At 39.8% G+C, this 144,179-nt stretch overlaps 1 protein-coding gene and 1 long non-coding RNA gene across 3 annotated transcripts; both read left to right on the forward strand.

Annotated features, from left to right (window-relative positions):
* The first annotated feature begins 22,185 nt into the window (after nt 1-22,185).
* LOC112306635 (uncharacterized) lies at nt 22,186-117,946 on the forward strand. Of its 2 annotated transcripts, XR_002974969.3 has the most exons (4): nt 22,186-22,304; nt 25,994-26,058; nt 33,202-33,385; nt 114,045-117,946. It is a non-coding gene; the product is annotated as an uncharacterized lncRNA (long non-coding RNA). The 2 variants fall into 2 exon arrangements; XR_002974973.3 differs by lacking the exon at nt 33,202-33,385.
* LOC112306620 (thymosin beta-4-like) lies at nt 107,855-108,954 on the forward strand. The gene has a single exon (XM_053918000.1). It carries the CDS (start codon nt 108,810-108,812, stop codon nt 108,942-108,944), a length of 135 nt encoding a protein of 44 aa, XP_053773975.1. The 5' UTR covers nt 107,855-108,809; the 3' UTR covers nt 108,945-108,954.
* Nucleotides 117,947-144,179: the final 26,233 nt, after the last annotated feature.

The raw sequence follows: 144,179 nt of genomic DNA on the forward strand, positions 1-144,179 counted from the left end.
AGGAATTGGTAATATTGAACCTGGAAATTTTTGAATGACTGGGAAATAGAAAAAGAAGTTATAAGAACACAATATTCAACTTGTTAAAAGCAATAATTTCCTGATGATTTTGGGCTGCCCCACAATGTGGGTATCCTGCATGGCCGTGAGTCGAAGAAGTTTTAGAGAGAATTCAAAATCTCTACAATTTCTTAAAAATCTAATATATTGTTATGGAATAAGTTTTCATACAAGACCCCCAATTTCTTCTCAAATTTAAAATGTGAGTGGGGAGCTTAATTTTATATCAAACAACTCAAAATACAAAACTAAGACGGATGAGATGAAATCAGCAGTATCTTACTCATTGGGATGGTTCCCTTTATGTGATCTTTAGTGAATACTCTTAAGCAAGGTTCACCCCTGGTACTTGTGGATGTAAATCCTATTTCAATGATTAAACAAATATTAGTTGCAGGACTTCTAGTTATATCTGATGAAAATTGCCATTTTTAAAGTTCTCATGATATGAATGAGAAACGGCTTGGTCCCAAAGTAAGAGAGAAGTTATCCCTGCCACTTCCTGTTGCTTGTATTGTTACTGTCTTCAATCCCCAAGAATCTCTTTTAAAGCTACTTTCCCACTGTGTGAAGATTTGAGCAATTATGTCTGGATAATCTGATCCATTTGATCAACAAGCAAATTATTGAAAGCAATAAAACGAGTGACTCCTTATTATAAAATATTACTTCTGAATATTTCATGTGGTTTTAACATGATGTGTGGCACCCAAAATAGAGACCTAGTGAAGATACCATTATTTTTACTTTATATATTAATGGAGATTAATTTTTTTTTATTTTTACAGTGAGGAAAGAGTATATTTCACAGTCACTATAAAAATATACACATTTAATAATGGGGGCAAATACAGTCCTTGCTTTGGACCAAAGCATGCCGTTGAAGTTGACTTTTCCTCTGGGACCTCACGCTGGGCCAGTTCAGTCATTTTCGTCAGGAACTGCAGGCTGACTGAGGTCACAGGTGCAGACGCATGAGAGACAGTCATGGCTCACAGGGACAACATGCGTTGTGCTTACCGAAGGGAGAGTGAGGCTTTCCATAGAAATAAAATAATAAAGAATTTAACATTACTTCTCTCATTTGACTTCATACATTTGTCAGGTGTTCCTTTTTGATATAAAAAAACTACATACTTGTTACCTGTTCTTATATTTCTGTAGGTTACCTTGTATCTCCTATCATCTATGTGCCCTGCTTTGGAGGAGATCACTGCCCCAGCTCCTAGAAAGCAGATAGTATTAAAAAATAAGAATAATTGATGAACCTTTCCATTTCAAACCTAACGATAATGTATTAGTAAAGAAGATCCCAGCCTTGCAGAAGGCTGATAAATATGAGGTTCTGTGTCAGATGGGTCACAATTCTGGTGTCATCATTCTGGTTCATCCCATATCAAATTCAAATGAGGGACCACATAAAAGTGCTCCTGCTCCAGGTTTTGAAATAACCACAAGGGTAAATAAAATTACTTACACCATTTTGGGGGGGCAAATGCTTATTCATGAGCAGAGTTTTAGAGCTCGGTCCACTCCTGTTCCTTACTGACTCTTCCGTGCTGTTGCTGGAGAGTTCATGGTCTTCAGAGCTATGACTCAAATTTCCCCTTTGCTGGTCCTGCCTTCCAAACTCATTGTCTGAGTCACGGAGCAGGAGAGAGGGAGAGAGGGAGAGAAGGAGACACAGGGAGAGAGGGAGAAGAGTAGGAAGGAGGAGGAGGGGGAGAAGGAGGAGAGTAGAAGAGGAGGAGAGAGTGGGAAGGAGGGAGGAGATAAATATGACTCTAGTAAAATCCTGAAGCATGTAATTTTCATTCCTCCCTACCTACTAGTACCTTCCCTCTCCATTTTAGGTAATGAGCTACAGATTTTTCTAAGAATAAACTGAATGCTAGCACTCTGGGTGGGAGTTTAAGCAGGCAAACAGGAAAGTCAGTTTTGAATGAAGAAGGGGAGAGGACTCCTTTTTCACCCTTAAATCTCACCATGCCCACTCTGTGTTTAAGAAGGTCTGTCCCTGTAGACAGTAGGCAGCCTTCTGTGAAGATTGGGGCAGCCACTATGGAAAACAGCATGGAGGGCCTTCAGAAAATTAAAAATGGAACTGCCTTATGAACCAGTGATAGCCAAGATATGTAAACAACCCAAGTGCCCATCAATACACAAGTGGACAAAAAAGTGATGGTACATATATACAATGGAATATTACTTGGCCACAACAAAGATTGAAATCTTACCATTTATGGCAGCATAGATGGACCTAGAGGGTCCATGCTAAGTGAAATAAGTCAGTCAGATCTAGAAAAATAGCATAGGATTTCACTTATATGTGGAATCTAAAGAACAAAATTAACAGACAAAATTGAGCCCTGACTGGTGTGGTTCACTTGGTTGGGCATATCATTCCAGAAACCAAAAGGTTGCTAGTTTGATTCCTAGTCAGAGCTCATGCCTGGGTCATTGGCCAGGTCCCCAGTTGGGGCCATGCGAGAAGCAATCACACATTGATGTTTCTCTCCCTTTCTTTCTTCCTCCCTTCCCCTCTCTCTAAAAATAAATAAATAGAATCTTTAAAAACAATAACAACAACATCTTGCCATGGCCTTTATTCTTAATTAGAACAAGAGTCTTGGACACATTTGAAGACACTGACTTAAAAATAGCCAAGTTGAAAGTATGTAAGAGTGACCATGAGCGCCATTCTCGACTGGACTCTGCAGTCTGTGTCTGTTGCGGGCGCCCATCTCCTTGACTTCAAAGAGAACTTCCCAGAACGAAACCACTATACAGAGAAACCACCTGTCCATCTTCTGCTTCCACTGTATTTGAAACTCAGCATCAATATCTGTGTACACCTGAGCCGGGGAAGTGTAAAATCTGACAAACAAAGAAACAAACAAAAACCCCCAGCACTCCACCACATGCCAGCAGAGTTCCTTTGCAAAGCTCCTGGTTCCTGAATGGAAATACTGCCCTGGCTCTGTGGAGGTGCTGCGGAGTTCTGAGCGAGAGCAGGCCAGGCCTGGGTGTTTAAAATTATGTTTGTTTTTTGTTGACATAAGTGCTTTAACACGCGGGTCAATCCTACATGGCTTGTGCCTAAAATCAGAGGGAAGGCAGCATTCAAGGACTTATACTGGGTCAGAACAGATTTAGGACAGCCCTTTTCACTTAAAACAGTCACACAGACAGACCTGCACAAGAAAACATGCTTAAGAACAACAATCCTGAGGCACAGCATGGTCCCAATACACCAACGGAGGCTTCAACTCTGACACTCCTGTGTACTACCAAAGCAGGAGAGCAGACAAAGACATTTTAGAAAGATCTAGGCACAGCTGGAAAGAAGATGGTGTGAGGCTTTGGGGAGGCAGGGAGATACATAGAGTTCAGGCTTTGACAGCAGACAGACCTGAGTTTGAGTCCTGAGAGTATTCTTTACTAGGTAGTCTCAGGTTGTCCTTAAAATTTACATAGTTTTGCCCTGGCCGGTGTGGGTCAGTGGTTAGAGCATCCAAAAGGTAACCAAAAGGTTGTGGGTTTGATTCCCATTCAGGGCACATACCTGGGTTTTGGGTTCATCCCTGGTCCAGACATGTATGATCCTTGGTCCTGGCCTGGATCCCCAGTCTGGGTGCATGAGGGGGCAACCGATGGGTGCTTCTCTTGCATCAATGTTTCTTTCTCTCCCTTCCTCTCTCCCTATAAAAAAAAAAAGCAAATGAAAATGTTCTTGGGTGAGGATAAAAAAAACCCTTACATAGCTTCTGCTTTCTTATGCACAAAATGGGGAGAATAATATGTATCTCATTGTTTTGTGGTGAAATTAACAACAGTGCCTGATATATATATAGTAGGTGCTTGTATTAGGCTTTTCTAGAACAACAGAAATAATAGATTATATTCATATAGTATATATATGAAGAAATGTATGATAAGGAATTGGCTCATTTGATTATGAAGGCTGACAACTCCCAAAATCTGTCACCTGCAAGCTGGAGACCAAGGAGAGCCAATGGTATAATTCCAGCCTAAACATCGGTAGGCTCCAGATCCAGAAGGAACTGATTTTCAGCTGAAGTGTGAAGGGGAAAAAAACCCCAAAACCCCCAAAGCCCCCAAAAAACCCCTGGTCAAGGCCACCAGGCTGTAAGAATTCCCCATTAGTTGGGGGATGGTCGGACTTTTTGCTCTATTCAGGCCTCCACATGGATGAGGCCCAACCACATTGGGGAGGGCAATTTGCTTTACTCCGTCTACCCATTTGACTGTTAAACTCATCCAAAAACACCCGCAGAGAAATACCCACAATAGTCTTTGGCTAAATATCTGGGCACTTCATGGCTCAGTCAAGTTGACACATAAAATTAACCACCATGGTAATGTTTTATAAATGAAAACTTCTGTTAATAATAGTCATCAGAAATGTAGTTTTTATCCTTTCCTGCTTCTGTTTAACATCCTTCTGAAATGTAAATCTCATTTTACTTTCAACTCAATCCATTTAAACAACAAAAAATTAATCATAATATTTAAAATTAATCATAATTATTAATAATAAATGTTTTTATTACTAATAAAAATAGCTGCCTAGAGTCAAGAAAGCACTGGATCTTGAAATAATGAAAATCCTTAAAGTGGTCCACTATTTCTAAGATTATTTTTTACTGATATATTCAATAGTTAAGAAAAAAATATAACATGGCCGTTAGTATTGATCACAGAAGTGTATTTAGCCATGTAACTGTAATGCCTTAGAATCTAGTAATTTCCATGTCAGAACTTAGGGTCGCAATGCCTTCCAGTCTCCTTGTCATTGCTGAGAATTTTGCACACCAGGTCACTTGCTGGGCAGTGTGGGATAAAATGGACATGTCTAACTTTATCCACTGAGGACATTTGCTGAATGGAAAGCCAAAGCTGTGACTGATCTGGAAGACGTCCATCTGTCTTTCCCATACAGGGAGCAGTAAAAGCCGTCACCACTGTCACAGGCAGACACTTGAAGGGGACTGTTTCAAGGGAAAGAGACAAAATCTCGTCTTGTATGAAACCGCGTACACTGGGAGTATGGACACCCTGATTCTAATTGCAGACCTGGTACCAACATCTCCTAGGACCTTGAGCAGCCTCAATTTCCTTGTCAGAAAGCGAGTGATTGGCCAGGATAGCTTGCATGACTTCCAGCCACAGAATCCTTCAATTCTAGGGGCCACGTTTAGCTCTCCCTAGGGTAGTTGGCCTGCCCAGGCCAGCTGTGTGATCAGGGCTTGCCGTATTGACAAGCTCCGACAGGCCACCCGCAGGGCTCACCCCCATCCTCTGGGCAGACGTGCACTTTGAAGTGAACCAAGTGAAACCTGAGCCTGCCATGAAGACACCCCTGCTGTCACCCCATCTATGAGCCAAGAGGGAAAGTACATTTCTGCAAGTGCAGGCTCCCACTGAGCTGCCGAAACGGAACACAGCAGCCAGAGTGATATCACGGCATTATGAGCTCATCCAGGGAACAAAAGAGTGAGAGAAGTAAAGCTTCCCTTGGGCTGTGCAGTCATGCAAGCCCGAAGAAGGAAATATGAAAAGGAATCACTTCTCAAAAGAAACAATGAATATTCCAGAGCCTTGAAAGTTTTACCTAATTTTCCCCTTGCAACTTAAAACATGCAGATGTATGTTTTCCTCATATATGTCTCCTTAGGAAAAATAGTTTAGAAGAGAAAAATTCACGGGGTGCCTTCTGGAAAACAATACTGCCATTTGCTAAGTGTCACTAAGGGGTTGCCTCGGAAGTCTCCGTGATACTGTAGAATAAGAAAAGGGCGTCTGTGTGGGTGCTTGAAAGCGAGACTAAGAAAAGTGACTTAGATGGGGTTTCCCAGAAGTGGACTTTGAGACAAGTATTGGGGGCAAATAATTTATTAGGGAAGTGTTCCTTGGAGAAATCTGTAAGAGGCCAGGAGAGGCAGGACAGGATAGAGATAAAACTAGTCAATTGTAGAGGATAGCAGGGGAGTTCCCTGATTCTAAAGGGGAACTCTGGTGTTGGGTTAAATCTCAATTTGTCCACAGGGCAGTCATTGGCTAAAGGAGTCCCTGGGCAAGGGAAGAAAACAGGCTCCAAAGATGGGGGTGGGGTGGGGCTCACAGAGACAGTAGAAGGGCCCCAGGAAATCGGGGAGGAGCACTGAGTGACCTCTCAGGGTGCTCCAATTACTGGTCGGATGTGCTCACGAAGCCCCTCCATGCAGCACAGCTTCTTCCATGTGTAGCGGCCGAAAGGACAGTGGGATGAGCCCTAGTCATTCTTTTCCTTGAAATGATCCCCAGGCCATAACTGACATCGATGATCTCACCTCCACTACTCATCCAAGATTCCTCTTGCTCCCTCTGAGCCTTGCCTCTGATATGACCTAGACCTTCATAATGTGACCTAGACCTTCACTCCTGTAGTTGCCCATTCACAGTAAAAGCTCAGCCTGGGAGCTCCAAGAGATGCCTGGTTGATAACTATGGGCAAAGTTTTAGAATGGCATGCAATGGACCATTATTCTCTTTCAGGGTTAATATGTATGAATACAATGTAAAATACAGTGATTTTAAATTCCAAAATATTAATTTTGTAATAATTTATGTAATTATTCCAAAATATTAATTTTGGAATGATTTTGTATAATTTTGTATAATTTTTCAGTGTATCGGCAGTTTAATTGCCACATAAAATTGTACATATCTAAGGTGTCCAACTTGATGTTTTGATGTACTTGTACACTGTGAAATAGTAGCCACAATCAAGCTAATTAACATATCTATCACCTCACAAAATCATCACTTTCTTTTTTTGTGTGATGAGAACACTTAAGATCTCCTATCGTAGCAGAGTTCAAGTATACAATACAATACTGGTAACTATAGTCATATTGCAGCATATTAGGCTCCACAGGCATCTCTAGCCTGCCCCCCTCTGCCTGTCTGTAACTTCCAGCCAACACCGAGGAACTTGGCTTCCACGATCCACTGTCCCTAACTGAGTAACAGCAGTATACCGCATACACAGTGCTTTCAGAATTGGTAAGCCTTATCCCAATGGGAAACAGCTTTACTAACTAGAGTACAATGCCCACGCATTCTTTCTTTGTCTAAAAACTTACAGTGTCTACTCACTTCCAAATTTACTTAGGTTATGACCTTACCCTCCTAGCCCTTTTGGTGAGGTTATTTCATATATTTCTAATTCAGTCAGATTGTTTTGTCATATCCTGGGAACCCTTGACCTCCTATATTATATTTTTTAAGAATTTGTATACATTAAAATCCACTCTTTTTGAGCTGCACGGATTTACGTTTTCATAAACACATAGGGTCATATAGCCACCAAAAAAAGCCCCTGTACTTCACTGATTAAACACTTTCCTCTCCCCAACAGCTTGGCAGCCACCGATCTCTTTAACAACTCTGAAGTTTGGCCTGTTCCAGAAGTTCACGTAAATGAAATCTTCCTCTTCAGTCTGGTGTCTTTCACTCAGCAATGTTCATTCAAGATGTTTTGTGTGACTTAATAACTTGCTCCTTTTTACCACAGAATAGTATCCCATCGTATGGATATACTGTAGTTTGCTTATCCATTCACCTTATTCCAAGGTATTTTGGTTGCTTTCAATTTTGGTGATTATAAGCAATGTTACTACAAATATTTATGTGCAGGTTTTGTGTGAACATAGTTTTCATATCAGTTGGGAAAATATCTAGAAGTGATTGCTGGATCATATGGTCAGGCCCTGTTTACCTTTGAAAGAAACTTCCAGACTCTCTTTTAAAGTGTACAATTTTTCTATCCCGACCAACAATGTATGCATTTCTGTTGTTCCATATCTTTATCAGCAATTGGTATTGTTTGGTTTTTTTGTATTTTGCTATTCTAACAAGTGAATAGGGGTATCTCATTGTTGTCTTAAGCCTGTCTGGTTTTGAATCCCCAGAGAGTTGACAGCTGTGTGCTCTTGGCCAAATTATATAGACTCTCTAGGCCTCATCGTTAAATAGGGATAAAAATAATACTGATCTCTCAGATGGTTGTTGGAACTCTATGGCTGATGACATAGGAATAGTAGTTGGCACATATTAAGTGCTGAATAAACATTGTCTCCCTTAAGACTAGGGAATGATTTCACTGAATGAAAATGTGCAATGGGTTGACATTAACTAAAATTAACTAGTCATTTTAAACAGCTCCGAGTTCACCCCTTCATCCAAAGTATATCAAGAAGCCTGTCCTTTACATTTTTGAATAGTTCCCTGAAGTTTTGCTGTATACAGCATCCCCCATCTTCTTCCAGTAGACCCCCAACCACAGCCCCTGGTGATTATTGATCTTTTTACTGTTTCGATAGTCCTGCTCTTTACAGAATGTCATTTAATTAGTTGGAATCATACTCTATTTAGCCTTTTCAGATAGTTTTCTTTCAAATAGCAATATGCATTTAAGATTACTCCATGTCTTTTCATGGCCTGATAGCACATTCTTTTTAGTGCTGAATAATAGTTAATTGTCTGTATGTAACACAGTTTCTTTATCCATTCACCTACTGAAGGATATTTTAACTGCTTCCAAGTTTTGGCTGTTATGAATGAAGTTGTTATAAACATCTTTATATAATTTTTTGTGTGTATATAAATTTTCAACTCCTTTGGATAAATGTCAAAGGTTGTAATTGCTGGATCGTATGGTAAGAGTATATTTTGAAAGAAACTGCTAAACTGTCTTCCAAGGTGGCTGCACCATTTTGCATCACCATGGGCAATGGACGTGGGTTCCTGTCGCTCCACATCCTCATATTTGGTGTTGCCAGTGTTCTGGACTTTGGCTATTCTAATAGGTACGCAGTGGTGTCTAACTGTTGTTTTAATTTTCAGATCTTAAGGTTTTTTAAAGCTATAGATTGATCTTATTTGATTTGTATCTCCCACAGTGCCTTAGTAAATATTTAATTAGTGGACTTATCAAGTAATACTATATGAGTGTTCTAACTACAATGGTTAGTATTTGAGTTGCTGCTTTCTAATCCTTTACTACACGCTTTCAAATCACGTGCTAAGTGCCAGGCACTTGTCATGCAGAGAGATAGGACATAAAAGACACAGTCTTCTGGGAGCATACTGGTAACTTTACAATGACAGATCCTGGGATAGTGGCCACAGTAAAGATTTTGGGTTCTGAGTTTCTGGAGTAGTTATATTGGACTCTATGCAGAAATTGACCAGAGCTGGTTTCTGTGGTCACGGCTTTCAGAAGATCAGGCTTTGGTGGTTGAAGCCAATATTTCTAATTATAGGACTATGAATTAGGTCGTTTTTCATGCTTGATAAATGATATCCCAATCAAGGTAATGTGGTCATTGATTATACTTTTTGAAATACTTTTAGAAAATTATATGAGGTAATTTATACTATAATTTTTAACTCTTCTACTTAATTATGGTCAAAAGTATCAATTATTCAGTTTAGAAGAGGCATGAAACTCTTTTGTCACCGATACAAACTTACTCCAAAATAAATTAAATGCTAGGAATAGGGACAGGGGCTGCTGCACCCATTGGTGGTTGGAGGCTCCTGAGGGCGACTGGAGGCGGCAGGCGGGTATGGGCACAGAGTGGAGCAGCTGCTGCGAGACCAGACCAAGCCCTGCCACACACCTGCTGCAGTGCCCACAGAGTGGCCCCAGTGCGGCCACCTCCTGGAGCTGTGGCCAAGGAGGCGGGGTGCGGGCATGACAGGTGGGATGAGCACCGAGAAAATTGTACTGAGGTTTGAGACCAAAAAACCCACATGAAAAAAAATCCTTGACACCTTTGTGTAAGTCCAGTATGGAGCAAGATGGATTCTGAGATTGTGAGTTCTCATGGCATGTGTAGCTTGAGAAGTAGCTGGAAAAGCTGTGTTGGGCTGTTCATCATCCTATCCCCTGTCCTGTTCAACTTGGTTCCTTAAGAGATTATAACCCAAATGCAGGTCAGGCTGCCTGCCACTATGAAAGCCAACACTCAAGAGGCAGGTGCTGATGAAAAGGAAAGCATTTTCATTCAGGTGCCAGCAATCTGGAAGATGGGCACTCTAGTCTCAAAGCCAATTTCAGCATCTCGGGTATCCTGGCTAGGTTATATAGGGGAACTGTGGGAAGAGGGGAACTAAGGGATTTCTGGGGATGTGCAGCTTCTTACTCTCCTCTTGGGTGGTTTCCATGGGATCTTTTGTCATGTGGTTTCATTGGTCCATCCACAGTTTTATTGCTGATATCTGGGAACAGGATGGGCAGTCAATATTTCTGCTGGTTCTGATATTGTTACTGAACCCAGCCAGTGAGGGTGGGGTCCTACTCCTCACTGCCTACCCAGCAAAACTCCAAAGACAGAGTTTGGTGGGGAAAAAAAGGAATCTTTTACATAACAATCATATCATTTGCAAAAATAGCTATTTAAATTTTTGTCATTATAACTTCTACACAGATTTGAGAACTGAAAATAATACAAGAAAAAAAGTCTATACTACTGAAGAAGGCACATAAACTTTGGTCCCACTTAGTTCTTTTCTTCCTCTATTTTCTCCCTCTATCAAATCACCAAACTAATATTTTAGTCTGATAGGTCTGTGCTGGAAGCAGGAAGGCGATGGCTGCTGACAGGCCCGTGTGGGGCAGGCCTGAGCTCCCTCCTCTCCCCTCTTACCGTCCCTAATGTCCTGGGCCCAGGACCTCCAGCCCCCAGCTGCTGGGAAGGATGGGAGAATTAAAAAAGGAAGCAGCGTTTCCATGTGCTATTTTTTAAATGATTGCCCAGGCGATGTATGCATGTGCAGCTCACCCCTCCCCCATTGCTGGAGGTGGGGTCCCCCGTTACAATATGAGTCACTGATGCCCAATTTCTTGTGGTCAGGATCATTCCTTGGGTAAGCAAGAGCTGCAATTGCTGATGTCTATAAAACAACTATAAAGAAACTTTTAATACGTGAATCTTCTATGACTTTGTTAGTACATTTTATTCTATTTAATTCCACTTCATGGTAAGTCAGAGTAGTATAAAGTTTTCATTCCCTGTTACAAGATGACTTCTTGGAAGCTCAGCTTCATGTGTATATTAAACAAGGAAACTATGTAAAAGTGAAGATGATGCTTAAGAAAGGTCATCTACTTTTCTTGGAAGCAGTGTGGCCAAGTGGAAGAAGAATGTGCCCAGACTTCAGATTTAAAGGAGGACTTCATATGGCCAGGACTGAACTAGCACTTCTGAATTTCCTGGGATGCCAGGTGCTGTGGCTTCCTTGGGAAGCTCCGCAGCAAAGCCCAACTCCCCACCTCCTTTAATACCCCACCCCCATCCCACCATCCCCAGGCTGCTAGAGTCTAGGGTCACCCAGGTGTGCAGCCCAAATCCTGCCTCACTGTGAGGGGGGAAGGGAAGCCCAGTGAGAAGTAGTTGTCCTCTCTGCAGGGGAAAAGGACCGCTTGTTCCCTGGTGATTCTGGGAAAAAGGAGCAGTGTTTGGCAGTCACTGTCAACCCAAGACGACTAAAGGTTGCCTAAGTAAAGGTTGGAACCTGAGGTGGGGGAGCGGTGATTAGTCAATAAAGGGAGCATGCATGACATGGCTGCCAATTGTTGGCTCTTGATCAGCATGTGGTGCTAGCACCCTACTTACCTGGGTCACTCTCTGGGCCCCACTTGCCTCTGCTGTCTGCTGTATCTTGGACCTGTCCCTGTCATGTCCAGGCTGCACCTCTGGGCCCCATGGCTCCTCTTCACATGGGAGCTATTGTGGCTGCTGGTGCAGGCAGCTCCAGGGCCTCCAGCCCTGGATCCTGTTCTGCAGACCTCCGTTCTGCTGGGGCCCACAGAGCCCTGGCCTTCAGATCAGCAACCCACACCCCCATTCAAACCTTCATGCATTTCTGGAGACTTTGAATCTTCATTATTCAAACAGGAAGCCTCAGCTCTGCCTACAGTGGTCCCTGAGGAAATGGAACCTTTTCCAACCCCTCAGGAGCCCCCGGCTCATCAATCAGAAGACCCTTAGGAGCAAGAACCTACTTCAACCCAGGAGGATGCCTCAGCTCGGCTGCGGTGTCCCAAGATGTTGAAGTCTTTTCGTGTTTATCAAGGTATTTTAGATCAACATCCAACTTCCCCTGAAAATGTTGACTCTTTAATCCAGCAGAAGAGCTCAGCCCTGCCGCAATTGCCTCTTGCTGGTGTAGAACCTCCTTCCATCCAGCAGAAGGGCCCAGCTCAGCCTGCAAAATCCTCTATAAATTATGAGGTGACACTTTCTTCCCCTTCAGGTGAAGCTCAGCATGCAGTGTTGCCTAAAAGGAACATTATCTTGATAACACCAAACACTGTAAGGTGATTAAACCATCTGCTACTAAGAAGGAAGTCTCAGCTACAAAATCTACTGAGGTGGTCAGACCTCCCACCCAGTCAGGTGTCCCTGCAAAGGCCCTGAGAAGAATTGTAGAATTGTCTCCATTCCCACAGGAGATCTAGCTTGGTCTACTTTGGAGGCTGATGCTATAGTCCTATAGCAGGCTGCACTCTCCCTGACGTCACAGTTCCACCTTGGACCTGGAGCTCACCATAATACCATAACCTACTTGAAGGTTATAACCGAACATCCTACAGCTCTGCAGCAGACTACTCTTTCAAAGCACCCCGAGATAACATTTTCACATCCAGAACCTCTTCAGACTCAGCATCCATCCTTCTCTGTTGTCATGGTTCCACCTTTGGACCTAGAGCTCCAGCTTGGGACCTTCCTGAAGAAAGGGGCTTTTCCTCAATCCTTGGGCATCAGCGATGCTCGCTGGAATGTGAGATGGAGGAGGGCAGTTTCTGGAGAAGGCGCCTGCTTTGGCTTTAGGATGTGTATTGGCCTCTCAACACCATGAGCGAGAGAAATGTGGAATGGAAGCCATACCCCAATGGTATGTTTGATGAAGACGAGGTTTTTCACAAAATGGAGAAGGGGGAAGCCTCTATGTCAACAGCCAGGATTGCTACATCAGACTCAGCTGCTGAAGAGGTGGATGAAGAAAGTGAAGCCTGACCCACCAGAGAGTGAACCCCCATCTCAGGCCACCTGCAGATTGTATTTGGGAATATTGTCTCAGCATTGCTGATAAAATACACTATTTTCTTCCTATTAGTATGTGTTATAAATTCATAACCGACTCTATCCATGAGGTAAGGAATGAAATCATAAGCAGTTAAGTATTTATATACAAATAAGAAGGGCTATGGGCAAGAAAAGCCTGGCTGATGCTGGAATCCCCGGGGGAGCTAGTACTTCCTCGAGCAGCAGTGTAGTCACCAAAGGTGAAGAGTGGCTTTTCCCCCCTTATTTCTGCAATGCAGTCAGTCCCTTAGATCTGGAAAACACCTCACCCTCAAAGGGTGTAGGTTATTAAGTCAAATAACAACTTGTTCTGGTGCTCTGTCCCCTGGCTCACCAGGTGCCAGCCATTTACAACATACTTGACCTCCTATCTACAGAGGTCCATTCACTTCCGGCCCCTCTCATCAGGCTTTTGGGTTGTCAGAATATTTGGATCCCTGAGCCTACCTTCATGGTGGGCCGGTCTTTTCTCCCAACTCTTAAACTCATACACAAATGAGTGCCTGTCTTGGTTTAGTGCGTCTTCCACCCTTACAAACTAATGGAAAATTCACATTAGGTTTTGTGTTTTCTTTTTTAATTAAAAAAACTCCCAACTGTTGGATAACTAGCGGGGAGGTGTTGGAGAGAGAGGGTAAAGAAGAGTGTGTGAGAGCAGAATTGTCCAAGACATTGCTCCTCAGGCCTTTATTTCATAAAACATATTGGTGGGACTACTTTTCCATTCGCTTGTCCTGCCTCAGCTTCTACTGACACCTTTGAGGGTCAGGTGTGTGCTGCTGGGCTTCCTCCAGCTCAGCCCAGCTCCAAACCTACCCGCATCCTTCCACAGCCAATGCAGGTCCATGGCTGCATGATTCCAAGTGATAATGCACAGGTTTCTCCACTCCTTCTGCAGAGAGTCATTACGAAATCACATTTAGTAAGTCAATGAGACTTAAATGCCTGATGAGTAAAAGACATTCTGAACAAACAAGATTTGATAATTGACCTAGATGATCACAAATGAATGTTGGGTTAGTAACCTGAGATGAAGAATGGTGCCAACCACACATGGGACAATAGCACAGAGTCCCCCAGTGGAGCAGTGCAGCATGCTTTGTGGTGGGAGAAAGCAGGGAAGTGCAGAATTCCTGTTTCCCTGTTTTCCAGGAGGGCTCTTTCTGGAGAAGGTAGCGCTTTGGCTGAGGGGTATGTGCAGGCCTGTCAATGACACGTGCAGGAAACACATGGCACAGAAGCTGCGTGATGAGGATTCGTGTGATGGGGATGAGATCTTCAGTAAGGATGAAGGGTAAGTCACTGGGGCCAATTTAGAATTCTTATCTAAAATGGTTAGGAGGGTTCCAGGCAGGGTGAACAGGCCTGCATTTTACTAGTTTGCCGATGCTGTTCTCTCAGTGCCTGCCTGAGTTACCTCCCAAAGTTTCTTACTGAGAATGAAACGCAGTGTTTTTCTCTATGTTGACCAGGGAGTCAGCACATATTTGCTGTGTTTATAGCACAACCTGCGAATGGGGACCAGGGAAGTGTTGCGAATCCAGGAGGTGAGGAGAAACAAGTCAGGTAGTGCTGGAGACTCATTTCCTGTCCCCTTTCAGCAGCTCAGCAGACAGCTAGCTCAGCAGGTACCAGCGGGCAATGGAAAAGTCGAGGCCCCCTTTCTAACGAGATCATTTCAGTCATCAAGCAGCTTCCATGTTGGTGATGCAAGATGTCCCCTGCCTCCCCTTCCCTGTAAAACTGAAGCATTCCAGGCAGGCCCCCTCTCTCTACAGGAACTCTAGCCATGGGACACATGGTCCGATGAAGTCTGGCCTAGTCCCCTTCTCTGAGAATTTGGGGGTGAGTAAACTCTGTTATTGTTCTGCTTATAAGTTCCCCCCAAACAGCAAAACCCTACTTTATATTTGCACATTTGTCCTCTTTACATGACACATGAGGGAAGGAGGTCAAGGAATTTTGTGCCCATGAAAATCTATGGGTTGATGGCATGGCAAATATTGTGGTAAAACGGAAGACTTGGAGCCCTGGGGCCAAAGTTCCCTACCATTACAAGGTCCCCATTCATCAATATACCAGCTCAGAGGGTCTGAAGCCTGTCTTGCTGAACCCCTGTACCACACAGTGTATTGATTATGTATTTGATGCTATGTAACAGATCACATGGAAATAGTGGCTTAAAACAGCAATAAGTATTCCTCACAATTTCTGTGAGTCAAGAATTTAGGAGTGGCTCGGGCAGTTCTGGCTCTGGGTCTCTCATGAGGTTTTCAGGAGGCTGGCCAAGGCTGCAGTCACCTGAAGGCTCCAGTAAGGCTGAAGGGTCCATTTGAAGGCGGGTCTCTCATGTGGCTGCCAAGGAGGTGGGGGTTGCTGGAGGGAGGCCTCAGTTGCTCCCCATGTGGCCCTGTACATATGTATTTGCTTGTATATGCATAGACTCTCTGAAAGGATACACCAAAACCGGTGATGATAGGTGTTCCGGGTGAAGGAATTAGATGGCTGTTGGACAGGAGAAGAAGAGTGATTTCTGTATTTTTACCTTTTTCTTCTTTTTGATGTAGTAAAATACAGATACCATACAATTTAGCGTCTTCACCATTGCTCAGTGTATAGTTCTGTGGCAGTAAGTACATTCACACTGTTGGGGAACCGTCACCAGCATCCATCTCTAGAACACTTTGTCTTGCAAAAATGAAACTCTACCCGTTCCTGCTGTCCACCCCCCCCCCCCCCCCACCGGCAACCGTCACTCTACTTCCCAGTCCTGTGAATTTGACCACTCTGGCACCTTGTACCGGCGGATTCATACAGTATTGCCTGTTTGTCTTTGACTTCTTACACATGGCGTGGTGTCCTCAAGGTTCATCCATGTTGTCGCGTGTGGGGCACTGAATAATATTCCCCTGTGGGTACCACACTTTGTCCAGTCCTCCCTCCATGGACACCTTTGCTTCCACCTGTTTGTCATTGCGAAGAATGATGCTCTGAATACAGGGGTGCAAATATCTCTTTGAGATCCTTGTGTGTTTACATTGTTAAAGTATATGATGTGTTACTTATTTGAAAAAATAGATTAAAAATCCAAAGGAAAAAATACAAAAAAACAACCAGCTAAAGGAGTTCATTACCTTCAAACCAGAGAACGTATATATGTGACCCATGGACAAGGACAACGGCGTGGGGATTGCCTGAGGGAGTGGGGGTGCTGGGTGCAGGGGGGCAAATGGGAAAAAAGTAGGGACAACTGTAATAGCATAAAATATAATGAAAAAGAAACAAACAAAAATAAATGCTAGCCGCATTTGAAAGGAACTTTTTAAAAATAATTATAAGGCATTACAATTTCCAAGTTGGAATACATGCTGTAAAGGGATAACATTCTGAACTTTTATTTCTTTGAACAAATGCTTTATTATGGACTTCAGGAATTTAATATTGAAAGTGAAGTCTGATTGTTTTAGTGGCTCACCTACTTCAATAATTGAACGCTAAACGTTTACACAAATGGGCTTTCAGACCAGGCCTCAGCTTGGGCCCTTCCTTGTTAGTCTCGGAGGAACACCTTCCCAGAGTGAAAAGCGGATATGGGCTTTAGACATATGCTTGATATGTTTGTGACCTTAAACAAACAAGTGTCTGAACGTCCCTAAACCCTAATTTCCTTGGTTTTAAAACTGAATGAAATATCAGTGGTCTCTCCTGAAAGGATTATGTAAAGTACTGTGGGAAAACCTCTTAGCACTCAGTGGTTGCTCCTAAGTGCTCTGAAGGTTTCTGCTTCCAGGTGCTTAGTGAAAAATCTGAAGCAGTAATATGGAATTAGTGATATTGTTTTGAAAGTTAAACAGAAAATAACCATGGAGAGGTTATTGGTTCTGGTCTGGGACCAAAGGCAAGGTGAGCTGAGTCATCTTTGTCAGAAAGCAAGAAGCAGCTTGAAGACTAGTGTGGTCATGTTAAAGGGAGTGATTTTTAACACACGTCATTCCTAAGCAGACAGAAAAAGAATCCATGTCAACTGTACTATTGAAAGTATTCTTACAATGCTTTCACATGCAAATAACAATTTTTCAGAAATGCCTCCTGACCTGGAATCATTGATGTTAGAGTTTTCCTAACAATGCCGTTATTTGTGCCATCAAGAATGTGGGTCGTATGGCACTTCTTGAGAATGTTCCTCTGTTGTCTCTGAAATTCTCTTCCAATGACACCCATTCTGTAAATGCTGATGCTGGCTCTCTCTCCATCTTGCGGACGGCCATCAAAGGAAGGTTTTCAGGTAACAACCTGCGTTCATTTTTCTTTCTCAAGATGACGTTGAGTGGTTTGCTGGCCAATATTTATACCACCAGGAAGAATAAACAAATTGGTTCCCTTGCAGGCAACAGCAACTACATTATGCCAAGAGCCTGGCTAGTCTTGATTATGAGATGTCGTTAACTGTGTATCTTAGAGTGAATGAAATAAAGTCATTCATATTGATAAAGCTACTGATTATAATATTTCCTCTTGATGTTTATTTTCTACTATGTAATACTGTTAACTTGATTTTCTCCACTTTCTGGGAGGAATTCATCCTTACTTAAGCATTTAGCTCCGAGACCCTGGCACAGCCTCTGCGGAACCTTGGACAGCTAGTACCCTTTCCTATAAAACTCTCACCGTGGAGGCCATAAGGCACAACTTGCAGAATGATATTTTACTGGTAAAACATGCTTAATTCTTGGGTGGTTTAATAGGAAGTTTCAATTCCAAGCTACAACATGACATCAAATCAATAAACCGACCTTGGAAAGCTCACCATTTGAAAAAGGGAAGTGATACTAATATGTCCCTTCTGGATTAAGTTATATAACCCCCAAGGTGTCCATGTGTGTGAGCTGGACTACCATCTGGTCCTGGCATGAAGTAAGACTAATAAATTCATTTACAATGTCAGTTTCAGTTTAAAGTACATGAACTGAGTGGTCTCCAAACAGAAAACCCAACAGTTCCATCCTTTGCTGTTCAAGTTTCTAGTACACTTAGCAATGAACTAATCCCCAACTGGTGGAGTGACCTCAGTGATTGTGACTTCTCTTCAGTGAATTTGGCTATCATAAGGGAAAGCATAAAAAACAAGACCAATGCAGTTTACATAGTTTGGAAATATATTCTCTAGTCTATAGCAACAGGGTAAAGAGTTATATCTGTTGTACACTTGGAAGGAATTATTTTTTTTCTCTTAATGTATCAGCCATTTCATTTCAATCTTCCATAAAGCTTTTTTTTTTTTTTTTTTGCATTACTAAGATCACTCAGCCTAATTTTTTCCTTTAATTTGTGCGGAATGACAAAAGGTCTTTATTTTTTGGTATGGAGGGGCAAGATATTTATCATGCTCTTCCTCTGGAATTACCATAATAAGATTCACTGGTTCCAGAGCAGAGGTCATTGTCTACATTGAGTATTAGGGTGTGGGGAAGTATCATTGTTAAACACTCAGGTACTTCAGGATGCTGATCAAGGACATGCTAACACAAAAGTCACAGCCCACGGTCTCATGGTTCCTTTCCTAATTTACTTTTTGTTGAGGAAAGAAAACATATATACAACTTATGAACAACAATAGGAGCAGTACATACACATAGCAGAATGAAGGGCAACAGCAAGAAATGCTTATAGATGTGGGGTAACTGTTGACTGTTCAGTTGGAGGGAGTTTCAGGTAGGAGGCACAATTTGCGGTGAGTTTCATTGACATTTTCTTTTCACTCTTTACAGGGAATAGGGAAAGTACTTCCATTTTGCATGCTGAGGCCTTCTTCAATTTACTATGGGTTTCTCATTGTAGCAAAGCCAGTTGGACTTGGTAAAAAAAAAAGGCTGGGATGCGTATCAGAAGCCAGGGAATGCTGTCATTTTTGCTTTGGTAGATGGGGAGCGGGATGGGAAGTCTAAATAGGACTCAGCAAGCAAGTTGCGGAGGAGCTCTGCCCAGCCCATCCTGGCTCTTCCCCCAGGTTACATTCTTTTTCCAAACCATCTGACTTTGAAGGTGGTTTATACAAACCCTGTGCATAACTGCTTCCTGCCTGGAGGGGCAAAAGCAAATTCACTAGGCCCCATCATGATGGGAAGGGGTCCAGGAGAAGATCAAGTAGGTAGGTACTTTACCAGGGTCTTCCTTCTTACATTTGTCCTGGGGGAGGGGGGAGGTGGTGGATAGAAAAATCACCAGTTTCTCTTAAAAGGAACTCCTGTGCCCACCTGTTTCCTGCAGACACTGCTTCTCACCAAGTTCATTGACATAAACAGTGAGCAAAGTGGGAAAAGCCAAGTCACATCTAACCTATATAACATCGTATAAATTGATGGTGTTCACTTTTGGCAGCAAAATCTCAGTTTTTGCTTACTGTCAGGTTTCTTAATGATCTCTTAGGGATTCAGAACTGTGACCTAGCAACTGTTTGTACAAGAAACCTTGCTGCCAAGCTTCTTTTACGCTTTGTCAGTCAAATTGACATTTGGAGTTTTCAGGCATGACCTAAGATACTCTCAGGGTAAGGAGAGCTTTGGAATTAAGCTTTTTCAAGGAAAGTTTAGTCACCAGTGTGCGCAGCCAAGCTTTGAAAGTGAAGGAGAGGGAAACTAGGCCTTCTGTACTCCCGGAGGGTAACACACTTCAATACACTGAGCAAAAAATTAAACCTGGGTTTGGTATTAAAGTGGACCAGCAAGTATGCATAATTTCGAATAAATAAAAATAAGCATACTTTCTTAACTGACATAAATGTTGACTCTGCTCCATTTTATTTGTTTAGTATATGTTTACTTAGCTCTCAAATATCATTTTGAAGCTACAAATGTAATAAAATGTACAAAGTTAAAAAAGCCTATTATTGAAAAAACTAAGATTCAAAAGCACATAGTTTCACTTCCTCATTCAAGACATTTACATTTAAGTATGCTTGTATTTCCTTTTCTAAGAATTTAAAAAATTTAAGTCATGGTTATGTTTATTGTTAAGGCATAATTTTCAAAAAATATTATTAGTCATGAAAATGAAAACATGTATCAAAGATGGTACTAAACTCCTTAATTAATGAGACCTAGTAATGTGTTTAAACATGTTCAAATGAGAATTTGAAGAATATGTAAATATTATATATTAGAAATACACACACACATATACACATATATACCCATGTAAATACACACAAAATCAGGGATGCTGAAATGATCAGTTTACTACTTTATCACATAGAAGTAATTTGTATCCTATTGTGTGATAAAATATCATGTAATGATGTATGTTTTGGGTCATCTACAGACTGGAAATGAATGTTTTAGCATCAAAATTTATTTGCGTTGATATGGACAAGAATCATTTGCATTACCATAATTTTGTACAGCTTGACTTCTACCCCAGCAGGATGTTAAAATAGCCTAAATCACTAGAAACAGAGTCACAGTTACATAGTTCAATAGAAACCGGTGACCTCTGGAGCCCATAACTCCAGGGAAAGGGCGCCTGGTCATCTGCTTCGCCCATTTCTAACTGTTGGACAGTTTTCTTGACATTACACTTAATTATATTTCTGCATTTGGTGAGAGGTAAACCCAATCTTTCTTAGATGCCATTATGGAAAGAGGCATAAACTGTTTTACATTCTTACAAGCTCGTTAGTTATGGTGGAAGACCTCAAATCAAGGCCCCATATTATGTCCTGCCTTGACATCTGATAAAAGTGGATGGGCCTTGGATGGTCCAACTGCATGTTCTCCTCCTCACTCTGCTTCCACGGATATTGACCACCCCAGCCAGACAACGCTTAGCGTCAAGGGGATCACACACAGTTCTTCTTTATCCCCTGAGTAGAAGTGACATTCTCTGCCAGCCCACATACTTCAAACAAGCCAAAAATATCCGCCCATGGTAACCACGGAGCAGCTCACCCTTTCAGCACTATAAAGCCTACCTCTCACAACCCCTGGGTGTTCCCTGTGGTCTTAAGTGTGACCCTTACGTGGCTCTGTGTGGTGTCCTTGGCCCTCAATCTGTGAGTATATAGGCTAATGTTACTGTTAATCTTATCTGTCCTGTGTCATGTGTCAGGTGTTCAGCCATCCCCATAATTGGAGGGTGGGAATCTCTCCTCCATTAATGGGGCAAATAGGAGGTGATTAAATCATTACCATACAGAGTTGAATAAGAGAAGAGCAGGGGAAAAGAAAACATCCAAGGTCAAACAGAAAAGGGTAAGACTTATGGGCTAGAAGAATGCTCTAGATGGAAGAAAAACTGATGTGAAAATATTAGAACCAAAGAGCCAAGGGACTAAACATTTTTTCTAAAATGGGTGCATTTTGGAGAGTACAAATCATTATTATTTAGAGATAAGCAGGACAGATACACTGTAGCAGTGAAAACCAAATTTAGGAGTTTAGACTTTGTCTTAAAAACAATGGGAACGGTTGAAGGGGTGTAACATGACCAGATTTGTGTTTAAAGGAACCATTATGGCTTTAACAAAGAATGAAGAGTATTTAGATTTGAGATTGGGAGCCAGTTAGAAAGTCACTAAATTAATCTGGGTATAAATGTGGTGTGTTTTTCAAGAGTAGGGGTAATAGAGGTAGAAAGAAATGGACTTTTTTCAGACAATATGCAGGAAGTAGGCTTTAGAGGATTTTGTGATGAACTGGGTGTGGGTAAGGTTGCCAGTTTAGCAAGTAAAAATACAGGATGTTTAGTTACATTTGACTTTCAGATATAAAAACAAATAATTTTTTTAGTATGTTCTAAGCAATAGTGGGATCACACACTAAGTAATTTATTATTTAATTGAAATTTGCATGTAACTGAGTGACCTGTATTTTACTTGGCAATCCTTAATGTGTGGTTGAGGAAGAAGGAAGAGTTAAGGATGACTCCCGGGTTTGGGAACAAAGAAGCTGTCAGAAGGGTGAATCAAAGGTTTTCTACTTATCCAGCAAGTGAAGGCTTAGTACAAACCGAACACTCTAAGAGGAAAACCCACATCCAAAACAAGTTTCTGGAGGTGATTTTACGTTGTGATTTTCTTCATAAAACATGGTATGTTTTGATTTCTTCCCCCAAAGGAGGAAAAAGGGAAAAAGGAGAAAAGGAAAAACTTTCAGAAATAGGATAAAGCAAAAGACAGGAAGATCAAGCCCCGGCACAAGTAATGTATATTGTGGAAGGAAGTTCTGCTCAGAGGCAGTGTCCGAGGGGGGAAGACCCTGACCTTGGATCGATAGTTTTGATGTCAGGGGACTATAGTTACATTCATCTCTATGTTTCATTATGGTTATATGTGAGTTTTACTTTATATTAAGGAAAGTTGCTTTGCTCAACGGTGTGGCAGGGTTTCTTAATTGTCAAGGGCAAAGAAGTGAGGTTTTGGAGATTAACTCTGAACATCTATAGGCAATGGATCAGAGAAATCAATTCGGGATGGATCAGAAACCAAAAAGTAAAAGCTAAACCTACAGAACTTGTAAAAGAAAACAAGGAGAATACCTTCACAATCATGGACAGACAAAGATGTCTTAAGATGTAGAAAGGGGAAAACCATAAAAGAATAAAATAGTAAGTTAGATGTTATAAATATTAAAACTCTAGGCATCAAAAACATTGTTAAGAAAATGAAAGGACAAGTCACAGATTGGAGAAAATATTTAAAATACCAATAACTGACAAAGGACTTAAAGTATGAATATTCTTAAAACTCCTGAATCTTGATATAAGACAAACTTATTTCAAAATAGGCAAAAAAATGAAAGAGATACTGCCATAATATTCTACAGTTTTGTCGAATGGAACAAAACCATGTATGCAGTACAAGTTCAAAGTAACTGGTTAATGTAGCATGTTGAAACATATTCCTGTCTAAAACTTGGGACATGGGTCACTTCGAATGTAGGGGCTGTGTTTTTTTATCACCCGCACAGTGCCCTGGCACATAGTGAGGGTTCAATGAATATTTGTTCCTTTTTTTAAACATAAAGATGAATCAGCCAATAGAGGGTGGAGCAAAAGGAGGTTTAGAGTTGTTCACATGGAAAAGAATACAATAATGAATAAGCCTACCTTTGCCACACCCTGTATAAATACACCGTATTTCTGTATTGCCACAGCCATGGCTGAGGACTATTGCACATGGACTCCCATTGGCTCCAGCTCAATCCTGGGCGCCATAGCCTGACCAGAACAAATACTTCTTTAGTTTTTGTCTTAGAAACTGCAAAATACATCAGGCTGGCAGCTGGCGCTGGATCTTCCTTAATTTATCCTATCAGAGTTCATCTATAAGAAGGATACATTGTCTTGTTAGGTAGGAATAGTGAAACAAAAGGAAGCTTTAAAGAGGTAGTAAAATGTTAAGATTTGCCCCTAGGAGGAAAGTATGTTTCATATGTTAAATGCAGCTTAATGAAAAATGTTCGCAGAGAGGTGCAAAGCAATATCCTGCTTAGACTTTTTACTTGAAATTCTCATAATAAAAATGACCATTTATTGTATTTATGCAACATCATAAAAACTCATTTATTATGTTTCTGTATCAACAATGGTAAGAGTTAGTTGCTTTTCATTTTTATCTCATTTGTTACACATATCAATTCTATGAGTGAGGCAATCTTTTAATTCTCAGTTTACAGAGAAGTACACTGAGGCTCAGCGAGACTACATTCGTAAGTTATAGGTGCAGTAAGTGAGAAACCAGGCTGTAAACTCACGCCTGTCTGACTTCAACGCTGTGATCTTTTACAGCATACAACATAACATGACCATTTTTCTTTTATAAAAATGTCTTAAAATCTTTTCTTTGGGCCTCATCTACATCACCCCAGTTCCTTTCCCATATTTTATGGCTTCCTCAAAAATCAACTGAATGTACACAGCTTCAGGAAGCTGACTTCAACTTCTCCAGGCTCTTTGGCTTTTACCACGCTATGTGTTTTGTCTTGCCTACTTCTGTGACCACGCAGAACCAAATTTTGTGCACATCACACATGCAGCTTTGCTCATTGTTGAGTAATCAATCACTAATGATCTGGGTGCTTTCAAAAACTAACTTGTCATTTCTTAAAAAGTTTTAACAATCTGACAGATAATATGGAGAAATTATATTAAAGGCTCTCGGCATGTTCAAAATAACCACATGCAAGGCATTTCAGTTATTTTATGTTATGGTCTTAAATCCGTGCTGCCATCATTTCCATTTGTGAATTTCTGGAGCAACAAATGATCTTCTCCAATCTGTTAGCCTAGTTTCGTAACTATTTTTCTTGTTTACAGCCACTTGCCTGCCTTTCTACAAACACTCCTGGGCATTGGAAACTAGCAGCCTTCCCAAGAACTAGTACATAAAGGGTCACAGTGACCTGACTTATCCAAACATTTCCGAGTCCTTTGGCTCACCTAACGGAGTTCTAGATAACCCAGTGACTACTTAGCACAAAAAGGTCCCTGCCAAAGGCATGTCTTGCAACAATTTAGGGTGGGTTTGCATTTTAATTTTCTAGAGTGAGTTTATGTCCATATGAGACAAAGAAACTTTTCAATTCTTCCAGTCTAAAATTTTTTTCCTATAGAACCTAACCCATTAATCCAATTCACTTTCTTAAAACAACTTTATTTCATTGGTTATGACCTCTGGGACGATATTAAATAAAAGTGGTGAAAATTGACATCCTTGATATGGAAAAAATGTTCAATATTTTGCCATTAAGTAGTATGTTAATTGTAGGTTTTTGTAGATGCCAATAATGAGATTGGTTTAGTTCCCTTGTAATTCTAATTTGCTGAGAGATTTTTAAAAATGATACATTGATGTAGAATTTTCTCAAGAACATTTTTGCCTGTATTGAGCTATCCATATGATTTATTTTCTGTGTTAATCAATTCCATTGACAGATTTACAAATGTAAACTCAATCTTGGATGCTTTGTCATGATATAGTACCCTTTGTATATAGCTGGATTTGATTTACTGATATTTTGATAAGAACATTTACATCAATGCCCATGAAGGACGTTTGTTGCTCTGTAATTTCATTCTTTGTGGCGTCCCCATGAGGTTTTGGTATTTGGGTTATGTAAACCTCTTGAGATCAGTAGGAAAGTATTCCCTCATCCTATGAATTCTTTTCCTTATTTTTATTTATTTATTTATTTTTATTTTCACACAATAGTTTTAATGTACATTCATGAATTCAGCAAAAGCATAACACGCACAATCAATGTATGTTGGAGGGGGGTAACCAATTAAAAGGCATTTAAAAGACTGACTCATTTTGTTTTATGACACCAGGTCTTTTAGAAATTTGTGATTATTTCATAAATATTGGAACTAGTGCAATATGAACATAAACATGCCATATGACTGAGCAATTCTTCTGTTAAGTATATACCCAAAAGAAAGGCATGCATGGGTAGACCGAAAATATGAGCAAACTGTTCATAGCAGCACTATTTTTAATAGACAAGTAGAAACAACTCAGTGGCTTGCTAGGTATAGGAGCAAAACTAACTCTTAATTTGGTACATTTCTTTCAAGTCTTATGCTTCTCTTTCTTCTGAAACATTGAGGGGGTAATAATTCCTGACTATTGACTCCTTAAGAATATGATTTTCTATTAAAAAGTGCTTTGAGAAAAATTGCTAAAAAATCTTTAACATGCTATGCATAAATTATACTGCTCATTTTAGTATTTTATATATTTTTTAATAGTTTATGTTTGCTGTTTTTTCCATTTCCAGTTATCCCCTGAATACCTTCTTCTGCCTCCACCAGCCCCTGCAATCACACATTGTTGCCTGTGTCCGTGAGTCCTTTTTCTTTTTTGGCTTGATCCCTCCACCTCTCCCAACCCCTCACAGAGCTGTCAGCTTGCTCTCTACCTATGAGTCTATTTTGCTTGTTAGCTCAGTTTGTTCATTAAACTCCACATGTGAGTGAAATCATATGTTATTTGTCTTTCTCTGACTGATTGTTTCACTTAGCATAATGTTCCCCAGGTCCATCCATGCTGTCACAAAGGTAAAATTTTCTTCTTTTGATGGCCCAGTAATGTTCCCTTCTGTAAATGTCCTATAGTTGTTTTATCCACTCATCTACTGATGGACACACACTGCTTCCATATCTTGGTGATTGTAAATAACACTGCAATGAACACAGGGGTGCTTATGTTCTTTCTAATTAGTGTTTTGGGTTCCTTCAGATATGTTCCCAGAAGCAGGATTGCTGGATTGTAAGGCAGTTCCATTTTTAATTGTTTGAGGAATCTCCACACTGCTTTCCACAATGATTGCACCAGTCTGCATTCCCACCAACAGTGCAGAAGGGTTTCCCTTTCTCCACATCCTCGCCAGCACTTGTTTGTTGGTTTACTGATGTTATTCATTCTGACAGGTGTGAGGTGGATCTTATTGTGGTTTTATTTTGCATTTCTCTGATGATTCTCTCACCCCATATTTTCTAAAAGAGTTTATGTAAGACTGATAGCAAATATTTGATAGAATTTATTGATGAAGCCATCTTGGTCTGAAGCTTTTTTTTGTGGATTTTTGGGAAGATTTAAAATTATGACTTCAATTTCTTTAGCATTGTTCAGATATTCTCTTTCTTTTTGTATCAGTTTTGGGGGAGTTGTTTTTTTCAAGGACTTTTTTTTATTTCAGTTGTCAAATTTATTGAATTATTTTGAATATCAATTTGTTTGAAATGTTTTATTATTACCCTTTTAATGTGTGTAGGATCTGTAGTGATATCCCCACATTCATTTCTAATATTGGTAATGTTATTCATGTCCCTTCCTCTGTCCTCCTTTTCTTCCTTTATCCCTCCCTCTTTATTTTCCTCTCCTTCCTTCCTTCCTTCCTTCCTTCCCTCCCTTCTCCCCTTCCCTTTCTTCCCCTCCCTTCCCCTCTTCTCTCTTTTCCTTTCTTTACTTTCTTTTTAAAAAATTAGTCTTTTAAGGGTTTATAAGCTTTGTTAGTCATTTCAAACCAACCATTTGTTTCATATTCTCTGTTGTATTTTTCTATTTCAATAGTCCTAATAATTTTTATTATATGCCTACTATGTGCCTCATGCATTTTATAATATTTATCTCTAATTGTCAAAATGATATCACAGGAAAATATTATAACTCTTATATTAAATAAGGTACAAATAGGTTAATTATTATGTTGTATCTTAAAAATATCAGAGGTTACTTTTGAATTTAGGACCATATGATTTCAAAGATGATGCCCTTAATTTCATCATCATGTCTCACAGCAAAATGCGAGGGTGTTAAGTGTATGAATATATGAATTAGAATTCCAGGTCCAGTTCTTGCCACATCATTAATCAATACCACTAGACTTATTGGCCTCAATATATTTGAGATACCTAATATACAAAGCTAAAAAGTCTATAGTTAGCTTGGGTGAGGTTGTCAAACAAGCATCCAGAGATAACATATTGGTGTTTGAAATTATACAATTTTCATACAGGTAGTCTTATGAAGGGTGTGAATAGTAACAGTCTGGAGGAGCTAATCGCAGAGTGGGAGTTTAAGCACTTTTATCTTTCATTCTTCCATGGCCACTGCTCCCACCCCAGCACAATATGCTCTCCCTCTGCTGTCATCCTTTTGGAAGGTCAAGTTTTTGGAATTTGCTGTAATGAAAAATTTTCTGTTGGATCCAGTCCACAGTGATGGCCTAGGATGACACCAGGGAGAAAGAAGAATCCACATTTGATGGATCATAAAAGTGCGCCAAGTCTTTACTCCTCAGGGACTAGTGGACAATGTTAGACACCTGCTTCAGGATCTTTACCTCTACCTAAAGGAATGTGTGTGTCGGAGTGAGAGGTCTAAGTGTCAAGAAGAATATTTAGTTTATAAAGATCAAATAATTTAACTTCGGAGAATTCTTTGTTAAGTTGCAATAGTGCTGTGATTAAATGTAAGTAGTTTGGAAAGGCTACCTTAGATCAGTTTTCTGCTTATTAAGTCAAAGTCAATATGGTAAATGCAGCTATGGCTTCACTGTAGGGCTCAGATCCCTGCAACTTCAGTAAAAGTGAGTAAGTGTGATTATCAGAATGCCCTGTTTTTCTTTGATCATTTCATCTGTTCAGAAAGATTTATGCACTCATGGAGCTCTCCAGCTGCCTAGACCCATTCCCTGTAGTACCTGTAGTAACAAGCCTTCATTCCTGAACGTTTCCTGACATTTTCTTCCTCTTCCTCCAATTAAAAAATTTATATGCATTTATTGGGGTAACATTGATTAATACAATTATACAGATTTCCAGTGTACAATTCTATGATACATCACCTGTATATTGCATTGTGTGTTCACCACCCAAAACTAAATTTTTAATAAAATGTGTTTTTCTGGTTTTTCATTCACATGAGTCCTGGTAAGATGACAGGAGACAATCAGATAGCCAAATTCACTTTACTGGTGGTCAGTAAAGTCTTAACATAGGTCTTAACTAATCCAAATACAGAAAAGGTAATAATTCAAATATCATGAACCCAAGGTGGTGGCTAACTCCTGCAAATATGTTGAGCCCATATATAAATTGTATGGAATGTACAAACCAGGGTGATACAATTCAAATGCATGTAATGTTAGTTGGACTTCCTCTTCTGTGAAACTGACATAATGATCATCTCTTAGATTTGCCACAATGATAAAAATAAGATGACATGTAAAAAGTTTTTAGTTTGGTATTTGTACCATTTTAAATACTCAATAAACATTAGCCATATTATAATTATTATGTCTACAAATTTAGCAGCTTCAGAATATGTATATTTAGGTAAAAGGGTGAGAGTTTAATTTCTTTTTGAATATATCACCTTACCTGGGAGCAAAATGCATTCCTAAAAGTAAGCTTATATAGTGGTGGTTTTTCCATCCTTTGCAATCAGTACTGCTCCTTTGGGCAATTTATACTATGTGGATTTACACATTTGAAGGGTCCTTTCTTGCATTTGTTGGTCATAGTTTATTAATAAGAACATCAGTTTACCGAAAAAAACCAGCTTTGACTTGAGAAGATATGAGAGGCAAGGTCCTAAAGAAGAACAGGGGACCTCCATAAATCAAATAAGGATGACTATTGAGCAAGTGGGAACCAGGAGAAGGAGAGATGGCCTCTACAATGTAGACTAAAACATTCCCAAATACTGAGTAATCCGCATTTTAATTCTCTCAAACAGCACATACTAATTTTTATAAATGACATGTTTGTGAATGCCTCCGTTATAAAACAAAACCTTCTGGACCATCATCACAATGGTACAAAACACACAAGGAATTAATAAAGTCCTTAGTCTACATGGGATACACAGACAAATCATCACATTAAGACAATGCAGTGTGGCTAAGGTGCTGCGACAGCCTGGAGGAAGAAACTAAGCTTTCCTGTGTCATTGACAAGGACTGTAGAGATGACACTCTATCAGGATTGTGAGTAGGACTCACTGGGTAGGGAATTAGGGGTTCTTGGAAACTATCCTTTACTGAACTTGGTCTACATGTTATCCTATAATATCCTTCATGAATATTGTCTTACTCGAACCATATAACCACCATATAGGTGGATATTTTATTCCCGTTGTACAGGTCTTGAAATTGATGGTAAAAAATAACAAAAGCTCAAGTTTACACAGTTAGAGCAAGGCAGATGTGACCTCCAAATCTAGGACTGCATGACTTGGTATTTTTTTCCATTTCAAAACACTACCCTGAGGACATTCCAGGACAAGATCCCAGAGTGGCAAAGTTATGGCATTTTGGGACAGAATATCAAGTTGGAGAAAGAGAAAGTAGGTCAGTGTCACTGAAGTGTTTAGTTTTGGGAAACTATTCCATTCTCTTTAAGGCTTAGCCTTTAATTTCAGTGTTTATGCTCACTCACATCTACTTACACGAGCAGCACCCTTGCTTCTCATACCTACGTGCACACATCAGCACTTCGAGCTCCAGTCCCGTGCTTCTAGGCTTATTCTTTCACTTGACTTTCGTTCTCAGGGTCATCTCCATCCTCATGAAAGAATCATCACAAGCATAGGGGTCTTCTTTCCAAATATTCACATCAAGAGTGTACATACTCTGCTTCCCTGGGCCCCAGACCCCATCTCATTGTCTTGAACTTAAGAATTAACCTTAAATAAACCAATTGTAACTGATCTGTAGCTATTTATATTATATCCTTTAGGAGCCAACTTTTATAGTTCGATTTACACTTCTGTTGGAAAGCACTCTGGCCAAAATAAATTAAAGGCCAGCTCTTTAGTTCAAAGTACACTAGCTTATTAGTTTTCAGTGGTGTTTCACTTCTTATAAAGATGGTTTGGCCGGCTCTAATCTTGATCTAGCCTGATCATCAAAAGTCCTATGACACTGTTTTTGAAAGAGAAGTGTCAGGGCCAGAGTTTTGTCAAATTCCAGGTTAGGTCATTGGGTTCTGCCTCTTAAATCTTCTCTGTGGCTTTTGATAGTATTCTTGGCTATTTTATCTGTCCTGTCTTTGAATTGTTGGGAAACTCCCTTCCATAGTCAGCTGCAAACACATACTTGTGCATGAAGCTAAGATCTGAGCCAGCAGGTCAATAAGTTCGAGAGATTCTTATGATAATAACTGGAGAGTCTCTGGGCATCTTTATATTCCAGTAATCTATTTCTATGTCACAACTCACCTTGAACTGAGTAGCTTAAAACAAGGACAACGTTTATTTTATTTAACTTTATGCAGTTTAGCTGGGACTTGTGGAGACAGATGTTTCTGTTCACTTGGCCTCAGCTGGACCAGTCCAAAGGCTGGGTACGAGAATCATCCAATGGCTTGCTCATTTACATGTCTGGCAGATGATGCTGGCTGTTGCCTGGGACCTCTGCTGGGGCTATGGCCAGAGCGTCTATACATGACCTCTCCATTTGGCCACTTTGGCTTTCTCATAGCTTAGTGGCTGTGTTTTTAAGACTGAGTGGTTTAAGAGAGAGTCAAGTTGAAGCTGAATCATCCTTTTCTAACTTAGCCTTGCAAATTACATAAATGCCATGCCTGCAACATTCTATTTGTTAGTAATAAGTCACTATGTTTAGTCCATGCTTAAGGGAAAACAAATTAGATGCTTCCTTTTGAAAGGAAGCATGTCAAAGAATTTGTAGACGTACTTTACAAGACTGCACTTGCCTTGTTGTCTCCACATAACATAAGGACAAGAAGCATCAGAAAGTGTAGACTGTGATTGGATCCCAGACTATCTGACCCCGACTTTAATTTTTTCTCCATGTTAAATGCATTGATAACTTTTCTAAGTGCACCTTTATGGTAAAGAACTTACATTACTTTGTCTGACTTGGGTGTCAAACCATGGTCCATGGGCTAATCCGATACATCATCTGATTTTGTAAGTTAAATTTTATTTGGACCCAGACATGTTCTTTCATTTATGTGTTGCCTATGGCAGCTTTTGCTTGATAATGGGAACTGAATAGCAGTGATAGAGACCTTATGGGTTACAAATCTTAAAGATTTACTATCTGGTCCTTGCAGAAAATATTTACTAACCCTTGCTTTAAATTGTCCATCTATTGTACAAATCGTTTCTCACCCTGAGGAGATACACCACTGACTTAATGCTACAAATGAACAATCGTACCCTAGGCTGGTAAAACCTAAAACTTCTGACCTTTTGTCCTGGGGTAAAAGGGTCTGGAGAACTGGACTATGTATTCAGCGCTGTGAAAAGTGATGGGGGTGGGGCTCTATAAGAACTTCATTCATGTGTCTGTCAGGGTTACCCAGAGAAGCAGAGCCCTAGGGGTTTTCTATAGAGATTTGACCTGATGCAATTTTAGGAGTTGGTTCAACACTATATGGGGGACTCTTTTTTCTATATCTGATGCTGCATCCTGAAGTCATCAGATCAGTTGTATTCAGGGCAGAAAGTACAGCCAAGCTGGAACGGTAAAGCCAAAACCTACGAGGAAAATCTGGATCCTATGAGCCCAGTGGACGCATGAAGATGGACCGGAACCTGCGTCAATGTCTTACTGCCTCTAAGCCTCCTACTTGGTAAAGGGGGTCTTTGTAGAAGAAGCTGATGCCAAAGAGGGTATTTTGTAGAAGAAGCTGGTGCCCTTTGACATCCAGTTGGCCCAGGGGTCAGAGACCCAAGGCTGAAGAAGGAGTTACAGCAGGATCAGATTGTGCAGGCTCGAATGCTGAATGCTGCCACTGAGATGGGTCAGCAGATAGAATGCGGGGGTGTAGCTACAACATCTCATGTCCACCTCCAACCTCTGGAGAGTGAAATAATCTGGTTGCTACTTCACTTCTGTCTTATACATCTCATTTAAGATGTCTCTTGTGGCTCACGCTCACCAGAATCATGCAGGGAGGATAACCTGGCAAATCGGGTTTTAGCCTAGTTGACACACTACCTGTTTGCCATGTCATGAAAATAAAATTTTACACAGTGTGTTCCAGGCCTCACTGAAAGAATGGCCCACAGACATCTCAGCTTGGTGCACGCATCCTCACCATACTCACCTTCAGCATCTACCTCCCATGCCTGGTAATAACACCACATAAATGTAGTTGTCCAAGCCAGGACCTGGTAATTTTAATAGATTATTCCCTGTGTTCCAGCCAATGTATCCTGGATATATCTTATCTTGTCCCTTCTTGCCACCGTCACTACCACGGTGCAGCCATCGTCGCTCACCATGACGTCACTGCAATGACAGGATGGGGTCTCCTCATTGCCAGTCTTGAATTCCTTTAATCGTCTTCTTCACTGCCCTGTGAGCAGGGCGTCTAAAGCACACACAGATCATAAGACTTTCCCCACCAAAGTTATTTAATGTCTCCGTATATCATTGAAGATCTAGACATGACCTGCCTTCTATTTATATTTGAATAAACTCTTCTCTCTCCATTCTCCCACATTTAGATTATGCCTCTTATTTACTAGCTGGAAGAGTCTGCAGAGAACACTTTCTCCTTATCAAGCATTGGTTTTCTCACTTATTACACGGGGATGGTGATGTCTGTTAATCTCCTGCCTTCCATTGCCTGTTATGGGACAGCTCTTCATTCCTTTCAGCAGCCCCTCAGGGAAGAGATGCACCACAGAGGTAAGGAAGTGATACTGAGACCTTCCAGTGGGAGGCTCACTGCATGTTACCTGGCTGGATGGAACACAAACTCTCTCAACAAAGGCAGCCACCCCTTCTCTTAGGTGGTCTTGGAATAAATGGCAGAGGAGTTAGCAAATGATGTCTGAAGTCTGAGCCGAATAACAAGCACACAAGACCACCATTCCTTGTGCTAGCAATTTTCTCCACTTGTCATATGTCCATGAAGAACAGATAAGTGTCTTTATTCTTGCCCCTCTCTGTCACATCTTACTTAGTTCAGGGATTTGGTTTAACTTATAGGTACTAACTTCATGAACACAATTCTTAATCCACCCTACTTATGTCTGAAATATTTACTCAATAGTGTACGCATTTGTTTGCTAGGATTTCATAACAAAATACCACAAACTACAACAGAAATTTATTGAATTACAGTTCTAGACGTCTGAGATTAAGGTATCAGCGGGGTTGCTTCCTCCTAAGGCCTCTGAGGAAGATGGTGTTCTGTGCCTCTTTTCTAGCTCCTGGTGGTTGGTTGACAATCTTTGGTTTTGCTTGGCTTGTACTCACGCCCCAGTGTCTGCTTTCACGTTCGTTTGGCGTTCTCCTTATATGCATGTCTGTGTCCAAATTCAACCTTTTCACAGGACACCAGTAGTATTGGCTTAGGGGCCCACCTCACTCCAGTATGAGTATATCTTAAGTAATTACTTCTGCCACAGCTCTAACTGCAACAAGGTCACATTCTGAGGCACTGGAAGCCAAGATTGCAACATGTGGGCTTCTGGGGGATGCAGTTCAACCCACAACAATGTGTTCAAAAGTAATTTATTTCTCCACTGACCTTTTATTCACAACACTGGAGAAGAACATGCAAGGCACTCAGGCACATTAGTAACCGCAATGGAAAGAAAACTTTCTGTTTAAAATTATGACTGTAAACAAAATATTCATTTGAAAGAGCAATCAAAAGTGATATTTCTGTTGGAAGTGATTTTCTGTGAAATTTTAATGGCTTTAGAGAAAGCCACTAGTCTTTTCCATTTGAAATTAGTCAACTGGACCACACTATAAATCTAAGTTTTGATTTTCTTTTACTTAATTTTTCTTCATCTCCCCTTTCAATGCTTGGTCATCATTGTTGGTGACAAAGTCCTCAACATGAAGAATTCAATTAAGTTGACAAAATGGATTAGTTATGAACCAATTTGCACTTAATTTGCTATGCTATTGTTTTCCAACCGATCAGTTGGAATAAGCAGCCTGCCTAATAAGAAGTAGCCACTAGCAAATCATTGAAGTTCTGTTTCTAGTATGGGAGCATATGTTGGTTTAATAACCATGGAGTCTCAGGCAACTCTGTGTTCACAGTTCCTCACCTTTTCTACCCTGGAAGCTTTCCTTCACTTCACGTCAACAATTAATTTGTTACCAACATTGGAGATTCCAGCCAAATGAAACTGGGTCTCCTGTAAAATGGAAGACTGAGAGTTCCCTATTTTAACAGAAAGGCCCGTTATTTTACTGTTCCCACTTTCTCACTCTCTACTCGCCTGTAGCTCTTACCATGACCGTCAATCTCTTGGCTCTTGTGTTCTCTAGACGTAACATGCTCCTTTTGGTTTAATTTTTCCTACCATCCATGGAATTTACAGCAACTCTGTCAGGACACCTGGACAAGCTTCAACTCTGGACCAACCTAAGTGATATATTTTTCTTATCTGAAAAAATATATTTTTAGCTCTGAAGAACAGAGCTTCAGTTCTGGGTTTAATAGTCGTTATTGTGTGGTTGCTTTACTGACATTAAAAATGGTCCTGTGGTAATTCGTACCTCCCGATCACAACGTTTTCCACATTAAAATACTCGTAGCCGTAGTCTATAATAGAGAACTTCGGGGACTCTGTTGCTCCCTTGCCCATGTTTGCAGCAGCTCCAGAAGTGAGGGAAGTGTTGGGTTTGCCCAGAGTCATTACCTTGGATCAACCCCCCACACTAGTCAATGAGCGTCTATGCAAGCCTGAGTCTTGGTTGTGCTTCTCATTTTAATAAGGGGATGTTAGTCTCCCTATGGGCCCATGAAAGCATACCAACCTGCTAGCTATCACCTACATGTCTACATGCTATATGACTTTAAGGATAGCCAGAGAATATAACTTAAAATTCCCTGCTATACAATTCTTATTTTAAAAAATTGGGGGTAATAATATCCATGGAGAACTGACTAAAGAATTCGTGACTTACGTGTCTCTGGAAATATTCTAAATTCCATCCCTAGATGATGCTGAATTAAGCCATAAAACGTTTTCTTATACAATTATTTTTATGGCATTTGTGTGTTGGAAGTGCGCCACTGATTTATTTAGGGAAGCCTACTGGGAAGTCCCTCCCTGGAACACGCAGTGTCCTGTCTGTGAGGACCCATGGGAGAAACGGCTCTTAGGTTTCTTTATTAGGGAAAAAAAGGTTTCCTGAGAGAACATCTGTTTCATTCTCTGCTTTGTTAGCTAGGAAACTTAGAGGATAACCGTGAAGCCACTATGTAAATAGGATTTCACATGATGTGGGGTGGGGGGTTATAACTTTCACCTTAGCCATTTGTGATGGTGGAAGTTATGTGTCAACTTGGCTGGGCCACAGTGCCCAGATATGTGGTCAAACATTATTCTGGATGTTTCTGTGATAGTGGGTTTTTTTGGATAAGATTAATATCTAAATTGGTAAACTTTGAATGAAGTGGATTGCTCTCCATGACGTGGGTGGGCCTCATTCTATCGTTTGAAAGTCTGAATAGATTGAAAGCCTGCCTGATCGCCCCTGAACAAGGGGGGATTCTGCCAGCAGGCTGCCTTTGGACTTAAATGGCAACATTGGCCCTACCTGGGCTTCCAGCCTGCCAGCCCACTCTGCAGATTTTGGATTTGTACGTGCCCGTAATCTTGTGAGCCATTCTCTTCAAATAAGTCTCTTTCTACTTATACCCACCTCCTATTGGTTCTGTTCTCTGAAGAACCCTGGCAAATACACCATTATTACCTGTATACTTATATTTTTTTTGCCTCAATTTTCTCACTCTAGTTTTTATACTGCATATATTTTAGGCTATTACAAATACTTTTAAAATTAAATATGCAGTACCTGTATAACTCAACAAATAATACACAGAAAGAGTGACTTCTAAAAATATTCAGGACAAATAAACATGTCTATAGTGTTTTTTAATGAACTATAGAAATGATCCCTGAAAGTATAGTCTTTATAGTGTTTTTTAAAACAGGGCTTTTTTGTTGGCCTTGAAGGAGCAAACTTCCATGGTGTGGGGAGTGGCAGAAAATGGCAACTGTCTCCTGCAGCTGAGAGCGCCCCCACCTGGCAGCCAGCAAGAGAGTGCAGATCTTGGTCACTTACCATACAGAACTGAGTTCTGCCAGCCACCAGGGGACTTGAAAGAAGACCACGAGCCTCAGAAGAGACCACAGTCCTGGACGACTTGATTCCATTCTGGTGAGGCCCTGAGCAGAGGGTCTGGCCGGCCGACCTGTGTGCAGACTCCCGAGCCATGAACACTGTGAGAAATTCATTTTCTGTTTTAAGCTGCTGAGTTGATGGTAATTTGTTGCCCAGAAATAGAAAATGGATACAGAGAAAATTAGCCCAGATTTACCATCACCAAAATTAATTATTGTAAAAGAAATTAATAATGCAAGTAAAGTCAGATGGTCATCTGTTTAATTTATATTAATGCTTTATGCCAGAAGGCAGTGGAGTAACATAATTATGTAACCAACTAGAGAGGTATCAAAAACAACATTAGTTGTGACCTTAAAATATATATACTTACCAGTAGAATTCAAAATAAATAATGACTATAACAGGGAAACAAACATATGAAATATCTATATCATTTGGCGATAAAGATACAGTGCAAATATAACACGTGGAGGAAGAATGAGGAAACTACATAAAATATAGGATAAAATTAAAAAAATAAAATATAAGATGAAATTTATTCACCTGATTGTTAATAATTGAAAGCAAAAGGTAATACTTCAAACACATGATGGGGTGGAGGGAGAAGAGAGGGAAGAATATATTAATTTCAATATTGTTTATAGTAGGAAATTCATTAGCAAAATATACCTGGATTGCATACATTGTGTTTGTATTTGTTCACTGTAGATAATCAATCTATATATCTATTATGAATAACCAAATATGAAGTCTAATAAAATTATATAAGGATAATGTATATATGTTACCCTCAAGAAAATAAGAAAAACCCTTGTATAAAACCTCCACATACTACTCTGCAGCAATTGCCTGGATATATTATAAGTGGAAAAAGCAAGAGAGAACTAAGATTGTAGTATATGTTGCAGATTTGTATCTCTAATAAATTGAGAGATACAAATGCATTTTGCATCTGCATATCTGCTTTTATTAAAAAAATTAAAAGATAAAATATAAATTAAAAATATTACATTGGAGATTAGAAGAGACAAAGAAATTAGGCTTCTTTGAATACATCTTATTTTGCATATGTGATTTTGACCTCATGTAAATAGTTTATATATTATAAAACTAAATTAAGGAACTTCTGGAGTCCCAAGCAGTTCTCCTTAAAGAACCCCCCCCCCCCCCACACACACACACTTACCCAGACTTACTCCCTCTGAGCTCCAGCATCGGGGTAGCAGCTTGAAAGGCACCAGTGACAAACAGAGAGGAACTAAAGTGTCTGTCATCAAGGGGGGAGCTGGGGGACAACTTTCCCCTAGACAGAAAGGTAGGCAGAGGCCATTGCCCCTTTTCTGAGTCTTCCCCCTATAGTTGCACAGAGCTGGCAGGAAGGTGCCATATTTGAGACTCCATCAATCTGGCTAACACTGTTTGCCCCACCATGGAGATCCCCTGAGACTCTGTCCCACCCAACACATGGGCCTACCCAAACTGTTAACTATGACTTTCCCATATGAGTGGCTGGTCTTGGCTCATGCTTCACAACTTCCTAAATCCTATCAAACAAGCAACAGTTGGCCTCATTAAGCCCTCAGTCCCCTTACTTCTTTCTAAGTGGCCCCAGGCCTGGCACTTGCAGCAGCCAGCCTAGATTCAGAGCTTGGCTTTGCCTGGGAATCTCCAAGCCCAGCACAAGTAGCAGCCATCTCAGATTGGTTTATAGCTCTTGTAGGGTTTTCCCGGGCAGACCAAAGATGGGGGCTGACCTTGACCTGCACCACCAGGGAGACCCAAAAGCCCATGCACCCAGTGGACAGCTATAGACCACATTGGAGCACCACCACCCTGTCCCTGCATAACTGATCCTCCATTGAGGATAAAGGTTGGTGGTAAGTGGTCACAGCCAGTCCTTGCAGCTGACTGGACCAGGTAAATCCCTCCCATTGGTGATAGGAGAGGTTATGCCACTGGCCCTACAGGACTCCTACTACATTAAGCCATACTACCAAGAAAGGGATTCATAGCAGCTCTATCTAATACATAGAAACAAATGCAAGGAGGCTGCCAAAATGAGGAGACAAAGAAATGTGGCCCATATGAAAACACAGGTCAAAACTCCAGAAAATGAACTAAACACAATTAAGGTAAGCAATCTATCAGATGCAGAGTTCAAAATACTCATTATAAGGATCCTCAAGGAACTTAATGAGGACCTCAACAACATAAAAAAAGATCCAGTCAGAAATGAAGGATACACTAATTAAAATAATGAAAAATTTAGAGGGGAACTTCAGTAGAGTAGATGAAGCCAAGAATCAAATCAATGATTTGGAACATAAAGAAGTAAAAACCAATCAGAACAACAAAAAGAAAAAAGAATCCAAAAACACAGTGTAAGCAGCTTCTATGACAACTTCAAGCCTTCTAACATTTGCACCATAGAGGTGCTAGAAGGAGAAGAAAAAGAGAAAGAAATTGGAAATTTATTTGAAAAAATAATGAAAGAAAACTTCCCTAATTTGGTGAAGGAAATAGACATGCAAGTCCAGGAAGCACAGAGAGTCCCAAACTAGATAGATGCAAAGAGACCCCATCAAGACACATCATAATTAAAATGTCAAAGATTAAAGATTAAGAGAAAATCTTAAAAGTAGCAAGAGAAAAGAAGGTAGTTACGTATGGGAGAGTTCTCATAAGACTGACAACTGATTTCTCAAAAGAAACCTTGCAAGTGAGAAGGGATTGGCAAGATGTATTCAAAGTCATGAAAAGCAGGGACCTACAGCCTAGACTGCTCTGCCCAGCAAAGCTATGATTTAGAATCAGAGGGCAGATGAAGAGCTTCCCAGACAAAAATCTAAAGGAATTCATTTTCACCAAACCATTATTATATGAAATGTTAAAGGGACTTACTTAAGAAAAAGATCAAAACCGTGAATACACATTTATGAAAAATTGATTTAAAAAAACCTAAGCAAACAAGAAGAACAGAGACATAATCATGGATACAGAGAGCATTTTGATGGTTGTCAGGTGGGAGAGGGCTGTGGTGGAATGGGTGAAGAGGTGAGGGGATTAAGAAGTACAAATTGGTAGTCACATCCCTCTAGGTATTGCCATGGGGATGTAAAATACAGTATAGGAAATAGAATAGTCCAAAAACTTATATACATGACCATGGACATAAACAATGGTGTGGGGATTGCCTGAGGCAGTGGGAGGTGCTAGGAGGAGGGGGGCTAAGGGGTAAAAATTCGGACAACTATAACAGCATAATCAATAAAATATAATTAAAAAAGGATAAAGTATCAGATTCAAATGAATAAAAATTCTTTAAAAAAGTCTCTTTAACAAAGAGAATAAAAGAAAAAAGTGAACATGATAGAAGAGGAATTATTTTCATTCATCTATTATTTCTTTCTGTCTTATCCCCTTCCTGTCAACTTTTGACTTTTCTTTCTTGGTTTGAGAAAAACCTGGTCAGGTCTTGTTACATTAAAAGAGGTCTTCTACTGGTCTGATTAGGAGAGTTCTAGAATGGGAGGGGAAAGAGAAGATATAAAATGCAGCAATAAGCCATTTGGAGATATTCTGAAAAAGTTCCTAGAGACTTTCCTTGAAAGTTCCTGTGAGCTTATTCTCCCTTTCTTCAACAAATCTCCTTTTCTCCCTACATTAGCCCATTGGGGGAGGGGGAAAATAAAAGGTGCCTCTTTTTGGTGTCAGCAGATTAGTCCCTCGTCTTTGTCCTTTCCCCTTGAGTCCATTGGCCTTTGAAGATTTTGGAGACTCAGCCTGCCTTGAAATCTACGGGTGACACCTTCTCATGCCAATCTTGCTGTGCTTTTATTCCTTTGTAAGTTGTCTTGAAGATGTGTGTTGTATTTAGATATGAAAACCTCGCTCACCACCTTGTCCTTGCATGACATGCACCAAATGTGGTTGATTTATCTACTTTGATAAAATAATCAAGTTCCTGCTCCAATGGGACAAACATTGCTAGAAGCTCCAATTTCATGCCCTGAATAGTTGTAAAATGCAGAGGCTGGAGGCATAGCGTGCATCTGAAAGTATTATTGCAGTTTGTGCAATGCCTTTCTGAAAGGCACACGCTAAACCTCATCTCCTTTTTTCACTCCCTTTTCAAGCAGAAGCTTGCAGAAAATGAGTCTACCAGAAACTGTTACTCCCTTGGATTAAGACTAAAGTCCTGGGATATAATTTAAAGGCATAAGGAAGGTAGCCCTTCCCCAAATATTTCCCCACAGGAGTTGATTTATCTCATAAAATGGGGTGAATGTAAAAGCCTATCAGCTCTTTCACCACCTCACAGCCTTCTTACTCATCCTGGACTCACCCTGTGTTCTCTCACGTGAACTGTTTTAAGGTTGCCCTCAAGCAGTCTTGCTTGTTGCTCTTTCCTGCTGAAGCTTTTCCTCAAACTCTTAACTTAGATCAATCTTTTTTTCCCCTCCTGTGTCTGAGTATAGGATTCTCCTATGAGCACTCAAAACCACTTTGTGATGAAGATAGAGAGAGGTCTTAAGTGTTGGGGGTGGGGCAAGAGGATTCTATCTGTGGAAATGATGTGAATTGTTACGGTAAGATGTCTGAAATATGCTGCCCAGTCTCCCCTGTCAGTGGTTACATGCTACCTCATCTTAAGTAGGGAAGCCCGTTCCCCCTCCCACTGAACCTGGGCTGGCCCTGTGCTTTGCTTTGACCAATAACATACAGAGATGAAACTGTGTGATCCCAGAATTAGGCTTTAAGGAGCATTTTTGAATTCTTAGGATCCATCACCAAGTAAAGAAGCTTGAGCTCAATTAGCCCGTAGATGTTTCGGTTGTAATGGATGAGACACCAGACATGAGCCTAAAGCCATCTTATAAATATTAGCCCCAATCAAGCACCCCATTCAGTGCAGCTGTAGAAGTGACCATAGCTGATACCAGAAAGATATGGTTCTAGTTTCTTTAGTGAAGGAACTGTTGTTTGATTTTTGCTTACCCATCATCTATCAAAGGAGTTAACAAAATGTACCCATAGACCAAATCCAACCTCCCTCCATTTTTTGTAAATAAAGTGTTTTTGGAACACAGCCATGCCCATTTGTTTTATGTATTGCTTGTGGCTTGTTTCTTGCTATAATAACAGAATGGAATGGTCACCCCAAAGATCATATGGGTACCCAGCCTTGTACAGAAAAAGTTTGGTGACCTTCATTCGTGAGGGAATTAATGGAATGTGCCATCAAAAGGATAAATCACATTATGAAAGAAGGATAGTGTATGAGTTATGGTAGTTATAGCTGCTGTAACAAATAAACCCCAATATTTTTGTAATATAAACAAAATCGAAGTTTCTGTGTGGCTCATATAACAGTTAACAGGTTAGCAAGGCAACCCTCCTCTAGACAGTCATTCAGGGAACCTGGCAAATCTAAGTTCTTCACCATGCAGTTTCCAAGTGACCCTGGCTGTGAAACAGTGTGCCCAGGAAGGAGAGTAGAAGATATTTTGGTGAGCAGGTAGCAGACTCTGCCACAAATAGCATCATTATCATTGGTATAATTTTATTAACAAATGTCTCCTTTAGGGAAATGTTTATAAAAATTAATTTATAAAGCTAATACTCATCACACTCATTATTTTAGTAGAATTTGTCTCTCAGATACCCAGTGAGATAAAGGGAACTTTGGTAAGGATGGCGACATTGGTAAGAACTCAGAGAAAAAAACACGTAACTTCTTTTTTTAAAAAAAACTTTTGTTGCAATCACAGTTTACCTTCAATATTGTTTTGCATTAGTTTCAGGCATACAGTATAGTGGTTAGACAAACATATAGTTTATAAAGTGTTCTCCCTGATAATTCTAGTGCCCACCTGGCGATGTACGTGGTTATTATGATATTGTTGACTATATTCCCTGTGCTGTACATTACATCCCTGTGACTGTTTTGTAATTTACCAATCTGATCTCAGTCCCTTCACCTTTTTCAGCCAACCCCTCCTCCCCCCACCAACCATCAGTCCGTTCTCTGTGTCTATGAGTCTGTCTCTGTTTTGTTTGGTCATTCATATTAAAAACAAGTAACTTCTAATCACCATGTTTCACACCCAAACCTAATCTATTGTATGTCAACTATGATTAAAAAAATTAAGAAAGTATTAAAAACAAACAAACAAAGCCTAGTAACTGTTGGAACATGGACCATTTTAAAGGGAGAACATAACGGGGGCTTTTGTTATTCGGAAAAGACATTAAGGTCTGGAGTTTCTAGGACGTTGAGGAGAGAGGTGACCAGAAAGGAGAAATGGCCCCAGAAAAGGAAATGTGAGAGTCTGGAAGACAGGCTCCACATTTTCGTCCTGGGCTGTTTATAGCCCAAGGTGCCAGGGTGCTTCTGGCAACAATGACCAGGCATTTAGGGAGTGGCTTGGAGAAGCAGCATTGTGAAGCTACCACGGAGCAGGATGCAATCTCTCTTTAGGTGGTGAGTCACTTTTCTTTTGAACGGTTTCCAAAATTATAGTAATGACAAAAGTGATGGAGAAAGCAGATTACAGAGTTCTAGAATTTTGGTGATAGGCATGTGAAAGCTATTACGTTGAAAAGGCTTTCTCCTGGCAGATGCTGCTCTAGCAGTATCGTTCTAAGTGCTCCATGCTCATCAAGTTTTGGGGACCATCGAGGTTGAGTCTTAGAGAAAAAAGCACAGAAAAGATAAGCTGATTCAAAAGGGAAGTTCCCCCTTTTTTTTAAACATTTGGGGTGGAGGCAAGAGAGCTGAGTAAGGAATAAAGATTAAACAATTTTAAAGGATTCTTCTTTGCCTAGAAATTTCAGATTCTCAGTTGGTCCATGAACTAATTAAATATTTATTGAGCCAAAGAAGAAAAGCTAAGATAAACTTTATTCCCTTAAGTACCTTAGAAACATCAATTTACAGTATGACAATACATAATGAAGCATAAGTGTATGGAACTCATTATAAATATATGGTAAATTCTTGGGAAATTATAGGAAGGAGAAATCAGTTATTTATCGCCAAAAGCATGCTGAACAGCAAACCACCCCAAAACTTAGTGGCTTAAAACAGAAATTATGTATTATTCCTCAGAAGTTGTTTCTTTTCATCTAAGCCAGACATGTCTGCCCTTGGCTGGGCTGATGCACGCATCTGTGGTCAGATGCCGAGCCAGCCAGGGGTGGCCGATAGGGAGAGGCTTCAGCTGGGGAAGACGGCTCTGCTCCGTGTGATCTCTCGTCCTCCTACAGCCCTTCTGAAACTTGGTCTAGAAGAAGTTTCCCTTTTTTAGCCATTCTCAAAATGTTTTATAGCGTACCCCCAATTACTACTACATTACAGACAATAATAAATAAAAAAATTAACAAAAAGCAGCAATTTTCCCATAAATGGTATATTTCTGTGAAAATAACTATAGTTTTCAAAACAGAAAAGTGAACAAGTATTACTGTTTTATATTTTTTGAAAATATTTTTACTGTCTGATTTAACAGAAGATAAATTTATCTGCTTCTGCATTAATCTATTACAATATGTTTTTTTGAAACATAAAGAAATTTTGGCTTCATGTAGGTTTTTAGATGGAAGAGGAAGGAAATTGTAGACTCCCTGAAAGGGTTTCGGGGACCCCTACGGTTCCTTAGATTATATTTGGATAATTGCTCTATTCAAGGACTCCATAAAATTTATCATGACAACCTTTGGGAAAATGAGTTAAAGGTGCAAAAAGAACATATAACAAATTGTGATTTCCCCCCCAAAGTGGGCAAGTCACAGTGAATCTTAGAAAACTATTTCCTCTAATTTATTAATTTGTTGTAACACAACAAAAAACCCTATGAGTTTTGGGCCAGCGTCCCAAATCACTTAGCCAGCATGCCAAAAATGCAACAAATAAGAATTTTAGTCATGGGAAAAAGTTTCAAAGGACCTGACTAAATATCTAGGTTGAATTTGATAAAACTGTGACCTTAATTCCCATACACCTTGCTTAATTCAAGGGGTATTTTTTCCCCTCGCTCAAAAAATTCCGGCCAATTTCACTAAGATTCTTCATGTCCTAGAAACTTCCTCAAAACTGACCTTTCGTTCCCTGGTCACCAGAGCAGAATTTCTCAGAAATCAAAAGCCTGGCTGCTTAGTCGGTTTGGGAGTAGCACTTCCTAATGTTTTGATTGGAAAAGAATCCTTGAGTTCTAACAAATTCATTTCAGAAAGAATGAACTGAAGTTTCTTTGCCAAATGCCATATACAAAGCTCATTATAAAGTCTTAATACAAGTAATGCAGTTGATAAAGCATGCAAATGTCCATGAATGATTAGTTCTGTTTTTAAAATCCCATTATATTATCCATATATTTCTGCTCTACTTTAAAAAGTAGATCATAATAGTAGCGGGCATCCAACTCTTATTTTAGGTTACATATTATAAGGTAAATAAATTTAAATAACAAGTAGTTATAATTCAATTTGAAATCACAGAGAATTTGAAAATTAAGAAAAGTACAAGGAAGGAAAGTTAATCACATACAATCTTCTCCAAAAGCTACCACCCTTACCAGTTGATTTTTTCCAAATGCATTTAATTTTGTTGGCATTATTAGTGAAAAGATATACTGATTTCACAACTTTCCTTTTTACTTAAGATATATGATGATCTTTTTTCCTTTGAGGTTAACCACAGATACAGTTTTTTAAAAAAACAAGCAGTATACCCTCTAAGAAGGTTTCTATCTTTGGACGAAAACAATGATTTATAAAAAGCATTAAGAGTGACCTCCAAGGGAGAGAGATGGGACAAGTCCCTAGGAAGCCTTAGATCCTTCCAGGCAGCTGAGGCTCTGTTTCCTTCCTATTGTCCTTGAGAGGGACGTGTGGTTTGTGCAGTCTTCTGGGTTTACCCCTCCTGGGAGAATAATTCTGTCATTTCCATCAGGAAGATGATTTATTGAGAGCAGTTCCTGTTCAGGATTGAACAGGAAAATCCGCTTTGCATCCTGATGGTGCTTATTTACTCTGTAAAGCCCTTCAATGATGAGACAATAGCATTTATTGTACATTGACCTTAAACTGAATCACAGGCAGCTCTCTCATTCCTTTTGTAACCTGATCTGGTAACACGCAAAGGTACCCAGTGTGTCTTCTGGTTTGGGATAGATGTACCTTCCTGATTTCTCACAAGAGAGCATTTAGCCCAGGAACAGATATGCCCTGAGGCCAAGCTGGAGAAACCCTGCTGCTGGGCAGGGTTACAGCTGCACACACCCTTGTAAAAGTGAAGCTGGGAAGTAATTTTCTGTGAAGGCATGTAGCTGAACATGTTGCTTCCATTGACAAATCTCTCTGCATGCCCCTTTATCCTCATTGAACCTCAGGGAACTCTTAATGGTTCAGTTCCCCCCTTTAAAGGTATACAGTTAAAGGAAGCCCCTCAGCATCCCAGCGGAGGGCCGGTTCCCCAAGCCCACAGCGTGTGATCCTGGGTCTCCCTCACACTTCTCTGATGTGGTTGTTCACACCTTGTCCTGGAGGGAAGTAAACTTGTAGTCAGGGCCCTGGTTACACAGCAGCTTCTGTTGCCCTCGACTGGCCATCAATGCAGACACTTCCTTAAAAAACCCAAAGTGAGTGCAGTTGCGGTTGAGAGAGGAATGAGCACCGAGGTGAGAGGGAAGAGGTCTGGGGGGTGGTCTCAGGTTTGTCATGAAAGCCAGTGACTTTTAAAATTTTGTTTGTTTTTTTCAGTGATGTTAATTAAACAAGTCACTTCGACTCAATTTTGCATCTGCAGTGAGGGCCCTCGGACAGTATGACCTAAGGATTTTAGATACAGTAGAATTTTCATATATCTCCATAGCCCTAATTAAAAATTTATATTCAAGGCCGAGGGTTTCGGGTTCAAGATAGTGATATCTCTTTAAAATAACATTAATTCAGGCCTTGATTCACTATATAAACTTTGTAGGTTGTCACCACACTATGACAGTCAAAATCCCTTTCATTTTAGGAAAACTCAGTTGGGCATGATGTTGTGGGAGTGAGAATTGACTTCTGGTCCTGCTTTGCTTTCTCTGTAGCTATCTGACTTTGGGGGAGTCACTTCAGCTTTCTGATCCCCAGTTTTCTCGTCAGCAACATGAGTGGGGGTGAATCAGATCCATGCTCGACAAAAAAGGACCAGTGATTGAATGTTGGGGGAAAGAGGCGGTAAAGATATACAGGGTTCCATACTGCAGCGAGTTGTGAATACTTTCCAGAGTCGTTCAACACATGTTTATTGGGAGCCCTTTCCCGGAGTGGCATTCACGACTTTAAACACCTGGTCAGCCTGTCATGGACCAATCAGAATGGATGCTGGCTGCAGCTCTGAAGTTGCTCTGGAAACACCAGCAGCATCAGCCAACTGCTGTTGGGTCCTGGGGGCAGGGGCTCTCTAGGGGCGCTCACCCTGTGACTGTGTTTTAGACTATGGCAGCTCGTCAGTGTTTTCACAACTGGCACAGCCCCTACAGTAAGGACCTGCACACTCTCCCCTCTGCGCTGCTCTGGGGTATGGTGGTCTTTATCACCTTGTCTCTCAAATCATTGTCATTAGACCACTAGCAGCTGCAGCAGTCCCTGGGAGCTCCTTAGAAATTCGAATTCCTGGGCGTCACTCAAGAACTCCTGAATCAATCTGCATTGTGCAAGATCTTGAGTGATTAGTGGCACCTTACAGTTTGGGCAGTGCTAATATACAAAATTGGTCTGGTTTACTTATTTTACTCATTTACTTATTTTATTTTACTTTACTACAAAAATCAGTGCACGGGGATTTGGGCTGGCTGCCCATCGGCAGTTGCCCAGGAGTGCAGGTTTTCACTGAGAAGAAAGAGATAAGAATAGTTTCTGCTAAGTCTGAGGACTCATTTCCCTGTTGGATGACAGTTTCCTGTGCAAGGGCTGGTGGCTATGTACACTTGGCTGCTTCCCTGTTTCCCTGTGGTCATTTTAACCAGTCAAACTAGGCCCAGGGAGTGCAGAGAGTCTTCCCTTCTCATAAATAGATGGGTTCTGGTAGGGTTCTTCCTGGGCTCAGGGCTCTACCCTCTCAAATTCTAAGCGAAGGAACAAGATCTCTTCAGCTAGCTTTGGAACCATGGCCTACCTATTGACCCCTCGAAGATTCTAGTCCTTTCAATTATAAAATGGTCTTAAAGTCCTTTTTCTCTCAGGCAGGGATCGCTACGTGATTTCCAGGACACAATGCAAAATGAAAATGCAGGGCCCTTTCTTCAAAAAGCAACTTTAAGAAGTGCAGTTAGAAGAAGTAAAATATAAAGCTTTTTTTGTAATAAAAATATTTTGTTACTCATAAAATGTAATGGGGTAATAGTGATAAATGTGTTAACAGTAGAAACTTACAAATGCAAAAATGCAACATTTTGGGACCAGGAAGGAATAATAATACTTCTTTTCCATCAACTGTGGTGATTTTTAAATTTAATTTCTATTCCTAAGCCTGCAATAGTCACTTTGCGATGTGGCAGCAGTTTTCATAACCGGAGGTTCTAAGTTCTTTGAAAAATTTGAATAGCTCCCTGGTACGTCTTATTGCAATGCCCATGCGTACACTTTATTTTGTAATAATTTGTGTGCTGGAAGTTCCTCTCCCTGTGCTCAGGTCGGAGTTAATACTTGTGCAAATGCTGCGGGGGATGAGCTCCAGGAATGGTAAAGGCAGCTGGTCTCCCACTGAGGGTCCTTCCTTTCCATGGGAGGTCTTCCTGTCCCCCAGGGTTGCTGCTGCCATTGTCAGTGCCAATCTGCTTTCTCGTGTTACCACAGCTGCTCCTGGAGGCCTTGAGGGGCCCAGGACCACCCCAGGTGCGCACAATGATTGGCCATGCCGAATGCTGCATGATGCCCGCTTCCAGCCACGAATGGACCTACGCCTGTAACATGCACAGGCTGCCTCCCAGAGTGCTGCATGTTCTCTGCTCACACACACGCTTCATGGTCCCATTGGGCTAAACTTATAAAACTCAAGTTTGAAGATTGGATTATTAAAAATTTCAAGAAGGCAACAACAGAGACTGGGACCCAGTGCAACTACACAGGCAAAACACCCACGAAGTCAGCCATGTTCTTAGGTGTAATGGACGTTGTACTTACAGATTGGATCTGGGTCATAGATTCAGAGAAACCATTTATTCTTCATTAATATGCTAAGTTCATAATCTCTTCTATGGTGCCATTTATATTCATAATGATGGATTCAAATGAAACATTTAATAAATTGCTTTTGCAATTTGAAATTTATTCTAAAGGAATAATTTAAAAACCACTTTAAAAATGCATGGTCAGTAGGATGTATTTATTCATTTATCTTTGATTAAACATGTACTTTTGTGTAGGGAATTAAAGATATGTACCAAGTTAAACTCGGGCTAATTTTCTTTTTGAATCCAGAGTCTGAACCAGGGCCTGAATAAATATTAAATGAATGAATAAAGGTCTTCTTGAGAAAAAGGTGAAGGAAACCTTATCTTATCTCAAGGAAGTTGGAAGCTGGGTCAGTGGTTCCAGGATAATGGTGTTTTGCATTGAGATTTACTTTGGAAGCTCATAAGAAAGGCAAGTACCCATGCCCCTTCCCCCCGTAGGGTTGTGACTGGACAGATCTGGGGCGAGACCCAGGGATTTTTATGTTGAATGGGAGTACCAGGGGATTCTGATTCAGGTGGTGGGTGTACCAGCAGATTCAGTGTTTTAACTCAGCATAGGGTTCTGGATTTTTACCCTTTAGCAAAACTAGACCAAAAAATGAATAGGATTGGGTAGACCATAATGAATAGATCAATAATTCTTCTAGCTACCAACTTCTGGCTCTGAACTAAAAGAGTGTCCCTTAGCTCTTTTCATGTCCAGATGTTGCTATGGTCTTCCACATTTCTCTAGGGGCATAAATTCATCTAAAAAAAAGGTGTCATGGCAGTGGGTTATATTTTTGAAAAACATTCTTAAAAAGGATAATGGTGTGAGAAGGAAGTGAAGAGGAGGAAGGATGAGGTGAACAAAAGAGAAGAAAAAACCTCAAAGATTGGCAAGCTTGGAAGAAAACATTAATTCCATGATATATATTTACTGTATGTTTATTTTGTTCCAAGGGCATTAGGCCCTGGGGAATTATAAATCAAATAGACCCAGTCCCAGAAAAGAGTACCTAGGGAGGGAGTGAATAGCAACACTTACTAAGCTAAATTATTTGTGACAGTTGTTTTCCAAGCAAGGTAGATGGATTGAGTGATTTAAGAATCATATTGACTGGCAGGCGTCTCTGAGTTTCCTACTAGTAGCTCCCAAATGGACATTTTCAGGATCAACTGGATAACAGCTAAAATGCAAAGTTCCAGGCTTTACCCCAGGAACTCTGGGAATCTGCATTTTCAGTCTCAGATAATTGTAGTGCAGCTAGCCTGCGGCTGAGGACCACAGTAGGAAGTGTCTGGACCTAGTTTTGCACCTGAAGTATTAGAGTGAACTGAGCTGCAGCTGATTTGAGGAGCACCTAAGTCCTTCTGAAGCAGGGTGCAGCCAAGAGGAGGGCCCCAAGAAGGGATTTGTAATGGGGTCCAGAGCTCAAGGTGTCCAGGAAATATTAGAAAAATGTATGTAGGATGTCCTCACCCCCACAAGCCTGAGCCAGGGGTGATGGGACACATGGAACAGGGCCATTCAGAGCTGTTTTGGGTAGCAAGAGCTTTGCAGCTAACCCTTGGCACAGTCATTTAACATATCTATAACCTTTAACTGGTTTCATGGATGTGTTAAGTAGCTGTGGCCATGCTTTGAGCCAGGGGGATGGGACCAAATTCCACCCAAGATGGGACTGGGAAGCAACTTCCCCTGGTTACAGGGTCTGTGGGAGAGCTTGGAGATGATTGGCTCCATGCCATGGGGCCACACCTGCCCAGACTTATTATGGCAGCCCAGTAAAGCTGGAAGAATACAGGGATGCTGGCAGGTGTAACTGACTGTAGGAGGAGTCAGAAATGGGGCTGCAAAGGAAGATGGGCGCTGGGATTTAAACTGAAGCATGGCAGCCATAGAGAGAGAGAACCATGAGGTTCTGAGGGGAAAGGAAGAGGGCCATGTGGTTCTGAAGTAAAAAGAGAGAGAAGACCACGCGGTTCTGAGGGGAAAGGGAGAGGGCCACACGGTTCTGAAATGGGGAAAAGGACCACATGGTTCTGAAGGAGAGTAGAGAGGACCATGTGGTTTTGGAGTGCTTCTTTTTGCCACGCAGCTTAGGCAGCAGGAGAGACTTTGCGGGGAAGAAAAGGGGAGGAAGGACTCTTGCTGGTGGGCCATGAGAAGGTGCCGCATGGCTTTGGATTAACTGGAGATTGCAGCCGCCACACAGCTGATGGTGCCGGGAGCCTGAATCACGGACTTCTACTTCTTTTCCTGAGACACGGTACCCCGGACTGGGCACAGGGAGAGGGAAGGACTGTGCATCTGTGGGTTTTCTAAAGGACTTTAGTATCTTATTGAAGACATTAAGCCATAACTCTAAGTCTGTGTAACTTTTACATAAACAATTCCTTTCCTTTTCACCAGTCTCTGACATTGAGAGACGTCTTTCCTCTGGTGGCGGGCATTGCGAACCCAGCAGGTGGGCGTGGGGGGGAGGAACCTCCAGAGACAGAAAGGGGGAATCCTTTCTGTAATAATTTATCGTGAACCCCCTGCCCTGCTCTGTAACACTTCTTGAACCTGACTTTCATTCCAAGTATACTCAATAAACACATGATTAAAACATTTTGAAAACAAAATCAATCTCATAAAATGGTAGCCTGAGGTTGCAGGATCCTGCATGAATGGCAGTTTCTCCTCTAGCAGCAATTCTGCCTACTCACCCCCACCTGTCGTCACGTCACTTCCTTCTCCATTGTAAGAGAATCAAGATTCATGAAGGAGGGTGGAAGGTGAAACAAGGGGAGTGGCAAGTCTTCCCAGTGTTGTGTCTTAGTCAAATTCAAACATTGTATATCTCCGTTATTATTTTGAGCTATCAGGAAAAAGGTGAATTTTTGTGTCTCTGACTTTATCTGGACTCTCCTTAGTTGCTACTATTGTTATAAATTCAAAATTTTAGTTTGAACTTTCTGTTTAGTTTATCATTTTTGCCAGTTAAATATATTTGATTTTCTGAGCTTTTGCCTCTGTTGAAATGATTTGTAACCTGAATAATTAGTTTGGTGTGTGCTAAAAAGAAAATAATTGAGTAATGAAACACTGCTGTTCTTATAATAGGATGGCTTTTCTTGAACACTTCGAGAACTTAGAATTTCACGAAGTTTTCATTTCGGATGTTTGAATACTAGTGATTCTCAGCTCTTTAGGCAAGCCACTGCTTAACTACAATATATTGCCATATTTATCTAAAATTGATTTTAACTATGCATAATTAAAAGCTGATTTAAGAAATAATACTGAAAGTCAATTTCATTTAGTAGGTTATATATATGCCTTGACATATAAGAAACTTTATAGAACTATCATTTGCTCTAGACTCAAATTTATCAGTCAGTGCAATACTCCTTTTAAGGGATTTGTAGAACTAATGTTTACCTTATTTGTGAAATTTCACCATAAGAAGGTACGCAAGCACCTCATTACGGATCCAGCTGAGGCTACTGCATATGTGTACGTACATGTTGAGGTGGGAGTCGGAGAGATTGAGAATGGGCTTGTTGGACCCCGGGATCTCGTTATTGGTGATGTTTCTCTTTATGGCTCCAACATGTTCATTAAATAAACTTTTATATATTTTTGATTTAGTATTGAGTATGCTTTAAATATGATACTAAAATTGGCCTGAGAGTTAGTTCTGGGCCTTCCAGGCAAAAGGTTAGACGTTGCCCAAGTGTTTCAGAACATGCTCCGCATGTCAGCGTAGTGTTGACCGCACTGTCAGGGCGTTTCCAGGAGGCAAACTCCGGAGCTTTGAGAAAATTATTGGGGTAAGTTATGGAAAAAAACAATAAGGTAGAACATGGATACTGAGGAAATAAAAGGTTAGGGTCTGAGCTAACTTGACAGTGTGTAATCTATTTAACTAGGTGATTACCAATTTTATTCTTAATAATTATAATAAATTAGTTGGATCATCACTTAATTAAAATGTTTATTTGGTACAAGCCTTATCTATCCACAGCTAAATGTAAGACCTCAACATCATGGATCTTATCAATTTGGTTGAACTCAAGCCAATTGAGTTTGGTCAAACTCAATTTGGTTAAACTATTTATTTATTTTTTGCAGGCATGGGACTAGTCCCAGGACAAAGCAATACCATTAGGTAACATATCTTTCTCTTTGTGACTCTCCTTCCTCCTCTACTTTCCACCACTTACATATTTACTTTGTTGGCTATATTTCCTGATATGCCCACTACAGGTGCTTCTGCTTGCTTATTTTCTTTTAAATTTAGAGATGCTAAAGATATAAAAATGTTCCCCCTATTAAAGAACCTTATAGGTTTGTAAAGCTCATGTTTCAGGTAGTTTGGACACTTATGCAAAGAATATTGAAAATAACCATATAATAATAACAATAACTCTACATGTTTATACATTTTGAAATAACTAAAATTTTAATTTTCAGGTGTCTTAATGTTTAATTAAGTATATACATTTTGGGTGCTCCTTGTTATAAAGCTGGTAAATCACAAGACAAGAATGTGAAGCAAACCAACAATTTTAGTTCCCTGGTGATCTTTAAGAATATGTGTTCACTGGATATTTACATTGCTAGAAAAATTTCTAGATTTAAGTTTAAAAATCAACATATACCATTTTCTTAAATAAAATGATCTCTCTTTGCTATATTTTTATATATCTTGATTTGTAGTGCCTCTTTTTCTGCACGAGAAGTCTTAGAGATTTTACTAATGAGCTCATAATTTTCTAGTCACTTCTACATGATGAAATAGAGAAAGAATACTGTTGGTTGCTTTTTAAATTGAAGGTGTACTTTCTCATGGGAAAAAATACTTCTACCTGAGAGGTACAATTTCATTTTGTATGTTCTACCTTCTAAATATTACTTTTCATGCTGTAATGAATTCAAGAGGAAACTCTACCCTTTCCTCTAAATGACTCATGATGTAATGCCTGTACAGATTAAAAACACAATTTGACTAATGGACCTCATTCTTACTTGAAAGGTTTTATACATTTCATCACATTCACCCTATTGGACACACCGCAGACTACATACTTGTTCTAAAAATAGAATGTATGAAAAGGTTGATTCAAAAGTCAGAGGTCTCATTCTAATTGAGCTCTTTAGCTTAGGATTTAACCATTAATATTGCTAAATTATAATGTCATGTATGGCTGGGTAGAGTGTGAAAAATAAAAGCCACTGTGGACTGTTAGATGAGAAACACTAATGATAAATCAGGTGACAAAATAAGCCCACTTGTTTAATGCCTATTTTCTGATATATTACTTATTTTAATTTTTAAATGGCTAGTAATCCATAGTTGTTTTTGATAATAAAGAAGTCTGTTTAGATAGCTGATCATATCTGTTAACTTGGGTCTTAAGGATGCTAAATAATAAGGTAATTAAAATGAAGGATAAAAGGTAAGCAAATAAGAATGGAAAGAAGGAAGGAAGACAAATGGGAGTTTTAGGGGAAAATGGCCAAATAGGATCAGATTTTAATTATAATAAGGATTCTTAATGTTATTAGTTTTTTTTTTAACTTCATAATTACTTGTGCCTTCAGGGAAATCAAAGAAGAAAGCAAACACTGGAATAATATTAATTAAGGTATTAATGTCTCCATTCCCATGTAGTCAATTTAGTTTTTAAGCAGTGTATTCTATTTTTGAATTCACTTGTTAAACATATTTTTTTCATGAGGCATAAAATATGTCATATTTAGGAATTCCAGACGCTCTTTTCATTTTGCCTAGGTCACTGAAGAAATGATTGGGTGTGGACATAAGAGGCTCAGATACTTCTGAAACATTTGAGTGGAGATGTCAGATGGACTTTTGGATGTGGGGGAGGCAAAGGAAGAACCTCATTGGTGGTAGTGATGATGAGGCCACTCAACCAGTGGCAGGTACAGTCTTAGAAGACCTCAAAGGGCTTTCAGAGAAACGACAGTTCATGCCACATTTACATACTCATTGGAGAAAGACTGCAAATTTAGGTCTTTTTGCCTCTCCTCCAGAGCTTAAGGGAAGCTGGATCTATAGCTGCAATAACTTAGCTGCTGCACTGAGACACATGAGTGTATGAGCTTTCCCTCTTTTACACTCTCTGTCTCTCCTCTCTCTTTTCACTCTTCCTTCTGCTGATAATTTGTTGTAGAGCATTTGTTTTTCTAATGGTTGTATTTAGTCTAGTTTGTCTACACTTGTTTCCATAAATAGGCAACAGCCGAGGAATATGAATAACACCTAATTAATCACATGCAACACTAAGAGTATTTTGTCCTAGACTTTTCCTAGTCATAGCTAATATTAAGCAGTTGCTGTTTATACTGGGTGAAACTTTTTGTGTCAGGATTAGAAGAGATGATGACCAAATGTTCCTATCCTAGGGGACTGGTAGGTAGGGATGTTCCTGCTCCCTCTGAAAGTAGTTGGAAAATGATTTCTATTTATCAGAAAGAATTTGGAAATTTCTGTGAAAAGATGATAATTTCAGAATATTAATTGCTTATTAATAGACTATTCCCAGTTGAAACAATAGGGAACTCCAGGAAACCTGATTAAAACAGGGAAAACCCAACCTATCCCCTCCCTTTTTATAGGTCCTTGGGAAGGGTGGCGACAGGAAGAGCAATGATATGTATTCACCATATTCATTGGAATGGAACATAAAATTGAACACACTGGACATCTGAGCACCAGCACCCACGATTCCATGGCGTGCTGACCTTTAGAGGAGGAGGGGAGAGAAGCTTGAAAAGTCAGTGCCTGGGTTCTAAGGCAAACCAGTTTCCATTCCAGGATGCAGACTTTGTGGATATGATGAGGCTTATTCCAGAGACAGAGAGTAGGAAACATAACACAGAATGAAAAGGGCAAAACCAGGCATGTGACAAGAGAAAGCAGTGCCTACATAAACTAAAATGGATTGTTGATCAACCAAAATGCTTTTCATGAATCAGAGATCTAATTGCTGTCAGTGTCTCTTGCAATATTGTTCTGTTATGTACCAAATAGTGCAGATTGACAAGCATTGGAAGCTGGTCCTCTGCTTCAACTCTCTTATAACCTAAGACCTTTGCAGAACTACTTCCTGGCAACCAACCACACTTTGGAATATTAAGCTGCCAGGCTACTTTGTACAGTATACTATGCTCAGAATAAGCAGCTGTATATGTTAGTCTGAGAATTGTCATTTGTTAACTTTGAGCAAGTTACTTTATCTTCCTTTGTTTGGTTCTTCTTTGTAAAATGGAGATAATTACTGGGATAATGTACAAGAAAACACTTTGTGAACTCAAAAGTTTTATATTGTATTATCAATTTTGGGGACAAAGAAGTCTAAAAATAAAATTGTCCTAGAACCAAGTTTGCTTGTCCACTGCAGGGGAAATGGAAATATGGGGACTCAAGCAGAAGTGGGAAGAGCATCTGAGGGGTGATCAGAGGCTTCTTTTCACAGAGAAACGGTGTAGGGTGTGGTCACTAAACGCTACAGGTTTTACCTACAGAAATGTAATTTTAAAAATAACTTCTCTGTACCTAAGCCTAACTATATTATAAATAGCATAATTACTCTGCATTTACATTTATCAATTTAGTATTTAAATTTTATCAAGTCACGATTCTCTCTTTGCCATTTCCCTTCTTACCTCTTGGAAGTAATTCACGTCTCAGGATGGGTCTAATTACTATCTTGGTTTTTATGATATTTGCTTCTGTCATAAATTTACCAAATCTATCCAGTGCTTTAGGTAACTTTATTCCTTACTACATCCGTTCAGGATTGCATAAAGAGAGCCATCACTGTTATGTCAATGACTGGGAGAAGAATATAAAAAAAGAAATGAAAAATGACAATGATAAATAATTAAACATAAAAATATTATTATACCTCATAGGGAAGACAGTTTACTCCTTTTCTGGGTCCATCACATCACTGTGCTAAGGTCACAGCGAAGCCTGAGATCTAGAGCCTCTAGGAGGTGACCTGTTCCCTGAGTTGGACAGCACTTGGAGGGGATGGCTTCACAGGAAAGATGAGTGAAAGGAGAAAAGCCTTTGCAGAGGCTCTGTTATCACCATAGAGATGGTAGAATAGAGCAGTGATTAGCAGTTTCCTCTCCCTGGTAGGAACAGCAGGGACGGTAACAGTGGAGGTGGCCACTGATGGGTACTGCATCACAGTGGGAGCGGTGAGAACTCACTCCCATTGGTGCTAGAGCAGTTCATTGTTTCCCTCAGTGATGTGAGAGACTCAAGCCAAGGAGAGCTTGGTGGGTGAGGAATATTTAATGCAATTCGATTGCTGTATGTTTTTGCCTTTCATACAAAGCAGTGGTTCTCCACTGGGGCTGACGCTGCCTGCTAGAGGACATTTGGCAATGATTGGAGACATTTATGGTTGTCAAAACCAGGGGAGGAGGCGTGCTAAGGGCATGTAGTAGGCAGAGGCCAGGGATGTAGCTGTACATTCTAACATGCACAGGACAGCTCTTTACAACAAAGAAATATTTGACTCAAAATATCAGTAATGCCAAGGGTAAGATACCTTGACCCAGAGGAAGATATTTTTAAGGACTGAGGTTCTACCTACTGACCACATGATGGGGTGAAAGGAGTTTGAAAGACAGAATAACTTTTTTTTTTGACAATATTAGGCAGGAAAGTACCTGTTACAAATATTTAACATGAACTCAGGTGCTTAATTCAGATAATGCCTGTTTAATGTTTTAAAAATGAACAAGAGAAATAGCAGTCAGTGATTAGAATGTTCTTTATAAGTCCCAAAGAATCAGAGTCCTTCAAGCCTAACTAAATATTTCCCAATTTTGGCTGCTTACCAAAATTGCTTGTGGAGATTTACAGTATCCCAGAAATATTGATTCAGCAGTTTAAGTATGAAGCCCAAACATTTATATTTTTCAAGAGATGTGGAAAACACTGCAATACATGGTCAGGGTTGAAAAACCACTGTTTCATAGTCACATTAAGAAAGCTAAACTGATTTGAATAACATTCTCACCTTTGCTCCTCTGCTTACCACCTAATGGTGTAGTGGTTTTAACTGGGGAGAGTGGGCCATAGTTATGTAGAAATGTGTACCACTCCCCCTTCATTCTCTATAGTTTTCAGAGCTTAAGTTTAAGAAAAATTACTGTGGTTTTGGGATATAGAGATAGAGATAGATATACCTACAAAACCTTTTCTCTTTCTTGCTTTAAACAATGAATTCTCTCAGCAAAAATGTGTGGCCCATTCCGACTTAATGAGATATTCAGGCCATCTACATACTACTTAAAAAAGAGTTAAAAAAGAGTTATCCCTTGTATATCCCCCTTTACCCTCTTGACCTTCATATGACTCCCTTACCTCCCACATTTGAGTAAAATTACTGATGAGGAAACAGGGTCCAGAGATTAATGTCTCCAGGTTACACAGGAAATCAGGGGGCAGATTGGGATCACATTTCCAGCAACCAATCCAGAATCCCACCTAAGCAGCTTATCCGGAGTTTGTAAGGGCAAGCCGTGCCAAAGCAGGTTTCAGAAGAAAGGAAGTAAAAGCTGGTTTGCCCATTTGAAGAAAACACACATCCACACACATGCAAAAATTTAACTTTCAATACTGATTCTTTATACTGCTTTTTATCTCTTGATTTCATTAGTCCAATATTCAAGACACTGTTCACCAGATTCAAGTGAGCACAATGCAAATTGTTAAACCTAAATTATATTTTTTCCTAAGGGAGTTAGAGAACAACACAAGACATTTTTTTCCCTTCTTTTTTTCTGCATCAAACCAGAGATGCATTCTCTTATTCCTCCCTTGTTTAGGAAACTCTGATCCCCTAGTGTTATCAATGCCCGGGAATTATGGGAGGACATCCTCAATTCTTTGGAAAACAATTCAATATTATTTTAGATTTTGCCATTTTGTCCACTGCAAACACAACTCACGTCATTTCAAGGCCTCCTCGTTTGCATGGAAGAAATGACTAAAAGTGATTAATGACATCTCTTTGAGAACTTTAATGACAAGTATATTGGGAAATGTGAATAAGGATGCTGATATCATTTCTGTTTCTATAAACCATTGCCATAAAAAGAATGAAAAGCATTATTGCACCCAGAAGAGCTTTGATTTACACCAAAAAGTGAAAATGGAATAAGAAGACAAGTCAAATAACATTAAATGATCCAGATGAGTTTTACCACATGACCACAGAAGAATGAGACAGGATTCTGAGAAGTAAATGAGAGATTGAAAGCAATGCAAGCTACCAACATCTAAAAAGAATGTCACATTTTGTCTTGTGGCTCCAGAAAAATGGTAGCTGATAAATATACAATAATTTATATTGTATTATTATATTATATTTAACACTTTGTTAAATGCTAAAAGTGGATGGGACCATGAAGATGCTTCTCTTGTGTGATTTACCCTGGGATTTATGGGCAGGCAGCATAGTCTGGTGGGTGAAAAGTTGCTTAGGGGCCATAGTGTAAACTTTATCACTCTTTATAAAAATTCCAAGCAGACTTGAAGATGTAGGAAATATAGATTACCTAAAACAAGAGTCACTATTACCTGTTTGGTTCTGTGGTTTATTGCTTTATTTGTCTGTCAATAGAGGATTAAGGAAGACCACAGTTGTGAGCTTCCGTCTAGAGTTGTTAGTTAGAAGTAGCTCAGGGCTACTAACCAAGAGTAGAGAATTTTTGAACCTGGAGATGCTTTTGGAGACAATGTATCCAAACAAGTAGGAAGTGTCTAACAAGGGAGGAAGACCTTTGGCATGTCTACTCTCAGGAGCATATTTTGTGCTCCTGGACACGATGTTCTACTTTTCATTGCTTATCATGCACAGCAGCTATTCCAACTCTGTGTGTCGCATTAGAGAGCACTCATGTCGAGACCACTGTGGCAGCTTTCTTCATATATCTGCTGAAGTGGAAAGGATGGGGGTTCTTGCAGAGGCCAGAATACAGCAATTCATCTCCAGATAGTCTAATGGAATTGGAGTTCCAGAAATGCAGATCAGAGCCTAGGGCCTGCTACCAAGACTCTGGAGTGTAACTTTAGCTTGGTTAAATTCTTGGTGGAGACTATGGCATACAAGAAGGGGTTATGGTCGTATAACAATGATTATCTTTGGTTTCAAAACATTTACTTTCAAAATGATCTTCAAGGGCATGTAATCCCTGTGAAATTATAGTGTAACTTTCCAATCGAAGTATATATGATGATCAAAGCAAAGAAAGGAGTTAAAGGGAGTTCAGTTTAGATCAGTGAGCCAAGCTGCTTTGAAAACCCTGGATTCTAGCAGCAGCTTCTCTTCCACAAACTCCATGTTGACAGTCAGATCATTAAGCTTCCATGTGTCCCAGTTTCTTCAGCTGCAAAATCAGCATAATAATGTGCACAGTTAGCTCAGAAGACCTTTTTCAGGGAAAGACTAAGGAAGCATTTTCTTTTTTTAAAAGGACAAGTTGTTATTAAAACACATAAAATTATTAAAGAGTTGCTGCTGGTCTACACATTAGAGTATATTATTTTCATTGATACTGCAAAGTGATATTTATATTATATTACTTTATAAACCAATGATATGTTGCATGAAGTATTTGACTGAGAATGCACCTTATTAAAATATTTTAATGATAAAATAATAAGAGGAACTGTAATTGTTACTTGTGAATTTTAAAATACTGTGTCAAATACTGTGACAGTATTGTACATGATCTTATTTATTCCTCCAAGCAATGCGAGGCAATGTGCTTAAAAGATATGACCTCCAGTTTTAGACACCAGAAAACTGGGGCCTGGATAATTTGGAAAGTTGATTATCCAGTTTATAAGTGACAGGTACAGAATTCAAACCAACCTGTAATTGATTCCAAAGTATAGGCTAACCACTACAAATCTGAAGCCTAGTGCCTCAGAATGTGACCAGATTTGGAAATGAGATCTTTGAAGAGGTAATTAGGTTTAAATGAGGTTATTTGGGTGGGCCCTAATTCAATGTGACTGGCGTCCTTACAAAAAGAGGAAATTTGGGTCCAGACACACAAAGAGGGACGAGTATGTGAAGACACAGGGAGAAGAAGGCCAAGGCGAGATGCCTCAAAGGAAACCAACCCTGTCAACACCTTGCTATCGGACTTCTAGCCTCCGAAATTGTGAGACAATAAACTTCTGTGGATGAAGCCGCCCCGTGTGTGGTATTGGTTACGGCAGAACTTGCAGACTAACACAACCGCCATCGGATCTTGTCAGGTCACTAGACTGGAGAGCTGTCCAGCCTGGAAATCCTCAGCTGACCTGAGAAGAATCCTCAGGTCAGAGACAGATAATTTGAGCTCTTTTTCCTCTCTACCTCATGTTATCTATCTATAGGAACTTCTGCTTAACCTTTCTGTGGGAGATGACCTTCCTGTTCCACAAATACTCACTCTCTTCACTTCTCAGGAGGAATATACCTCCTTGTCCCACTTCCATTTACTTGGTGACTTACTTTATTTAGTCAATTGGGTGCTGATATGTGTGAGCTGAGCAGTAGCTTGAAATGTGTTTGCACACGAAAACTTGCCTTTCTTGCCCTTGAAATTTGGGCCCCTGGACAAACACAGGCAGAACTGATTTGAACCCATCCTGTGGCTTGGGTCAAGAGTCAGTCCAGCCTGGTTTAGCCCAGCCGTAGCCCACACTCAGACCTGTGAGAATAAATTGTTGTTATTGTAAGCTACTGATATTTGAAGGGTTGTTTTTGGGGGTAGCATTGACGTGGCACTAGCCGATGCACCCATTACCGTTTTATCCCGTGAACTCTTTTAATGCGCTGTATCTGGGTCATACTGTGTAATGAAAGCCTCCGTGGGTTTTCCTGTGTGATCTGGGGAAAATACTCATGCCGAGCTTCCTCCAAAAACTTCCCACATCCTGGAGTCAAAGTCTGGAGACTTATTTAATTAAGTTTAAATGCTTTCTGGTCTCCTAAGTGGAAGCTTGGGCAGAAGAGTAACTTCCGAAGATCAAATCAACAAATGCCTTATTGTTGTTGGTTGTTACACAGCTTGAGCAGGATAGAACCCGTCAGAGAAGAAAGGAATTCCCATATGCAGTGGAAAGCCTAGAACAGGGAATGAGCAACATCAGAGATAAACTTCATGCTCTTTGTTATTTTGTCAAGGATCAAGCCTGGTCCTATCATAGCAGAGCCCAAAGTGGGAATTACCAAATATCTATAAAAATAGAATATATAAAGCAGTTGTGGTTATTTATACAATAGTATACTTTATAGCATTTACTGCGTATTTTCCTTTAAATTCATATGTTGGAGTCCTAACCCGCAGAACCTCAGAATGTGACCTCATTTGAAAGTATAGTCATTGCAGGTATAATTACTTAAGATGAAGTCATACTGAGTAGATTGGGCCCCTAACCCAAAATGACTGGTATTCTTATTAGCAAATGCCTTGTAAAGAGACACACATTGGGAGAATGGCGTGTGGACATGAAGGCAGAGCACACAATGATTATCTATAAGACCAGAGATTGCCAACAAGCCACCAGAAGCTGGGAGAGAGGCTTAAGCAGATTTTTCCCACAAGGAATTGACCCTGCTGACACCTTGATCCTGGACTTCCAGCCTCTACAATCATGAGACACTACATTTCTGTTAAGCCTTACGAAATGAACCCAGCAATCAATGAGCATAATTTTATTGCTACCACAACAGAAATGATTGTCTTGATTACATTTTTGAGTGGCTGAAGCTAGACATTAGGAGTGTATGCTATCAAAATCAATTTCTGTGTATTTCAAAAACAAGGAAAATTAATTTATAGCAGTTTCCTTTAGGGCAAGAGAAATAGTATACAGACTAGGGTATAGGAAGAATTTCTGGGTACTGTTACATTCTATTGCATTCATTTGAAAATAGTTTATTGATCTGTATTCTTGTGATTGTGTTTTGCATGCATACTGCAGGTCAGTACAAATTATTATTTAAAAATACTAATGGGAAGAAGCAGTGGGGAAGTGATCAAAGCTAGAGGATTTAGAAGCAGCATTTGACATTGTAAATGAGTACAGGAGAAGGGGCGTCAGGTGGCAACTAGAGCCCAGTGGAGGGTTTGGCTCAGATCGGAGGAAAGGCTCTTCTGTATTTGCTGAGAAGGCAATGGACTCAGCATGACAAAAATGGGTGGGTGAAGTTTCCACTCTATCAGAGTTCTCTTCTTTCCTTTGTCTCAAGGAAAAAATTGAGTTTAATATTTAAAAAATAATTTTTGGCAAGTCTGTTGGCATTTTCTAAAATTCATTTAAAACACCATTCATTTTTTTGGCAAAGCCAGGGAGCCCTTGTGTCCATATGACATGACTCCTGTTGCTATGGTAATTGAGTGTTTACTAGAGAAAATATTACCAGTTAATAATAGCCTGGATGGAAATAATAGCTACTGCTAGGCCTTTAGAGTTACACACCATCAATTTCCAATTTGCTGAAATAGGTACAGTTTGCTTTTTGAGTTTCAAAAGTATTACTTTTTCCAGGTCTCCCTGATCCTTCCCCTACACCACGGGCCCACACCCACATACCCATGTACTTCAAAGAATGTGCTACTTGTCCAAAATGATGATAGAAGGAAGCTGTTGTGTTGGGGCCTTGTCATAATTTCAACAGTAGGAATAATGAATAAATTAGAAGGGTAGTATTTATTGGCTTTGGTTAATAGTGAAATCACAGGGGAAATAATCAGAGAAATGCAGTATAATTCATACTATTTCTTATACTCAATATACTTTTCCAGCATGTCATTTCCAAAGAATAAACCAACAAGCAGATGTGTTGAATTATTTTGTCAAAAATCTTGCCTGAGCATAACAAAAATGCCTTTCAAGGCATTCATCTCAGTCTCTTTTCCTGAGTGTCTACACTATTTATGCCCTTCTTCCTTCCTTCTTCCTTCCTTCCTTCCTTCCTTCCTTCCTTCCTTCCTTCCTTCCTTCCTTCCTTTCTTCCTTCCTTCCTTCCTTCTTTCCTTCCTTCCTTCCTCCTTCTTCCCTCCATTCTTTCCTTTCTTCCTTCAGCAAATGTTTATTGAGCCAGCCATTAACCTAGTTCTTGGGGATACAGACCCTTTCCCTGCCACCACAGGAGCTTGAGATAGAGCGAACATCATGTTTTCATGAAGTCACCCCTCCTACCATCAACCTTCCCCATCAGTGCCATCAAAGAGTGCCACTGCAAGGACACAGCCCTTGTCTCAGGTTCCATGTCCTCTCACAATTGGCCACGTGTTGGCAGGCGTATGAAAGTATGGGGTGGGGGTATAGTTTGGTGCCCGGGCTTATGGGAGGGAAATTGCCTCCTTCAAAAGTCCAGAATAAAGAGCACCCCTGAGAGTCTAAGCTTATGTTTCCAGAAAAAAACCTGGAGAAACATTCAGCTACCATGACAACCAGCTCTATCCCATTTCCGTAAGGTCCATGAGGGTCAGAAAATCAATGAGTGGACCAGTTTGATACTGTGTGGCCATGCAATAAATTGGAGGTCATCTTTAGAGGTCGGATCCTTTCCTCTAAGCCAGTGAATGGTTCTCAACACACTTAGTGTACAAGAGAATTGCTGGGTGGGGAGGAGAGGGGTTGAGAAATGAGGAAATGCAGATATCTGGGCCCCACTCCTTGATTGTGATTCAGTGTTTTCAAGAGTAGAGCTCAGGAATATGCATTTTAACTCCTCCTCCTGCTTGTTACAATGAGTGGTCTCTGGCCACATACCCCTCAGAGACAGGGGTTGATTGGGAAGCAAGAGAGATCAGGTAGGAGAGTAATGTTCCAGGTGATAGGTAATAAGTCTGCGTGGCAGCAGCAGTAGGTTTGGAGAGGAGGGATGGGCTCCGGAATGAAACTTTAAGGAAGATGAGGTCAGGAGGTAGAAGAGTTACATGCCTGATTGCCCGGAGAGAGAAGTCACAGCACAGGGATCTCAGCTTCATGTTTACGTGCTCTGTCCAGACTGCCTTCCTCCCAGCACCCATCCACGACCATCAGAGTCTTAGACAGAGTTCAAGTGGGTGAAAGAAAAGCACCATGTGAATCTGAGGGACATGCATACACGGTAATACTGCATGTGGACTCTTAAAAACTGTAACGCATATAGAAATGGAGAGAATTTCAAATTTTAATTTTGTTTTTGTGTTTTTCTACTTGAGCATGGTGACAGGGTATGCCGGGAACCCATGTTTGGAAGGGTTCAGGAGGACAGGGTGAAGGCCTGACCATCAGCATACAATTGTTTTGGGGTGGCTGAGTCAGACACACTGATTTAGCACAGTCCGTTCCAGAGGACCTAAAAATAACTTGGGTTATACTGTATTCTGCTCTTTAAGAGTTCCTGGTGGGTCCTTTCCCTGCTGGTTCGAGTGATGCAGACACCGGTCTGTGGTGTCCATGACATTGTGGCTGAGATGAGACAAATTTACACGGACTACTGAGTCCTATGGAGGAAAAGGGACAGCAGAGCCACTCTCTCACAGGGAGACCGCCCTGACCCTAGTCTTGACAGGCTTTTATTTCTTTTCTGGGCACATTACATTGAGAATGGTCCTCATTTACTAGGCTCAGGTTAGCTTTAGGTGGTTACCTTTTACAGAAAACAAAGGAGAGGATGTTGCTAATTACATCAAAAAGGAAGGATATTTGCAAAAGTAAAGGGAGAAGTGGTTGAACTGGTTACACTTGTCCTTGGAAGGTTTAACATAGATTTTAGGAAGTTACTTTAAAGATAGGTAGTAAACATTTGCTGCCTCAATTCAGGGTGAGGGAGTTTTAGCAAAAAGCAAGTCTCAAAGTGGCCTAGGTACAATGTAGGGCTGATTCCCCACGGGAGAACCTGTCCGTGGGTGTGAGTCCTGTGTGCCAGACCTCGCTTTCCACTGGCCTTTCCGAGTGGGAGCTGGGCCCACACCATGCAGAACGGTCTCCTATATTCGAGCAAAGACAGTAACAGCAATTCTGCAAAGGTGGGTCCAGAGCAAGGAGTAAAGGTAGGGGATCAAGTAGCCAAAGAAATAGCCATGAACACCTAGGTAGCAATGGCACATTTGGTAGCTTTGGGATATAGGATGTATGATGGGGTTGGAGGGGAGCCACAGTCTGGAAGACTTAGCACCAGAAACCCTATGCCATCATCTCCTCTGTGTCTCCTCAAGGCCCTCATCTATCACTCAACTTGAGAGAGGCAGGGAGGAGAGTTGTATGGCAGTTTGGCCTCAGCTGGACCTGCCCACAAATGTGTGAGACCTCAGAGTGGAGAATATATTGCACTTACTTAGGAATGTACATCATTTCTGCTGTTTGCTTTATAGGCAGCTTGTTAGCTAATTAGTTTATGTAGTGGCTAGGATGAACGCCAAGGAAATAGGTATTGTTACGTATATTGTTTCTTTCAAGAGGTAGAAGAATGATTAGTTTCAGAATACATGCCTTGGATCCTTCATATTTGTAATGAACATATATCCTTGTCTTGGTATTTTGCCTTTGGAAGAGGAGTTGGCAAACTGTAATCTGGGGGCCAAATCCAGCCACATCCATTTGTTCACGTATCACCTGCAGCTGCTTTCTGTAGAGATTCATAGCTGATGAGACTGCTTGGTCTGCAAAGCCAAAATTACTCTCTGGCTTTTTCACAAAGAATCATTTGAAAAGCTAGAGTCCCTAGGAGGTATTTCTCTAATGATTGAGGTCAATGAGAAAAACAACGGATTTTGACAATTAAGTGACTGATGTTTGTAAAATGCTTTGCATACAGATCAGCCTCATGATCTCCACGTAAGGGCTTTGAGGGAGGTATTCTGAAATCTATTTCATGAATGAATAAATGGAGAAGCAGAGTTCAAGTTACTTTCTTGACTCTCACTTTGGGGAACCACAACGAGCACCCTAATGTCCTGACTGTTCTAATGTCCATCATGTGATTTCCATTATTCCAGTTCCACCCTAGGGTCGAGTGTATCAACTTAGAGCGGAAACTCCTCTAGTGTAATTTCCAAAGTGCTGAGAAGACCTTTGAGCTCCCAGACATCTCAGCCCAAATCCCAGCATTAGAAATTCATTCCTATGGATCAATAAGTTCCTCTGTGGAGAGAAAAAATGCCCTTGGGAGGTGAGCCTGTTAAGTTTGGCTGCAAGTCACTTGCAATTTCAGAGAATTGATTTTAAGTGCATATTTTTCTCCTAACAAGGAGGTATGAAGCCCAGTGGGGAAAGGGAGCAGTGGGTGCTAAAAGAAATATTTCTGGGAGCATGGCCATGGATACAGGGGACAGATCAAGGATGGGGGCATCAGGCCATCAGGAGACATGAAAAGGGCAAGTCTCCAGAAGGTGCCAACTTTACTCTTCTCCTAATTCACAATTCTCCTTGTTCTAATGGGTGCTGTCGGGAGAGTCGTGCCTAGGCAAATGGATCATGGGTCTGATTTATTTAGTGACTCGTACATTCTTATCATCTTTTCCTGCTGCCCTATGACCAACCTTGTGTCTCATTTCATAGTTGCCTGGATACTTGCAGCCCGAGTGCTGACAATCTTTCCTATGATAAGAAGTTTGGTTTTATGAGAACTCTAGAAATTATACATCCCTAAGGAGATTTCTCGCCACCAGTGTCCTTGGATCAAATTTGTGAACTTAGTATCTCCAGCAGACTGTAAATTTTGGCTATGACACTAGCAAAGAGAAGAAGGGACAGCAGCACACATCAGGTCCACGTGGTTTCCAGTTAGATTATAGTCAGTGTGATGTTTTGTGAGATACACTGTTCTCTGCTCAAAGATGTTCTCAGGGAGAGAAGACACACCACCTGCTCCTTTTGTGCCAAGTAATGAATAATCAAGGGGAGAAGCTGAGATGCAAATCAGTTATAGATTTGAATATTGTTAGAATAAAGGTAGACTTTGATCCTTTATATTGGTGGCCTCATCATAACAATGTGGGAAGAACGTGTTTTTTCTGACTCACTTTGCAGTGGATAACAGAAAACAGTATTCAAGCCCCGTGTATATGTGAAATGGGAATTAAGAAAAAAAAAGAATGATCTGCAAATAATGGTTGAGATCCATGCTCTGAAAATATGAAATTAACTTGGTGAGTAGGTTAATTTATCAGTTTTAGGACATTACCAAGGAAATATAGAGAATGACAAAGCTTTCATAAACAAAACCCAATAACCATTAGATTTCTATAGTGGCGCCATCTGTCCCAGGTTTTTGGCAAATGTCATTAATGTGTAGAGATCTTCCCTTATATGGTAGAGAGAGAACTAAACTGGGAGTGACGTTCTTTGGGTTCCATTTCTGTTCTTGCTCATAACCAGATGGCTTCAGGCCAATCATTGTATTTTCCTAACTCAATTTTCTTATCTGCACAATGAGGAGATTGAATTAGACAACTTCTAAGTTTTCCTTTGCTTCTCAGGATGTAATTCTCTGCTTCATTTGGGCCATGGACTCTGGTCAACATTCTTCTTCCTTCCTTTTGATCCCCTGAAATGCCATTTTCTCCTGACCTGATTCTTTAAAATTACACTATTTTATTTCAGATTCATCAGCTCTCATTCTTTTCCTTTGCAGTCATTCCACCCTCTGTGCTTGAATCCTGGCTTCATGGAATTTGAAGATGGGTCGGTGAGAGGCTCACCTCTTATCCAACACATGCCTGACAGATTGAAACCCTGATTCTTCTTGCTCACCCCCAGGCACAGACAGTTGCTTACTTCCAAAGCTGAATACATTTATGCTGACTTAATTTTTATTGTGTCAAATATGACTAAAATCTTGTGTGAGTCTCTGACACATTAGATTTAGTTAAGAGTGCAGCTATTTTATTATTTTTAAACCCATTTCTTTGGGTAATATAATAGGCTTATTGCTCCTGCAAGAATGGTGTGTCATTCTAATCAAAGTGTATGAATCATTATGATTTCATCAGGTTTGAAGAGAAGGAATGACCGCCTGGTGGTATGAAGCAATGCCAAAAAATTCACAAAACACAGAGCTCTGTTTTTAACATTTGTGAAAGTGTTACATGTGCACTTTTGCTTCAGGGGGAGGGAGGGAGGGCAGGGGGGCAGAGAGAGAGAGAGAGAGAGAGAGAGAAAGAGAGAGAGAGCGAGCTGATTTAGCAATAATGATGTGCTTCCTCTTTTAATGAAGGGGAAGGTGATGATCAAGACTGCTTTGAAGAACCCATTTGGAGTGGAATGTCTACTTATAACATTATAACTGTGTCCATATGAAACAAATACATCATATGATTTTGCCCGACATATTTTTCCCTGCTTCATTCCAATTGTCTGGAGATCATGGAATGAGATGGTGCTAAGTCATAAGCCCACAGTTATGTAGGAGCATTTAGTTGATGCAAGGTTGGCAGCCTGGTAACTTGTTTTATGACATACTCTGGGTTCATCTCTGCCTTTCTGAGAAAAGTGCCTTCAACACTGAATGATCCCTTTCTGAGATCACTCGGCCCCTAATGATTCCGGGTTTCCCTGGGAAATGAAAGCTCGGCCATGGCATACACACATGAGCAGTGGTCAAACTCTTGAAAAAACAAGTGGCCACCCTGCAACTGCTCTTAGCACCAGGAGTTGTAGAGAACTAAATTCCCTCGTGTGCAAAGAGATGCCTTATGAGTCTGGCTGCAAGAAGGCAGGATGTGGCTGACACTTGTAGACCATTTCAGCTACAGTCTTTCTACTTAAAATGCACCATGTGATCTTCAACCCTTTTGTACTATTTGAATCAGAGTGTTGCAGATAACAAGTGTACTACCAGTAGTCTAGTTTGTTTTTGAATAAAAGGATAAATACCCTTGTTTATTAACACTATGCATCTAATTGATCTTTTATTTTTAGTTGAGGCATAATTGACATATAACATTATATTAGCTTCAGGTACACAACACGATGATTTGATATTTGTATACTAATACTCCAGTTTCAATGTTAAGATTTCAGGTCCAATGTCTGAAGACACTCATCTTTTTAATCCAAAATGTACTATGTACACATTCAAATGCATATCAGTGAAAGGAAACAGACAACTGGTTGAGACAATTAACAAAATTGAAATTCAGAGGGAATTCATGGGAGACGGCAGTTTTTAAACTGGGCCTTGAAAACTGACAAGCAGAGAGGAAGGAACAGGACAAGGATATCTAGTGACCTTAACTTCTGATTTATTTCAAATTTAGCTGACTTGGGAGCATGATACAATTCTTCCCATGCTACATTTGTCCCACAAAATGTTTCCTGTGTTTGAAAAAATGGGAGGCATCTTGGCTGTGTATGTGTGGGGGAGAGTGGCAGAAGATAGCATTTCCAGAGGGTTTTTCCTTTCTGTCTTTTAGTTATTTGCAATTGTGTTATAGTTATTAAGTGCTGATATGCCAATCTCATTTGCTCTCAAAGTGGACTATTTAGAATGCTCATCATAACGTGAAACAGATTTTTTTGGCCACCCCACCTACTTATTCCCAAAAATAAGAATCCCGAATAAGCTCATATGCAATAATTATAGACAACTGTTTTCGACAATCACTCTAATCTATAAAACAGACATTATTTCGGTAACAATTTTTCTATTGGAGTGCATTTAAAAAGTTCTTTTTATCTCAAGTAAATATTTTAATTGGTAAAAAGTTAAAAGGTGAAGCATGAGAAGTGAATAGGTGATCTGATTTTGTCAGAGTTAAATAAAGGGTTGCATAGGACTCATTGGTTTGTCCTATTTTTTGAGAGATTTAAAATTAAGAATCTGGAGAAAAACTGGAGATTTGGATTACTTCCAGGCAAAGATTTAAATTTCCTTTTATTGTTGTAGTATATTTGCTTTGGTCTGTATCTATACATAGGAGAAGACAAGGATAAAGAATCTATAGCCCTCAGTTTGAAACTGTATGGACCACTTACTACGCTGATTAGAATTTTGTCACTAGAGTGGGAAGCAGACTTGCTGAGCAGAAGGTAGCTGCTAAGGTTTATTGATTTCAGACCTCCATCAAACTGGTTTCGGTCTCTGGGCATTTCATTCTAGTTTTCTCCTTTTTAGAGGTCTCTCTAAGCTGAGCCTCAGATTGAGAACTTGCTTCTCTGTAACTTTTGCCATCTGGAACAGATTCTTTGCATTTTCACCCCTCATTCCAAATCTCAGCTGGGATCAATCATTTCTCCCTTATTTTAAGTCACTGCTCTTCCTGTGTGTGTTGAACAAGTGCCCATAACCCAGCAAATGACTGGGTCCAATTTGAGTCTGGCCTGTGTGCTTTGGAGGGAGCCAATCCAGTTCCAGCTCCGACTGGGGGCACCTGGGCAAGAACCGGCCAACAGGTTCGGGCTTCCCTTTCGTAAGCACTCCTGACTCAATACTTTTGAGAAAAAAATTAATTAATAGAACAAAGTTTACTTCATAGGAATTAATGAGAAGTCTTTGTAACAGGCATGTGGTAACCAGGAGTACTACGTCCCAGCCCTCTGGTTATTCAGGTACTAGAAGATGATGTGCCTCCCTTCCTCAGGGCCTGCTGCCAGTTCTGTCCTTTGCTACACACTTACCTCTTAGATTTCCTCTGGTTTTGGACCCACTTTTAGCTTTTCCTTCTCCAGGTCATCCTGGGTCTGCTCCTATTGTGTTTTTCTTGGTCATTCCAGGTCCTTGCATATTTCTTAGGCATATTCTCAGTCTTTGCTGGTGGAGGTACTCCCTTTCTGCCTACCCGCACACATTTCTCCCCATTCCATGTGCCTCCTGGAGCCTCCAGTCTCCTCTGAAACAGCATTTCAAGTGTCTTCTGGCAATCTTTTTAACTCTAGTTTTTTCTGAGCTGCAGATCAAGGTTTGCTGTCCACCACATAGGCAATCCCTCTTCTCTATAGTAGTGCTTCTCAAAGTTGAATGTGCATGCGACTCACCTGGAGAGGGGGGTGAAAAGCAGATTCTGAGTCAGCAGGTCTGGCCTGGACCCCATGGTGTTCCCACGTGGTGTAGGTGCTACTGGTCCCAGGATCACACTGTGAATAGCAAACATTTATAGTTCTTTGTTTTCATTTCTTGGAGGCCATATAGGTTCTCAGGGTTGCCATAACAAAGTACCACCACTTAGGTGACTTAAAACAATAGAAACTTATTGTCCCACAGATCCAGAGGCAGAAGTCCAAAATCAAGGCAGCTATAGGGCTGTGTGCCTTCCTAGCTTCTGGTGGTTTGCTGGCAATTTTTGACATTCCTTGACTTGTAGATGCATCACTCCCGTCACATGGTGGTCTTCTCTCTGTGTGCATTTACATCACCTTCTCTCTATGTGTGTCTGTCTCCGAATCCAAATTTCCCCTCTTAGTAAGGACATCAGTCATTGAATTAAAGCCACCTTAAGGACCACACCTTAATTTGCTTATCTCTACAAAGACCCAGTTTGCAAATAACATCACATTCACAGGTACTTGGGATGGGAATATCAACACATCTTTTCTGGGAGCCACCATTTAATCCATAATAGGGACCTACTTGCTCCCAATCCCACCCCTTTGAAGAAAATGTAAGATTTTCTTTTCCTCCCTCTGTAGTGAGTTTTTTTCATAGATAGAATTCACTACTTTGATCAACCACTGAAGCATGATAAATTAAGAATCTTTAATTTAGAATGGACCAAATCTGGAATCACTGACAAAGAAGGAATATAATAGAAATGTCAAAAATAAAAAGGAGTCCAAGTGCTCTGGTTCCGAAGTTCAATAATCTTGACCTGTCACTTATGAGTCCTGTGATTTCTGGGGCAACCTGCTTGCTTCTACTTAACTTCTGCGTCCTTCTAAGAAAAGTGGGCATAATGAGACCTGGTAAAGGGTGGTTGAGAGGATAATAGGCTCCCAGCGCCGCTGGCCTGTAGCAGACATTGAGTGTGTGTGTGAGTGTTAGTCTCGTAGTGCAAGTCTGTATTCTGAATATCCCAGTAGGACTGTCAGTGGTACCTCGCCACGTCACCCAATGGATCCTCCAGGGCTTCCAAGTCAGCTTGCAGCGAGTCTCTGTCCCTCTGTCCTGTCCCTAAACCACAACAGTGTTTCAGAGGAGCAAAAAGGACAAAGGGACTTCATTTCATTGTTTTTCTGTGTGATTTCCCATCAAGGATCTGAACAAAAAAATGCTATTTTCTCTTATGCATTTTTATTTCAATAGATATCATTTTCCTTGTTGTGTTCATATTTTAATAAATAATTTATCCTAAGTGGATGCCATACAGAGACATTTCCATCCTTTGATTGTTTTTTTTGTTTGTTTATAAAGATGTACATTGTTGTGATTCTAAAATGAAGGTAGCAGGATGCATTTTAATAGAGGTCATTCACTTTGGTGTTTGGATGAAAAATGACGTTATTTGTCACTAGTCCAGCATCTGGACACTCATTGCTTGGTCATTTATATTGGAGAGGGGATTTGCAGAGCAGAGTTTGAATGAAGAATAGAATCCGTTGAGGATAACATACTGTGGCTTCATATCCATTTATTTTCTAGATCCTGCGAATCTTACATTGTAAAAGTAAAGCAATAGTGCTTAGGTTAAGTTGGGGCGACAAGCTGAATTTGGAACAAGTATGACTTGCCTCTCATATGCCGACCGCATTGGAAGCTTACATACCCAAACAGTAGTGTCTGTGACAATGGAAACTCTACCCTCATGTTCCCGTCAAAGTTAAGGCAGACAGCATTTCTGAGCTGGCTTACTATTATATGCCCACATAAGCTACAGTGAACTAGGAGGATATTGGCCGTATGTGTGGGCGAGGTGAGCATGCGAACAATACATGCACATGTAATGTGCATGCTCATACACTTCTGTATTGTTTGTAATTGTCAAAGAAAAAAATTTGGTTTTAAAGAATAAAAGCAAAACTTTTTTCAAGATTATTTAATTTTTTACCCCAAAACATCCAGTTAGGGTAGAGGGGTTCGAGAGACTGCCAGAAGAGAAGGGCGCTCCTAGATGAGTTTACTTTAGTTGTTTCACTCGTGCAGCAGACCGAAAGGAGCTAGCAAGACATTCTGAATGCTTGCATCTGGTTTGATTCAAATGGTTTTACAATGGTGGAGTTTCAAATGAAAATAAAGTTCAGAGCAAAGTGAAATGCTATTTAAACCATGTGAACTAGAGCCAGTGAAAAAATTTATCCTCATAACCACAATGTGTGAAGTTGTGCTTGGTAAGTCATTTTTCAGAGAAGGTATGCAAAATTAAACCAGATACACCTGCATGCGTGGGTTAGTTCCTGGGGTTAAATTGGGTCAGCCTTTCCCATCCAGTGTCTCAGCGTGCAGTGTGCTCAGTTTTTCTCCTCTAACAGCTGTTCGTGGAGCTGCTTCTACGTGGTAAATGTGGCCATAGGAGTGTCAGTGCCGCACTGATGACCTCTGTAGCACACGGTTCTTGCCCTTGAGGAGTTTACATTATAGTGCTAAAGACAAGAATACAAGCTATTATGTGGTAGAATAATTCATTGAGTGCTATTAACACAGACAAAAGAGGGAAAAGAAGTTGAATTGGTTGTTCCTCTTAGGCCAGAGAGCTAGAAACACCTAAGCTACTTCACAATGTCTCCCTCTAGGACTTCAATGTTGGGAAAGGGGACTGTCACTGCTATGAAAAGCCTTAGATTGCTACTTTTAAGGGTTTTAGGGAGAAGTCTAAATAGTTAATCACCATAGTTACCTAGTTTAGGGCACCTCAAATAGACTTAGCTACTTGTGTTCGTCAGGGCTCTCTAGAGAAACAACTAACAAGAGATAAGGGAGGGCGGGTGTCTGAGAGGGAGGGATATTTTAAGGAATTAGATCACGTGACTGTGGAGGCTTGGCATGACCCAAATCTGCAGTGTGCTGGCAGGCAGGAGACTCGTGGAAGAGGTGCAGTCCAACTCCCGGGAAGTCAGTCTTTGTTCTAGGCATGCCTTCAACTGGTTGGATGAGGTCTATACACATTATGGAGGGCAAACGGCTTGAATCAAAGTCTACCAATTTAAATGTTACCCCCCTCCAAAACTCCTTCACAGAATAGTGTTTGACTAGCTACATATCAGGGCACTGTGGCCCAACCGAGCTGACAACATATTAATCGTCACACTGCCATGAATGGTCTGGAGTGCACGTGGGGATATGCTGTCTCAGCAAAGACCAGACCCCACAGCGCACCTAAAGAGGGCCTTGTCTATTTCCTTTACCATTTCTGCGACCCTATTAACATCCTGGATTCTGGAGCTTTCCTGAAATCTGGCAGGGGCTGCAGGCCCGTTTGGGATTAACATTTTAATGATGTTTGTGAATTAGAGGCTCTGGAACAGATTAAATTTGATCTAAAGTTTTTGAAAATGCTGGATTTAACGTTAAAAATGAGTCTGTGGACTTTCATAATTACTATATTTATAAAGTTAGGCAGAGGACAAAGTACTGGAGGGAAAGAGAGAAAGAAGACTTTAATCTGATCATCAAGGGAAACTTTACTGAGAAATTAACATCTGTGTTTATCTGATGACTTTGCAAAATGAGGGCAACTCATTATTGCACATCTTTTCTGGGTGGAAAAACCTGGTCTTTTTCTGTCGCCCCAACTTATCTTCTGTTCTCCTCTGACTTCTTCCCAGCCACAGAGGCCTCCACCTGTCTCCTTGCACTCTGTGTCTTTGTTCACCCATCCGTGCTCACGGCGCTTAGAGGCTGTGTCCTTCCCAGCTCCTACTTTAAGCCCAGTGAGAGCTGACACATGTTGTACAATCTTTGAATCTCTAGAAAGACACATTCTCTTTTCTCTTTTTTATTCCTCCTCTCGTGTTCCCCCCTTTTCCTTTTGTATTTATCAGTTTAGCATGCCTCTATTATAAAAACACCTCTCTTGGCTAACTTCGACATCAGTTTTCATCAGCCCCCAAACTAGAACCCTACAGTTGACTTAGGGAGGGCACTTCAATCTTGCCGCGAGGCTGCAGTAATAGAGGTATGCATAGTTTTAGAATTTTGAAGTGTGACATATTATTACATTTCCAAATTTAAACAGCACTAAATAATATTTTTCACACCACTGCAGAGACAATATAGCAGAAGAAACCATATGAGGTGGTAAGGTGTTCAGATAAAATGGGAAGTTAATCGTCAGTGCTGTGTTGCAGACTTTGGACCACACCCTTTAAAGCAGAATTATACACAGTGTTAAAGTTCTGATGATAGAAGTTTTATTGATCACAATTCCTCCAAGTTCTTAAGAACTTGTATAGGCTCCCTTGTCTTCTAACCTTCAAACACTCAGTTTCTTATAGAGTGTTAGGTAGAGAACGGTTTTCTCTTTACATACGTTAAAAAAGACTTTAACATAAAAATCAGAGATTGTTTTCTGATTTTTTTTAAACTGGAGAGCTTTACTCTATTTTTAACCACCCTAAATCTTAAAAAATAACTAATGTTAATTTTTCTCCAACGCACTCAATGCTTCCAGAGGGGGAGGAGGTGGCAGGGAGTAGAAGAGATTAGCCAAAGAACATATATACATATATGCATAGCCCATGGACACAGACAACAGTGTGTGAATGCCAGGGGGTGGGGGCTAGGTGGAGGGGACCAAGGGGGGAAAATGGGAGACCTTTGTAATAGTGTCAACAATAAAAAAGAGGAGTGGGACACCCCATATTTTACAAGGTCAACAAAAACCACAAAGAATATGATTAAAAAATGGAAAGAGGACATGATAGGTGTTTATCCAAAGAGGACATACAGATGGCTAACAAACAAATGATACGATGCTCAAGGCCACTAATCATCAGGGAAATGCAAATCAAAACCACACTGAGATGTCACCTCACATAGGTCAGGATGGCCGTCATCAATAAATCAACAAACAACATGTGTTGGCAAAGATGTGGAGAAAAGGTAATCCTCAGGTATGTTTGTGAGATTGTATATTGGTACAGCCACTGTGGAAAACAATATGGAGTTTCCTTAAAAATTTAAAAATAGAACTATCATGTGATCCAGCAATTCCACTTCTGGATTGATATACAGGGACTGAAGTCACTGTCTTGAACCCCCATCTCACTGAAGCATTATTTACAACAGCCAAGACATGGAAACAACCTAGCTGTGCATTAACAGATGAATGGATAAAGAAACTAGGGCCTACAAACACGATGGAATATTATTCAGGCATAAAAAAGAAAAATCTCTTGCTGGTTGTGACAACATAAATGGATCTTGAGGACATTAAGCTAAGGGAAACACATCAGCGTAACAAAAATACAGTATGATCTCACTTACATGTGGAATATTAAAAAAAGGTTTAGCTTTTTAGTCTCTTGGTTTCACTCAAGATCTGGCCAAGGTCTGTTGGAGAGTAGAACAACCAGGTTGCTGCCCTCAAATTCTCATCCTTCCCTTTTCTTAATCCTGATCCCTCAAGGCTTGTCTATCTCTGTAGCTCTTTAAATACTTATTTATGTGCTTTATATATTACATATTTTATATACATTTATAGTTATCTATTTTCCGTAATATTTTATCATCTTTTCCAGTTGTTTTCAGTGGAATGCTTAGTATAATATGAGCCAGTGAAATTGCCAATTGGTACATCACACCAGAAAATTTCTGTGTTAAATTCTAGATATTTAAGGATATTAAATCATAAATGAAAACTGTCAATATAGCAATACTACTGTAAAATAATTTCAGTCCAAGAAATAGCTAACTAATTAATGACAATGAACTCTTCAAGTAAGGTTAGAAACGTAACAGTGTCCTTGATGAGTTAAGGCACCGGTGGGTGTTTACAAAGATTTCATCTGAGTGTCTGAGGCTTTCCACTGCGAGAGCAAAGCAGAGGGTTAAAATAATTATTTAGGAAATTTAGAGCAAAATGTTTGAAAAAGTCTTTGTAATTTATTTTCTCACCAAATAATATATTTTTGTAGCTGAACTTTAACATATAAAACATGAAGGGAGGAAAAAATATATAGTTGATGCAAATCTTCCAAAAATTATCCGAGAACATCTAGTTTCATTTCATTTTTTATGTTGTGTTGCAGTTCATTTTTTTATATCTGAATGGAATGTTCTAAAAGTTTGAACATCCTATTGTATAAGACTAACACAGGATATGGTCACGGTAGTCAAGATAATTAAACATGGCAGGCATTCTGGGAACACATTATCACAAAAGTGAAAAGGTCAAAATGAGAACATAATTTGGAAGATGAACATTCAAAATCTGATTTCTCTTGAATCATATGTCTTTACTTCAATAAAGTTTCCTTTTCTACAACATAAATATTGCTCTTCAGTCAGCTGGAAGAAGCTTTTATAGAATCTTCTTTTGCACTAAGATAGTGCCTTAAATTGGGATGGTGGAGGGAGGACAGGCCGAGGAGTAGGCGAAGCATATCCTGTTTATCTGCATTTTTATCAGATTACTTTTTTCCTCGCTTGTCTGTGAATATGAACTGAAGTGCTGTGTAATACTGAGGACAGAACACAGAAAACTGTTCTAACAGGTTTCAAACAAACATGTTTGTTGAAACGGGCCAATAATTACATACCATGTTTAGCTCCAAGGATTTGAATTTATTTTTATTTTACTTTTGCACTTATATTAGAAAAAAGCTAATCTTCTAATTTCACATATTGGAAGAATTAGTCTTCCGAATTCTAAAATGGACTGAACAGGATCAGATGATTAGTGCCCTAAATTGCTGACCTAGTTTGTCTTCTTTCTGTTCAATTTCCTTGTAATTGTGAACTGCCTGTGACTTCAAAGAGCAATGTTTATGATATAGTAAAATGGAATTTTAAGCTTCACATGGGTATGTGATTATAAGATTGTATTATTTTTCAACAAATAATTTCCTATTTTGGTGGAAAGTTTTAAGCTGCCAACTTTTATTGAGAAATTTGATGTGATTGGTTTAGAAAATAATCTGTTGAAAATAGTTTTATTTTGGGAAGGGGCAAGGGTAACTTGTTCATGGTCCCTTAGACACTGGTCCCCATCTGTTCTATGCTGCAGCCATGGACTTTTCAGCTGCCACCTGAACGCGCTGTGTTTTCTCACTTAGCTCTGACTTGGCCTGGCTGCTTTTTTGACAAAAACGTTCATCCCCTCGCCTTCCCTCATTCTTCCAGACTAAGCTCAAATGGCATTTTTAATGAGAACTCCAAGGCTTCATTTAAAAAGCTGTTCTTATATTGTGACAATTGACACACACTGTGTCATAATTATTTGTTAATGTGTTTATTTCTCCCTGTTGAATCTGAATTTATGTGGGGGCGAAGAGAGTGTTGTATTTCTGTTCTTTGAACTACTGATACTTAATGTGGTGCTAGGCATGAGTAAATAATGAATAAATCTTTACTGAATAAAAAAGAATGAATCTAAATTAAAAACCCAAAGGCCAGTATTTTTTCAACATAGTGTGCCTTATACTCAGGTTTTCATTATTTTTGTTATTTAGCTTAACCTTGTCTGGGAAGAGCAAAAGTGTATTTTTTTAGTGTGTGGATCTGTGAAATTTCTGATACTTAGTATTGCATTATTTCTGAAGATACACAGGTTTTCACGAACTGCTATGACATACGCTTTTGAAAGGATGTCTCTGTGGGTTATGTGGGTGCGCCTAGACAGGGTGCTTTAATCTTTCGTTCCTTTAGAGGGTTCCGGCACATCTGAAATGAGTGCTGGCAACACCCCATTACGGATTCAGTCTTAGCAGACTGCCATACCCGCTCGTTTGGAATGGAGCTCTTTGGGGTGTCAGGAGGTGGTGGATGGATATAAGTATCCCTTTGATGAGAGACTCTTTCTCTCTGGAATCTTAGTGCCCAATCATGCATAGGAAAATAAGGAATGTCCTGCCTTGCCCCCCAAATGAGAACCAACTTCTAGTCAAGAGACTGCATTTGGAGATGATCACCTTCTTGTTCAGTTACAATAGAAACTAGTGCACTGTTCCGAAGAGTTATCATATACAGTGTTCAGCCAGAGAAATTTCACCCCAGTATAAAAATTACCCAGATCAGGAAATAAATATGTTTTTTGCTAGTAACAGAATTATCTTTATTGGAAAATAATAGCTTGTTTGTGATGAAAAATGTTCTGAGCTTACTTAGAAATTCCTTACTCATAAAATAAGTACTATCTATTACTATATTTATTGGGTACCACTGTGCATAAGGCATTGCTCACCAAGGTATTGATTCTGGATGCTACTCAAATGCAACGTACAGCCAGATTCTTCAACTTTGACAGAATTCTTCAGAATCATTAATATTTCTCTTATGTTCTCCAGTATTTCAGGTAATCATGCATATCCACCACACAGGCCAATAAATCTATTAAGGTTCTATAGACTTCCAACTGTGTTTGCTACCACAAGAACATTCAGTTCCTGGAAGTTAAAAACATATCTCTAAGCAGCTCATAAATTCTAGCCTCAGGTTTAAACTGATAGCAGATGCCAAAGTCAATAACCTCCTGAGTTGGTGTGATCTCAATTCCACGTGGTCCCATCAATTCACTTCATCTTAAAGTGCAAATCTGCTACATAGATGATCATGTGAGCCAGCATCATTCTTATGGGGAAGCAAGGGATCTTCAGGTCACGTGGTGTGCATGTGTGTGTGTGTGTGTGTGTTCATTACTCTGAAGTTTGAAGGTTATTTTCTTTAAAATACTTGGAAATACTGGAAGTGGTCAAGCTTGTGGATCTCAATATTGAGAGTGCATAGTAATCATCTGGTGGGATTAAGAAGGACATGCAGGGCCCCACCCCAGGATGGTCTGGCTTGCTGCATTTAGCTGTGGGTGCAGACCCTGGTGATTAGGGTCCAGGTGGTCCAAAGATTATACTTCGGGCAATACTCTCTTGAGCCTTATAATTCCTCATTTTGGTAGGTTTATGAGCCAGCTGCTGAACCACAGGAGCTGGTAAAAAGATTCTTCTGGGAGCAGAAGCCTTCTGGGGAAGGCTATGAGGATTGAGGAGCAGAGAACTGAAAAAGAAGATGGAAAACTTATCTAAATCTGGAAATTTAGAAATGAATCACACCAACTACTGCCCTCAATAAATTCATATTTAGGACTTGCATGCCCTTTTCTTTTCTTTTTTTCACAAATTTATGCACAAACTGGGAACATATATTGCCCAAACTCAGTAGAATCCACCCATCAATTTAGATCTCAATACGAGCAAATCAAACCATATGTTGTATTTTATTGAAGTTGCTGTTCCTTAATTACCCTTAAGCTTAATCTAAAAATATCAATAATGATGAAGTTTTATTTAATGGGGAATAAATAACATTCATGCACTCTGATTATGTGCTGAACACTTTTCTGAATGCTTTGCAAATAGTATATTTAATACTTATCAAGAACCCTTTGCATGGATAAGGTTATTTTCCTGTCACAGGTGAGGACACACAAACGTAGAGAGGCTGACTTGCTCAAGTTACATCAGAGCTACGTACTGCAGAAGTCTACTCCAGAATCTATCCTCCCCACTCTTATGTTACACAGGCTCGCTGACACAAGAAAGGACCTGCATGAAAAAGCAGAGTGGCAAGATTTCCCTAGCAGGTGAGAAATATGACTTAGGCCTCAAGGCAGCTCATTTTTGAACAGAAATAGAGAGACTACTATCTTTACCAACAGAAAATGTGTGCAGAGGAGGCACAGTTTAGATAACTCTTAGACATCACTCCAAATCTTTGCAGCCCTACCTCTGATTGCAGGCTACTCCTCAGAGCACATTTTCACCCATTTTGTTCAGATGAGACAGATCTCACAACATCATTCCTTGGACTTCCATCAGCACCTCTTGTTTTCTGCTGTGGGGATTCTCAGTTGTTGCTTCAGGAGCACGTGTGGCCCTCACACCTGTGCAGCCTGGAGATTCAGGAGAGATAATGCCCATGGCATCACCTTGACCCAGTGGGGGCCAAGAGACCAGGGAGCAATGCTTTCTCCTAGTTCTAAGATGCATTTCATAAGGCTCATCGGAAGTCTTGTTGATTTAAGCCCCGACAGTGTAGCAGTTGACCATCTCGGTGGTGCAGCTGGGAACTGGCTTTCCTTCGTTTCCTGGTTCTCTCTTCCTGGACTTCACTTCTGCTCTGTGGGATAGCGTTTGCACATACACTTCTGGCCTACAAACCTTCATCTCAGACTCTGCTTTGCTCCCCTTTGGAGGAACACTGCTGCTAAGAACACAGAACAAGACAAATAATTTGAACATGGTCCAAATGTCAAAGTGGGTTGGTAAGTAATTATGGTGGAATATGACATTGCTATTCCTATAGGAATAAAACAATGCGGTTCTCTTTTGAGGTTTAAAATTGGAAGTGTACAAAAGTCCCTGCTCTCAGCTCCTGATGCAGAACTCCATGAGATTTTCCTCTAAAGTATGAAGATATGAAGCTCTCAAGAGAGAGCTCACTAGGGTAAAGTCAGTTGACCTTGATCAAGGGAAAGATGTGTTGCTGTTTCAAAATGGGAGAAGTTTAGGACCACCAGTATGTCTCTTGGTATTCCCATGCCCAGGTGTGATGGGTGGTAATTGGAAAGTTCAGCAGCCATGACCCAATACTGCATGGTGACCAGGGGCTCCTACCCCTCAGAGATGAGGGTCTGTGTCACTCCAAGAAGCAAGCAGCCTAGACCAACAAAGAGGCAGGCTGAGGGTGTGGAGAATCTACAATGGGTAAGAAAGGTGGGAGCTGATGAAGAACACTTGTAATGAAACTGGCTGCGAAGGAGAGGGCTGTAGTTCATCCTACTAACCTTCCTCTGATAAGTTCTCCTGGAAAATGAGACCAATTAGAATTTCGAAGATGTTCCTAGATGGGGAGAACTTATACCAGAAGCAACCACTCCAAGTTCTTAAATTAGGATGGACTGTAGTGGATACTATTATGTACCATCCAGATTACCCTCTTAGGAGCCAAGTTACTCCTGTTCCAACCCTGAATATATTGGCTGCTGATGGCTCTGACCTGTGTCCCTCTCTGGGAATTGCTTTTGGTGGAAGGACACGCCTTCACTCAAGGTTTGCTCCCTTGCTGAAGGCAACTAGCATCCAATAACTGGTCATTTGGGGGTTCAAAAGCCTGACCCCTTGACTCAGCTTGGAACATCTCTAAAAGGCCATCCTAGATTTAGATCCCTCCGTCTTCTTCACAGAAAGGCTGAAGCCTTTTGTAACTGCACCACAGTTCAGCTTTTCCCTCTGCACAGTCCTGCTTCCATCCCTCCCTTACACATTCTATTTCCAATAGGACAGGCCATATAAAACCTGTATGTGATCTCTGTGTCTGTATCCAGGATATCCGATGAAAGGCAATCTGTCCATTCATTTCCCTGGATGGTTTGGGTGATTTAAGTTAATAATGGCATACCATCTTTGGTCTAGAATTTACTTAGTTTGGAATGGCAGACAGAGATTTCAAGGAAGAATGAAGACAGATGTTATATAACTCACTGTTTCCCCATGGTAGATGGACAGATAAAGGGAAAGAAAAGTGCACCTCCTCCCTTTGTAACGATTATAATAGAGAAACTATTGGAGGGTGACTTCTCTTTTCTGAGGCTCTGATACATCCAGAAACTTGGATGTGGGCGTGAACTTTGTCTTCAGCGTATAAAGGGCAAAGTGAGGACTGCAAGAATGAAACTGGACAGGAAAGGCTGCTTCTCTCTCAATTTCTGTGCTATCGGATTGTATTCTGGGCTGGCTCACCCAGGACTGGGAAGCTGATGTGCTGTGTTCTCATTCTGACTCAGAGAAAAATGGTTATCAGTAATCACCTGCTCTGTGTTCTTGCATATTAAGGAACATTGGATAAAACTCTTCTTCCTGGGTAATTCAAGTGGACGTGTATTGGTACCATCATGAGGAGCAGGCTAGACATCCCGATACTTGACTGAATTTATTTGTTATGAGATGTTCTCTCACTATGGCAATGTGGTGACGTGGCCGGCAGCCCAGCACTATTCATTCTTCCCTTGCTTCCAGGAAGTAGTGCAATGATGGTGAACAGACATGGCTGTAGAAAGCTTTTCATTTTAAAATTCCTGTGACTACACTTAACTGTATGCCAAATATATACATATGTATAACTAAAAATGTGAGAAGCATGTATTTTTCTAGTCACATTTAATTGCATCAACATGGAGTTCATACTGGCTTTTGCAGCAATAGCTAATAAGCCACATGTGGAAGAATCCAGATGTTTAGAGTATGTGCTCCTTCAATCCATTATACAGATGTCTATTTTTGACGATGTCTATCGTGTGGAAAGAAGAACGGCATCACCAATAAGGAAATACAATTGGAGGCTAATTGCACTCTTGCTATCTGAAAATGTGGGAGTGATTTTCCTGCTGAAAGTGTTACTTTCAATATGAAGTGGTAGGGTTGGGGGGAAGGATTCATGGCTTGTGTTTTCATGAAAACCTTCTAATTGTTATTTACATGACCATATGTCTATTTCATTAACGCAAATCACAGTCACACACACATACACACACACACCACTAAAATATGGAAGAACACAATGAATTTTTTTCTTGTTTTATAGTTGTTCAAGTACAATTGTCTCCGTTCTCTTGCCACTACTTTCCCCTGCTCCACTCACCCCTACCTCCCACCTCAACCCATGTGTTTTAACAGAGATGTAAGGTGCTAAGGGTCACAGAATGACTGACAATCCATTCCTTCAGGGACAGAGCAGGGACAGCTTCCTAATGAGGTTTGAGGTCTAGATATTGAAAGATGGGGTTCTGACAGTTGCAGATTGGGGAGAAGATACTTATCTCCCAATCTGGACAGAATTTAACAAACCAAAGATAAGATAATGAGGCAAAGGCCAAGTGTTCTGAATATGTAAATAGCATATCTGAGATATTTATAAATAAAATATAACATATAATACATATTTATATATTTCATGTATTATATATAAATATACACAAATTTATAAAGATAAAGATGGATTCTTAATATCTGAACATTTAGGTTCTTCTGTTTGGCACAAAGCAAAGGTGAGACATTTCAATATATGAGACTGAAGTCACTTAATGATATCAACCTGCAAAGCGCAGAGCCCTTCAGTGGGAAGTCACTGTTTTGTTTGCCCCAGTGATACTCAAACACACGCACCTCCTTCTCCGAGCCCTCCCCTGGTCTGACGCAGAGTCTGGGAAGTACGTGAGAAAGAGTTGGGTCCAGGTTCGGGATCGTGGGATACTGAGAATGTGGAGTAGGAGAGAGAATAGAGCTCAGAAATGGTTGTGTCAGGGAAGGCCATAGAAAAGAAGCAATTCTCAAATCATGGTCATTCTTTCTAGCCCCTTAGGAACAAAAGTAAGCACAAACAGTACTGATTTTGCTTCTTGGAACTGTTACTATTTGAGCAGACAGTGAGACAGAGTGGACTCACAGATGTATGCTATTATTGGTCTTTGGTCACAATTGTCAGTGTGTATTTGAATGTCACCGTATCTTTTTATCATCTTATTCACTCTCAGGACTTTAACTGTCACCTAGTCATCTAAAATTTATGCACGTCATTCTACGTGTATTCTTTGGACATCTCTCACAGCAAAGTGCCAGTTCCCCAACTCAAGCTGACTGCTGGTACCTCAAACTCAGCAGTGCAAATCTTAGCATCTTCACTCCCTCCTTCACTGCTTATCCTTTCAACACCTCTGCATCCTGCAGTCTTACTGTTGGTCCGTTTATTGGTAGTGGTAGTTTGCTATTTCTTCTCCACGGTTAGAACTTGGGCCTCATCTTCAATTCCTCTCCTTTTGCACTTTAAAAGTCAATTGACTGCATAGCATTATTCAGTTCTACCACTGAAATCACTCATCAGTCATCCTTTCCTTTCCATTTTAAGCACTAATGACTTAATCTGAAGCTTGAGTACCTCCTTGTGTACACTAGCAGCAGCTTCTGTCATCAGCAAGCATCAGCTCCTTCCTTGTACCTGTACACTTTCTAAAACACAAATCTGATGAGGTGATAATGATGATAATAATAGCTAAATGAAACTATAATAATAGCTAGGGAAACTATAACCTCCTTGATTTATTATGAAAATTAATCCAGATAATGTCTATAAAGAATTTAGCTTCCATGTGTAAGTGAAATCATATGGTATTTATCTTTTTCTTTCTGATCTATTTCACTTAGCATAATACCCTCTAGGTCCATCCATGTCACAAATGGTAAGATTTTATTCTTTTTTATGGCTGAGATATTCCATTATATGTATGCACAATACCACATCTTCTTCACCCATTGGTGGTTACCGATGGGAGGGGGCTTGGGCAGTGGGTGAAAAAGGTGAAGAGGATTAACAATTGCAAATTGCCAGTTATTAAAGCGATCATGCGGATGTAAAGCACAGCATAATGAATATAATGAAGTTACAGTCGGTGACTATGCATGCTGCCACACGGGTATTCATTTCATGATCGTTTCATGAGTTATATAAATATCTTTTCACTATGCTGTACACCCGAAATTAATATAATATTATATGTCAACTGTAATTAAAAACAAATTTAAAAGGAATTTAGCATAGTGCCTGGAATATAATACATCTTGAATACATACTGACTATTACTCTCTCTTCACCTTCCCAGGACATTCCTCCTCTTTTCTCTATCTTTCACAGGCTACTTCCTGTTCAAGATGCAAACTCGGTTCAAAATTATGTTTTCATCAGGGTCTTCCCTGAGTATCCAGACATGTTTAAAACATTCTTCTTCACTCTCCTGCAGAGCTTTGTGTTTCCAAAATTGAAGTTACTGTGTAGTGAAATAAAAAGTCTTCACACCAAAATGCAGATAGGCAAAGAATATGGAGCTCAGTCATTTGCTGTTAATATAAGAAATAGCATCTTTCTCAGTGATTCCACTCTAGTGAGGCATTCTCAATGATTTAATGTTATTTCAGTTTTTTTCTATGTAATTTTTGGATATCATTCAATTTCTTTTAAGTTTATGTACAGTCTTTCATATTTCTTCCCTGCCTCATATTCCTCCACAATGATCCTTTCTTGATGGCTGGACCCCATTTTGGCTCTTCCATGCTCTGCAGGCCCCTCTGAGCTTCAGCCACATGCTGAAGTTCTTGCTGCAGTCTTAGCAGCTCTCCCTTTCCTGCCTTTGGAGACCTCTGCATGGCACAAGAGGACTTCTGGGGCACTCTTCTGCCACACAGAACCACAGGGAGGAACGAAGGTGCTGTCTCAGACCTTCCTTCTGCTTGACCATGCTGGCAATAATCTGAAAGAGCCCATAAGCTCGCTGGACTCCAGGAAAGGAGAGGTGGCACTGGGGTGGTTTCATCTGGGGGGAAAAATGCATTGAAAGGGATGTTTGTGATCCTATTCGTGACCCTACTCTGCTCAAAGAATTTCCTGATACTTCCTGTTTTCTTTGCTTACATTTTATCTTATATATTTTTCTGTCATTGTACCTATGACATTTTTTGCACTTTCAAATGTCTATCTCATCCTTCTAAACCAGTAGTCCTCAGCTGGAAGTGATTTTGCCTCCAGAGGACATGTGACAATGTCTGGAGACACATTTCATTGTCACAACCCTGGATGGGGGCAGGCGGGTTGTTACCGGCACCTAGTGCATAGAGGCCGGGAGTGATGCTAAATTTCCTACAATACGCAGGACAGTCTCCATTAACAAAGGGTTATCTGGCCCCAATGTCAATATTGATGAGGTTGAGAAATGCTCTTCTAGACTTTCTAGGCTGTAAACTCCTTGAGTCAGGGGTTATGTCTTATTCATCCCTTCATGTCTACTGCCTCACACATTGTCTAGTACATAATAGAGACTCAGTACTTGCTCATCAATTAATGAGTAAGTAAATGCATGAAGGGCATAAATGAATGCATAGCAGACTTCCAATTTTTGAAATGCTCTAAATATCTCAATTGGTTTTGCTTGTGCTGGTTAGTAGAAAAATAAGTTTGGCACCTGAGCAGAATAATGATCATACTTAACCTCTTTAGGGCTACAGATACGGACAAAGCTCTTAAAACCCATGTATCTTATGAAGGAGAGGAGGGAGCTAACCTGGCAAAATGTTAGCAGTCAAAAGCAACCCCTTACCTACCCTTACTTCCTGCCCCCCAACAAAGAGAGGATGTCACAGCCTGGAAAAAACTTTTCTTGGCTGTATCAAAAGAACAAAGTATGCTACTTTCAAGTAAGGATACTTTTACTCAATGATTTAAAAGTTCCACTGGAGGTGGTTTTATGGCATGTAGCATATGTTTTCAGGAATGAGAGTTGGTAGTAAAATTATGGTTCATGTGTGCCACGGCATGGTTTGGTTGCTTAAAGAGCATTTCCCAACACAAACCGTGAATGAGAGAAATAGTGCAAAATGGGGGTTGTGGTAATGGCAGCGTTCCAGTAAGAAGTATGCAAGAGACACAGGGATTCCGGATTTGGATGACTCTCGGATGGAGCTGTCAATCATTTACACCCAGCAAAGTCATGGCTCACACCTGGGTGTCTGCAGTGCTTAGTCTGAACTGGTTGTACAGTCTATTGTGCTGTCAGTTTTAGATATTCTTTGAAATATTTGACATTCCAGTTGATCCTTTGGCAAATCAACATGAGTGAAGAAAATAAAACATTGAAGAGATTAGGAATTACAATTTTCTGATTTCTAAAATGGTCCTTTGTATGAACAAACGTGGTTTTGAGATGTCTACTCTTGTGTTTTTCGGTGAGGATTACTATTTTAAGAGTAAGTGTTCTACTGATATCTGGAAGGTAATGAAAACATGTTTTTAGATCATTGTTAATAAACCATTGCACTAAATCTTGACTGTGGAATAAAAAATTTGCAAATACTTATACTACAGTATTCCTACAAATTGATAACCACCAGTTCCTTTTTACTAGAGAGCACTATTTGATAAAATGGAGGGAAGAATTAATTTAGTTAGTGATGTCTTATAGCAGGTTGGTGGCCGAGTGAGAAAGAAAGTGTCCAAGAGCGGGAGGGAGTCCCAGCTTATTATTGCATGCTCACCACCTGCCAGCCACACTACAGTTTTTGACCTTCAGACAACCTCAGAGAGGTCTCTGAGGGATGATGCTTATCCTTCACGTGAAGGATAAGGAAAATGAAGCACAAAGAGGCAGATTCACTCGCTCAAAACCACACAAGTGACACCTTGTATAATTTGAGTTTTGATTCCCATATAGGGAAAAATTTCCTCCTACTAACCTGCTGCCTTCTTCTAAATAAATAGACAGGCTAGTGGTTCTCTATCCAGGTTGCAAACTACAGTCACTTGAGAAGCTTTTCAAGAACAGTGATGCCCTAGTCCTACCCCAAGAATGGCTGATATAATTTATCTGAGAGGCGAAGCCTAGAAATCAGTTTTTATTCATGCTCCCCAGGTGATTTTAAATTGCTACAAATGTGGAGAACCACTGACCAAAGTGCTAACATTTGATTTATCCTTTGTATCTAAGTATGTCTATTCATTTTGGACTTTTTTTGTGGAGTTTTTACATGAAATCCACAAAGCATTAAATATGCTGAATTTGAGCGACAAGAGAAACTTCTGTATTATTTTTCATAATAAGGCAAGATGTTTCTTATTAAACCAGCTCTATTAAGTAGGGCTTATAATTTAAGATCATAGGATTAATTATTAGAAAGAAAACCAAAGGTTAACAGTGGAATATTCTCAATTTACTCTACCATATCCTTGGAATCAGTTACCAGGGGACTGGCTCAGCAGTGAATTCTTGATGCAGCTGCTAAACCACACACAGTTGACCAAGGCTGTAAGCTAGTTAGTCTTGGGTCTAGGCCATGGAATCCTTAGTTCAGAGGCAACTCTTCAGCCTGATGTATTCATTTGAAAAATGTATTTCTTATGTTGGAATGCCTTTGTCCGTGTTTTTCTCTCTAGGTTAACGTACTTGAAAGCCATACTGTGATGATTTCCATTTTGAAGTATAGGTCCAATGATACCAGGTTGGCCAAAAATGTTTTTTTTTCTTTTCCATACAGTGGCTCAGTGATTGCGCTTAGTTGTCTTTAACTTCACCCAAAACGATTTTGTTAGATTGTATTGTAACAACTGTCATTCAGCATGCATTTAATAAAAGCACATCAAAATTGGTGAATTTTTGTGTAGCCATTTTAACATTGAAAATGGAAGAAAATAAGCAACATTTTTGGCATGTTATGCTCTATTATTTCAAGAAAGGTAAAAACGCAACTGAAAAGAAAAAAAAAGATTTGTGCAGTGTGTGGAGAAGGTGCTATGACTGATCAAACGTGTCAAAAATGGTTTGTGAAGTTTCATGCTGGAGATTTCTTGCTGGACGACGCTCCACAGTCGGGTAGACAAGTTGAAGTTGATAGAGATCAAATTGAGACGTTAATTGAGAACAATAAACATTATACCATGCTGGAGATAGTCTACAATACTGAAAATATCCAAACCACTAAAGTTACTGGTGAAAATAAAAAAATGCGTTTTTCATTTTACGGAAAAAACTAAACAAACTTTTTGGCCAACTGAACAATATTTTCTTCTGTAAGAAATGGGTCCCCTGACTGTGTCTTATTGTACCTGGAATCTACATGTCCCTTGAAGTATCTTTTCTTCATGCAACTTCTTACCATCATTTTTAACACATGCTCTTCTTTATTTTCTTAGTTTCTACTCTCACCTTTTCTCTTTTTATTCTTTTTGTGCATTATTTTCCCTTCCTCCCTACCTATCTTAGGCCTACCAGGGGTTTGTGATGTCACCTATGAGTTTTGTTTATCCTCAGTGTGGCCTGTAGGACTAAATAGGTAGATTGTGGACTTACACATCAAATTCTTTATGTTTTGCTTTAAAACTGACATTTAAAAACTGACATTGAGATTTTAGAAACAAACTAATACCAACATTTAACAAAGGGTAAATTTATACCTCTAAACAATTGCTATAAACTGTAAGTTATGAAAGTCAAATTAATATGTCCATTTTTAAAAGAAAAACCCTAAATCAAATGTGTCCAACAAATATTAAATACTTAAGGAATTACCAAGGGGTTGTGAAATAAAATAAAATATGGTAAATCTAACACTTGCATTTACTGAAAATGGAAATATTAATGTTCTCAAGAACTTCATTTCTGTAATAAAAGTGATATGGTTCTTCAGTGTGAAGACTCACAGATTACACACTGAGACAATGAGTTTGAACTGTGTGCAGTATCCCCTTTAGGATCCACCTCACATTTATTATCCTTATTCTGCCCTCATATCTTGGAGACTTTGCAAAAAGATAGAAGAGTTGTGCTGGGAACTCCAGGCTTGTGCTCAGACCTTTCCGGTAACATGACAGGCCTTGTGAGGACACCAACTCAGATGTCAGGGCAGGTGAGGATCTACCACTGAGGTCAGAGTATATACAGCTCTTTCATCCTACTGTGCTGGCACTGCCACAGATATGCAGTCTGTATAATAAGGGCCAGAGGTTACATTATTATAATTAGATAACTCTAGACATCCCTATTGGCAGATCCCTTACCAATAAAAATATTTTATGTAAATATATCCAGAGTTAAAAAAATACACTACTCTTTATAAAACTTTAGAGTGCAAGCTGTCCACACTCGCCTCACTGTGAAGAAGATGCAGCCCTAGCTGCATTTTTTATTCTTTTCTAAAGGAAGGGAAACTCTAGCTGGTAATTTTGAAGTCCTCTAGCCTGGCCGAGCCAACTGAAGGCCCAGCTCTCAAGAGTGCTGACAGCATAGTGATTAGACCGTGACACACTTTACAAAATCTCCCCCCAACACCTGAAACTCATTCAAAATAATGCTGAGTATAAACTGTAATTGAAAAATAAGGTTTAACCAAACAAAAAGAATGCTGAGAGCCGAGGAGCCTGCATCTAGGACATGGAATCTGTGCTTTCCTGCCACTGCACACGGACTCACTGATCCTTCTCCCCAGCTTCCTTCCCTCTTGGCTTGTGCATCAGTCAAGAGCTCCCCCTACTTCCGTAATCTTTATTTAATTCCTACACCCTTCACCTAAAGTTACCAGATACGTTTTTATGTTTTATAACATATGACAGATTCGATATATTATTTGATTAAGGTTTGTATATTATAAAATCTCTTTTCTTCATTGTCATTATTGCTGTTCTTATGACTCCTTGAACTGGGTCCCTGGTGCTGAGAGTAGGTTGTACGACTGGTTGTAAGGTTCCTGCCATAGGACCCGCTGTTGAAATGCAGTCTCATAGACTGGAAAGCACCAGAAGCACTGGAAGTATGGCTGTAACCTGGCACCTAAATGATCACCCACACATATCTTTGCTTGTGTTTCAGAATTTTTAGACCAAATTATTTTCTAGCAGCATTTTTCTGCAATTGTTTGGTTTTTATTTGTATGAGGATTCACAGTTGGTATTTATAAGTTATGTTGTTATCCTTTTGAAACTATTGCAAATGAGCAGTTCTTCACGACCTCATGGGCTGTACTTGACTGAAATTACTGTGGATGTCAGTAGGGACGAGGGTGACAAGAGAATAAGCTACCTACTTCCACCATAGAAGCACAGAAGTGTTAGGCAAGTTTGTGCATTTTCAATGTGTGGCCTGTGCATGTGTAGGCTATAGGGACAAAGAAGGCTGGGACATCTCACAGGACATATATCTCTGGTAATTGGAAACAGTACACAAAGCAGATGCCATCTGATGAGAAAGCTTTGTAGAGAAAGGGCCAGGTAGTCTGGAAATTATAGTCGAGTTTAGATTTTGATAAGTATGGGTTCAAGAAGAAAGAGCAGAGTGAGAATAGCAAAATAAGACAGTGAATACAAAGTCAGGGAGGTGAAAAAGCCCTCAGAAATGGTTCACTGGGAGCAGGGGCCTCAGCTCACTTGAAACGTGGGATACACAGAAACAGGTGCTTTGAGAAATGAGATTGGAGAAATTGTTGATGACTGTGTCCCATGTGTTAGGGGAGAGGCTGTGTTTTTCCCTGCTAGCCGAGATTTGGGACATGGTTTTGGTATGAAGTCAAAATCTCAAAAGAGTTCACCTGGAATTTGCAGATCTGGTCCAACTTCCTCTCTGCACAGTGTTGGAATTAGGGAGTGGGGGTGGGGAGCAGACTCCTACTATTGGCTCCACAATTTACCAGCTCTGTGAACTTGGATAAATTACCTTACTTTCCTAAGCTTCATTTTCCACATCTGCAAAACAGAAATGGAACAGTTGTTGGGAGAATAAGGAAAATGACATATGTAGTGCTTAGCTTAGGGGCTGTAATATAGTAAATGTTCAAAACATTTTTGCTATTATTATTACTGGGGGTGGTATTGTTATCACTCATGACTTCAATTCTGTAGTCCTGTACTCTTCTTGCTGTGCTGTTACTGAAATTGTATGAGGTGATTTGAGTCAGTGGTCAACTGCTCTGGCCTCAGGACGATTTGGTCAATGCCAAGTCTGTGTTACTCTGGCTTCTGGGTATGGGAATAGTAGAAGTAGCACATAGACTGCTAGATTTTATCCTCAAAATCTTTCCCTTTGGAATGTTGCTGACATTAGTATTTTTTATTGTATTTTACTTTTTATGCTATTACAGTCATCCCCATTCCCCCTCCCCCCGTTTTAGACATCTTAAGCAGCTTCAAGTCTAAGAGAATAAGGCAAAGACGTCTTTTCTCTTTCCAACCATTAAAGTGAACTTATTAAGCCACCAGATGAGCACTTTCTAAGGAAAAAATAGTTTATGTGTGGTTTGGAGGCTGAGTGCTGACTCAGCGTCAGGCCTGTGAAGGAGAAGGCCAGGCTGTGCCTACTGCCACACAAGTAATAATAATAGAAAAAAAAATCAGGACTGTCCCAAGTTTGCTAAATATAGCCATACATTTGGAAAAGCATGATACACCAAACTCTTGTATGCTCCTTTTCCCCTAAAAACTGTTCTCTTCAGTTTAGACCACCAGCATCATATTTTTCCTTCCAATACACATATTTTCCCAAGGTCCATGGTTGCCACAGTCTTCTCCCCTGTGCTCCATATTTTTGTGCAGTGCTAGTCTTGGTTAGGTAATATTAAGCAATCCTTAGGAAAGAAAGCCATCTGAAATGACTTTTTAGGCTAGGAATTTCGTAGAGACTATATGTAGTTATTCTTCTTACGTTAGGGATTAATTACTTTTATAATACAAACAATGACTGCAATATAAGTTTTGAGAGACTGACTCACTAAGGAAACAAGACAAGTTTGCAAAACAGATCCTTTGCCATTGACGCACAGGGGAGAATTGTAGAAAAAAAAGGTAATCTGAGAAATTTAATGGCAACATAAGAGTTCACATAAAACTGATACTATCAGTAAGCGGGCCACAATGAAATATTCTGTGAATCTAGGCCAGTTTCAAAATGATTGCATTGCACAACCAGGTGCTTTAATTCCTTGAAATGAAACAAAAAATGAGAATCAGTTTTCAGCTATTTGCTCTAGTTTTCCTCCTCTGGAAAGCCATTCTTCAGACTTACAAAATAAATTAAGAACAAGAAGAGAAGCTTAAGCGATGGAAAAGCAAGGGAGAAACGTTTATCTGCTGTTTATCACCTTTGTGATGTTGTATTTCTTCATCATTATGTGCCTCAGTTTTTTCATCTCTAACCTGGGAGACACTGGTTAGGCTGCTCTGCAGGGAATTACCCAGAGTTCCTTCAGGAACTGTTGCAGGAGGAGACTCGGAGGGCGATGGGACCCAAATGAACTTCAACCAGGACAAAGGCATATTTTGTGTTAGACTTTTACTGATTTTGAACAAAGTGCTCTTTGGATAAAATATTCTTAAACCAATAGGCTGTTGGATGATTTCTAGGTTCTTTGCAGCATTGACATCACTTGAATCTTTAGTGGCTACTTAGAAGCACCCAAGTGAAAGGAAAGAAATTTTCAAGGCAAAGAACTTGATTCAGTTAGTTACCCTTAAAAGAGCCCCCATTTACTATTTTTCCAAATATTTATTTGTATTAGCTTGAAAACAATAGGTATTCATTACGAAAAAGGTAAATGAAAGGTTTCACAAATACCCACATTCTGTTACAAATCTGCTTCTCTTGATAACTGTTTACTTTCAACGACAAGTCACTGAAGCCAGCACTTTTTAATTTTTAATTTTTAATTTCATCATTCATTGTTATTACTTGGCTCCCCCCATTAAAAAGCCCACATCTTTTTTGTGGCTTCTTTCTCTATGTCAATATAGGGATCATTCTATCAGCCAAAAGATCCTATTACCTAGGAAACCACAAAAGCTAATACTTATGCTCTTAGAGGCTTATATACCTATAAATGCAAAAAAATATTTAAACACTCACCCAACTTCCTTTCTAGTCTCAGTACCTAGTTATGGTTGATGGGCAATTGGTGCACGTGTTTGTGTGTGTCATGGAAAGAACAGCAGAGGAAAGAGAGATAATTTAGTGTCCTGGAAAGTCATGGAATTCCATGTTTTGTGTTGTATATATGGTGCATTGTAGATTGAGTAACATTACTGTGAAACTTTGCTCGTCACGATTTTCCTTGAAGTGAATCTGGCCCAGCGTTTCCATTTCGGTGTGAAGGGTATGCCGGTGTGTCCTTCATAGCCTTGTCTATGAGGAAACTTGTCTAATAGTAAAACCAAATCCACTCACCTAGTATAAACACTCAGAAGGTTTCTCAGTAGGGCCTATGCCATCAGAATCTGTTTCATTGGACCCAGCTGCCAAAGGACAATTGACCTTCAATGGTGAAGAAAAGTAGGCAGTAATAATTATTTCAAGACAATGCTACCTAAAATCTCTTCTAGATTTTACTGGCTATTGGATAAATTTCAAACTCCCTGGTTTTACCCTACCATATTTGCCTCTTGTTATTCCCCTAAGGTCTTCTTATATAGCCAAATAGGACTTGGTGAATATAGCTGAAAATAATAACAGTGTTTCCCTTCCCAGTACCTGTAGTTGAATTTCTGTAAACCTCAGGCGAGATCAATCCAATGGGGGAAAAGTAGAGTTCAGGGAATGAGATCATGAGTGAAACTACCAAAATTTTGGGTATAGTTTATGTTTATCAAAGCAGAAACATAAAAACAGTCTAAGAAGTAAGGCATCATTATATATATCTTCATTTGGTTACTAATAGCATAGAAATGATACATATGAGATCTGTCCAGAAAAAGTCCAGCCATTGTTAGTATAATGAGAATGGTTTTTGTGACGACATCAAAGTAACCCGGCAGCCAAGGAGAGTGGACTGGAATGCGCATGTGTGAACAGTGATGACTTCACTGTACTAGTCAGTGGGGGTGGTAGACACCATTGAGTGAGCATGTGTACTGTGTGGCCATCACATTCAAAATGACTGAGCAAGTAGAGCAACAGATCTGCTTCAAATTTTGCATTAAGCTTGAACATTCCTGTGAGGAGACTATTTGGATGATTCAGAAGGCCGCAGCTAGGGGCGACTGGTGACTGGCAGCTTCATCAAATAGTGCACCTGCTTGTGCACCATGTCTGTTGCAGAATTTTTTGGTGAAACATCAAATCACCTAGGTGGCTCAGCCCCCCTGCAGCCAAGATTTGGTGTCCTGCGACTTCTGGCTTTTCCCAAAACTAAAATCACCTTTGCAAGGGAAGAGATTTCAGACCATCAATGAGATTCAGGAAAACATGATGGGGCAGCTGACAGCAATTCCAATGAAATATTTTGCAGAGTGTTTTGAACAGTGGAAGAGATGCTGGGAGAACTGTGTGAAGTCCCAAGGTGCCTACTTTGAAGGTGACTGAGGCAACATTGTCCTAGGTACAATGTTTCTTGTATCTTGTATCTTCTTCAGTAAATGTCTCTATTTTTCATAGCACGTGGCTGGATGCTTTCCGGACAGACCTTGTACCTCATATTTATGCACACTCCTTTGATCACCAGTAACTTTCAGTATCTCCTTTCTCCACATTCTAAATATAATTTTAAACATTTGTTTTGTTTGATGCTGTTAAGTTACAGTACAGTCAGCCCTCTGTGTCTGTGGGTTCCACATCTGCAGAGTCAGCCAAATGAGATAAAAATATTTAAAAAACTCATTATGTTGTGGCTGACATGTACTATGTAGTTCGGCCTGTGATGGTTGTGTCTGTATCAGACATATACAGACTCTTCCTTGTCATTATTCCCTACACAATGCAGTATGACAACTTTTAAAGCACACCAAAGAATGGGTCAGGGCATGTGCAAATACGACACCATTTTATGTTGTAAGGGACTTAAGCGTCTGTGGATTTGGATACCTGCCAGCACCCTGGAACCAGTCCCCTGCAGATACCAACTCCACAAAAGTCTGTCCCCACCTACATTTTCAAGGACTTTCTGGTATTATGATGAAACATTACCTCCCATCACTTTGGTTTCACCGTAGTTCCCTTTGCCAACTTCCAGTGTCCTGCATCTCTAATTATCTGCAGCAGGAAGAGCCTTAAATTCATGTGTGCGGAAACCGTAATTTTCCTGAGGATGCAGTGTGCGTAGTACATCCATCTGTACTAGACTTTCACACAAGGAGAACTTGAGATGGGGCATGAGTGATTATTCTACACATTTTTGTAGGATCTCTTTGCCTTTGCTTGTGATCTTGCCTCTTCCCAGAATAGACTTTTTATTCTTTGCCATCTGGGAAATGTGTATTCATCCCTTAAAACCCAATTCAGATGCCACTTCCTTAGGGAAACTTTTCCAGCTCCTCCAGGCAGAATTAGTCAACTCCTCTGTGGCCACGTAGCCCTTCGGCCTCTCCTGCTGCAGCAAGACCATGTGTCCCCCTCAGTACCCACTCTGTGCTTGGCACTCGCCACACTGTATTAGTACACACTTGCTTGTCTGTCTCACTTATTTGACTTTGAACTTCTCCAAAACAATGTTATTTTGGCCTCTTTATGTATAACACAGGATTTGAGATGTTAGCATCTGGCATAGAGTAAAGTAAATGTTTGTTGAATAAATATGTGAATAGTTGAATGAGTACGTTAAGTGAATTAGTAAGGCTATTCAGAAGATGGATGTCAAAACTAATTTATTTAATATATATTAATAAATATATTTATAAATGTTAACTATAATTTTACCTCTATTGAATATATTTTTATCTTTAGGTTTTATTAGCTAGATTGCAATTAAGTGAAAATATAAACTGTGTCTCTCAGTCTCATTATTGCCACCTCAGCTCCAGCTACATGGTGCGTAGTTGGCACTTACTGCATATTTTTAGAATTTCTAAATAAAGAATAAGAATACAACAATTTAGGATGGAAATAATTCAATTTTCAACCTTGTTGATGTTGTTTTTTTTAATGGGAACACATTGCATCTGAATATGTCTTTTCAACCTAAGCTGGATCTCTTTTAGTTCTCTATCAGTTTGGTAAGTGACCAGACATGGAAAAAGGAAAAATATGGACAGAGAGGGGAGGTATAACCTACTCAGAGTCAATCGGAAGACTTTTGTTTGGAAAGTTTCCCTCGACACATCGGAAACAAATGATTGGAAACCAAGGTGAACCTGTGGACGGAATTGATTTGCACATTTGAAAACTGCCTCACACTCGCACGCATCGCTTGCCCCTTGGCAAATCACTGCATCGCATTTCTTACCCATAATTGTTTGTTTTTGAAGGAAAAAGGAGTATTTTGCTGAAAAGAAACATATATTTTCTTCCCATGGACACTTGTCTTCTGTACTAATTTCTGTTAAAATTATAGTTATTGATTACCTCCAAGACTCCTGCGATGGTGAGTTTGGTGGGATATCTACAGATACGAACATGGCACGTGTCAAGGAAACATCCACTAACAAAACAGCACATGCTGTTCTCACAGCCAGTTACACAGAATGTTCGTGCGTGCATCTGTTGCCTATTAACTTTTTTCCTGTTCCCCGCATCATTCTTTTGAAGAAGCTCCAGCAGCCTATTGCTTTGCCCAATTGTTTATACTGTCTATAAATCAGGGACTTGAACCAAATAAAATGTCTATGTTGTGTTTGCAAAATATTTGGATATTCTGGTTTCGTTTTATTTTCCCAGCTTTAGAAAACATGAGATTAAACTCTGATTGAAGCTTATTTTCTAATTACTCATTTTCGGGGGAGAAATCAGTTGCTTTTTCTGCTAATTAGGAGGGTCAAACCACATTTTGATGTATCGTTCAAGTTGTTTTTCTGTCTGCTGTACAATATTGGCTGTTTTTCTTTCTGAAGAGTCTTATGAGTAGGCAAAACAAAACAAAACAAAACATAACCCTATTAACTGCATTCTTAAAAATCAGGTAAAAGTACCTGGTGATTGGGGCTACCATCTAGCACCTGTTTTTAACATTCAGCTGTGACATTTTTAACAACAGGTATAGTTCATTGATTAGACTGTGCTCAGATCTGATCGCAATGAGCTGAGTTTGAAATACAGGAATTCCTACTAGAAACCCTGGTAAAGTGAACAACTGGGGAAGGATTCCAAGATTTCATGTTTGATTTAGTGACTGTGTGCGTCAACAGTATGCTTTTGATTTGCAGAATAACAGAAATACTCAGAGTCTGTGCTTAGGTGAATTATGAGTCGATATTTTGTGTCATGGACATTGTATCCAGTCTTTCCCTTTTATTTCCCAGTCACTGTTTTATAGAGGGATGTGGTAGACAAGAAATTACAGCTGACAGCCTGAGTGTATCTGTTACACAACCGTTTATGAGATGCAGTGAATAACACAACTTTAAAGAGGAAATATTGTTTTTTTTTGTTGTTAAAATTACAGGTGAATGGACTACTTGTCCCAATTAAATACGTAGACAGGTCTACACAATGTGACCTCAAGTTCAATGATAATCTAGGTCAATTTAGACATATCTTTCTTATTCATGTGATTTTGGTTTTAATGTAAATAAATGCTTAAAGATCATGAATTTTTAGGTGAATAAACTATATCCATGATCAAGCTACTCAGTTAAACAAAGATGCTAAACATACTGCTTACACCTAAAGTTACTGATTAATACCACTTGTGTCTGAGTACAGCTAAACAATTTACAAAATACTTTTACCTCCTTGACTCTTTTTTAGTGGAAGAATAGGAGTAAACAGACACATTTTGTGAATCAGGACTCCAAGGATTAACACACTCTATTGGTTCATGACCAAGGGTAAAAGGAAACCAATGGGTAAGTGTCTGCAAATATGCTCATTGCATAAGATATATACACTTAAGTTATGTGGCCACCCATTAAGAAGTAGATTTTAAAACTTGGGCTTCTCTGTCTTAACCAGCAAAGTGGTATTTGAAAGTTATTACCACAAGGCAACAAAAAAGCCTCATGCCTTCACAATCTTGAAAGCAGAACATCACTCTCTTCATGAGACATTTTGTGTGGTATACGTGAAACATTTTCGTAAGGACAATACAAGGACTAGGCAATTGGGAGATGGTGGACTCTTCCCTTGAGGAGTTACTGCATTGAAAACATCCCATTCAGTGAATGCAATCAGCTGAACTGCTTGGTTTCTTAGGAACAAACTAGCAAACTAAAACAGAGTCTCCCAAACTGATATTCCTATGAATACTAGCTCTGGGAGTGGTGTCATCAGATGCTTCAAGAACAAATTGGGAAGAATCAAGAAATTTGGGAGGAAACACATAGATCCCATTCTTGGAGATTTAAATGACATTAGTAAAGAAAACTGTTAAATGTTTTCCTAGTGTTTTTCAAACTTATTGGGATATACACCCATAAATATAGGTACACACACATATATAAAATGTGTATTAATTGTTTATTATATATTAATACAGATTAATGACTTGAGGAACTGAGTTTGGGAAATGTTGAAAAAATTGATTTTCTTAATGATGGTTTAACTTTGCATTATCATAGCATTTTATAAGATTTATGAATTCTACCATTATATGATATTGAAATATTAATATGCAACATATTGGACTTACTTAAAATATAAATGAAACAGAAGTTAAAATTACAAAAATTCTTTTTAATGCACACGATTCTGCTTATATTATGTTCCATTTCTTGAAAAAAACCTTCAGTTCTGAACTTATTGACTTAAAACTTCATCCTGGAAATCTGCTATCTGGACCCATCTGCCTTCTCAGCTTCCTTCCTTCCTTCCTTCCTTCCTTCCTTCCTTCCTTCCTTCCTTCCTTCCTTCCTTTCTTTCTTTCTCTCCCCCTCTCTCTCTCCCTCCCCCGCCATCCTTCCTTCTTTTCTTTCTCTCTCTTTTTTACATAATTGAACTCAATACTGGATCAATCAACTGGATATAATGAACATCTATAGACTACTTCATCCCCCAAAAGCAGAATACACATGTTTCTCAAACTCACATAGAATGTTTACCAAGATAAACCACGTTCTGAGCCGTAAGATGTACCTGAAATTTCAAAGGAAAAAAATCTTACAGTGTCTGCTCTCAGATCAACTTGTTCCTTTCTTACATGATCACATTATGGCATAATATTTTTTCTTTCTGTTCAGTGAATCTGAATTCTTTTAAAGTTACTTCCACTGAGGTCCTTGTGTCCACCAGACCCTCAAATATCATGTAACAGGCCACAAAGCAGGCCCAGGGCCTCTTAAGTAAAGACTGGGAGACACAGCCATCAGCACCTCCCACGGGAAGCTCTTCCATGGAAAGGCTATCCTGGCTCATTATCCAGGGGATGGTTGACTCACGGTGTTCCAGGCTTTGTGCCCTCTTTGTTCCTTGGTTTGTGACTCAGCTCCTTCCTGCTTTCTCCACCTTTAGCTTCACTCCTCCCAGCTGAGACCTGTGTTCCTCGTTTTATCCCTGGCGTCCTAGGAAAGTTATTGTTTTTTCTTTTTTTAAATTTACAATTTTTTTTTGCTTCTGACTTATTGCTGATATGCCCTTTATGCTTTGCCCTCTGCCCTTGGCCATGACTCTGACTAACTGGAAATTGCTGATCAAGGGTCGGTGGCTACCACCTTGAGTGCTCTGACTCTTATGGCCCTGGCACAGTGATGACCTCATTTGGGCTGTCACAAGAGTGATATTTCCGTTTTCTGAAGTATTAGTGCACATGTGCCCAGTACTTCTAACTTAGTTGAAATTTGCAGTGTTGTTCTGGTGAACAGCATTAAAAATTAGACTAAGTTTAGGGGATTCCAAAGAGTACAGATTATACGGAAATATAATTCAGATCTGTACAAATACTGTTAGTTTCAGTGAATACTGGGCTTCTCCAAGGTGTTCTTGGGTTCTTTGTTAAATTACATCACAAGTTGTTCATAATCTCTGGTCTAGGTCCCAAGGGGACAGATTATAAAAGATGAGAGAGTAGAAAGTGAATATTTATCATTAGGGATTAGGAAATGCTGGCATTACAAAATGGTTGTGTAAGCCAAGGTTTGGTAGTGGGAGAAGGATGACAAGAGATTCAGAAATGCAAATGAGAAAGGACATGCCTACCCTCCTCATTCTTTCTTTTCCTTTTTTTACTCTCAACATTATACATTTTTTAATGAGCAACACGAAATAAAACACTTAGGTGAGAGAGGAAGTAGAAATGGTCAAGTGAGGTCTCAAGGAATTTTCTACTTTGCTTCATGTGCTACGATGTATACTGTGTAATGATGGAAAGAGAAAGCTGGGACGTGTAATTTATTAATGAGCTAATTCACACTAAACACTGTCCAAGGAAATCCTGAGCACAATTGTGTTTTCTCTAATGTGAGCATTAGAGATGGCTCTCAGTAAGGAAGGAAAGCCAGAAAACTAAGGGAAAAGTTGTGATTGCTCTAATTTCTGTGACAACCAGTCGTTTCCGTTTATCACCTGTCACGCCACCTTCTCCTGGTTCTCTGGCAGGAAAGAAACCATGACCTGCAGGGAGGAGCTCCAGACTGGGTTCCTTCAGCATAAGGCACAGAGCTTTCGATCAGGGGAAACAACCTGAAGGCATTTGTAACTGCTGATCTCTCAATGTCTAAGGCAATAAAAAAGGAGCAGGGCCTTTGCTTCCCAAAATATAAGAGGCAGGCATAGTTTACATGCCAGATTGTAGTAGAAACAGACAAGAGCACAAATGTATATAATTCCTCTTATAGAAGTGATTTTAACAAGAACAGAAACAGATCATGCAATCCTGCTTAGTACATTCTATCCCCGAAATAGGTTTTCAGTCTTTCTATTTTCTACCACTTTCCAGATTTTTGTGTAGTGGACAAAAAGTGAGTCATAATGGACTGATGAATAACATTTCATTTCACAAAACGTTTATGTAGCATAATGGCTTTCAGACTTTGAGTGATGCTAGTGGGCTGTGTTCTCAGAACACCTTCTCCTTCCCTTTGGTCATGTAACCTGACAAGCCCACTCTGCCTTGCCTCTCAGCCTCCTGGGGGTCTCCTGTCCACATATCACACAGATATTACCAGAAGAAGTAATAGTCCAGGGGTTGCCATGTGTCCCAAGTAGGGCCAACTAGAGCAATCTTTTTCACTTAACATATTAACATCTGGGGAGGAAACGCTTTCATTCTGGAGAATGTGAACCTGCATTGCTGGCACACATGTTTCCTGCTAGATGGGGAAAAGCTGTCTGCAGAAGGAAGCCAAGACAGAGCTGAGAGATTGGTGGTGAAAGGGGTCTTGGTGTCTGTAGTTCTTTCTTCCATCGTATGAGTTACACCAGTGGTATTCCCACAAACAGGAGCGGTGCACTCCTTTAAACTTGTGATGATTTGAACAGGATTTCCATTACTTGCAACAAAAGAGTTCTAACACAATGTGTGATGATACATTTAAGAAAATGTTCGCATTTAGTTCACCTCATCCTGTTTGTGTTTGGGAGTGAGGGGAGGGGCTGTAGGGAACAACCTCGGAGAATATCTAAACACTGGAATGTTTAGGGTTAGGTGGAATGTTTGGGAATGTGTGTTCACTCAGGTCTGAGCCCGCCTGTGGACAGGACTTGAGACTTGTGTCTCTTTCTGCCCTGGCGCTTAACACCATTGGCACAGGATGAAAGCCCGGTTAATGCTTCATGAGAAAAATGAATGGTGGAATGAAAATGAGAGGTATTTCTGCAACTACAGCCTAGTTTGATGATACATTGGCTTTGTGGAAAGAGTCGATTGGAGGTGCATTTTGAAATGAAGCTCACTGTCTTCTCTGACATTACTCAATCCAACAACCTCAAAATGAAGAATATGGCTTTAGTGGAAGTCAAGGGATTTTTATTTTGAAACTGAGTCTTAATTTTACCTAATACAGTCCTTTTGAGGATTAAGAGAAAAATACGGAGATCACTATTCCCGGGCACATAGTAGGTATTCAATAAATGTAAGCTAAAATTAGAAAAACAAACATGCAATAAAAAACAACACACAGAAATTCATGGAGTTTGCTCCATTGACAAGTTGCTTATCAGCCATCCAAGTTTACAATTGTTCAGTTATTGCCTCCTAAAAAACACACGGTTGTACCCAAGGAAGAATGGGCCTTACCATGCACTTCTGCACCTCCTCCCCTCTTCTCAGTCTGCACCCAGCTTTGTCTCTGTCTCTAAATCCCTGGTTCTAACGTGTGTGTGTGGGGGGGTGGAGCAAGGTGTCTAGTGCGTCGGGAACACAATGATTTCCACGTTGTTATCGACTGTCTGCTTTCCTTCTTGGAGTGGAGGTCCTCTGTTCCTGACAGTACCTGTGGGCAATGAAAGTTCTTTAAAGTAGAGCCAACAGTGACAATTTTCTTCTCTTTCTCCTTCTCTCGTGCCATCTGTGAGTGGGTACGCTTCTTTGCTCTCTACTGTTTGAGCACAGCTGATGGGGGTCTCAGTGGGAGAACTGAAGACAGAAGAAGAGAGGTTGGGATACCAATCTCCCCAGCTCTCTCCCAGCTGGGCTGCAGGATAGGATTGATCTGTCACTTTTACTGCGGGCCACCAGTCTCCCCGAAACCTTACTGCTAATGTTGCAACTTTATGGGCTCTGGAAACTGAGCCCTAACTTTCCATTTCAGCTCTGTCTCCTCCTTTTTCTTGCTTGAGGTATCAGTGTTCTTTCTGATTTCTTTGAACTCTGCCCACCGGTTGCCATTTAACTTTCCTCAATTACTCTGTTGGAGTGTACTGCCTACTTCCTGCTGGAACTCGGTCTGATGCAGAGCCTGTAACTGCCAACACTTCTTACTTAGGTGAATAATTTCATTTAATCTGCACTTCATATCTTTTTAGCATACATGCTATTTGGATAAATAAGTTAGAGATCAGAGAATTTTATTCACTTGTGTAAAGGCCCCTATCTAACAGGCAGAAGAGCCTGAGTTCAAAGCCAAGTCCTCAGAACTAGTCCAGGGCTGTGTCCACTCTCCCACATTGTCCTGTCTTCAACTACGAGGGCTTCCACCAGTTTGGGAAAATTCAGGGGATGTATGTGCTTCTGTCCAATGTATTTGGAAGAAGAAGTTATTTAGTACAACAACTGTGTCTGTTTATAAAAACCTTAAGTGCATGTATTCAAGTTTCTAAACGCACATGTCCAGCCTTACCTAAGAGTTCACTTTTATGTCTTAAGCTTGTTTACTGGACTCTTAAACTCACTTTTTTCCTCCCAGTGCTGGAATAATTGTTAGAAGAAATTTAACAGACCCACATTGAAGTGTCCTTATTCACAAATTTTTACAAGCATTTATTTGTTCTGTAAATGTGATTCCATATTTTTTTATTTCTAAAAATTTGAATCAACCTTGACCCAAAATTATTTTACTTGCATGCCTGAATATCTAAATGCCCACAAAATCACATTTGTCAATCTCAATTCTAAATTTAATAAAAATTTATTATTTTTCCAGTCCTCTTTCAGTCCAATTGGCACTGGTCAAGAATGAAATTTACATAGTTAGTCCTTTTGGCTTTTTTTTTTTTTGATAAAGCCAAATGTCATAACTTTGACAATTTTTCCTAAAATACCATCATTTTATTCCACATAACAGATACTTGAATACATCCCCATAATTTTCTTGAATTTCTTTCTGAAGTTGTTTTTTAGGTTAATAAATCTTCACTTTCTCTCGTTTCCTTGTGGTCTAGCACTGTCCAGCCCATCAGTGAGCATTTTCTGCACTGGGATCTCTGACAACTGAAGTGTGCAGATGTTGTGACGTGATTTTCTTTCTCAGGGTAATTCTTTAGGTGACAGAGTGATGTAGGAGCACGCACACACACTGTACACAACAGAAGGCAAATTTGGCACGCTTTTTTAAAAATTAAAACTACTCATTTATTTAAACGTTAAAAAAATATCCCACAAACATTGGAATTTGGAAGACGCGAACTTGTATGTGTTTTTTAAATTAAATACTTTTGAATTTTATTGTTCAAGTACAGTTTTCTGCCTTTTCCCCCAACCCCTCTCCACCACCCCAGCCATCTCCACCTCCCTCCCCTGTTTCCAGCCCCCCTTGTTATTGTCCATGTGTCCTTTAGAGTTGTTCCTGTAAACCCTTCCCCCTCTTTCCCTCATTCCCCTCCCTTCCCCTCTCTGGTTATTGTCAATTTGTTCTTAATTTCAATGTCTTTGGTTATATATTGCTTGCTTGTTTGTTTTGTTGATTAGGTTCCAGTTAAAGGTGAGATCACGTGTTATTTGTCTTTCACAGCCTGGCTTATTTCACTTAGCATAATGCTCTCCAGTTCCATCTGTGTTGTTGCAAAGGGTAGGAGCTCCTTCTTACTTTCTGCTGCATAGAATTCCATTGTGTAAATGTACCATAGTTTTTGATCCATTCATTTACTGGTGGGCACTTAGGTTGCTTTCAGCACTTGGCTATTGTTAATTGTGCTGCTATGAACATTGGAGTTCATAGGTTCTTTTGCATTGGTATTTCAGGGTTCTTAGGATATAATCGCAGCAGTAGAATTGCTGGGTCAAAAGGCAGTTCCATTTTTAGTTTTCTGAAGAAATTCCATACTGTTTTCCATAGTGGTTGTGCCAGTCTGCAATCCCACTAACAGTGCACTAGGGTTCCCTTTTCTCCACTGAACTTGTATATGTTATTTTTTCCAGGAAGTTAAATAATTTATAAAGACTAATGATAGCAGCTTTTTTTTTTTAAAAAAATAGCTTGCTAATGATTTGTCCTCAATTTTCTTGAGAGGACAATGAAGCATAATTTACATCAGGGGAAGGATTTTTTTTTTATTTCAGTTAATCAATTGATTAACTTTTATTGCTGTTCAAGTACAGTTATTTCCATTTTCACCCCACCACAGCTCCCCCCTGCCCCACCCATCCCTACCTCCCACCCTTGAACCTATCCCCTTTGGCTTTATCCATGTGTCCTTTTTAAATGTTCTGTGATGGCTCTTCCTGTATTACACCCCTTTATCCCTCTCCTCCCTCCCCTCTGGTTACTGTCAGTTTGTTCTTTATTTCAATGTCTCTGGTTATATTTTGCTTGCTTGTTTGTTTTGTTGATTAGGTTCCACTTATAGGTGAGATCATGTGGTATTTGTTTTTCATGGCCCAGCTTATTTCACTTAACATAATGTTCTCCAGTTCCATCCATATGTCAAGAAGGATAGGAGCTCCTTTCTGCTGCGCAGCATTCCACAACGAAGACTTTTGCTTAACCTGCTTCTCTGTTGACTATTGCAATTTCCACAACTGGGTCTTTTATTGAGAGTAAGAAAACATTCATCTTCAAGGCAGGCCACTTTCCTGGAGTCATGAACTCCAGCTGGTCTTGCTTTATTTACCTTGCATTTGGTCCCACTAGAGCTGTACCGGTACCGTACCGGTACTGTCCTCTGGAACATTCTTGCTACGTTTGCATTTTTTCTTTGGCAAATAGGCTTTTGCATATGTTATAGTCACTTACTCTGCTCTAAGGAGGTGACCACTGTCCAAACAGATTAATCCTAAAAAAGTGTTAACAATAAATTATCAAAATTGTGTCACACATAATAATCCCCACAAACCAGAGACAAAGCCTGTTGGTAAAAAGAAGATGGGATTCTCTTCACTTTTGTTGTTATTATTCTGTACTGTATTTGTTTTCTCTTGCTGCAAAGAAATCATCACAAGTTTAGTGACTTACACCACCAGAAATTTTTCATCTCACTGTTTCTTTTGGTCAGAAATCTGGGCACAGCATGGATAGATTCCCTGCTCAGGGCTGCAGTCAAACAGTTGGCTGAGGTTGGGATCCTCATTAAGCTCACTAGTTGTTGGCAGCACTTATTTTCCTGTGCTTGTAGTACTGAGTTCCCTAGTTGCCTTCTAGATGTTGGCCAGAAACTACTTGCAGTGCCTCAGTGCTGTCTGACGTTCCTTGACAGATGGTCCCTCCATTTCAAGTCAGCAACAGTGCGTCAAATCTTTCTCATGGTTTGAGTCTCTGACTTACCCTTCTGTAATCAGTTGGACAAAACTGTCTGCTTTTTATGAGATTATGTGATTCAGCAGCAGTCACTGAGCACATCGGACTTTTCTCTCATTTATGTGCTTCCCTTGGCTTCCTCAGCAACCATGTCTGATAAACCTGATATGGCTGAGATTGAGAAATTGATTAGGTCGAAATTGAAGAAGACAGAAACCCAAGAGAAAAATCCACTGCCTTCCAAAGAAATGAGTGAACAGGAGAAGAAAGCAGGTGAATTGTAATGAGGCCCGTACCACCAATATGCACTGTACATTCCACAAGCATTGCCTTCTTCTTTTTTTCTTATTTATTTATTATTATTATTTTATTTTTAAATTTTTATTGTTATATTGGATCAAAAAACTATGGTGTATTTACACAATGGAATTCTACGCAGCAGAGAGAAAGAAGGAGCTTATACCCTTTGCAACAGCATGGATGGAACTGGAGAGCATTATGCTAAGTGAAATAAGCCAGATGGTGAGGGACAAATACCATATGATCTCACCTTTAACTGGAACATAATCAACAGAAGAAAAAAGCAAACAAAATATAACCAGAGACATTGAAGTTAAGAACAATCTAACAATAGCCAGGGGGGAGTGGGGAGGGGACAAGGGGGAGAAAAGGCATTGCCTTCTTATTCTACTTCATTTAGCTGTTTAACTTTGTAAGCTGCAAAGAGGTTGGATCAGTTTAAATGACTGCTGCCCCTTTTCACTGAGAACTACTGACAACAAAGCCTGCATCTGCCTCTCCCACCTGCCTCTCTGGCTGGCAGGGAAGGAGAAGGACTTGCATGTTGGTGAAAGAAGAAGCTGGGTGGGATGACAGTGAAATATAGAGTGAAAATCAAGCTGTTCCAAGGTGTCCTGCAGGCTCTAAGGTGCAGTTTGAGTGCCATTTTTTTTTTGTTAAAATGATTTTAATTATTGGAATGCACAATTTTTTAAATGTGCAAATAAAAAATTTTAAAACCTGGGGAAAAAAATAATTATGTGATTAAGTCAAGCCATCTGGATTATCCCCTATTTTAAGGTCCAGTGATTTGTGACCTTAATTACATCTTCAAAATCCCATCATAGCAGCTCTTTGGTTAAGCTTGATTGAGTAACCAGGGTCCTGAAACTTTTGGGGGGCATCTTAGGCTTCCACGTGTACTATGCTATGCACATACATGTGTGCTTATAGAATAAGTGATATTTAGAGAGTAAAGAGATTGAGAGACTCCCAAGTGTTATAAAATTAAAATAAAGAAAAAACAAACAAGATCTTTCTTCTTTAGTCTTTGGTTTGGTAAGTGTAGGGAAACTTTCAGTGATAAACTCTTTGGAAAAAATCCTGACTTGGAGGAGAATGTTTACATCTAAGAATGTTGGGCTAAGTAAAAAGTGCCATGTATATAACTCTGGTAATATCTGTGATCCAATGTAGTTGAGACTCCCATTCATTTTTTTTCAGTCTTGACGGGGTTATTTTTTTTAACTTTTGTTATTTTTTCTATCTATGTATCTATGTATGTATCTATGTATCTATCATTTATCTATTTATTTTCTGTCTATCTATCTATCCATCTATCATCTATTTATTTATTTAAAAAATAGCACAGACAACTGTTGGAGCAAAGTAAGATTTTCTGCTCCAAATAGCTAGCTGTCCACATGTAGTTAGTGATTTAGTTAATAGTTAGTGATTTCCACACATAGCATTTTTTTTTGTTCCAGTACACAGCTCTATGTCAGGGATAGGTTGCAAGTTTTAGCCTTGGTGGAGGCTAAAATGGACCACCAGCTCAGGGTCCTTGCAATATCCTGCTGCATGCTTACGCTCTTTTCTCACTTTGAAATCACTCCATTCTTATACTTAGGTTTCTTCTTCAACATCTCTTCCAAGAGAGCCTTCCTTTCTTCCCTTATTTTAATATTTAAATTTCTTGCTATTTGTGTTTACTTTTTTGGCTTTTATTTAAAATGTACCTACAAAGTTTCTCTCTCTGTATCTCAGTCTCACTTAAAGGGACTGCTATCTGCCCAGTTTGCCATAGATGAGGCCATTGATCATCCAACACCCATACCCTCTTTCAAATGACACTTCTGGTCCATTGTCAAAATCTATCAACTACTGGCTTCAAATTACCTTCAGAATAAAGCCCAATCTTCTTGGCATATAAAGTGTTGCTCCCTGCTTACCTTTTCAAGATCAACCCTTCTTGCCACTCTTCCCAATCATGTTGACTATTTACAGTTCTTCAAATACGCTTTTTCTCCTTTGTGCTTTTGTTCATACTGTGGTCACTGCATGTAATGATGACTCTCCCACATGCCTTACTCATTCCTCCTTGTGCTACTTATCCTCTAAAGTCAGAGTCAGGTGTTACCTCCCTCCTCCATCCCCCACTACTAAATGAGTGAGGTAGCTACCTTTCCTTATGCTTCTGTAGTTCCCTGTACATGTACTTCTTTTATATCACTTTTTAAACTTAACGAGATTTATTGTTTTGCTTTTATGCTTTCCCCAAAGAGAATAAATGTTGAGGTTAGAAATTTTGTGTTGTTCATCCTAGCTTCATGAATAGTGACATTTTTGTGAATGAATGTGTGAGTGAAGAGATGAATATCAAAAAACACATAGAGAGTGACTATTGGAGTTGGTTTTCAGTGATTCAAGATGTTACGAATACTACCTTATACTTCTATTTTTCAGGTAAAAAAATCATGTAGTCCAGACATTCCACAAAAATACAATGAAACAGTTGCATTCCCAAGGCATACAGACATTGAACCTTTCAGATTTCATGGATTTCCATTGCTTATCCAATGAATATTCCTTTATTTGTAACTGTGAAGATGGAGCAACATACATTTTTAAAATGTTCAGTTTGCAAATTAAAAAATTTCCATTTATATGGAGAGTCACTTTGACCTTGAAGATGCTATGGAATGGAAAGAACGTAGATTGCCCCAAAATTCCACATGCGTGTGCCACATGAGCCTTGGTTGGTGTGGTTGTGAAGTGTGGGTTGATAGGCCTGCATCCACAGTGCACTAATTATGAGAAATATAAACACATGTTGCTAATTTAAGCAGCTTTCATCTTGGCTTTGGTAGTTAGACAAATTTCTCTGTTTATTTTATGAACAAGAAGAGTAGGGAAAGCCAGTGTAAATTGCTAGTCAACATCTACATAATATAAAACACATTGGAAATTTGTTGACTGTTTCCTCATTTATTCAACTCAGATAACCAGCATGCATTTTTTTGGCCTGAATTAATAAGCTTGGTGGTCTACATTTATCAAATTAACTGGACATTTCTAATTTCGTATTTCAATTTGTTTTGCATGAAAATGGTACTAGAAAGTACAACTAAAACAAATCTTTACATAATTAACAAAATAGGCCTTCATTAATTGTTTATGAAATTCTATCAGTTAAGTGTCTTAGTCCATTAACACTGCTATAACAAAATATTATAGACTGGTGGCTGATGAAAAAGAAAAACTTATTTCTCAAAGTTCTGGAAACTGGGAGTTCAAGATCAGGGTACCAGCGTGGTTGGGTTAGGGTCTACTTCTGGGCTGCAGACTTCTTATATCCTCTAATGGTGGGAGCTCTGTGCGATCTCTTTTGCAGGGGCACCATTCCCATTCATGAAGGCTATTCCCCTATGATCTACTTACCTCCCCAATGTCCTGCCAAGTAGTACCATCAGCTTTGGATTTAGAATTTTGAGGAAACACAAACATTCGGATAATAGCAGAAAGCAACCGTTCTGAAATTTTAAAACCATGTACACGAATCTCCCATACATTTTTTACTAGACAACAACACAGGACTATAGTAAATGTGTTACCTATGTCTTCTGATTTTGATAATAGTAGTTTTGAAACAAAAGACATATTTTCATGATGTATCATAAAGAAAAAAATATAGATTGATTGTTTCCCACCCGGATTTCTTCATAGGAAAGAAAAAAGACCATGTAAAAACTATTAGCACAGGAGGTCTTTTAAAGTTTCTTTCTTTCTTTTTTTTACTAATGTATGTAAATTTGGAAAATCATACATTTTTTAAAAAGATTCTATTCATTTATTTTTAGAGAGAGAAGGGAGGGAAAAAGAGAGGGAGAGAAACATTGATGAAAAAGAGAGACTTTGGTTCCCTCTTGCACATGGCCCAAATGGGGACAGAACCTGCGACCCAGGCAAGTGCCCTGACTGGGAATTGAACCAGAGACCTTTCACTTTGCAGGGATGACACCCAACCAACTGATCCACATGGGTCAAGACAAGGAAAATCATAAATGTTCTGATGAACTTAAAGCTTCTTGGTAGCCTCAGATCCTTCTTTACACAATTTAAAATTAAACCTTAAGTTGGGATTAAAGAGAGGCCCAATAAGTAGAATCTTATTAACCTGCCTGTCTTGAACCAGTTGAGAAGATAAAAGATGATCCTTTGTAACACAGAGCAAAAAGGCATGGAGGAGTGTGCATGCTTGTTGCAGGCTTCACACTTCTGAGACAGAGGGACCAGGAAGAGGCGGGAAACTCAGGTCTAGTTTCACCTTCCAAACTCAACACTCAGATGAAGCCTGCTGCCCCCTTGAGGACCAAAGGAGGCACAGCAAAGACTTCTGGCTGTCCTTCCCATTAATGGCGCTCCCTTCACATGGAAGAAGTGGAGGAGTAATCATCCACCTCTTAATGTTATATATTTAGTTGAATTTTCTCCCTAATTATATCATAATACGTAAAATAAAATTAGTGGTCTTAATACTTTGTTTTTGGCTATGATGAACTCTGTCTTCTGATTGAACTGAAGAACTGATGAATTTTGATATGTATTTCCCAAATCTTCTTCTTTTGAAACATATTCAGCTGTAACAGACTAAATGCATTTCCCCAAGTTCCTACCCTGAAAATTATGCCTGAAGGGTGAGTATTATTATAAATTATTATTCATAACTGTGAGCACACATTCAAAAACTAATATGTTTTTCCAGAAAACTTCCAGATGGAAACTAAAAGCACAAATATACGGATATGTTCATATATGGACATGCTTGGTATTTAGTGAACTAAATATTGAAATATTTGCCAAAATGTTTTCAGATTTTGTGTGTGCATGCCATGAAAACATGATTATTTATACCATATGCCTGAAAACAATATTATTTTGACAACTGAAATGTTCATCCTCAGTAACATTCTATGTGCATTTTAACCAGATTTAGAAAATTACTTCATTTATGAGACACTATTAAATTTTCTTAATAAAAAATATAATAAATTTCACTGTATCCATAATGTTTAAGGCTCTATCTATGTGTTCTCTGTTTGCAGATTCTGAAGTGAGGAGATTTGAAGATGAAAATTTAGAAGCAAGTGGTTTAAAGGGATCAAAGATTCATCATTGAATTTACCTGTAATTGTAAGAAATGCTTCTCTTAATTTAAAAAAGAGGTTTTAAAGATGAAATCACAACATACAGCCATACAATTTTGTTAATAAGGCTTGCACTATTGAATTTCTGTCAGGTAAATAATTTTTTTTAATTTAAGATCATTGTTTTAGCTTAAATGTATTTTAGCCACCTCTGTAATGTCTTTTATAAACTGACCTTTCTAGATACACCTTATCTCCTGGGTACACGGGTACACAAGAAAGACCGAAGGAATATGAACGAAAACAGTTGCTGACTGCATTTCAAAATCAAGCACTTGTGTTTAATTTCTTTTGTTTTTTGCCACTGCCCACATAATTTTCATTATTTAAAGGGCTCCCTAAAGTACTGCTTATACAAATTAACAGTAATTTTTTGTTTGTTTTACTTGTCCTTGCTTGAGGCAATACATGTGTAATCAAAAACAGAGGCTAATTTTTTTTCAGACTTGTGTTGTGGTCTCTTGACTTCCTGAAGAGGCATGAATAAAACCACTAAGCCACATCATGAAATACTTTATTTGCTTTGAGGTATCAATTATTGTTATTATGGGCAAAATGCATTCTGAGAAGAATGGACATGTTAAAAGGCAACTTCATCTTGTGTTCCTTAACTGAGTGGGAATTTCTGGTCATTCTGCAGAACAATACACTTCTAGAGACTGAATTCATGCAGCTTAATGGCAAAAATTCGACATCTAGTTAAGCTGAATTGTAGAAAAGTCAAGTATTTGGACACCTAGGGCTTCTAGTTGAGGGCGATCTTTGGCTGTCTTCTTGAAGACATGGAAGTTGAAACTGTAGCTAATATTAGTATAGCACATACTCTTGATTTTCCTCCAAAACTGAGGAATCAGGGGAACTCTGGTTCATCAGAATTTGTAATCTTCTACTTGTATCCAACTTCAATGTATAAACAAAGTAATGGATAGTATCTAATCTCTGTTGTTTATATCTGTGTCATATATATTCACAACGTCTACCTTTCCTTTGGTTGAACAGGTTGGAAAACTATTAACTGTATCTCCCAGACTTCCTTGCAGCTGGGGTTTAGAAGCAATGAGGATCTGCCAATCTGCCTCTGCCATGAGATCTGAAGGTGGACGTGAGGCTTAAGCCATTCTCCTGTAGCTTTTAGCTACTGCTGTTGGCCAGCAAGGTCACAGAAATAGGAAGTCTTTTTAATTTGGTTTTTCCCTGTCCATTCCTCAGCTCCCAGGTTTGCAAGAAGCAGAGACAGAAGTGGTGCCATCTTGATCAGGGCTTCAGATCTGGGAATCACAGCTGCCAAGGCCCATTTTCCAGCTTCTTGGATATGGAGAAGCCACTGGAACAAATAATTTGGGCTTCTTCCTTCCACTGTAGCTCCAGTGGCAGCCTTATTGGGGTCAGCTTTTTTTTTTTTTTTTTTTGAAGTCATTCCAGGAGGCCAACCCTAGAAACCATTCCTTGAACCTTTTCACTGCTTTTGTAAGCACTAAATTCCCTGTTTTAAATCTGTCCCTGCTTAAGACACATAGAGTGACCACTCTCTGTCCTGCACCAAATGCCTCCTGGTACAATAGGCAAGCAAAGAAAGATGTAACTGTTTAAAAGGCAGAGTTCTGTTTCACTTTTAGTAATGTTCTACATTATTTATTTGAAGATGTGCACTTTCCTTTCCATTAAATAATGAAAACTAGATATGCCCAAATCTAAATTTACAATCAGATAAGGTAGAGAGTAAATTTTCACAGCAAAAAGCATTTTTTATATTTCATAACACTTGGTTAAGAAACACAAAGGTTAATTTATATTTGAGTAAGATATAAATCACTGATGTCTTTAAGATAGTCATAAAAATCACATATATGATTTCAAGGGAAAGATAAATTGTAGTCCGTGAAGAGAGCAGCTGTACTTAAAAAAATAGAGTAACAGTCAATGAATTTAATAGTAACAGTGCAGTGTTGCGTATGTGTTTTCCTGTCTGGGTAGACAAAGGGTTTCTGCAGTCTGGGTGAGCAGACAGTTCCACAGACATAAGTTCTCCCCAGAAAACTCCTTGGAGCCTGTTCAAGGCAAATGCTACCTGGGCTTGGTTAAAATAATGGCTCAGAGTGATAGCCAGCCAAGGGAAGAAGCACTGGCTTGGATGCCAAGAACCCAGACTCACTCAGGGAAGGTCCCATGAGGTTCGCTGGACCTAAAATTAAGTGAATATACACTGTCTCCTGGATTGGTTTCCATGGAAATTTGTGTTTATGGGGGAGCCTCAGATTGTTGCTTCCCAGCCAAAATATCTGGACAGTTCAATCAGTTGAACCCTTCCCAGAATTCCGCTGACTGGATATTTTGTCTTTAGGGCTGGCGTGAAGCGCTGATCGAAATGGCAGGGTGAAAAGCATCTTCTAGTTGCAGAGGCCGGGTACTTCCTGAGGGCTGGTATTGAGCAAATTGGACTCGTGGGGTTGATGGGAATAGATGCCACAAACAATGAGAATCACATGAACTACATAAGCCATGGGTGAATGTGAATATTTCTGAATCCAAACTCCGTGTAGTTATTTAATGATAAGCCTGTAATCTTTCTTGCTTCCCCCTGAGAGAGCAGGAAAATGATTCGCCAGATTGTATGGATGTCTTCATCATGTTTACGTTGCTATCGGAGAAGTGAAAGGACACATAATAGCAAGATTTTCTTTACCTAAGACATGGCTTGTAAAAAATGGGAAAGAAAAGAAAGAACTCATGCACACAGACAACAGTGTGATGACTGGGAGGAAGGGGGATAGGTGGAGATGGAAGAGGGCGCGGGGGGATAGAAAAATTAAAATTAAATTAAATTAAAAGGACAATAAAAAAGGAGTGGTTTGCAATGCATTTCTAGGGCTTATCAAATCAGTTTCATCCAGCTTATAAACATTTGTTGCACACTGAATCCCTGTAGCTCCCAGTGCCTGAGCTTGGGCATAAGCACAGGCAGAGCAGGCGTCTCGGCCTCAGAGTGGCGGTTCTCGATCATGGATGTGTGGTAGAATCAGTTGGGAGGCTTTCAAAAATATTCCTGCCTGGGCCCCCCCTGCAAGCTATCAGAATATCTGTGGACTTGGACCTAAATGCTAGTGTGCTTCTAAAGTTCTCTAAGTGTTTCTAATTTGCAATCAGAGTTAAGAACTCTGTTCAGTGGAGTAGAAATGTATACGCATAGAATGTGATGAATGCTGAAATTTATGGCTAAAATTAGGCTGGTATACAGCTTTTTAGCACACACACATATATTTTGGAAATTATCTTTAAAAGCATACAGAGTGTATTATGTGCCCTAAGACTAAGTCCCCCTTCGTATTGGCTGCTGTGGCAATTTGTAGTCAGCCCTTCTTCATTTGAAATTGCGTGTTATTATTATCTATCTTGGTACATTGGAAACTCGGTGGGAGTAAAGATCTTGTTCCTCTGTTACCTAACACAGTGCCGAGCCTGTAGTAGATGTTCAAATACATTTCAATGAAGGGATGATTTTGCCAAAAATAAATTCCCACATTCATATAAGCCATCATTCATTACTGATGAGATTGTCACCTATATTCTAGGTCATGAATCTTTCCTGAAAAAATGCCATCCGGAGCATAAACAACAGGTCTGGTACGAAAGCTAGGACTCAGCACTGCTTAGAGTTGCACATTATACTGCAGGCAGGCTGGCCTGTCTCCTGCAATGAGGATGCTGAAAGTTTTTGCACCTGGGGTTCTATATTTTACTATTCAGCTTTCATTTAAAATTTTAAAATTGTTCCAATATAGTAGAAGATATCTCAATTATATGCCAAGTCAAAATGTCTTATTTTTAATGAAACTTTAATTACTCCATTATCAAACTGACATTCTCCTTTTCCTTGTGATGTCATCCTAAAATTTAATTTGTGTTAAAAATCCATCTTTTCTTTCCTGTTAATTACTAGGAGACAGAGCTGTGTGTCTCTTTATACCTGACAGCAAAAAAGTAGCTAAATCAGAGGCAGGAAATAATTGGCACATTCACACATTATCCTTACGTTTAGACTTCAAATCCAAAGGCTACAGGTTAACTTTATCTTTTGGTCAAAGGTGTTTCCATTTAAAAAAATGTGGTCAGAATTTGGCTCCATGATCAAAATATAAATCTTCTAAAATCCCACAACCTTTTCTTTAAAAACCAAGCAAGCATCTCTGTTGAAGACAGGGTAGGTTATTAGCTAAAAAAACAGTATGTTTGAATTTTAAACAGATGATAATCATTTCCAGACACAGATACACACACACACGAGACAACGAAAAAATTAGATCCATAACAATTAATGCAAACACAGATGTGTAATCGGCTAAGAATAAGGAAAATCAAATTTACTAAAGACATACATATCTAAGCAGGCTTGATATGTGTGTGACTTTGCCAAGTAGAATGCTGGCTAATAGTAGACTATTTTTATTAATTCTAAAACACTTCCAAAACAAACAGAGGTCACTATGACTGACTTCACAGACACCTGCGCTGGAAACAGAGAGAGCTGAAATAGGGCTGAGAGCCAGGGAGCCCACAAGTATCCTATGACTCACTGTGAAATCAAAGATGTGGATGATATTTCAGAGAAGAAAACATTTTCTGACACAAAAAGTAGTCACTTTTATGGGGCACAACTTCCTAGTTTATAGTCTTTAAGGAAGACAACAAAATTGAAATTGTTGGTTGTCCACCTTACTAAAATTTTACAATGTGATGAAAAAGGATTGGATTATCTAGAAAATTCCTCCATAGTACACCGTTATTTCTTAAATAGTCATTATAAGTTAGCTTGACATAGTGGGTGAGGACTCACATTTCAAATTCCTTTTTTTAAAGTCCTTACCTGAGGATATGTTTATTGATTTTAAACAGAGAAGACAAAGGAGAAGGAGAGAAGAAGAAGAAGAGGAAGAAGAAGAAGAAGAAGAAGAAGAAGAAGAAGAAGAAGAAGAAGAAGAAGAAGGAGAAGGAGAAGGAGAAGGAGAAGAAGAAGGAGAAGAAGAAGAAGAAGAAGAAGAAGAAGAAGAAGAAGAAGAAGAAGAAGAAGAAGAAGAAGAAGAAGAAGAAGAAGAAGAAGAAGAAGAAGAAGAAGAAGAAGAAGAAGAAGAAGAAGAAGAAGAAGAAGAAGAAGAAGAAGAAGAAGAAGAAAGAAAGAGGAGGAGAAGAAGAAGAAGAAGAAGAAAGAAAGAGGAGGAGAAGGAGGAGGAAGAGGGGGAATGGGGGGAGAGGAGGAGAGGAGGAAGTAGAGAAATGTTGAAGTGAGAGAGAAACATCAATTGGTTGCCTCCTGTACCCGTCCCAACTAAGGATCAAACCTGCAACCTTTTGGTGTATGGGACAACGCTCCAACCGAGTCACTCAGCCATGGCAGAACCTACACCTTAGAGATCAGCTTGCCAGGTTCAAGTCTCCCCAATTCTTCTTATTGGCTTCAGGTTTGTAAACAGTCCTCGTACTTCAAGGTTGAGCTTCCCCAGCTGCAAAGTTGGAGATAATGACAGTATTTAGCTCAGATAGTTGTTCTGAGGATATAATTAATATTTAAAAAGTGTTCTAAGACCCAGAAGGGTGGGGGCACATACATAGTAAGAGCAGTGTGTGTATCCTATTAGATAAATAAACTATTGGAGATTTCACGTAAATATATCCCTGCTTCAGACAAATGTTTGAAAATCCACTTGACTTTGGATGCAGCCAGCGTGTGGCCAAGCCAGGGCAGCCCTGAGTACACAGATGCCTGTCATACTTTCCCAGAAGAACATTTCCTGGAAGCGAGAACTGCATGGCTTGCTCTCTAGCGTGATGTCAAATGAAATCCGAGCCTCGATAAGAAGCATCCATAGTTGTGGCAGAAGTAAAGATATAAGAAATAAGGAACTTTCAGAAATGCTTTAGAACCTCGTATTCTTGGGCTATTTCTTAAGACTGCTCATAGTGCTGCCCACGTCTTACCTGTTCAGGTGCACCCTCTGTGAACATGTCCCTGCCTGCCCCTCCACAGATGGAGCCAGCCTCTGCCCTCCTCTGGCCCTACCACAGCCTGCATTTCATACCACTGGAGGCCAAGTTCATCACACTGCTTCAGGGTCATCTAGTGTCAGGAGTTGTGAACTGAAAACAGCCCTCTTCTGAGCCTTGGTTCCTCAACAGTCATTTGAAGCCTTGACCAATCCAGTTCCTTACTATCTTTGTTTCTGATTTCTCCAGAAAATAAAGGCTCTTGGAATGAATGCTTTTAACTTTTTGGCTCCTCTTCTCGACACTGATCAGCACTTGCCCCTTTGTTTGCTTCATTAGCAAAGATGCATCCATCAGTATCCCAGTTAATGCCACCCGCTGTCTTCTTCTTTTCACTCTATTTTTTCTGTACCCTCCCATCCCCCCAGGAAACCTGGGTCCAAAAATTATCCATTGTTTTCTGTATCTTCTACTTCTTGTATTCCTTTGATGCTATCTTCAGTCTTGATGAAGTTTTCTTTTTTCACCTTTAAGATGACACTCTTCCTAGACTCAGTTTCTCCATGTAGCTACTGTCTAGCTGGTCCCTCTCCTACTCTGCTATAAACATGATGAATCAGTGCGCTTCACCGCACTGTTGGCAATTTTCTAGCAACCTCATCAATGCCCTCCAAGGTATTATGGCCAATGGGAAATTTTGGGTTCTCTTCCTACCTGACTGGCTTTATGACATTCATACTGTTTACTACTTTCTCTTCTAACTTCCATTTGTACATAAATTCTTTCCTATTTCTCTGGCCACTACCCAGTGTTCTTTGTGGCTCTCCTTCCTCTCTCTACAGCTTAAATATTGGGATTCATTAGCATTTCATCCTTAGTTCTCTTTTCTTGTCACTCCAGAAAGGTAATTTTATCCTTTTTCTATATCATTGTTTGCACTCAGTTGCTGATAAATTTCCTTTTTTTTTTTTCCCAGCTGGAGCCCTCCATTGAGCTCCTAAGAAAACCATTCTGTTTCTAAGTGGTTATCTCCCCCTGTTGTCCCATTACTGAATTCATTCTCTTACCTCAATTTTACTCTTCTAGCATTTTCCCTGTAACCCTGGCCCTTACCCCAGTTGCCCCCCTTCTACCTTACACCCCACATCCATTTAATCTATCATCAACTCCTGCTTAATATTCCTCTTAAAAACTTCTTCTCCACTGACTCTGTTGTAATAATAACTCATCGATTCATGTCATCTCTTACCTCAGCTGTTGCGTCATTCTCTCTGCTTTTAGGCTCATTCTTCACTCATCAGTTCCCTTTCTGTCAGAACTCTTTCTCACTGCTATGTATGAAAAGGCCTTTGATCACCCACACGATAGAGTAAAACTCATTTTGCTGAACTCTGTGAACCTGTATACGCTCATCTTTCAACATTTAATCCCCTAACACCTCCACTGAAGCTCTTGCACATGGGTGCACACAAACACGCACACACAGCTACACTATTCATGTTAGCTGAGCAGAGTCTCCTCACTATTATTGCTTATACACCACTTTCTATGCCCAGGGCATCCTTTCTCCTCTGCCCAGCAAGTGCACACTTGACACTCAAGTCACCATTTAAAAAATTCTCACCCTGGTGACTTTCCCCCTAATCCCTCGTGGCAGATCTGGGTGTGTCACTTCCTAGTATCTCGCAGTACTACAAATATGACTGCCTAATAGCAACTGTGTCATTCCATCGCAATTTTGGCTCACTTGTGGACTCTCTGCTCTAAGCTGGTTGAGGATCCACGAGTCTTCACCAGTGTTTCCTCACCTTTAGCCAGTAAAAGAAGAAGACTGACAGAGTCATTTGCTATATTTTAGAGATTGCATAAACTTTCCTTTTTGGAAAAGCGAAAACAACCCTGAAGATTTAGTTACACAGATCAAAGAGTGATTTAGCCCACATAGTTTCTTCCACAGCACCAAGTTGGTGTAGGGAAGAAAGCCTAACGTGTAAGAACAGTTCAGACCATGTAGCTGAAGAAGAGGCAGGAGGGACGGGGTTTCTTCATCAGAAGACAAGGACTGGGGCAGTTGCAGTACTGGAGGTAGCTTCTGCGGGTGGGGGTGTGCTGACAAATCCAGTGTGTAGAAATATGTTAAACCCAGCAAAATCATTCTTCTGTAAGGCAGAGCGATCTGAGAAGGAAAAGGAGGGGCTCACATGAATATCGTGACAGAGTGTCATGTCAGAAATCTTAAGGCAACATTAAAACTTAATTAATTTAATTACACAGATATTTTTAAACAGCTACCGTGTTCTAGAGCATCGTCAGATATAATAGGGATACAACGTGAGCAAACATAACAAGCAAATCCAAACCGAAACCAACCAACCAACCAAAAAACCCAAACAAACAAGCAAACGAACAACAAATCAAAACAAAAGACGAACACAAAACCCTCAATAACAACAACACACAAACATTATCTCTGCCTTCATGGTACTTGAAATCTAGGGGAAAAGACTGAAATCAATAAAAAAATTATATCAAGGCATAAAATATTACTTGGATAAATGTTAGGAAAAAGAGTTATGTGGGATTGGGAAAGCACAGGCGAGAAGGTCTCTATCTGGAGCTGATTAACACAAAACTCCATTACAAACACAGGTTCCCATGTAAACCAACGCAAAAGGAGCTGAGGAGGCTGAGAATATTACATTTCTCATTTGGGATGTAATTTCCATCAGGCCCACCCTGAATTCTTTTGGCCCCTGGGCACATGAGATGGGGGAGTTTATTTCTTGGCCAGTGTTGCTAGGAGTTACAAGTGATTTGCTCAGGGAGAAAGTGTTCTCTGGATCATTTATGTGTATCAGCTACAGTGGGTGCTGCCGTAGCACTAGTTATGGAATTAGATATCATCAGAACAAAGTCATTGGATCCAGGGAAGAGAGGTTTACTTAAGGCCTACAGCTTGTGAGGAAGAAGTAATGTGCCTCCAGCAACCGGTAAAATCTTGTGTGACCTCCTTCTTTCAGCTGATGAAAGTATTTCATACATTATTGTTAATTCTAACACTAATAACATCAATATGGATTAGCAAGACACACAAAAATTCTTTCTAAATTGGAGTTGCGAATAGAAGATGACTAAGTCCTGGAGCTCTAATATACCGCTTGGCCACTATCGCTAATAAGGACATGCCGCACACTTGGAATTTGCGCAGGGAGTACACTTTGTGCTCTCACCACACACAAAAAATGGTAACGACGTAAAAGGTGATGGATATGTTAATTAGCTTGATTGTGGTAATTATTTCACAATGTAAACTTATAAAATATCACATCGTACACCTTAAATGCATACTTTTTTGGTCAATCATATCTTGATAAAGCTGGAAAATAAATCAATAGATAAGAACACTGGCAAATTGGAAGAATCTATGCATATTAGTCAGCACATGTGTATGCTGGGTTAATTCAAATTACCCCAAGTGGTCGTTAGGAGAAAGAACCAACAGTACAATCCCTCAACACTGCAAGTTTTCATGAGAGCCAGCATGGCAAAAGATAAAGAATTCACACTGCTTTTGTGTTGGAATGGTCGTCATTTTCTGTGAAGGAATGATTTCTTAGCTGGGTGAGTGCTGGGCCGAGCAAACACAGAAACCCTGGTTGACTGTGGTCACAAAAGGACGGTCAGTGAACATGACCTTTAACTTTCCATTCTCTGGGCAGGGTGAAATGTGGAATTGGTATTTTTCTTCCATTTGAAGTCACTTGTGACATAACACTCAGGCTCTTCCCACCTCCACTTTTTTTTTTTTTTGAAAACTCTATTCTTGTTAATGTGTTTCTCAGCCAGGAAAAATGACATTAGGAAAAACACACTGTACAGGTTACAGAGAGGACAAGAATGGAAGTCTCGAAGTGAAATATTCTTTGTGAAAAAAATACTTACATCTCTTTGATGATTGAAACACCACCTGATTTTGGAAAACTTTGATATTTATTTAATTTTACTCCCCACCACCTTTTAGGAGACTTGAGAATACAGACTTGTTTAATGACTAGACTTAACTACAAATTATTGCTACCCAGATCTAGGAAATTTGCTTCCTATTTTGTGAATGCATTTTTGGATATTGAACAAAAAGAGCAATAGGTTGATTTTCTTTTTTTTTCAGTAAATATCTTTTTTCTTTGCTTCTAAAATGAAAAAGCCCTATAAAATATTTACAATTATTTATCTCCTATGATGTCTGAATTGTGTCCACATATTTACAGACTGAGAGTGTCTAAAGTATATTGGAAAATAGACTTCATATCATTTATATTCTCCAAATAATTCATAGACACTTCAGAGAAATTCAATCTGTACTCTTCTCAAATTTTATCTTCTCTGACATGCCAAAAAAAATCAAAAATCTTTTCAAAGGACAGCTGTAGCTAAATCATTTGGTACTAGTTATCCTGGAGCTTGTTAAAGTGATGCTCAGTTTCCAAGTTACTCTTCAGTATTTAAACATCCAGATTGAAGATGGGGACATATTTCTAATGATTTATTTAGTCTGGTAATTATCATCAACCTTTAACAGGGGCCGAACCAGCTTTCTCTGTGATTGGTGCTCTTATCACATCTGTTACATTGTTATTAAGCAGACATGTTCTCCTAGGAAAAGCTATGGCAAGTTACCCTGGAGCTTTGACCATGGCTGTCTGTTGGACAGTTTAGCTGTTTTACCAGATTTGAGGTAGCCTGCCAGAAGCCAGCTTCTCATCTGGGTCTTCCCTTTTGGAGTAGGTGATGGAGCGTGGTTTCTGAACGGAGAAATGGACAAGGAGAACATCCCAGAAGCCATCTCCTTTTCTGAACAAAGCAAGGCCCCGTGGGATAAACAGTCAGTTGTTTGGGCTTCTCTATGCTCTCTGTGTCTCTAATCACTTCTCTTGACTTTCAACCTCACACCTCTGATGAACTCTGTGGGCCCCAGCCCTTGGTGTTTAATTCACCCAAACAGCCATAAATGTTTACCCTGGACAAGGTGTTCTTCTAAAGGTAATAGAAAGACGTGATTGTGACCTCCACTAGCTTCCTGTTGAGAGAGCATGGGGTGGGAAAAGCACATTCAAAACAACACTAATGATAGCTCTTCACCTACTAAGTACTGTCTACCAAGTGGAACTTCAGGAGTTTAACAGAGGAATTTGACGCCGGAAGGATTTTGACAGAAACCAAGTAGAAGGCCTTCTAGGCAGAGCAAACATTTGGTTTTAGTTCTCTACCAATTGGCCCCAAGTTACATTTTCAGTTGTGGTGTTTACTATTTAACAAGTCCTTTAGTTAGGTAGCCGGTCCAATGTATGTGCCTGTGTGGGTTAATTATTATTGAACGCTGGGGCAAACAAGCCTGACATTCAAGAAGTTTGTAGCCGATTGGGGTGGAAAATCTTGGCTTAAAAAAAAGATTTTACAGAGAGAGAGAGAGGAAGGGAGGAGAGAGATAGAGAGAGATTGTTGTTCCACTTATGTGTTCATTGATTCTTGCACGTGCCCTGACTGGGGATGGAACCTGCAACCTTGGCTTATCAGGACGACATTCTAACCAACTGAGCTGCCCGGCCAGGGCCTCCGGCCTTCGTGGGAAATTCTCAGAGAATGAACTTTTAGGTGGAGTCCCCATTGTGATGTGAGGTACTGTTTCAATATTGAAAGCATTGGACTTGAGATTCGTAGAGAGGGGCATGCCAAGGAAACAGTCACACAAATAAAATTAGAAAACTCGTAAGGGAGGTAGTCTGGGCTACTGACTTACTTGTTTTATTTATTCATTTTTTTCATTGAACAAAGAGGTTTTGATTGCGTATGATGGGGCAGAAGTTATGCAAGGCTTTGGAAGCAGAGGAACTGGACAAATGATTGTCTAAAAAGATTAATTAAATGATTGTCTATTTAAAGTATCTATAACTTCAAAGGGGAGACTAGATCTCCAAAAGCAACTCAACACAGAGGGAAGAGGAGCCTTTGCCTTCCAATGGGGCTGTGGGAATCTATATTAAGAAACTTGAGCTGAGTCTGGAAGGACTAGCAGGTATTAAATAGCTGCACAGAATGAGGAAGGCCATTCTAGGTGGAGGAGAGTACATGCAAAAAATCCGTGCCATCTGAGAGCAGGTGAATCTCTCACATTATTATTTTTTGTTTAATTTTAAGAATTGCATGTAGGCCAGAGGGTTGAGAAGAGCAGGCAAGTGAGAGATGCTGTCAGGTAGGACGCTGGGAGAGGGAGAGGAGCTAGTACCTGCAGGGCTAATGGAAGGACACAACACCTCAGTGGGAGGGGCCATAGAAAGATTTTAGGATGTGGCAGCTTGGAAGCAGTATTTGATAAGGCATGGTTGAAACTGACACTTGTGATTTGATAAGATAGGGTGAAAGTGTGAAGAATGGCTCCACTCAAAGGCACGACATACTTAGAGGACTGAGCTGAGGGGCAGATCTTTAAAGTTAAGTTATGCACAGACATTCCTGGGGCAGAAAACCAGGAAAAATAAGCAGAAATGGTCAGAAAGCAGAAAGAAGCCAGACAGAAGATAGTTAAGGCTGTGCCATCGAAGGCCAGGTGGAAGGACTATAAAGAGAAAGGGTTAAACACCAATGGAATGCTGAGAATAGAATAGAAATAGAATAGAAACTGAGAAGTCATCTGATGTGACAGGAATCAAGTTGCTGGTGGCCTTTATAAGAACAAACTTAGTGCATTGTTGGAAACAGAATGCAAACTGCAGGGGTGAAGGAGGAAGTAGGTGGAGAGGAAATAGATGTAATGGGCGTAGAAAATTCATTTGAGAAATCTGGCAGATCTCTTGGCTGGCAATGAATGGCCACAGGGAGAACAGAGTTGGTAGCTAGCTGAGGAAGCATGTTGTCATTTTCTCTTACACGTAAACCATGAATTTTGGCCCAAATGGCCTAATCTAGGTCTCTGACTATGTATTTGGCATTTCCGCTCATACACTACTGCTCAGCTCCCTAATATTTGCTCCTCATCTGTTTTTATCCAAAGTGTACTGTTCAGTCCACGTAAGACCATCGTGTTCTCATAGCAACTGTCCATACACGTTTAGCTGATGGAAAAGTTTCCTCTTTGCTACATTGTGTTGGGAAATTCTGCTAATAAACTCAGTTTCGAGAGAAAGAAGAATAAGAAGGTTTAACGGCAACTTGGAATGAATAGACGTTTAAGATTTCTTACAAAGGAGACATCAAATCTCCTCATACTGAAGACAAAAATGAATTTTTTCCTGTTAGTTTTTGTGGGAGACACACCACCACAACAACAATAAAAACAACAACAAAACCCTATAATTTTAGGCCACATCCTTCACCGACCAAAGAAACAAAGAGAAGCAACTCACTTCTTCCCTCCCCCAACCTACTCACAGGGACAAAATTCAGATTTTGAGTTACAAAGTTGTCTTGGGATAATAGTGTGAAGAGTTAGACATGCAAAGACCTAAAACTTTGCCCTCTCTTCCTTCTAAAGAAACATCTAGAACTAAAAAGACTAATATTACCAACAAGGGAAACAAATATTAACTTTGTATTGGCTACATAACAGACATCACACTAGCCCCTTTCCCGTGTGTTATTTCATTTCTTTTGCACGGTAACACTGAGAGAAGGGTAATGGTAGTAGAAATTCAAGGATGTGTAAATGGAAGCTCAGTGATACCTGAAAACAGGTCTCAAGTGACCTTCAAAGCATGTCTCAACAGTGACCTCACTGTCACATTTCAGAACCGTTTTGTCCCAAAGTTTATATAAGGAGTAACTATACTAAAAACTTGAGTTTTCCCAAAACACTGTTTACTGTAAGCACCCAAAAGCTTAAAAAAACTAAAAAAAAACTCAGAAAGAAAACCAGACTCAACTATGTGAGACATGTCACAGAAAATATTTGAAACATCAACACCAAAAACAATAGAAATGCTAATGATGATGCCACTGAACATTATTCTATCATGTAGAATTTAACTAATTTATACATCAAAATTTCCCGCATGTGTTCCGATTCTGTTGTGTGGAACTGAGTGCTGGAAAATCCAGAATTTTACTGGGCTGTTTTTAATAAGAGCCTTCTGGTTTGGCAAATGCACTGAACTATGTATGCTAGAAAAGGTTGAACCTAACAAAACCTGTTTCTTTCAATTACAACTGGCCAGCCCTGAACATGCAAAAATATCAAAAGATGGCTGAAAATGGAAAATGGGAGCTCCATCTCAGAGTGAGAGCTGGAATGTGGCTCGAGGGTCCCCGGCTCAGGAACACAGATGTTTAGCATAGCTGGCCAGCTCTGCAAATGTTCAGAGATTTCTGGCTGGTGTGCTGGGGCCTGGCAGCTGGCTTAGCAGAAGCCGCGCTCTGGGTTCTCCCTGGTGCAGAGAACAGTGAGCATGGCCAGCTGGCTCCTGCATCTGCCAAGTTGGCACATGAACCGATTCTACATTCAGGGGACCAAGAGTCAGAGAGGCTCATGATCAGCAAATTCAGGAGCAAGAAAGAAGCTGATAAATTAGATGATGGATTCCAGTCACCGGGGGAAATCTGAGCAACAGAAAAAAGGAAGGACGTTCTGTTTTCACCAGTACTGATTCAGGTACCATTGAACATGCGTATTAATGAGCTTGGAAATTGCATCTCTACAAAGAATGAATGGGCTGAAAATCTTGTAATAGGAATATGCTAAAGATACTCTCCTTGGCCGAACTCTGGCCAGGCTCCTGTGAGCCCTCTTCTGGGCTAAGCCTCAACCTTGGTCTGTAAAAACTACAGGCTGTGAACACAAATGATTTTGTCTACCCCTCCCTCACAAGCACTGAAAGACTTAAACAGTAACACAGATCAAGGCCATATCCCTAGGAGGAACCTAGACACCCCCTCCATCGTGCCCCAAGCGCCTGCCTACGAAAGCTCAAGGCTGACAAAATAATTTACTGTTTGCTCTAGCCAAAACCTGACAGAAGCCCTGACCACCCTTTCTTAGAAGATTTGCTGAAAAGAGCAACGAATCCTTACAACGAATCCTTCCTCTATCCCTTTGAAATGTGTATGTACCTCCTGCAGTTCAGGAGTGTCTTTCTCAAGGACCCGAAAGCCCTTCATTTAAAGTGTTATCAGGAAAAATAGGGTCTCTGTCCTGTAGTCTGTGGGAGAACAGGATTCTAACTTTGAGAGCTGCCAGCTCTCAGACAGAGTTGGTCTAATTGGCATTGACACTGACCAAACCTTTGTGAATTTTCACTTCCCTTACTCTCCTGACCTTCCACTCACCCCCTCCCTCATTCTCCCTTTACAACCCCCAGTCACCTCCGTGCAAATCAAAGTTGAGTTTAGTCCATGCCATTCTGTGTACCCCTATTGCAATAGTCGATTACGATAGACTACAGTCTGTTTTTATCACTTTAGTGCCTGACTTTATCTTGATAGACGCAAACTTTAATCTTTAAAAATACCAAAGTCTAAGCCCCCGGAGAGTGAATTTAGGATAGTTTTCCAGGGTGGCTGCGGTATGTAGCCACTAAGAATGTCAATAAGCTTCACCTGTTGATATTTGTACCCTTGTGGGTCCCCACTCACTGAATATGGACTGGGATAAAATGGCAGAAGGGATGTCACTTCTGAGATTAGGGTATAAAAAAGCCTCACTCCCACCTTGGTTGCCGTCTTGTCTCTTGGATTGCTCGCTCTGGTGGAAGTGAACACCCAGGACATGGGGCAGCCTTGTGGAGAAGCTCAGGAGAGAGAGCTCGAAAGCAAATCTCCCGAGTCCTCCCATCTGCTGCGTGAGCGAGCTTGGGAGTGGATTCTTCTTCGGTTGAGCCTGGAGATGACTGCAGCTCCCGTCAACACCTTGGCTCCAGCCTCAAGAGAGACCATCTAGCTAAACTGCTTCCAAATGCTTGACCAATAGAAAGTGTGAGATAATGAACATTGGTCGATTCAAGTCACTCAATTTTGTTATGCAGCAATGAGTAACCAATAGAGCGACCCACTTTTACCCAAGTGGTTTACCTAAGTTTAGGGTAAAATATCCTTGCCCATGCGTGCAGATTTACATTAATGTTTTGTTTCTATAAACTATTATCATGGCTAAAGGAGAAATTTTTAGGGTTGTGTTTAGAGCAGAAGTTCCTTCACGGTGGTAGTAAGGGAAACATATATTTCTAATTTTATTTCTTCTTGAGTTTCCATCTGTTTGGATGTGTGCCACAGAGATCCATCTTCAAATAAAATTCAAAGTTTATACACTGGGGGCGGAAAATGCTTGAGATTGCTCTTGCCCACAGTGCAAAATTATTCCCTAAAACCACGTAACTTTGGACTGACTCTACTTGTCAATGCCTTGCGTGATTTATAGCGATTCTTCTACTTCACCTGAGAGGTCAGGCTCAGATGGGAACTGCTATTTCCATGGGGACTTTCCTTCTTCATTTAACCTGTGTGGAGACTGTTTGGTCACAGGACAGCTGGGCTTCTGTGGCCGAGTCCCCAACGTTTGGCCAATCGCACCCATTTGACCACATCTTAGCCACAGGCTGGGTACCACCTGCAATTTAATTTCATTCAGACTGTGACAAAATTTCTAAAATATGGTACATCATCTACATGAGCCCTTTCCATGTAATTAAAAGTTATTTTTTCTGAAAGGTTGATTATTATTCATTTTAGTAGCAATACACTTAATAGATCCCAAACTGGGAGAGTATTTTAAAATTACGATCCCCCCCCACCCCCTGACTACCACCTGGGAAAATGCCATTAAACAGTGATCGCCTTAAAATCAAGGGAATGTTAGAGAACCCACTGATCATTCAATATTAGAAAAGAACAAAAATAACAATAAAATTTCTGACACTGAGCTGATTATTAAATATGCCAGTGTCATATACTTTACCTGTGATAATGCAATACTTGCTTGAAATAGGTGCTATAGTTGTTATTGTTTTACAGATGAGGAAGTGGAGGCGGAGAAGGTAACCTTCCCAAAGTCACATAACTGGTAAGCAGTAGAACTGGGGCCTAAACGCCAAGGAGGCTGCCTGCAGAGCCTGTGCTCTCAGACCCAGGGTCCCTGCCTCACGGGGAACTGACTCTGTGCTCTACAGAAGCAGGTGGAACCACTCAGAGCAAACAGTAGCTACTTTCTCCTATGTTTAAATCCCTGTGTTGACTATAAGCAAAACCCTCAGAAACAATTTGTGGTGCCTGACTGTAATTTCAGACCCATTTCCCCAGGCCATGCTTTCCTGTAAAAGCAAAATTTCTTGTTACTGTGTTGTCAGACTCAGATTGGTGCTTGCAAAATAAATAAGAATGCTTTATGTGGCTGTATATATGTGGGTGAGTATGTTTGTGGCTGTGTATATATGTGTGCATACTCATGTATATATACATGTGTGTAGACACAAGTGTATGTAGTACAGAACGAAGTCCTCGATTCCTTTAACCAAGTCGAAAAGCTAATGCACAACTGCAGTAGGAGTATAGTGTCCAAAGATCTCCACATCCTTGTCCCCAGCACATATGAATATGGTAGTTTCCATAGCTAGAGGGAGTTTGCAGATGCCAGTAAATTAAGAACCCTGAGATGAGAAGGTTATCCTGGGTTGTGCCGGAGGGCCAGACGTAATCACTGGGGTCCTGAGAGCAGAGAGATAAGGGGGAAAGTCAGAGACTGGAAGATGTCATTGGGCTGATGCCGGTTTGAAGATGGAAGAAGGGACTGAGAGCCCGGACGGCAGGTAACTTCCAGAAGCTGGAAAAGGAAAGGGCACAGATACTCTATTGGAGCTTTCAGAAGGAATCAGCCCTACCAATATCTTGATTTAATTCCAGTGAAACCCGTTTCAGACCTTCGAGCTCCGGAACTACCAAATAATACATTTGTGTCATGATAAGCCATTAAGTTTTCAGTGATCTGTTTTACCAGTGATAGCAAACCAATAGGACCATTTAAATAGCACAACCTAGAATGAATTTTTTCATGTTGGAAAATGAAGACACCCGGATCTGTCTTTGGTGGCATCCTTGGGACTTCTTATCCCCCTTATCTAGAACTATTACGCATCACTTTTCTCACTCCGTTTCCCCTGAATTAAACTGTAATAGTTACTTGTGGGAAGTTGCTCCTTTGGAATATTCTATCCTTCCACTCCTCCAGTGCACCACACCCATGAGGCGTCCAGGACACAGCAGAACCTGGATGCATACGTGAGCTGTTGACCTCATTTGCTTATCATTATTTTCTGAATTGAGCACCTTGTTAATAATTTTCCCACAAAAATAATAACAATATAAACCAAGATGAAGTTCAAGAAATAATTGCCCTTTATCCTGTCTACTTTTCTGTTTTTTTAAACACTAAATTTATTTCAGCTTGTGTAAGGAAGACCCTCACACCAGAACTATGACAGGAAGTATAAAATAGATTTTGAGAGGAAAATAACACAAAACAGATACTCCTTTTCTCCTGATATATAAGAAAGACAAGTGATTTTGTGTCTGTTCAAAGTTTTTGCGATCATAAAGAATGTTCTTGAGGCCCTCAATGCCTACTTCCACCTTTTCCATTGGCCCGTGCTTTTCTGCATATCTCTGTACCCTAACAGCATCCTTGGGCTCCGTGCTGTTTATGTAGACAGCTAGAACAATGGTGTTGTCTAAGTTATATGCAAACATGGTTTGCTACAAGGGTACGTCTTAAATGAGAACTTTAATTTTCCACTGAAATTTAAGCTTCTAAAAGATGCATTCTGATCTTCCAACATAGTTATTACAGAAAAAGTGCTGTCTCTGAAACATGAACTTGGTTGTTGCAAATTGTTTAGAGACAGATCTAACCTGCACAAAAATTTGCTGATATTGAAAATGAATTGGCATTTTCCTTCACAAAGGTTAAGTTACTCTTGATATTCTCTACTGTACAAAGCATGCTGGTGTACACATTTTACACTCCGAGGCGGGGTGCTTGTCTGAAAGTGGGGACTCTTTTCTGATCCTTAGCTGTGACTGAACAAAATAATCTCAGTAATAACCAACTCATCACATATATTGTTTAAGAAATTTAGATGCTTATAATCACATTATTTTGAACATTAACTTGTCAATCTGTGGTTGAAATCTTCATCTAGGACAAAAGTCAGGTTGGGATTTTTGGGGCTCATCTGTCACCTTGCTTGCTCTCCCTGTATTATTCTTTTTCTCAGAGGCTGTGGGTGTCAGGCTTGGCCTGCCCTGCAGCCGGGCTATTCATGAGACACAGGTAGATAGGGTACCCATCTAAGGCCATAAGAGTACATAAGGCCATAGGGTACAAATTACAATCCTTGACTGAGAAACTGCAGGGAGTCAGGTGAGCTCTAAGCATTGACCACCAAACCCTACCTCATATTCCCAACAGTTATTCCAGGATTCCCAGACGTGGTGATGAAAAGCCATCGCCTGTAACTTGAGCTATCTAAAATATTACGGTGTAGATGCAGGTGAGACAGTCTGGCCAACGAGAAGCAAAACTATTGTTTAACGTTTGTGAAAAATGTATGCAAAAATAGCATGGTGGCCTTTTGTGGATGCCATTAAAAACTTTGTGCATTGGAGATTGCCAATGTGTTCTACTTCATGGATAGCTAGGAGCCCAGGACGAGTGTCCCAGCCTGTCCAGAAATGGAAGGAACACTTTTGAAGCCATATGGAAGAGACATACAATGTAAGCAATTGCAAGAGAATGGCTGAGGGCTCCTCCCACTGAGGCTGTGGGTGAAGTTGTTCTTCCTCTTAGAGACTCAGGAGGCAGAAAGTGAAGTAGGGGGGGCCCATTCCTTTGAGGCACAACAACTTCCAGCCCAAACCCTTTTTCCTCCCAGTGAAACGGGGTCCAGGGATTATCCTGGTTTCTCTGATCTAACAACTGCTCCGCCCAGGGGAATGAGCCGCTAAGTCTTAAAGTGAGTGGGAGTTTCCTTGCCCTTCCAGGCTGAGAGAGAAACAAGAGGAAGGGGTCCCTGGTCTTGCTTATTAACTTATGACCGGTGTATGTATCACCTGTGTGTTTACAGGGCTGAGGGGAAAGACCTCAGGGATCTCAGGTGAATTATTCTCAATTAAACAATCGAAGTCAACTCACACTTTAGTTGAGCAGTTCGAGGAGACAGGAAGTATTACGATTAAGGCATTAAATTGAGGACTCTAAATAGACTACCCACAGTGGGTCGTATAAACCCACATTTCTATTTTGGAGGCATATATTACATAATTTACTCCTTTACAGATACTGAGTTTGTGGTGTTTACCAAGTTTTACTTTAATATGTTTTGTATCTATTATTTATCATCTATATGTCTTTCATCTGTCATCTGTCTATCTACCTATTATCTACCTGTCTTATTAATCAAACAGCCATTCAATACATCAGACTTTTAATCTAAAATATAAATGGAGATGATTTAGATGTTTTCTTTTTTTTACAGAGATATGTTTAATTTTATAACTCTAAATACATTATTTATTTACTGATGTCTTTTTATTGTTGTTCAAGTATAGTTGTATCCATTTTCACCCCCCCACTCCCTCATCCCCACCTCCCACCCTCGATCCTACCCCTCCTTTGGCTTTCTCCATAAGTCCTTTATACATGTTCCTTGATATTTTCTTATTACTTGGTTACACAAACAAACACTATTTAGGCATTGAGAAAAGTATATTACTTCCTAGGAAAATTCAAATAGTTTCTTGATTTGAAAATTTGAATATTGTTATTCACTTCCATTTCTTTTTATTAATTTTTTTTATTGTTGTTCAGTTACTCTTTTTCTTCTTTGTTAAACACAAATTAAAATAGATGATGTGACATCTATAATGCAATTTAGCCCTTTCAAAAAAATTCAGATAAATATTTTACCTTTAATATTAGCTTCTTCTCATTTTTTCTTGAATTTAGAAAATTATCCAGTTTTCTCTCATTTTGGGCACAATCAAATGTGAATATTTACTGTGTCTAATATATCAATTAAATTCAACTTATGTCTTGCAAAAATTCATTTGTACATTCTATCATTCTATAAATGAGGTCAAGAAATGTTTATCTAACAATAAGGAGATGAGCGATGTGATGGTCAACTTGCAACCCGCTTTTGCCTCTTTTATTTGGATTGCTTAATTCTGGAGAAATAATTTCAGAGAATTTTATAAAGACATAGTATTAACCACAAAGGTATTAAGCAAAACATGTTCCTACCCAGACCTCTGCTCTGATGAAAGTTTTTTGGCTTTGTGGAGGACCTCACAGAAACCTGAATGGCCTGGGATTGTTTTATTTGACTGCTGTGCATCGGTGATTTAAGTTTTCAGAGCGCTTAACTGTTACAGCAAAGGGAGAATGAAGTCATTAAAGAGACAATGTTTTGTAGTTCATTATATATATATTTATATAAACATATATTTAATATATTAAAATATATTTAATACATGTTTATATAAATATATATTTATTTCTATTTATATAAACATATACCCTTTAGTATATCCTTTAGTATTCTCAAGCAAATTTCAAACTTAATAGGCTCCTAAGACAACATCTTATTATTGTGTATGGGATGATGTAGCGCCTCCTTTGGGAATTATATGTGTTTACGTAAACCAAGTCAGGATGAAAAAATCAGAGTAAAATTTTAGTTTTCTTTGTAGTACCCAGCAGCTGAATTCTCTTGTTGAGTAAGAAACAGAAAGGCTCCAAACAGACAAAGACACATTTAAAATCATAAATTATTTTTTTGTTCAACAAAGGAAAAATATCTTGAAGTTTTTGTTTTAACTTATATGGTTATAGATACATTCTTATTTAAGTACACAATGATACATTTTAAAGAAGATACTGAAATACTGTGAGTAAAATATATTTTATGAGGTTAACATAACCAGATGATTTTCACAAAATTAATAACAATATAAATTCTGATCTCATCAGTTATGTACAAGATTAGAACTATAAGTTGAATCTACTATGATTCAATTATGATTTTCTGAAAAAATTATAGTTTTAGCTTGGTAGATCTAAGCATACCAATATATGCAAGAAATACGATGTTTTGTTTTTTGACAGTTTTATAATAAAGTTTCTTATAAGCTTTATTTTTAGAAATAAGTTCTTGTTTAATATTTGAAGTTATTTGCCATGGAAAAAGGAAGAGATTAAGTACATAAAATCTATCGTGGCATACAACTACACTATATATTTTTCAAATACAACATCGGATTTTGAATCTATACTTTAAATTTTATAACTGTGATGAATTCTATTTGAAGATAATATGTCAAGTATTTTAGCATTTATAACGCACAGAGAGAGCCTCCTGAAGTTGAGGAAGGGTGTTTGTGGATAGCTCATGGCCCGATTTTTAAGGCGGAAACCAGAGAGTGAACTAGATGAATACGTTCGGTCTTTAACAGATGGCGGAGAGGATTCTGAGATGGGAACGCACACGCCCTGCGGTGATGGGGCTCAGGCCTGCCTTCCTGCACCTTGCGCGCTGAGTCACAGCCAGGCCTATCAGAGGAAGAGATTACCTGGGGCCTTGGTAACACGGAGCTCCACGCTGTTACTACCCTCATTGCCGTAATAGTCCCAGAGCTGCGATGTTCTCATAGCCCCAAGGATAACTGGCCAGTAAAAGACTGAAGTTTACTCAACCGACCTATTCTTCCAATTAGATGGTTTCTTCCCCAAATGGCTGAATATTTTACTTACATTCTGATTTTACTGTATCTCTGATACATCTGTGCATATTTACCCTCAACCGTTTAGGAAAATCTAGTGCTCAGCAGTTCATTCATGGTGGCTGTTTTCTCCTTTCAGACAATGGGTTGAAGGCAACCGAGTCTCCGCGGGGGTTCCCTGCCATACCTACCTCGCTACTGATCCGCGCACAAGTGCATGCCTTTCCTTTCCTTTCCTTACTCCAGGCAGGTCCTTGTGTTCCTCAGTGATTTCCACTTCAGCACACCCTGCCTTGTGCCCCTGCCTCTTTCTTTTGGGGACCTGTCTTCTACCTGGATACCTTTCTCCTCCCCACTGACTCTAATTTCTCAGAAATGTATTACCAGCCCATGCGGGCCTTAGGTCAGAAATCCTTCCCCAAGGTGCCAGAAAGGACGGCTCCTTGAATTTCCTTCACAGTCCCCCCAGCTCACCCTGGTTAGTCCTGCGTTTGTCAGACGACTTGAATACTTGAGCCAGATAGGCTGGCGCTCTGTGTACAAGTTTCCCACGCAGGGAGTTTGCATCCATCTGAAGTGCTAGGGTTTTGTGTTGTTTAGCCTTCCTTCTATGGAGCCTGTGTTTTTCATGAGCAACTGTCCAAGCCTGACAATCCAGTGCCTTGAACTTTTTGGTCTTCTTGAAAAATTTCAGTAAGTAGGGGTGGTGACTTATTTTAATTTGTGAAAAGGCTTTCATATTCCAAAGAAACTAAATATTATAGGAGTCTATACTTACAGAGCCATTTTGCTTTTGCTCATTTATATATTTTGAAATACAAAACAGGGAGGAAAAATCTGCTCTCACTTAAAATTAGCAGACAAACCTTGTTTGTTAACCAGTTGTTGCTGTGACTAGGAGGTGTAGTGGTGGTGCTGATTCCACTGGCTGAGAAACATCCCTTGAGAAGCTTGGAGGGGTAACACCATGTGTTTCTACTAATTGAGGTCAAAGGGTAGGCAGTGCTTGCAATGGCTTCATGGATCAGGTCTGTGACAGAATGGAGCCTGACAAAATTAAGAGGCCAGGAGGCAGTGGGGGTAAGCAAGTGAGGTCAGTCTGTGGAAACCAGCCTTCAAACATTCATGAAATACTCTTCTTACTTGGACACTCACTTGAGCCTGGCTGGCTGCTGGGCATATTTGTATGCAAGTCAAAATACCAGCCCCTCTCCTCTCTAAGGACAGAAAAGACTGTCACAACTTTTAATAAAATGGGAGACAGAATGTCTATCAATCATGATCAGGAAACCAAGAAAGGTTGCCTAAGAAAGTGTAAGTGGTGCATAATGGAGAATTCGAGAATTAGTAGTTAGAGGTGGGGATGGCTGGGGTAGGGGGGAAATGGAGACAAGTATACTTGAACAACAATAAAAAATGTAGTTTAAATATTAAAAAAGAATTAGTACCTAGAAATGGACTTGTATCAGCTCTATATACTATACTAATACTATACAATAACCACAAGACTGCCATGGTATACGACAGTGAACATTTACTTTTTCCAGTGAATTTAAGATCGGCTGGGTTGTTCTGCTGCTCTGGGCCAAGCTCGGCTGATCTTGGCTGGACTCACTCATGCATTTGCAGCCAGTTGGTGGGGCAGGGTGGCTAAAGATGCCTTTTGCTGAGATGACTTTTCTATGCTCCACATGGTCTTCCATCCTCCAGCAGGCCTGGCTTGTTCTCATGGCAAAGAAGAAGTTCAAAGAGAGTGAAAGTACATGAGGCCTCTTGAGGACTGGGGCCAGAGGGGACCCACTATTACCTTAACCACATGCTATTGGCCAAAGAAAATAGAACAAAGCAAACCATCTCCAGAAAGTGAGGCAGAGAGCCTGTGAGCCGAGTGAGTCACCTGGAGCTCAGAGTCCCTCCACTGCAGTAGGCTCCTTGAACACATTGCTTAATTTGCTGTGCGACAAGTGGTTTCTGTTAAGTCAGGTGTTATTCATCGGACACAGAGGGGTTGGTTGCCATCCTTCCTGGTACTGGTGGGAACTTGGTGTTAACCTTGAGTTCACACTGCAAGTCAGGCATTCCAGATGTGAGTCAAACTAAGGTGTTAACCTGAGGGATTTGGGTTTAAACAACAAACAAACAGTGATTCTAATCATTAGGAATGTGTTCTTTAAAGCGTGAACAACAGGCTTTCCTTGTTTCTTCTTACTATTTCAGAAGAAGAAAGATAGATAGTACATTAATTTTTTTGTTAAATAAAACACTAAGAATGATTAGAAATGGTAAGACAAGGAGGCTTCCATGGGCATGAAGAGTGAATGGGTTTATTTCAGGAAAGTGAATTGAGGGCATGTGATGCAAACATGTAAAGGGAGTTTTGAAAAAAAGACAGGCACCCATTTCCTCATCAGGTATGAACTAACAGAGGTAGGCTTAACGTGCAATCAGAAAACTGGAGAGTAATGGAAACCTATATAATTAAAACCAAGTGGACAATGGAACATGTAGCTAAAGGGAGATTTGCAATCTCTGCCACTAACGAACTAAAGATTAGATTTAAACCACCTGCAGAGGCTGTTCAGCAAGAGCAGTTTGTAAGTCAGGCAGCTCACAGGGTGACCTTGTCTTAAGCAGTTTAGTGCCTTTTTTATGACAACGTTATGTTTCTTTAGACAGTTCCTTTATTCTAGTTGTTTAGAATATCCACCCAGTAACATTCTAATGTTTGCCTCCTTAAATTTTCCACAAGGCCTTTATCAAAGGGAAATGAAAATGATCAGGGAGTACATCATTACATCAGAGATTTGTTGTTTGTGGTCAACTGTGCAGGAGTTAGATGTCTGGATCTAAATTCTAGTTTTTCATCTTACAAGCTGTGTGACTAAGGACACGATTCTTTAAGCCTAGGTTTCTCCATGTATAAAATGAAAATAACAATATTTACTTATATCAGTTAGATACGGCCGCAGAAGGAAAAATCCTATGGCAACTACTTCAGAATAAGAAAAGTAATTACTTCTTATTAAAGAAGGTCAGGGATCCTAGGTCAGGGATGCTCAGATTAATGATATTAGGAGGGTCCCAGTTTTTCTCCAGTGTTTTCTCATCTATAGGGTTGTCTTCCTCTGAACACCACACCCAGTTATTATAATGTCTAAACAATCGCGTGGAAAAGATCGTTTTCTGGGTTTCTCCTTCTCTGTGTTATGGGGTGAATTGTGTTCCCCAAAGATCCATGTTAAAGTGCAAACTCCCAAAACCTCAGAATATAACCATGTTTGGAGAGAAGATCCTTAAAGAGGTAATGAGGCCATGGGATGGGCCATAATCCAATAGGACTAGTGTCCTTATAAAAAGTGGAGGTTAGGACAGAGACACACAGAGGGACGACCACGTGAGGACCCGAAGAGAAGATGGACATCTACAAGCCAAGGAGAGAGGCCACAGAAGAAATCAACCAGGGCAACACTTTGTCTTGCACTTCAACCTCCAGAAATGTGAGAAAGTAAGCTTCTGTTGTTTAAGCCACCTCATTTATGGTGCTTTGTTAGGGCAGCCTTAAAAAACTAAAATAATATGCAAGAAAACTTTATTCCAGAAATTGCTTCGTCAGACTTTCTCTCTCTCAAAAACTGTTGGCCACAACTGTGTACATGTCTAATCCTAATTTATGTAACTGTGAGGGGGTGGGATTATCAGAACTGACTGAATAAAGTCCCAGCTCTTTGGATGATAATGAACATCAGAAAAAAATGGGTGGAGGTTATTAGGAAAAAAAAGAAAAAGAAATTGTAGTAAGAAAATATTGGCACCCAGCGATGTCTCTAGCATCATTACAGTGTGATTCCAACGTAATTCTAATAATAAATAATAATTTTATCTGTAATTGTGTTCTCTCATTTGAAGAAAAGGTTACACAGTAGTTGATAATGTTTTTAATATGCAAACCATTAAGAAGTGGTTTTTGTGATGAAATACAAACTCTGTAGTGAGTTGAATGGTGACCCATCAAATCATATGTCTACATTCTAATTCCCTGAACCTGTTAATGTTATTTATTTGGGAAAAGAGTCTTTGCAGATGTGATTAAGGTAAGAATCTTCTTTTTAAAAAATTTTATTGAATTTATTGGAGGTTTCAAGTGTACAATTCTGTAACCCATCACCTGTATATTGTATTGTGTACTCACCACCCAAAGTCAAGTCCCCTTCTGTCACCATTTAGCCTCCCCTGTACCGTCTGCTACCTCCTGCATTTCCTTCTGTCTGGGAAGTCCACACTGCTATCTGTGTCTATGAGTTTTTGTTGTTTTTGTTGTTGTTGTTGTTGTTGTTGAATCCCATCACCTTTTTCACTTGTTTGTTTTCTCATTGATGGTAGCCATTCTGACATTCATTGTTGTATAATTTCTCAGTTTTTCAAAAGAAGAAAGTTATACCTGTCCTAAACGTTCTTGAAGAGATTTTGGTGAAGATTGAATGTGATATTTACTAAAAAAAGACTGTAGAAATGAAGAAAAGTCACACAAATGAGAGATAATGTGAGGAAAAATAGAGATAAAACGTTCATTGACAATCCTTTGAGTAGTGGAATCACCCACGGCACTACGACATAGCCTTTGGTAGTACTTTCTTTGAAAGAAAATACTATTTGGATGTAGATATGCTTGTTAAAAAAACCAGAAAAAACCAAGCCACCTGGGCTACATATATTCACCAAAAGGATTGCAGGTTTAATGCAAAATATAGTCAATTTGATTATTTATCTTCAAATAGACTAAACACACAGGTAGGAGAAGTTTTTACTTTCCAAACAACTGTATTCGCATCATAGATAAGTACACACATGTAGACATGCACACACACATATGAATGGATACACAGACTAATCATCAATAAGCATGGAAAGAATACTTGGAGAAGATGTTTTTAAGATTATGTCAGCTGGCGTTGGCTCATAAAAGGAGACTATCGTTTGAAGCCTGTAAGAAAGATGATACAAAGCATTTTGGACTCGATTTCAATGCTTAGTTGTTGATCCTAAGACCCTGGCTTAGTATTCTATGACCTAGCTATTCATTGAATCGCATTTAACCTCCTTCCAGCCTCTATGAAAACATCTTAATGCTCATTATTCTTGCATATAGGCCTTAGATTTACGATACTTCATAGAAATAAGGTACTATATGTTATCCATGTTGGCATCCTTAAAACCTAATTCATTACCCGGCAAAGAATGATGCTCGAGAAATGCAAATGAAAACAGCTTATAAGCTTTACATACATTAATATTTCCCCTTATTCAAAAAACATTTTTTAGACAACTTCCATCTTACCTGTTATCATATGACTCTGGAGTAGTGACTAATATTAAATTATTTCAACTCCTCTGAAGAGAACCCATGCAGCCATCTTGATGTGATGCGTTTAGGTCATGTATATACGTCACCTTCTTCTTGTGCTCAGACTGGCTGAAATGTCAGCGCCATCAATTAATGGGTGAGATGAAATTAGTACAATGCAACTAATATAGCAGGAATGCACATGGTTTTCACTAAGTGATTACTCTTTTTAAATGAGGCCTATCGTGATGTCATCTACTGATGTAAAAATCATCTGATGTCTGAATAGTGGCTTTGTCTGGAGCATGATTATGTTTATTCCCTGTTGATGTTACAGCTGGTCTAGCCAAGTGCAATATTCTAAGTCTTATCCTTGAGCTAATTGCTCTCATAATTACAGAATTGCATTTTCTCAAAACCAGAAATTGTCTAAAACTAGATTGTGATTCTTAAATAACTTGGTTTCAACGAAGAAATTATGTTACATATGCCAATGGGTCCTCTGTTTCTTATAAACGTAATAGTATTTGCCACAGGAAAGAAAAGCTTCCCAGTTTCTCTCAGTCTGAAAGGACAGGCTGGAAAATGGTCAGAAAGTTCAAAATGCCTAACTCAATGACGTTTATCTTGCTTTCTGAATAACTGCCAGTTAATTCTACACAACACTATAAAACATTTTTTCCTACAGAGTTCACCTAAAGTGCTGTTTTTTAAGGAGATTTAGCAACTTTTAAAAAATTATCCTGATGTCCAAGGTACAGAGAAGGCACGTAACCAGGCTTTCATCAAAGGCCTGCCTGGTGGAAAACTACATTTTGGTTAGGACACAAGGTGAAGGGCTCAGAAACAGATGCCTTTTAAGCAAAAATCCCATAGGATAGTGGTTAGTGGGAATCATAATTATCTTCCCCTGAATGCCAGAGGTTATGAGTTGAACCTAGTGACTTGATTTCCAACTGACTATATTCTCTCTTTTGCACAGCAAGAAACATTAGCCTCAAAAAGATTAGAGGTCCACGGTCACCCAGCTCAGTATTTGAACATAGGTTCATGCGCTTCCAAAATCCATGCTTTTAAAAACTATGTAGCCTCTTCGACACTTTACTGCTCCTCACTTCCCAATATCCAGAGGGTCTGTCCTGGATAACCCCTCAACTTTGAAAAATAAGTTACTTATCTGCTCCTTGTTTGTGTGTGGCTTTCAAATTTCCCAAGACTGTTATACAGCTCTCTTGATTGGCTCCTCTATGAACCTGTGCCATGTCTCTTATGTGCATCCTCATTGTTTTTTCAAAATAGTTTTCTTCATTTTGTTCACTTTTTTCTTCAATGACTTCTTTTCTAAACTCTTTGTTCCCTAAAATTATCTTCCCTTGTTTCTTTCTCAACAAGCTTTCTGAGCTTTGCTTCTACTTCTCCAGTCTTTGATCCGTTAGTTGTTACGAGTATGCCGAAGTTCAGGACACTGTGTCCTTGACCCATTTTTATTCTCTTTCCCAGACTTTCTCGACTGGTGCTCATTGCCTCAGTAATCAGGTTAGTGTGGATAGCTTCCAACTCATTAATATCTGCCCTAACAGCTCCTCCGAACTCTAACATCAAGGTGTTCTTTGGATATTTCTGTATTAGACATTCTTATCACAAACCAACCCACATTTATGGTTTCTTCTCTTGCTGTGACCTCAGACTTTGACACATCCCTCTCCCCTTTAAAAATATTATTTTAATTTTCATTACTAGCAATACTACTCTTCAGTCAACCAGAGAGTTCAGTGTCGTTTTGACAGCACCCTTATTTTCAGTCTAAATTTCTCCGCGTTTTCCTTTGTTTCTTTGATTTTAAAAAATTGAACATCTTTACTAAATGTCCCCAGGAAACGTTAGTCAATTTAAACCTCTTAACTTCAACGTTACCCTTTTTATCTGTGTGTGGGAGGTAGTAACAGACTTCTTTTTTTTCT

This window comes from Desmodus rotundus, chromosome 2, assembly GCF_022682495.2.
Source record: "Desmodus rotundus isolate HL8 chromosome 2, HLdesRot8A.1, whole genome shotgun sequence".
Taxonomy (NCBI): Eukaryota; Metazoa; Chordata; class Mammalia; order Chiroptera; family Phyllostomidae; genus Desmodus; species Desmodus rotundus.

Excerpts from the sequence above, each read along its gene's own strand:
- LOC112306620 (XM_053918000.1), top strand. The coding sequence starts at position 108,810 with ATGTCTGATAAACCTGATATGGCTGAGATTGAGAAATTGATTAGGTCG.